This window comes from Lagenorhynchus albirostris, chromosome 3 (genome assembly GCF_949774975.1).
Source record: "Lagenorhynchus albirostris chromosome 3, mLagAlb1.1, whole genome shotgun sequence".
Lineage (NCBI taxonomy): Eukaryota > Metazoa > Chordata > Mammalia > Artiodactyla > Delphinidae > Lagenorhynchus > Lagenorhynchus albirostris.
The window spans coordinates 36,536,190-36,680,368 of record NC_083097.1 but is presented as its reverse complement, the minus strand read 5'-3'; the positions used below and the strand labels follow the sequence as shown (position 1 = coordinate 36,680,368).

General features: G+C 36.5%; 1 protein-coding gene across 2 annotated transcripts; it reads left to right on the top strand.

Moving 5' to 3' along the window:
* The first annotated feature begins 40,590 nt into the window (after nucleotides 1–40,590).
* On the top strand, nucleotides 40,591–123,118 carry FGF10 (fibroblast growth factor 10). Of its 2 annotated transcripts, XM_060146055.1 has the most exons (4): nucleotides 40,591–40,834; nucleotides 40,926–41,621; nucleotides 115,870–115,973; nucleotides 120,178–123,118. In XM_060146055.1, exons 2-4 carry the CDS (start codon nucleotides 41,300–41,302, stop codon nucleotides 120,373–120,375), a joined length of 624 nt encoding a protein of 207 aa, XP_060002038.1. In that variant the 5' UTR covers nucleotides 40,591–40,834; nucleotides 40,926–41,299; the 3' UTR covers nucleotides 120,376–123,118. The 2 variants fall into 2 exon arrangements, with proteins under 2 accessions (XP_060002038.1, XP_060002037.1); XM_060146054.1 differs by having other exon boundaries at nucleotides 40,591–41,621.
* The last annotated feature ends 21,061 nt before the right edge of the window (nucleotides 123,119–144,179 follow it).

The following is a 144,179-nucleotide window of genomic DNA, read 5'->3' as shown; positions in this document are numbered from 1 at the left end:
CAGGAATTTTAGGAACCATATCTGAATCGTGTACCTCTTGCGTGATTGGATTCTGGTATACATTAGCTACTCAATTATTCATTGAATGAATCAAATTTTAGGACAAAATGAAATGTAAATAGGAGTGTCACCATCTTTTCTATCTTTTTTAGTTAACTTCTCATCAGAATGTTTTTCTGTTCCCTCATACATTGTTGTTTTTGTTTTGTTTTGTTTTTTGCGATACGCGGGCCTCTCACTGTTGTGGCCTCTCCCGTTGCGGAGCACAGGCTCCGGACGCGCAGGCCCAGCAGCCATGGCTCACGGGCCCAGCCGCTCCGCGGCATATGGGATCTTCCCGGACCAGGGCACGAACCCATGTCCCCTGCATCGGCAGGCGGACTCTCAACCACTGCACCACCAGGGAAGCCCTCGCTTATACATTCTTAATATTCATTTAATGAATAAAATAATGAAATAATGTCTCAGGTTTTTTTTCTGTAAAACGGGGATAATAATGTGCCTAATGCCATAGTGCTGTTATGAAGGTTCAATGAGTTAATATAGGTAAAGAGCTTGGAATAATGCCTAGCACAAAGTAAATGTTATCCTCCATCATCATTATCATCATCATCATCATTAGCAGCAGCATTTTTTATAGCTGGGTCTTTTTCCAGTGAGCTTTTTGTCCTTCTGGTCACTCTTGTTAGAAGCCTGGTCTTGTGCTGGATAGACTACTCTGGTTTTTAAAGAAACATCATCCCTTCTGGAAGAGCCTAGCCTAAGAAGCTTCCTTGAAAAGCAATATCTCCTCTCTATGTTTGATTGTTTATTCCCCCACCCAACCTGCTTCTTCAAAATCCTCTCCAGAATGTTGATTATAATAGTTTAACTCTGTTTAACTGTGCTGCCTCATCCCCCCAATTTTTCCCTTTTATTCTAAAAGACTATTGTGATATCACTGTCTCAGCTGCTTTTAATCAGACTATATCAATTGAAAATGGAGAATGATCCATTCATTCTGGATCTGTTAAACAGTCCAGATCTGCTTAACACAGAATAGCATGTTTTATACAACATTGGCTGTTTAACAGTTATATTAGAACTCCCTGTCATCAACTGCTTGAATAGATCCAGAGTAACAGACCCAGATTAAATGTTTAGTGTATGTTATGGCTTAAAATATCTAGTATACTAAGCTAGTTAATATTCTTTCTATATATGCAATATTTCTCAAGTTCTCTTAGAACAGAGTTATGTTAATAAATGTAATTAGCATAAAACTCTGCTTAGCAGCATTAATCTGATGTTGTTGTATACAGTTCTAAAATCTCTCTCCCAACATACTGCCAAAATCACCCTCCTGAATAGTCTTGCGTAACGGTTAAAGATATAAGACTATTTTTGTTGGGCTTTCTTGCCATAGAAATACACATTTCACATTTCTAATGAGATCATATTCCAAATCTGCCAGAAACCAATGTTCAATTTCCTCCTTGCTGCTTCCTGGAATCCAGGGGTAGTGAGCGACACTCAACTGGCCACCTTGGCTTACTTCACTTACCCTTTAATTTGTTTCTCATAGTATTATCTCTTGAATATGTAAACATATGTAATCAACTTTTAAAAGTATTTTTCAGCTAATAAAATTTTCATTTTTTATGTAACTGTATCTTCCCTCTTTTTCATTGTCCATACTCTAGATAATCTAATCCAATGGCTCTCAATCTTGGCTGTGAAAGATTTAAAAAATACAGATGGGACTTCCCTGGTGGCGCAGTGGTTGAGAGTCCGCCTGCCAATGCAAGGGACACAGGTTCGTGCCCCGGTGTGGGAAGATCCCACATGCCGCGGAGAGGCTGGGCCCGTGAGCCATGGCCGCGGAGTCTGTGCGTCCGGAGCCTGTGCTCCACAACGGGAGAGGCCACAGCAGTGAGAGGTCTGCGTACTGCAAAAAATTTAAAAAATTAAAAAAAAAAAATACAGATGTTCTGTCGGATTCCCAGAAAAGTGAATGAAAATTCTTATGAGTTGAATACAGACAATATATTTTTTATATAAATTTTATAAGACATTCTGATCAGCCTTGAGATTCTTCCCATTTCATCCTAATTGAGAAATAATTAAACAAATTAGTATTATTATTATAATTTACAGAGGGAAATAATAAAGATAATAATATAATAAAAAGTAAAGCCAAAATCTAGAAATGAGAAAGAGTCATTACCAGCTTTATTCCTTTATATCTTAGCATATCATCTTATAATTGGGAACACCTCGTTCTTGGAAACTCTTGGTTTCTGGCAAAGGATGGTGACATTGGAAAATTGCTTGTCATACTTATTAAATATCCTCTACATGAATGATATTAGAGTTCTTTGCTCTTCAAATGCCTTTTTTTTTTTGGAATAAGTATTCTGCTTGATGAAAAAGGACAACCAATATATAGTCACATTATGTAAATAAAGTTTTTTGAGCTAATTAGTAATAATTTGCAACGTGATGAAAAGATGTATTCATTTGAATTTTAATGATCAGTTTTTATTTATATACTTTTAAAATAATTTGCAATTTAAAGGAAAATAGAATATATAACTGTACTTTAGAATCTTTTTCTTAATCCCAAACATATTGCATACATTTTAAATAATGCTAGACAGAAGATACCATATCATGATGCTTCAATTATCCATTTGAATCCTAATAAAAATTCAGAGAATTTGTTAATCAATATGCATCATGATTAAACAGATAAATTCCCAATTAGTTTTAGAGCCAAACTCAGAAGAATCTCAGTAGGGGGAAAATATCCTTTCTTGGAAAGGTTATACTTCTAAGTTTAAATAACTGTGTCTTGGTCTCTGAGTCATACAGTGTACATTAATATCTATGTACCACAATGAGACTTTAAAACAGAATGTGGTCTGTTGATTCCTAATATCTATTCAAATATGTTATGAACTCAATTATCCAGGGGCCTATTTTCCAGTTTATGAATTATTTATTTCCTTTGTTTTGAAAAGATTATTATAGCTGTCAGGGCCAAGACAATATTAAAGCTCCAAAACTTGATGATAATGCTCATGAGATATTTAAGCATGGAAGGGAGGCACTGATTACCAAAGCAAATAGCTATTAATTGAATGAAGAGACTAAACAAAATGATTCAGAATTTCAAAGATTCATTCTATATGGATAAACGAGCAACTGCATAAAATGAATTGTCCAGGAATCCCCCACATGCTTTTAGTTTGAAATGAAATGCAACAGATTATTTTGCCAACATTAGATCTAGGAAAAGAACTGATATCAAGAACTATAGCCTTGACTTTTATTTGATACCATTAGAAAATTAAACCAAAGCTCTGGCCATTGACTGGGGTCAGCTACACTGAGCCCACCAAAGTCTTAAGTTTTTCTAAACAAAGAGCATTTTATGTGGCCCTTCCCCATTAATTAAAATGCAGTATAAGTAATAGGATTTAACTCATTATACAATAGATAATTTTGAACTTGGTGTCAAAATAGGTTTTTAAAATTTGAGAAACTCTTTTCATATCATCAAAAATAATGACCAAACCACTAACTACAGCCCCTACTAACTATCATTATAATATAATTTGTTGCTTTATAGATATAAAGCAGTACTATGGGTAAATGTTGTTAATGACAGGTACCAACCTGATTTAGGGAAACGCTATATAACTAAAACTTCTGTGAACAATGTTCAGCTAAAAGCTATCTTTTTTTTTTTTTGTCTGCACCGCACAGCATGTGGGATCTTAGTTCCCGGACCAGTGATCAACCCAACACCCCCTGCACTGGAAGGCAGAGTCTTAACCGCTGGACTGCCTGGGAAGTCCAGATAAAAGCTGTCATTAATTCAGTTTTGAATTTTCTCAGGTTTTTGGATAGATTTTATTGCCAAAATGGCAAAGAATGTTCAAATGACAAAGCTGTGAGATTTGTAACTACCCCAGATTTTACATCTTTTTTGTTAAGCCGTCTTATCAATGTCACCTCTGAGTCTCTTTAAACACTAAGAAAGATTTTTAACCACACATTCCTAACAAAAATGTATTTTTTATTAGACAATAGAATTGATACATTCTTTATTACAACTCCATCAGATTTAACTTATATAATAAACAGGGAGTAAACTAATAGCCAACACAATCCTGTTTTAGAACAGGATTCATCCCCTCCTCCTGTATCATCATCGGAAAACCAAGATCTTTAGGGTATTAATGTAAGCATGCTAAACAATTACTTTAAATTATCTTGCAATCATTTATATTTTAGTAAATTTCAACTGAGACATTTATTTGTGAATGATATAATTTTTGGTCTTGAGTTCAAGGATCGTGAACTCAAAAGCCATCAGAGACATGGAAGGTAATGTTAATTTGTAAACCGGCAGGTGCGAGGTACAGAGAGGAGCAGGACCTATGGTGAACTGCAAAATAGATACACACTGCAAGGCATTCAAATTATTATTTTTTAAAAACACAGAGCTAGCTCAGCAAGACAGGTTAACAGGCTTGGTTAAGCCTAATGACTACCATGTCACAACTTTTAGTCTAAATCCATGGTTCTAAAGACTGGCTGCACATTAGAGTCACTGCATGAGTGAAAGCAAAACAGAACTACATGTTCCTAGGCCCCTCGTCCAGAAATCTGGATCAATTCATCCAGGGTAGGGATCAGAGAATGGTGTCTTCTAAAAGTTCCCTAGATGATGCTAATGTCTGCCAAAGTTGAGAACACTCTGGTCTCAGTGATAGATTTGAGATCTAATAAATAAATTTTATTGTATCACATGGAGAATATTTATGTTTTTCTGCTGAGATGTTAATTCTTACAGGAATGGGCTGGTAATTTACGATACAGCCAATTCACTGAGCTGTTTTTCAAATGCCAGTGGGAGTTTTCCCTACACCATCTGCAGTCGCACATTAATTTGTTAGATAGTTAGCTGAGGTTGGAGATACAGACAGCCACCTCACCTGTAGCTATGTATAGTAGTAAAGTTTCTCAAGGGGAACAGCATCAATAGTGTGTGTGTGTGTGTGTGTGTGTGTGTGTGTGTGTGTGTGTATTGCATCTATCTTTCCTCTTGAGTTAAATGCGTGAACAAACTTAAATGGAGTTAATAGATACAGGCTATCATAAGGCTAAACCTTCTCTGTAAAGACAGCACAGGTGTGATGATAACATCATTGTGTTCTGCTGGGAGACAATTCGGAAAATACATGTCAAAGACAACTTGATTTTCTGTCCTACACCTGATCCATCCCCAATCATCTGTCCACCCAGCTACAATGCAGGAAATTCAGAGGAATCCTAGACTTCCCCCTTTCCTTTAACCAGCATGATAAATCCTACTGAGTCTACCTCTAACACATTCCTCAAGTTCATCCACTTCTCAGCATATCTACTACTACCATTTCAGGTCACCATCATTTCTTGTTTTATTTTTGGCAATAGACCCCTAACTGCTTACTTTACTCTCAGATAATTTCACTGCTCTGCTTAAAACTTTCATTTTCTTTAGAATAAAACTCAATATCCTCACCATGACTTACGGTCTTTACTGATCTGGTCCCAGCAACATTTGCGATTTTATATTGACCAGCATTTATATACCATGTTCTACCCCACCAGCCTTTTCCAAGTTCCTTGGACATTCCAAACTTTTTCTGGTCACAGTGGTTTTGTGCTTGCTGATGTCTAGAACATTCTTCTCATGTCTGATACCTTCTCATTTTCACATTTCCTGATATTCTCTATTAAAGAGTCATTTTTATTTCCCTCATAATACCAATGTCAACATTTATCATCTCACTTAATAATTTTTATGCTATTTTCCCTACTAGCAAATAAGCTCCCCCCAGGCAGAGACAGAGATCTTGACTATGCCAATCCTCCTTGTATCACCAGTGCCTAGCACCATGTTGTACACAGAACAAATGTTCATTGAATATTTTTAAACACCTAAGTGAATGAATGAGTAGTTAGGTTCTGACATGTTACTACGTCTATAAATAATAGAATGATCTGAATGCCTAGGTTTTGATAAGAGCATAGATTCTATTGCAGAGTGCAGGTCTATGTAACTAGAAAACTCTCAGTATATGTCTTCAGTTGTCATCAACACAGCACTCATTCATCTTTTGATTCAAGCACTTGTTGAATGCCTGCTTTGTGCCTGATTATAGGACAGCATGATACCAAGCTACGACAGATCTTAGGTCGCATTAATATTAGTGCTTGGATATTGCTATTTCCAACATCCCATCTGCTCATTCAGGAACTCAAATGCTTTGACCCTCTCCACTGCTATGGCAATAAGAAGGGTCTTCTATACGCTCCAACATCAGTTTGAACTGTAACTCCCCACTGTTCGCTGCTACTCCAAGCTCTACATTCACCATCACTGCTGATTATCTCACATAAACCTCTAATCTCAGAAAGGTGCATATCCTTACCTTTTCATTTCCAACATTAACGCTCTCAACTCTAACAGTACTGCAATATGTCAACAGCCTTTGCAGTTCCATCCCACTATATTAAGGTCAATTGGAAGAGATGGGGTTCCACGGCAGGATGGGTTGGGCATTTGTACTAATAAGAGTAAACTCACAATTATACCAAGTAGATTCAACATTGTAAAAGGCTCAAAACAATAGAAGTGTGTTTTCTGATCATGTGACAGTATGAGGTGGGACAACAGCTTGGCAGGACATCCATCTCCCATACAGTCTTTCAGGGACCCGGACTGATGAAGGCTCTGCCACCTTCAGCACGTGGCTTGCAAAGTTTCCTGGGAAGCCCATTATAGGTGGCAGGAGAGAGAACAGAACACAGAGGAGCACCACAGGAAGTTTTATGAGCCAGGCCTGGAGGTAGCACTATCACTTCCTATCATATGCAGTGGGATAGAACTCAGTCACATGTTAATACCTAAAGACATGGAGAGCTGGGAAACGTTATGCTAGACGTCACTTTCCAGTAACAACTCGTGAAATTTTGAAGGATAATTGACTATGCCTGCCACAGCTCATAGTGTTTCAGAAGGTGGTGGAATAGCTCTTCCAATCCGCAAAAGCAGCCCTTCATGTCCTCAGGCTGTACACATGCTTCTAGGGTAGTTAGATGGGGACTGGTTTTAGGACTGAGCACCACACCAAACTGAGAACCGCCATTCCATTCGGCTCTTCAGTGCCTGCTGCTGAATCTAAAAACTTTTGCAAGGGTTCAAGGTTCTCCATGTACCTTGGCTTTTGGAGCTTTCTATTGAACCATTAATTATACCTGTATGTTTAATATTTTGGATAAAGTACAGTTTTCCACCCCCCAAGGAAACTTCTCAACCCTCAAAAAAAAAAATCACTTGGAGCAAATACATGTGTTCTGATAATTGTGTTGCTAAAAAATACCTGCCAGTTCTACCTTATACCTCAACTCCAACTTTTCTGGAATCTTTGCTAGAAATTTGAGATGAACCTGAATATTAACTGGAACTTATGTAGGCACAGGGGCTGAAGAAAGAATTCCAGGTGAGAGGTAAAATTTGAACAAAGACTGAGAAGAAATCATTTATTCATCAAATATGTATAGCTCTGAGGCTCAGAAAAAGAAAATGACTTGTCACTTTATAAACCAGATATAATATTCTTTATATAGACTGCAAACTACCTTATGGTAGGTGCTAACTATTGTCTTCTCGGTAATCTTCAGAGAATTGATTACAAAGCCTTTTTCACTAAAAATTTAAAAGTACATCTTAGAACTCAAAAATAACACTTGGGGGCTTTATAGATCTTAGATATTAGATTTTCTCTTAAAATCAAGATCAGAAGATTAGAACAAATGTAAATAGATTATAGGTGTTTTCAAGATTCAGGAAACAAACAACTAAAAATAAGGCTGAAAATAAGGATAATATATTTTAGAATTATAACCATAGGCAACAATCCAAGGTTCATGAAACTCAGTCCTCAGAACACTGGTTAAGCAATGACATTTGGGAAAGTCAACAAGCAGCAACTCTCCAATCCTCCTCTTGAAGGACAGCGTAGACAGGCCTGGCTCAGCTGGCTGGAGTTTGAGGGGCCGCCTCAGAAGGTAGAAGTGCCTTTGCTTGCATCTGTGGTGCACAGCACCAGAGTCCAAATACCACTTGTGTTCCAAGAAGAGATGCCAAGGGTCAATTTGCAGAAATGTGTCCAAATGTGCTGTCAAACCAAAAAAGCCTGATAGTCAAAGCTAAGACAGCCAAGAATCCAGGCAAGGCTACACCAGGAGACAACAGGACAGAACTAGGAGCTGGGAGGTAATGACCAGGATTAATGCCTTTGGCTATCCTTGTTCTAGGTGGGGTATAAGGTGGACAAACCAGTATATTTAAAGGACCTAAGACATAGCAGACAGCAAGCAAATTGGCTTTAAAAATTATCTAGTATAGAAATTAATTCTACCAGAGAAGATTTCTAGGAATGTGAAATAAGTGGTAACAAATGTAACTTCATTTAAAAAAAAGCTGATAGACTTGGCTCTTCCTAAACATATGCTTTATTGCCTCCATTTTCGAATAGAGCTTTGAATTTTAAACACTGAAGTCACTGCTGGACAACAATCAATTATTAAAAGCAAATTTATATAAAATCTGAGAAACTTCAAAGAACCCGAAGTCATCAAGCCCTTTTTGGAACAGTTTAATTAGTTGTTGGCTATCAAGACAGAAGACTAAAGAGTGAAGATTTGATTATGACAGGGTGAGAATTTAAAAGCATATTTTTTGAGTATATCTTTCTTAGATCAAGTTTCCTTGAAATAGACACAGCTACAAGAATACATGTTCAAGTGATTTATGAAGAAAGTACTCCCAGGAAAACCAGTAAGGGAGTGGGAGAAGCAGGACACGGAGGAGAAAAGCCAAGCAAGAATGCAGTTTCAGGGCTTCCCTGGTGGCGCAGTGGTTGAGAGTCTGCCTGCCGATGCAGAAGACACGGGTTCGTGCCCTGGTCCGGGAAGATCCTACATGCCGCGGAGTGGCTGGGCCCGTGAGCCATGGCCGCTGAGCCTGCGTGTCCAGAGCAAAAGGAATGCAGTTTCAGCAAAGACCCTGCCCCTATAGGCTATACCTGAGTTATCCTGTTCCAGGGCGAGAAAGCTGCCTTTCATACCCTTGCATCGCACCAGACCAAGAGAAAATATTCAGTAACGTGGATAACCCAGAATGTATTAAATTATTTTTCTATGAATGATTAACATTAAAGATGTTTCTATAAATAATACTACACTAAAATATTTTGTACATGTGTCGTTATAGGCCAGTGTTTTATTTCTGTAAATAGATACCTAAAAGTGGGATTTCTGGGTCAAAGAGTATGTTGATTTCTTTTTTCTTTTTTTTAAACAGTGTGGAGGTTTTGAGTTCTTTTAGTGTCACTGGTGGGTTTTTTTAATTATAAATTTATTTATTTTTGGCTGCTTTGGGTCTTCACTCCTGCGTGCAGGCTTTCTCTAGTTGCGGTGAGCTGGGGCTACTCTTCGTTGCAATGCATGGTCTTCTCATTGCAGTGGCTTCTCGTTGCAGAGCATGGGCTCTAGGCACGCAGGCTTCAGTAGTTGTAGCTCATGGGCTCTACAGCAGGGGCTCAGTACTTGTGGTGCACGGGCTTAGTTGCTCCGCAGCATGTGGGATCTTCCCGGACCAGGGCTCGAACCTGTGTCCCCTTCATTGGCAGGCAGATTCTTAACCACTGTGCCACCAGCGAAGCCCATATGCTGATTTCTAATATTAAAAGTTAAAAAGAAATTCAGTTGATGACCTTTCCTCCCATTTTACTGAGAAAATAGAAGCAATCAGAGGTGAACCTTCACAAACTGCTTCGAAGAGATTTAAGATTTACAACTGGCCAGGATCTGTATCATATACCATGTCCTCCCTCCCATTATAAATGATGTATTCATTCTCCTCTCTAAATCTGATCTCTGTTCATGCACTGAATCTCATGTCCTACTCAAGGACATTGTTACTCTAGCAATGCTCCGCTCTTTCTCCCTCTCCTCAACTTTTGCATTTGCTCAAGACAAAAAACTTAGCGCCATCCTTGACTATTCTCTTTCTTTCATGCTACACATACAATAAATCAGCAAATCAGGTTGATTATAGTTTAATATGTACACAGGATATAATCACTTCTCACTCACTACCTTTAATATTACAACTTTTGGTCCAAGCTATTATTTATTTTTCCAGATCATGGCCCTATCTGCCAAAATGGTCTATTTTACCTTTGTTACCTTACAATCTATTCTCAACACATAGCAAGAGTAATTCTTTTTAACTTAAGACAGATAAAGTGTTCAGAATGAATTCTATAACAACCCTATTTAAAATTGTTAATCACCTTTCACATCCCAATCCCTATATTCTTTCCTACTTTATTCTTTTATAGTATTTATCACATTTAAATAAAATGTATAATTTACGTATTCCAGATCACTTTGGACATCTTATAATTGAATGAAAATGATTTTTTATGTTCAATTCTTATCATTGCATTTTTTGGTCCTTACATTTTCCAAGGTTTCATTATGAAAAATTTTAACATACAACAAAGTGGCAAGAATTTTGCAGTAAACATTCAGTACTCATCACCTACATTTGACCATTAATATTTTACTTTACTTGCTTTATCACGTGTCTCCATCTCTTTCCTCATTCCATCCAGACAATCAGCTATCCTATTTTTGATACATTTCACAGTAAATTTCAGAAATCAGGTTTAATTTTTATCTTACTGATGCCTGACGATGTTGAACACCTTTTCATGTGCTTACTGTCCTTTCGTATATCTTGTTTGGTAAAATGTCTATTAGAATATTTTGCTGATTTTTAATTGTGCTGTTTCCTTTTCTGCTTATTGAGTTACAGATTTTCTTTGTATATCCTAGACACCACTTCTTTGTCAGACATATGTTTGTGTATATTTTCTTCCCATCTGTGGTTTGACTATTCATTTCCTTAATTGTATTTCAATAAGCATAATTTTTAACTTTTGATAAAGTATAATGTGTCAATTTTATAGTTACTGCTTTCTTTAACCTTAGAAACTTTTGCCTTTTGCTTATACACACATAATGAGAAAATTCTTATATATTGTTTCTAAAAGTTTGATGATTTAAGCTTTTGCATTTAGGTCAATAATCCATCTTCAATTAATTATTGTGTGTAAGGTGAGGTAGAGATTAAGCTGCTTTTTTAAAGTAATACATTTTATTTTTTAGAGCAGTTTTAGGTTCACAGCAAAATTGAGCAGAAAGTACAGACAGTTCCTGTTGGTCAAAGTACTCTGTACCACCAATTACCAATCACAGGGCAAGACTGCAAACACTTCTGCCCATTGCATCTTTGTATCAGAGTCACCAAGGGAAACACAATACAGCCAAGCACTGGATAGAATGATACTTTATTTAAATAGAGAAGAGACAGAGCAAGATCAGTTTCAATATTTGGTGTGGGTATCCCATAGCCAACAGGTCTCTCCTGGTAGAACAATTTGCTTGCTCACATCCTTCTCTAGCCTTGGTGGAAGAAACCCTGACCCCTCCCTGTGGAATATGAAATACTGAAAGTTGGGGGAATACCTGAGGGCAACTGACTCCTATGCTTAAGCAGAATAAAGGAACGCTCATTGCTCCTAAAAGGGAAAGATAGTTCCACACAAAGCTATAAGCCCTGCACGGGCTGTGTGGGCCCTTTACCGGTTGGTAAGGAAGAATTCCAGGACCAAGGCCCATTTTTGGTGACTGAGTGAGGGGTCAAAAGACTGAATGCATGAGTCTGTATTTCTCAATAATTCCATTTTACAACCCCACATATGCATAACCTCCTCCTACTATCAATATCTTGCACCAGAGTACTTTTATTACAATCCATGAATCTACATTGACACATTATTATCACCCACACTTCACAGCTAACATTAGGGCTCCCTCTTGGTGTTGTACATTCTATGGCATCTGACAAATGTATGACATATGCCCACCATTACAGTATTGTACAGTACTACCATAAATACCCTCTGTGCTCTGCCTATTCATCTCTCCCTCCCCCTAAAGCCTGGTTACCACTAATTTTTTTACTGTCTCCATAGTTTTGCCTTTTCCAAGGTGTCATATAGTTGGAATCATACAGTATGTAGCCATTTTGGATTGGCTTCTTTCACTTAGTAATATGCATTTAAGGTTCTTCCATGTTTTTTCATGGCTTCATTTAGATCATTTCTTTTTAGTGGTGAATAATATTCCACTGTCTAGATGTACCACAGTATATATATATATATATTTTTTTTTTCCGGTACGCGGGCCTCTCGCTGTTGTGGCCTCTCCCGTTGCGGAGCAACAGGCTCCGGACGCCCAGGCTCAGCGGCCACGGCTCACAGGCCCAGCCGCTCCACGGCATGCGGGATGTTCCCGGACCGGGGCACGAACTCGTGTCCCCTGCATCGGCAGGCGGACTCTCAACCACTGCACCACCAGGGAAGCCCTACCACAGTATATTTATCCACTTACTACTGCAGTATATCTTGGTTGCTCCAAAGTTTTGGTAGTTATGAACAAAGCTGCCATAAACAACCATGAGCAGGTTTTTGTGTGGACATGAGTTTTCAACTGATTTGAGTAAATACTAAGGAACATGACTGCTGGATTATATGTTAAGAATATGGTCAGTTTTGTTAGACACTGCCAAACTGTCTCCCAAAGTGGCTGTATCATTTTGCGTGCCTATCAGCAATGAATGAGAGTTCCTATTGCTTCACATCCTCATCAGCATTTGGTATTGTTAGCATTCTGGATTTTAATTTGCAATGTAGTAGTAACATAGGATATTGAACAACTCTTTATATTTTACTTGCTCTCTGTTATATCTTCTTTGGTGAAGTGTCTGTTAAAGTCTTTTGCCCATTTTTTTTTTTAAACATCTTTATTGGAGTATAATTGCTTTACAATGGTATGTTAGCTTCAGCTTCACAACAAAATGAATCAGTTATATACATACATATATTCCCATATCTCTTCCCGCTTGCGTCTCCCTCCCTCCCACCCTCCCTATCCCACCCCTCCAGGCGGTCACAAAGCACCGAGCTGATCTCCCTGTGCTATGCGGCTGCTTCCCACTAGCTATTTACCTTACGTTTGGTAGTGTATATATGTCCATGCCTCTTTATCGCTTTGTCACCGTTTACCCTTCCCCCTCCCCATAACCTCAAGTCCATTCTCTAGTAAGTCTGTGTCTTTATTCCTGTTTCACCCCTAGGTTTTTCATGACATTTTTTTTTAATTCCATATATATGTGTTAGCATATGGTATTTGTCTTTTTCTTTCTGACTTACTTCACTCTGTATGACAGACTCTAGGTCTATCCACCTCATTACAAATAGCTCAATTTCGTCTCTTTTTATGGCTGAGTAATATTCCATTGTATATATGTGCCACATCTTCTTTATCCATTCATCCGATGATGGACACTTAGGTTGTTTCCATCTCCGGGCTATTGTAAATAGAGCTGCAATGAACATTTTGGTACATGACTCTTTTTGAATTATGGTTTTCTCAGGGTATATGCCCAGTAGTGGGATTGCTGGGTCCTATGGTAGTTCTATTTGTAGCTTTTTAAGGAACCTCCATACTGTTCTCCACAGTGGCTGTATCAATTTACATTCCCACCAACAGTGTAAGAGGGTTCCCTTTTCTCCACACCCTCTCCAGCATTTATTGTTTCTAGATTTTTTGATGATGGCCATTCTGACTGGTGTGAGATGATATCTCATTGTAGTTTTGATTTGCATTTCTCTCATGATTAGTGATGTTGAGCATTCTTTCATGTGTTTGTTGGCACTCTGTATATCTTCTTTGGAGAAATGCCTATTTAGGTCTTCTGCCCATTTTTGGATTGGGTTGTTTGTTTTTTTGTTATTAAGCTGCATGACCTGCTTATAAATTTTGGAGATCAATCCTTTGTCAGTTGCTTCATTTGCAAATATTTTCTCCCATTCTGAGGGTTGTCTTTTGGTCTTCTTTATGGTTTCCTCTGCTGCGCAAAAGCTTTTAAGTTTCATTAGGTCCCATTTGTTTACTCTTGTTTTTATTTCCATTTCTCTAGGAGGTGGGTCAAAAAGGACCTTGCTGTGATTTATGTCATAGAGTGTTCTGCCTATGTTTTCCTCTAAGAGTTTGATAGTTTCTGGCCTTACATTTAGGTCTTTAATCCATTTTGAGCTTATTTTTGTGTATGGTGTTAGGGAGTGATCTAATTTCATACCTTTACATGTAGCTGTCCAGTTTTCCCAGCACCACTTATTGAATAGGCTGTCCTTTCTCCACTGTACATTTCTGCCTCCTTTGTCAAAGATAAGGTGACCATATGTGCGTGGGTTTATCTCTGGGCTTTCTATCCTGTTCCATTGATCTATCTTTCTGTTTTTGTGCCAGTACCATACCGTCTTGATAACTGTAGCTTTGTAGTATAGTCTGAAGTCTGGGAGCCTGATTCCTCCAGTTCCTTCTTTCGTTCTCAAAATTGCTTTGGCTATTCGGGGTCTTTTGTGTTTCCATACAAATTGCAAAATTTTTTGTTCTAGTTCTGTGAAAAATGCCAGTGGTAGTTTGATAGGGATTGCATTGAATCTATAGATTGCTTTCAGTAGTAGAGTCATTTTCACAATGTTGATTCTTCCAACCCAAGAACATGGTATATCTCTCCATCTATTTGTATCGTCTTTAATTTCTTTCATCAGTGTCTTATAATTTTCTGCATACAGATCTTTTGTCTCCTTAGGTAGGTTTATTCCTAGATATTTTATTCTTTTTGTTGCAATGGTAAATGGGAGTGTTTTCTTGATTTCACTTTCAGATTTTTCATCATTAGTATATAGGAATGCCAGAGATTTCTGTGCATTAATTTTGTATCCTGCCACTTTATCAAATTCATTGATTAGCTCTAGTAGTTTTCTGGTAGCATCTTTAGGGTTCTCTATGTATAGGATCATGTCATCTGCAAACAGTGACAGCTTTACTTCTTCTTTTCCGATTTGGATTCCTTTTATTTCCTTTTCTTCTCTGATTGCTGTGGCTAAAACTTCCAAAACTATGTTGAATAAGAGTGGTGAGAGTGGGCAACCTTGTCTTGTTCCTGATCTTAGTGGAAATGCTTTCAGTTTTTCACCATTGAGGATGATGTTTGCTGTGGGCTTGTCATATATGGCCTTTATTATGTTGAGGAAAGTTCCCTCTATGCCTACTTTCTGCAGGGTTTTTATCATAAATGGGTGTTGAATTTTGTCAAAAGCTTTCTCTGCATCTATTGAGATGATCATATGGTTTTTCTCCTTCAGTTTGTTAATATGGTTTATCACATTGATAGATTTGTGTATATTGAAGAATCCTTGCATTCCTGGAATAAACCCCACTTGATCATGGTGTATGATCCTTTTAATGTGCTGTTGGATTCTGTTTGCTAGTATTTTGTTGAGGATTTTTGCATCTATGTTCATCAGTGATATTGGCCTGTAGTTTTCTTTCTTTGTGACATCCTTGTCTGGTTTTGGTATCAAGGTGATGGTGGCCTTGTAGAAGGAGTTTGGGAGTGTTCCTCCCTCTGCTATATTTTGGAAGAGTTTGAGAAGGATAGGTGTTAGCTCTTCTCTAAATGTTTGATAGAATTCGCCTGTGAAGCCATCTGGTCCTGGGCTTTTGTTTGTTGGAAGATTTTTAATCACAGTTTCAATTTCAGTGCTTGTGATTGGTCTGTTCATATTTTCTGTTTCTTCCTGGTTCAGTCTTGGCAGGTTGTGCATTTCTAAGAATTTGTCCACTTCCTCCAGGTTGTCCATTTTATTGGCATAGAGTTGCTTGTAGTAATCTCTCATGATCTCTTTTATTTCTGCAGTGTCAGTTGTTACCTCTCCTTTTTCATTTCTAATTCTATTGATTTGAGTCTTCTCCCTTTTTTTCTTGATGAGTCTGGCTAGTGGTTTATCTATTTTGTTTATCTTCTCAAAGAACCAGCTTTTAGTTTTATTGATCTTTGCTATTGTTTCCTTCATTTCTTTTTCATTTATTTCTGATCTGATTTTTATGATTTCTTTCCTTCTGCTAGCTTTGGGGTTTTTTTGTTCTTCTTTCTCTAATTGCTTGAGGTGCAAGGTTAGGTTGTTTATTCGAGATGTTTCCTGCTTCTTAAGGTGGGCTTGTATTGCTATAAACTTCCCCCTTAGAACTGCTTTTGCTGCATCCCACAGGTTTTGGGTCATTGTGTCTCCATTGTCATTTGTTTCTAGGTATTTTTTGATTTCCTCTTTGATTTCTTCAGTGGTCACTTCATTATTAAGTAGTGTATTGTTTAGCCTCCATGTGTTTGTATTTTTTACAGATCTTTTCCTGTAATTGATATCTAGTCTCATGGCGTTGTGTTCAGAAAAGATACTTGATACAATTTCAATTTTCTTAAATTTACCAAGGCTTGATTTGTGACCCAAGATATGATCTATCCTGGAGAATGTTCCATGAGCACTTGAGAAAAATGTGTATTCTGTTGTTTTTGGATGGAATGTCCTATAAATATCAATTAACTCCATCTCGTTTAATGTATCATTTAAAGCTTGTGTTTCCTTATTTATTTTCATTTTGGATGATCTGTCCATTGGTGAAAGTGGGGTGTTAAAGTCCCCTACTATGAATGTGTTACTGTCGATTTCCCCTTTTATGGTTGTCAGTATTTGCCTTATGTATTGAGGTGCACCTAAGTTGGGTGCATAAATATTTACAATTGTTATATCTTCCTCTTGGATCGATCCCTTGATCATTATGTAGTGTCCTTCTTTGTCTCTTCTAATAGTCTTTGTTTTAAAGTCTATTTTGTCTGATATGAGAATTGCTACTCCAGCTTTCTTTTGGTTTCCATTTGCATGAAATACCTTTTTCCATCCCCTTACTTTCAGTCTGTATGTGTCTCTAGGTCTGAAGTGGGTCTCTTGTAGACAGCAAATATATGGGTCTTGTTTTTGTATCCATTCAGCCAATCTGTGTCTTTTGGTGGGAGCATTTAGTCCATTTACATTTAAGGTAATTATCGATATGTGTGTTCCTATTCCCATTTTCTTAATTGTTTTGGGTTCATTATTGTAGGTCCTTTCCTTCTTTTGTGTTTCTTGCCTAGAGAAGTTCCTTTAGCAGTTGTTGTAGAGCTGGTTTGGTGGTGCTGAACTCTCTCAGCTTTTGCTTGTCTGTAAAGGTTTTAATTTCTCCATCAAATCTGAATGAGATCCTTGCTGGGTAAAGTAATCTTGGTTGCAGGTTTTTCTCCTTCAACACTTTCAATATGTCCTGTCAGTCCCTTCTGGCTTGCAGAGTTTCTGCTGAAAGATCAGCTGTTAACCTTATGGGGATTCCCTTGTGTGTTATTTGTTGTTTTTCCCTTGCTGCTTTTAATATGTTTTCTTTGTATTTAATTTTTGACAGTTTGATTAATATGTGTCTTGGCGTATTTCTCCTTGGATTTATCCTGTATGGGACTCTCTGTGCTTCCTGGACTTGATTAACTATTTCTTTTCCCATATTAGGGAAGTTTTCAACTATAATCTCTTCAAATATTTTCTCAGTCCCTTTCTTTTTCTCTTCTTCTTCTGGAACCCCTATAATTCGAATGTTGGTGCGTTTAATGTTGTCCCAGAGGTCTCTGAGACTGTCCTCAGTTCTTTTCATTCTTTTTTCTTTTTTCTGCTCTGCAGTAGTTATTTCCACTATTTTATCTTCCAGGTCACTTATCCGTTCTTCTGCCTCAGTTATTCTGCTATTGATCCCATCTAGAGTACTTTTAATTTCATTTATTGTGTTGTTCATCGTTGCTTGTTTCATCTTTAGTTCTTCTAGGTCCTTGTTAACTGATTCTTGCAATTTGTCCATTCTATTGTCCATTCTATCTCCAAGATTTCGGATCAACCTTACTATCATTATTCTGAATTCTTTTTCAGGTAGACTGCCTATTTCCTCTTCATTTGTTAGGTCTGGTGGGTTTTTATCTTGCTCCTTCATCTGCGGTGTGTTTTTCTGTCTTTTCATTTTGCTTATCTTACTGTGTTTGGGGTCTCCTTTTTTGCAGGCTGAAGGTTCGTAGTTCCTGTTGTTTTTTGTGTCTGTCCCCAGTGGCTAAGGTTTGTTCAGTGGGTTGTGTAGGCTTCCTGGTGGAGGGTACTAGTGCCTGTGTTCTGGTGTATGAGGCTGGATCTTGTCTTTCTGGTGGGCAGGTCCACATCTGGTGGTGTGTTTTGGGGTGTCTGTAGACTTACTATGATTTTGGGCAGCCTCTCTGCTAATGAGTGGGGTTGTGTTCCTGTCTTCCTAGTTGTTTGGCATAGGATGTCCAGCACTGTAGCTTGCTGGTCGTTGAGTGAAGCTGGGTGCTGGCGTTGAGATGGAGATCTCTCGGAGATTTTTGCTGTTTGATATTATGTGCAGCTGGGAGGCCTCTTGTGGACCAGTGTCCTGAAGTTGGCTCTCCCACCTCAGGGGCACAGCACTGACTCCTGGCTGCAGCACCAAGAGCCTTTCATCCACAGGGCTCCTTAATTTGGGATGATTCGTTGTCTATTCAGGTATTCCACAGATGCAGGGTATATCAAGTTGATTGTGGAGCTTTAATCCGCTGCTTCTGAGGCTGCTGGGAGAGATTTCCCTTTCTCTTCTTTGTTCTAACAGTTCCCAGGGGCTCAGCTTTGGATTTGGCCCCGCCTGTGCGTGTAGGTCGCCGGAGGGCGTCTGTTCTTTGCTCAGACAGGACGGGGTTAAAGGAGCCGCTGATTCGGAGGCTCTGGCTCACCCAGGCCGGGGGGGTAGGGAGGGTCACGGAGTGCGGGGCGGGCCTGCAGCGGCAGAGGCCTGCGTGACGCTGCAGCCTGAGGGCGCCGTGCCCTCTCCCGGGGGAGCTGTCCCTGGATCCCGGGACCCTGGCAGTGGCGGGCTGCACAGGCTCCCCGGAAGGGCGTGTGGCTAGTGACCTGTGCTCGCACACAGGCCTCCTGGCGGCAGCAGCAGCGGCCTCAGCGTCCCATGTCCGTCTCTGGGCTCCGCAGTCTTAGCCGCGGCTCGCGCCCGTCCCTGGAGCCCTCTCAAGCAGCACTCTTAATCCCCTCTCCTCGTGCACCAGGAAACAAAGAGGGACGTAAAAGTCTCTTGCCTCTTCGGCAGGTCCAGACCCCTCCCCGGACTCTCTCCCGGCCAGCCGCGGCGAACCAACGCCCTGCAGGCTGTGTTCACGCCGCCAACCTCAGTCCTCTCCCGGCGCTCCGACAAAAGCCGGAGCCTCAGCTCCCAGTCCCGCCCGCCCCGGCGGGCGAGCAGACAAGCCTCTCAGCTGGTGAGTGCCGGTCGGCCCGATCCTCTGCGCTGGAATCTGTCCGCTTTGCCCTCCGCCCCCCTGTTGCTGTGTTCTCCTCCGCGGCTCCCAAGCTCCCCCACTCCGCCTCCCGAAGTCTCCACCCGCGAAGGGGCTTCCTAGTGTGTGGACACTTTTCCTCCTTCACAGCTCTCTCCCGCTGGTGCAGGACCCGTCCCTATCCTTTTGTCTCTGTTTAGTTTTTTCTTTTGCCCTAACCAGGTACGTGGGGGGTTCCTTGCCTTTTGGGAGGTCTGAGGTCTTCTGCCAGCGTTCAGTAGGTGCTCTGTAGGAGTTGTTCCACGCGTAGATGTACTTCTGGTGTATCTGTGGAGAGGAAGGTGATCTCCGCGTCTTACTCTTCCGCCATCTTCCCGGAAGTCTCGGGTGATATCCTTTTGCCCATTTTTAAAACAGATTTTTTATGTTCTTATTGTTGAGTTTTAAGAGTTCTTTGTATATTTTGTATAACAGTACTTAATCATATGTCTTTTGCAAATATTTTTGCGAAGTCTGTACTTACCTACTCATTCTCTTGACATTGTCTTTTGCAGAGCAGAAGTTTATAATTTTCATGAAGTCCAGCTTATCTATAGTTTATTTTCATGGATCATGCCTTTGGTGTTGTTTCTAAAAAGTCATTGTGATACCCAAGGTCATCTGTTTCCTCCTATGTTATCTTCTAGGAGTTTTATAGTTTTGTGTTTTACATTTAGGTCTATGATTCATTTTGAGTTAATTTGGGGGAAGGTGTGAGGTCTATATCTAGATTAACTTTTTTGCATGTGGCTGTCCAGCTATTCCAGCACCATTTGTTAAAAAGACTATCTTTGCTCCATTTTACTGTCTTTGCTTATTTGTCAAAGATTAGTTGACTATATTTATTTTATGTGGGTCTATTTCTGGGTTGTTCCACTGATATATTATCTATTCACTCACCAATACTACACTGTCTTGATTACTGGTAGCTTTATAAAAATTCTTGAAGTCAGGTAGGGTCAGTCCTCCAACTTTGTTTTATCCTTCAATATTGTGTTGGCTCTTCTGGGTCTTTTGCCTCTTTATATAAATATAAAGTTTACAACTACTTGTTAGTAACCAAAAAATAGCCTTGCTCAGATTTTGATTGAACTTGCATGGAATCTGTAGATCAAGTGGGGGAAACTGCCATCTTGACAATGTTGAGTCTTTCTATCCATGAACATGGAATATTTCTCCATTTATTGTTTTTCTTTGATTTCATTCACCATCATTTCGTGGATTTCCTCACATAGATGTTGTACATATTTTGTTAGACTTATAGCTAAGTATTTTATTTGGGGGATGCTTATATAAATGTGCTTTTAATTTCAAATTTCACTTGTTCATTACTGGTATATGGGAAAGCAATTGACTTTTGTACATTAATCTTTTATCCTGCAACCTTGCTATAAATGTTTATAATCTCCATGAGGTGTTTTTTGTTGTCGTTAATTTTTTTTCTTCAGATTTTCTACATAGACAATTGTCATCTGCAAACAAAGACAGTTTTATTTCTTCCTTCCTAATCTCTAGTATTTTATTTTATTTTATTTGTCTTATTATACTAGCTAGGACTGATAGTACAATGTTGAAAAGCAGCAGGTAATGGGGACATTCTTCCCTTGTTCCTGATCTTAATGAGAAAACTTCAAGTTTCTGATCATTAAGAATGATGTTAGCTATAGGTTTTTGGTAATTGTTCTTTATCAAAATTTGGAAGTTCCCTCTGTGTGTGGAGGGGAGAAGAAGCATTCTATGATTATGTCTCAGCTTTTTGGTGAATCTATCTGCTGTACTGTGAGTTTCATCATTACTTCTAAATTCTACATCCCCCTGACCTTAGGTGGGACAGAATGGCTATAGGAAAATTGATTTGGGTATTTCCCTTCTCCTACCTGGAAGGCTAGAGCTGGCCAGAGTTGGATATTTCCTTTCCCCTGGGTAGATTAGGTTCTGATAAAACCCAGAAGGTTAGGCTCTGATAAAATAGTTTTTCCTGAGAAGTCCTCATTAAGAAGACCAGAATGCTCTGGCATATTTCAAAATGGTTCCTTTTTCCTCCCCTTGCAGAAGCATAAGATTTTTCTCCAAAATTTACTCTGAGGATCTGGTAGAGCTTCTGGAAGTAAAACTCCTTCCAGAAGTGTGGGAACACTCCTATGACTGGGTCCTCATGAAGTTTTTAACTCTCAAAGTCATACACACTGATCATCCAGCAACTTGCCAATTACTGTTTACATTTTTCTACCCTGGCATTTCTTCCTGTGGAGATTTCTGCTGATGGATTTCTGCTTCCATAAATTGTGACTCTCAATCTACCTGTCTGTCTCTTCAATATTTGGGGTAGTGTTTTGGACTGTGACCTCGGAATCTCTAACAGATCTAAGAAGAATTGTTGATTTTTCAGTTTGTTCAGCTTTATACTTGTTGTTAGGATGGAGTGGTAACTTCTAAACAGCTTACATGCTGGTTTCCAAACCCTCAATCTCAACTAAGTTTCTTTTTATTTTTAATCTGGATACCCAGTTATTACATCCTTTGTTGAAAATATTTTCCTTTACCACTGGATTGATTAAGTCACTTTGCTGAAAATCAAATCACCATACAAATATGGGTCTATTTCTGAGATTTCTATTCTGTTCCATTATCAGTCTTTTTCTCTGTCCCATGCTGTCTTGATATGCAGAATTATAGTAAGGCTTTAAATCATCCAATTTTGTTCTTCTTGAAGAGTGCCTTAAGTATTTTAAATTGTTTTGCATTGCTATATACATTTTAGAATCATTTGTAGATTTTACAAATAAATCTGCTAAGGTTATGGTTGGGATTGCACTGAATCTATACATCAATTTTGGGAGAATTAACATCTTAAAAATACTGAGTCCTGGGCTTCCCTGGTGGCACAGTGGTTGAGAGTCCGCCTGCCGATGCAGCAGACATGGGTTCGTGCCCTGGTCCGGGAAGATCCCACATGTCACGGAGCAGCTAGGCCCGTGAGCCATGGCTGCTGAGCCTGCACGTCTGGAGCCTGTGCTCCACAATGGGAGAGGCCACAGCAGTGAGAGGCCCGTGTACCGCAAAAAAAAAAAAAAAAAAAATACTAAATCTTCCAATTCATGAACATGGGGTATATCTTTATATAGCTCTTCTTAATTTCTCTCAAGAATGTTTTGTTGTTTTCAGTGCAGAGATCTCATACATTTACTGTTTAATTCATCCTTAAGTATTATGTGTATTGTGACATGATTGCAAATGCAGTTTTTTAGTATTTTATTTTCCAACTATTTACTGCTAGTATGTAAAAGTACAATAGGTTGTTTTTTTCTGTTGTTTGTGTTTTTTTCCCTATCAGGCTTGTATCCTGCATCACTCTCAAATTTAACTATTATATCTGGTATTTTTTGTAGATTCCTTAGGATATTCTATACAAATAATCAAATCATCTGTGAATTAAAGGCAATTTTATTTTTTCCTATCTGATCTTTACATCTTAACATTTTTATTTCTTGTCTTATTCCAATGACTAGGACTTCCAATCAATGTTGAATACAAAGGGTGACTGTGAGTATTTTTGCCTTGTTTCCAATATTTGGGAGAAAATGTTCAATATTTTGCCAATGTATATGATATTAGCTGTATATTTTTACATGTATCCTCTATCAGATTAAGGAAATCCCCTTTTATTCTTAGTTTGCTGGGAATGTTTATCATAAATTGGTGATGAATTTTCTCTAATGCTTTCTCTGCATTTATTGAAATAATTTTTATTTTGTTAATATAGTAATTTGTTAATATAGTTAATAAAATAGATTTTAAATGTTAAAATGGACATTCCTAAGATAAACTGCTTAGTCAAGATTTAATGTGCTTTTTATGTTAATGTTTTGTTATGCTAATACTTCGTTATTAGCATATATACTTTGTCTATATTCAAAAGAGATATTGTTCATTAGTTTCTTTCTTCTTTTTTTTCCCTTGCAGTGCCTTAGTCAGACTTTCTACTAGTCTCATCATAATTTGGGAGAAATTTTTCCCCTTTTTCATGAAATGTTTAGTGTAATATTGGGTTATTTCTTCATTAATGTTTCTTAGAATTTATCAGTGAAACCCTCTGGGCCTGCAGTTTATTGCATGATAAAATTTTCTATAATAATTCAATCTACTTAAGAGATCTAGGGATATTTTTCATATAAGTCCCTGAGCTGCTGTGAATCTATAAATTTTTGTCTTTCACAATTTCAGCCACTATTTCTCCCTCCTCCTTTTCTGCCTCCTCCTTCTTCCTGCCATATTTTCTCTTTTCTCTCCTTAGGGGTACCAATTACACATATATTAGAACTAATAACATTATTCTATAAGCCCCAGAGTCTCTTTTATGTTTTTAAAATCTTTTTCTCTATATTCTTTAGATAACTGCCTTCACCCAGTTGAGTCTCACTGATTATTTTCCTTGAAATATCCATTATATTATTAAGTGATATTTTTATTGAGGATGCTGTATTTTTCAGCTCCAGAATTTCTATTTGTTTTTCCTTTTGAATGTTTTTACCTCTATGATTTGATTTCTTACCTTTTTAGTCATTGTGAGCATATTTCTCTTTACCTTAATTTGCCTCATTGAGTAACTCCTTAAAGTCCTTCTACGCTAATTTCAACATTTGAGTTATCTTGGTATTGGTATCTGCTAATTGTCCTTTCTCTTGAGAAAGGGTCATATTTTCCTGATTTTTCATATGTTGAGTGATTTGGGGTTATATATTAGACATTGGAAATGATATGCTGTGGATCTATTATATTTCTCTGGCTAATTAATTTGATTGGATTCAAAGTACAAATTCTTCAGTAGCTCAGATCTCAGCTCAGTTATTTTATCTTTAGCTAGGGTCTGTTCCACACATGCATGTTTCAGTGGTTAGCCAGGTAATTATGCAGAGCTTGTAAAGAAAACTTGGGACTACAATTCTCTGACTCTTCACTTTCCAGAACTGCCTTCACTTTCCAATGGTTAAGGTCATCACTCTGTATTTTGGTGTTTCAGACTAGAAAGCCTGTGGTTTCGTCAGAGTTTCAGTCACTGCAGATGGCTGCTTACTGTAGTCTACACCTCCCTTCATAGACACAAACTGCCATTGTTCCAGAGACCTCATCTACATAAGACAATGGCTGGCATATGAAAAAAGGCATCTCTTTATTTATCAGTAAGGTTGCCAGAAGTCTTCCCTTATTCCAGAACTATGTTACATGCCCATCCTAAAACCAATCACCAACAAAAACAATAGTATATAGAGAGTTATATGGTTCTGAAGAGGAGGGTGGATTTACCAAATAAATTAGCAACTATGTCACAAAGAGAAAGGCTGGCAATAGTTCTTGGATTGGCAGCCGGTAGGGTCTGCTACATAAATCTCAGCACTGTGAATGCATTGCAAAATACCAGGAGACATTTTTCACATAGACTAACACAGGAATGATGGACCCCAGAATTGTGCACCATGGTGCTGTTAAAATTAATTACTAGATAATTTTATGAAAATGGGATTGGGAAATTCATAAAGTGAAAATCAGTTTTATCTCCAGCTAATGGAAGAACCACTTAAATGGAAGTGAGATTAGTGTTGATTAAGAATTCAATGTATGAACCCTCTAAGCATGGATATATAAGAAATAAGGAGAGCATTCTAAGGGGAAAGTACACAGAGTAGTATAGAATCATACTGAGAAAATATATGGATAAAGAGAAATCATTAGATGAAGATTTTATAAGAAGTCTAAGTTTTCTCAAAATAAATAAAGCAAAACAAAAGCATATTAAAAACAAAACCCACAAAGTGATGATAAAAGCAAACTTCTGTGTTTAAAGAAGTATCCTAGAGGAGACAGGACCAAAATATGCAAGGTTGAAGTCCAGTTAGTGCAAAAGTGAGATAGGTACTAAAACGTAAGTCACCTTTCCACAGATGACAGGGAAGCCCAAGGACTACTTTCTTGGGGTAAATTCCTAGAAATCACCTGATGAAAGAGTTCATAAAAACCTATGGGACGCAGCAAAAGCAGTTCTAAGAGGGACGTTTATAGCAATACAATCCTATCTTAAGAAACAGGAAACATCTCAAATAAACAACCTAACCTTGCACCTAAAGCAATTAGAGAAAGTAGAACAAAAAAACCCCAAAGTTAGCAGAAGGAAAGAAACCATAAAGATCAGATCAGAAATAAATGAAAAAGAAATGAAGGAAACGATAGCAAAGATCAATAAAACTAGAAGCTGTTTCTTTGAGAAGATAAACAAAACTGATAAACCATTAACTAGATTCATCAAGAAAAAAAGGGAGAAGACTCAAATCAATAAATTAGAAATGAAAAAGAAGAAGTAACAACTGGCACTTCAGAAATACAAAAGATCATGAGAGATTACTACAAGCAACTCTATGCCAATAAAATGGACAACCTGGAGGAAGTGGACAAATTCTTAGAAATGCACAACCTGCCAAGACTGAACCAGGAAGAAACAGAAAATATGAACAGACCAATCACAAGCACTGAAATTGAAACTGTGATTAAAAATCTTCCAACAAACAAAAGCCCAGGACCAGATGGCTTCACAGGCGAATTCTATCAAACATTTAGAGAAGACCTAACACCTATCCTTCTCAAACTCTTCCAAAATATAGCAGAGGAAGGAACACTCTCAAACTCATTCTATGAGGCCACCATCACCCTGATACCAAAACCAGACAAAGATGTCACAAAGAAAGAAAACTACAGGCCAATATCACTGATGAACATAGATGCAAAAATCCTCAACAAAATACTAGCAAATAGAATCCAACAGCACATTAAAAGGATCATACACCATGATCAATTGGGGTTTATTCCAGGAATGCAAGGATTCTTCAATATACGCAAATCAAACAATGTGATACACCATATTAACAAATTGAAGGAGAAAAACGATATGGTCATCTCAATAGATGCAGAGAAAGCTTTTGACAAAATTCAACACCATTTATGATAAAAACCCTGCAGAAAGTAGGCATAGAGGGAACTTTCCTCAACATAATAAAGGCCATATATGACAAACCCACAGCCAACATCGTCCTCAATGGTGAAAAACTGAAACCATTTCCACTAAGATCAGGAACAAGACAAGGTTGCCCACTCTCACCACTCTTATTCAACATAGTTTTGGAAGTTTTAGCCACAGCTAACAGAGAAGAAAAAGAAATAAAAGGAATACAAATCAGAAAAGTAGAAGTAAAGCTGTCACTGTTTGCAGATGACAAGATACTATACATAGAGAATCCCAAAGATGCTACCAGAAAACTACTAGAGCTAATCAATGAATTTGGTAAAGTAGCAGGATACAAAATTAATGCACAGAAATCTCTTGCATTCCTATACACTAATGACGAAAAGTCTGAAAGTGAAATTAAGAAAACACTCCCATTTACCATTGCAACAAAAAGAATAAAATATCTAGGAATAAACCTACCTAAGGAGACAAAAGACCTGTATGCAGGAAATTATAAGACACTGATGAAAGAAATTAAAGATAATACAAACAGATGGAGAGATATACCATGTTCTTGGATTGGAAGAATCAACATTGTGAAAATGACTCTACTACCCAAAGCAATCTACAGATTCAATGCAATCCCTATCAAACTACCACTGGCATTTGTCACAGAACTAGAACAAATAATTTCACAATTTGTATAGAAACATAAAAGACCCCGAATAGCCAAAGCAATCTTGAGAAAGAAAAACGGAGCTGGAGGAGTCAGGCACCCAGACTTCAGACTATACTACAAAGCTACAGTAATCAAGACAGTATGGTACTGGCACAAAAACAGAATGATAGATCAATGGAACAGGATAGAAAGCCCAGAGATAAACCCACGCACATATGGTCACCTTATCTTTGATAAAGGAGGCAGGAATATACAGTGGAGAAAGAACAACCTCTTCAATAAGTGGTGCTGGGAAAATTGGACAGGTACATGTAAAAGTATGAGATTAGAACACTCCCTAACACCATACAGAAAAATAAGCTCAAAATGGAATAAAGACCTAAATGTAGGGCCAGAAACTATCAAAGTCTTAGAGGAAAACATAGGCAGAACATGCTGTGACATAAATCACAGCAAGATCCTTTTTGAACCACCTCCTAGAGAAATGGAAATAAAAACAAAAATAAACAAATGGGACCTAAAGAAACTTCAAAGCTTTTGCACAGCAAAGGAAACCATAAACCAGACCAAAAGACAACCCTCAGAATGGGAGAAAATATTTGCAAATGAAGCAACTGACAAAGGATCAATTTGCAAAATTTACAAACAGCTCATGCAGCTCAATAACAAAATAACAAACAACCCAATCCAAAAATGGGCAGAATACCTAAATAGACATTTCTCCAAAGAAGATATACAGATTGCCAACAAACACATGAAAGAATGCTCAACATCATTAATCATTAGAGAAATGCAAATGAAAACTACAATGAGATATCATCTCACACCGGTCAGAATGGCCATCATCAAAAAATCTAGAAACAACAAATGCTGGAGAGAATATGGAGAAAAGGGAACACTCTTGCACTGCTGGTGGGAATGTAAATTGATACAGCCACTATGGAGAACAGTATGGAGGATCCTTAAAAAACTACAAATAGAACTACCATACGACCCAGCAATCCCACTACTGGGCATATACCCTGAGAAAACCATAATTCAAAAAGAGTCATGTACCACAATGTTCATTGCAGCTCTATTTACAATAGCCAGGACATGGAAGCAGCCTAAGTGTCCACTGAGAGATGAATGGATAAAGGAGATGTGGCACATATATACAATGGAATATTACTCAGTCATAAAAGGAAACGAAATTGAGTTATTTGTAGTGAGGTGGATGGACCTAGAGTCTGTCATACAGAGTGAAGTAAGTCAGAAAGAGAAAAAGAAATATCGTATGCTAACACATATATACGGAATCTAAGAAAAAAAAAAAGGTCATGAAGAGCCTAGGGGTAAGACGGGAATAAAGACACAGACCTGCTAGACAATGGACTTGAAGACATGGGGAGGGAGAAGGGTAAGCTGGGACAAAGTGAGAGAGTGGCATGGACATATATACACTACCAAATGTAAAATAGATAGCTAGTGGGAAGCAGCCGCATAGCACAGGGAGATCAGCTCGGTGCTTTGTGACCACCTAGGGGGTGGGATAGGGAGGGGTGGGAGGGAGGGAGACGCAAGAGGGAAGAGATATGGGAACCTATGTTTATGTATAACTGATTCACTTTGTTATGAAGCAGAAACTAACAAACCATTGTAAAGCAATTATACTCCAATAAAGATGTTAAAAAATTAAAAAAAAATTAAAAAATAATTCATCATTTTTCTGCTCATTCATGTAGTTTTTTGATAATTTCTTTTCAATTAATTCCTATTGGCTGAGAACGTTCAACTGCAGACTATTTCAGTATCATTGAGGACTGTAAAATATAATTATAAATAAGTAATCAAACATAATTGTCTTGTCCCATCAGGGTCACCTATGGTTACTCTTGATTTCTTATCTTTCATCAAGTACCATGGACTTGACTTCCAACCCCTTTCCATCCTAAGTAGCCAGATTTATGCCAAAGTCTTTTTTATAGTAACTTGCATAAGATTTTTTTAAAAAATCCATTTAGTCAGAGTTCCCCTTTATCTATATTTGCATTTACTCACTACATTTCTCACTCTATTACTTATTATCTTGCTAAAAACAAAAATTTTACATTCCATTTGCTTCAAAAGATGGGTATAGAGAAAAGAATATTGGAAAGTTGGGGCACACAGCTTCTACAGGTTCTGTCACTAATTAGCTGGATAATCTTGGGCAAGTAATTTTTCCTTTCTGGACCGTAGTTGCCTCCTGTGCAACTGTAGGGAGAAAAATGAAAATAGAGTATGATAGTAAATGGGCATTCAGTTCTATCATTCCATTATTCCACAAATAATTCAAGTGACAAGATCAGACTCTCAATGTTAAATGCTATTTGTTCCTACTAGTGCCATATGCAGTACTGGTAAAATACCTCCTTCATTATTCTGGGTCTCACATGTTAGAGAATTTTAGAACCAAAGGGTATCTACTCTTTTACCTAAATATTAATGCTAGGCCTCAAAATTACTAGTGTTAGAACTAGAAATATAATCTAGATTTCCTAACTTCCAGGGCTAGTGCCCTTCCCTCTTTTCCTATTCACCTGCAAATGTAATAATTACAATGATTACACTTATAAACATAATAACATACAAAAGCCTGACAAATATTCTGAGTTATTCTTTCCCCCCACATGAACAACTGTAGAAGATACTATTAGAAGAGATAATTAAAACACAGATTAACAAGCATTTGCCATTCTACATCTAACTTGCATCTGGACAGACTTGGGCAGTCTCCAGCAATGTGAAAGTATAGAAAGTGAAGGCTGAGAAACTGCATATTTTCCTATAAGAGACAGTTCCAAGAAATACACCTCTGTCAGAAAATAAACCCAAAATAATATTCAACAGCATGTAGCATACACAACATCTGCTGAGGCAAAGACTGATTTGAGTTTCCATGTATTGCCCAGTTTCAAACACATTACTTTCTCATTCTATAAAAGATTCTCTCCCATTTAAACAAAAGCATGTTACTATTACTAACTTTGATAATATCCATACAATAGTGCTGAAACTAAAACATTACAAGAGAAGAGTGATGACTTATGTTAGGGTTCTTAAAGTGGTTTTGCTTTTAAAAAATGTGCACCAAAGGAGCAACCACTCCCTCCTGTCATGCTCCTACCTAAGCTTCCAGCCTCCTCCACTGAACCTTACACACCCTTAGAATTGAGAACAGTGCCTCGTCTACTTCTCTCCACCAAAAGAGGAAAGTGCCAAGTCTCAGGCTCTTGGTCTTACAGCTGCTTTGACGAAAGGCAGGGATCTGGATCAGAACCCCCTCCATTTGCATGTGAGCAGAGTGGCAGGGCTCTCTCCATCCCCCACCACTGGGCCCCAGGAGGGAACAGCCTGTGTGACAAAATATTTCACCTTCCCTTCATCCCTTCTTAATAGTAATTTACTTCCAGATTCTGCTCTTTCCTGATGGAAGTTAGAGGGTACAGAGCTTTTTCTTTCTCCACCTACCAACATAATGTCAGGCACAGATTTCCAATTTTCCCTAATAGTCACTCAGCAGAATAGCTTTGGAAAATCTACTCGGTGATAAAGACAATTCAAACAGGAAAAAATGGATTCCTTCCAAGTGACAAAAGCAAATATCTTCAAGACAAAAATGATGTAAATGAAACTGGCTCCCAAAACTTTATACAGCAATTAATTTCTTCCTAAAACATCTATCTGCTGTCATGTGGATATAGCCTTGTGTATTTTCAGTAGGCCTAAAAGGGTAGTGTTTATCAATAAAATGTTCTTACATACCAAAACTAATTATACTCTATGTTGCTAAATCTGAAAATTGCTTTATTAAAAAAAAATCTGAGGTTTCTGTCTTTACCAAATATGTGGCTTCCTTGCTGTCTGTATTTCATTTCCCTTGCTTATTTACCAAAAGATAAACTAGTCACTTTTTCTCACTGGCTTTGCTTAGTTATAAATTTTTTTAACATCACAGTCAATTTTATTTTGCATTTTGATAATGGGAGATCCTCTCCTTAGGTGTTCCATGTTTGTTCTAATTTAAAGTTTTACTTAATTTAAAAGTACATTAACAAAAATTCATCTGACAAACTCAAAATACAAAGCAAAGTTGAAAATGACAGCAGTTTGTTACCTAAATTCTAATTCTTAAGCAGTGAGTAAATACGGATTTTTTACCCCCATGGCTCCCTTTGTTCTCTGAAAAAATGATTTGGCATCATGCTTCAGGTTTTAATGGTCAGATTGGGGTCTTGTGTTAAGAATCCTCACCAAAGGAAGTTCCAGTTGCTCACTGGGAATGTCCTCAAATAGTGTGAAATTTTTTTTCTCTACTAATTATGTAGAATCTATGTGCAGCCATCAGCCTTCAATTCCTAAGTAAGATAACCAAATTATTTTTTATCTTGGCACAAAATTAGCTCAGAAGTCAGGTCTCTGCCCCCAAGGGATAAAAGGAGAAGGGCAACTTAACACATAAAGCACATTCCCCAAGTTATGGGAAAAGGCTCTCTTTACCGTTACTGCTGCAATATCAATAATGAAGCAGAAGAAGCAGTTGTGCAGAACAAATGTCTGCATTTAGAAAAGGAATAAAGAAGCAGAGGACATGCTTTCATTTGAGCCTACATTCAGAACCCTGAACTTTTCTGGAAGAAAAAATAAAATGAGGTATCTAAAAAAGAAAACTACAAAAAGACATCATTACAAAGTACCACTGCTGTTACCCACTGGATCTTCCCAACAGATACCCCCAAACTTTGCTAACTGGCATTTCTGAGGTTCAAAGTACTCAATCTGTGTACCCAGTGTTTTTCTATTCACAGGATTGTGTGGGAATCCTGCCATTTGGGCAGGTTACTCCACCTCCCTGGACTTCAACGTGTACTTCTAAGGTCAATACTCCTTTCTACTTCCTCCGCTATCTTATTCATTGATGACAAAGAACTCACAGTTTGTCTACAGTTTCTATTACTGTAACATTTAACTTTCTTTGATAAACCAAATGTTCATAGTTGCCTTCCAATTACAATAGACTACTTTCTCTGTTCCACTAAGTAATTCTTTTGCTAGTTTTATTTCTGTCAATCTAGAAGTTGACCTCTAAAACAGAGAGCATCCAGTACTAATTTGTATAAATAACAAAAATCTGTTATAGGTAAATATTGAACTAGTGCAAAAGTGGTTTATGTATTTGGAGGAAGGTGGTCAAAAGGTTTACAAAATAAATAAGTAGTAGGGATGTAATGCACAACATGATGACTATAGCTAACACTGTATAATATACAGGGAAGTTGATAAGAGAGTAGATCCTAAGAGTTCTCATCCCAAGGAGAAATTTTTTTTCTTTTTCTTTTCTTTTTGTTTTATCTATATGATATGATGGATGTTAACTAAACCTGTTGTGGTAATCATTTCACAATATATGTAGATCAAATCATCATGCTGTATATCTTAAATTTATACAGAGATGCGTGTCAATTATTTCTCAATAAAACTGGAATAAAAGAGAAAATAATGAAAATGAGCCACTGTAATTTTTGGCCATCTTCCTAATTCAAGCTTTGGAGTTAAAAAAATTATTTTTCAATCAATTCTAAATGATCTGACAGGCTTTATTTTTCAATAATTCAAAACAAAACTAGATAGCTAACAAGAAGTGCTTAAAGGTGTGTGTGTGTGTGTGTGTGTGTGTGTGTGTGTGTGTGTGTGTGTGTGTAATGATAGGAATGAGGGAATGGGTAAGGTGATTTCCCACAATTAAGTTTCTAATTGCAGAAAATATGAGATTAAAATATTTCTCATATATATTTTCCTATTTTTTAACCATGGCAAATATAGGTAAAACCAATACGAGATAAATACATAAATCCAGAAAATGTAATGCTATAAAGTAGGAAGAGCATACCCTAATCCATGCACAAATGAGTATAATTTTGGTTAAAGACAAAATAATATTTCTTTCTCACAAGTTAGCCAAAGAAATATTTCTAAGTCCTTTTTCTCTCTGCCCATAAAATTTAAATATATCAAACCAAATTATCCAAACCTCCACTGATAACTGAAATAGGAACATAAAAGCCAGAATGGCAGGGACAAGAAGAAGCCCTTATAGATTCTTGATTAATTTTAAAATGACATATTTTGAACTATTATTCCAAGAGCAATCTCTTTACCCCTTAGCTAGGATTTATGTAGATGCTCTCCTAATTCGGGGGTAACTTCATATGTTAACCACAGGGACTCGCTCTTCTAAAGGCACGCATTGGAATAAACCCTGAGAATTCTCCAAACAGCATGCTAAATGCCCTGGAGATTCTGAAATGTTCCTTTTCTCCCTCCCTGTCCCACAGCCTCAGCAGGGGCCACTGTTGTTCTTGCAAGGAGATTACATCCATTAAGTATGTGAAAGCTGAAATTCTTGCAATTTGCTATTTTAGTGCATACGTACTGGCTCATCACTGTCATCCTGAACAGCTTGCTTCATCTTCCCAGGCCTTTTCTCGTCTTCTTTTTTCACCTATAAAGAACTAAGGAAGTTAAAAGTCTTTTCCAGCTATAAGGCTTTATCATTGTTCAGGGTGATAAAGTGAGAGGATAAAAGTGAAATCCTTGATCTGCGCTCCATATATTCTAGGCTATATTGATTTCTATAACAAATTATACTTCTGTCAAATTTGTGGAATTGTCTGAAAGGTGGTCAGCTCACAAAATTATCTGTATATGTATTTAATTTGGGGAGTTTTGGTACCATAACCAGCTTTTATGCCCAACTGTATATTTCAAGCCTGCCTACATCTCTGTTCTTAAAGATTTGTTTTTATATAAAAACAAAGTAGGCCAGAAAATAATACTGTTAATTCCCCTCCTTCCTTTCTTTACTAAACTATAAGCAAAGGTCAGTTAGTACAACAAATTTACTCACAAAAAATTAATGATTTTTAAAGATTAGTAAAGATTTAAATTAGGAAACAGTTAAATTTTCATACCAAACTAAAAAGAAGAAAGCTAATTTTAATATAGAGCTTTTTATAGCTTTCCACAAATACATATCCTTTTTATGAACACAATTTCTACTTTACTGAATTCCTTTTCTAAATTTATTTATGTAAAAGTGTTCTATTGCACATTTGGTAACCAAAATGTTCTACTCTTTAATTTTGTACTTCAAAATCATTCACCAAATCAAAAAACTTCCACGATAATCAATCAAAACTTAATACTAGATTCTACACTTCTTGAGGGCAAATGACATGTGTCGTTATCTTTCGTACAGCTCAAGGAATATAGCATGTCAAGCAAGCACTAGATGCTCCCCAAGGTACTTTGTATTAAATTACACTCCCCTGTGGAGTTTTGCATATATACAAAATGTATATTATTATACGCTGGTTATCAGAATATATATACTGTAGTTGGTGTCCTGACTAGGACACAAAATTTACCCTCATTGCTTCATGTGAAGAGACTTGAACAAAATTACTAGTTATAGAGGTGTATGTATGTGAAAGGAAAGAGCAAAGGATGATGCAGATTAGCAATAGAGAGGAACTGTTACCACTCCTTGCACTTCTGGGCTGAGGGGAGGAAATATTGTAGGAACTCCAGTGGTAGTTGGAGCCCTGGAGGAGAGGATCTGGAGGGACACAGCCACTCCTAGAAAAGTGACACTGAAACAAAGAGGAGGAGAGGAAGAAATACCCAGAAGTTCTCTAATCTTCTGAAGATCCCATTCTCCCACTGCCAAAACCAACTGCAAGTCATCCATCCGTCCAAGGGACACTGGTGATGCACAGATGTCAGAACAGAGCTGAGCAGAAAAGGGCAGAAAATCGGTCTGGGGACCAACCCAAGAAAAACCAGCACCGTGCATATTGCATTCCTCCAAAACAATAATATTTCTGTTAATACTAATTTGTAATATTCTATGAATACTAATTCATTGATAATAAATCTTTGTCAAAGTCTATTTATCAGAGAAAAATGTGTCAAATAGGGAGAACGGATGTTAGGTCAAATTATATTTGATGATATGTATGTTTTAATGGGAAGCACACAGCAGCAGATAGATTAGGGAACTCTTAGCGGGAAATAATTAACATATTTCTAGAGCTAGAAAACACAAAATGTGCATCCAGGAATCTGAGAACAGAAGGAAAAGAAACCGAGTCAGGTTCAGTTAGCAGGAAGGACATAGCCAAAATCCCCAGAGTGCAGGAGAAACTGTAGGGGTTGTGCCAGGGCCATAAAGCCGCCAAAGATCGAGTCTTGCTCCTTCATGAAGCTGAGAACAGAGTTCAGGGTTTCCTTCAGCTCTTCCTGTAAGGAGTAGAACAACCAGAAAGAAATTTCAGGGGCTCTTCTTTCTCTTCTCAATCTCTCCATTTGCTGTCTGAGTCCTAAGATAACCCTGTTTTTCCATCAATAATAAAGTGCCTAAAATCATTCATTTGTTCATTCATTCATTCATTCATGCTCTTTGCAAGGTAAATTGCTCTCATTTATTGGTAAAATCCTGAAAAATGTACAATGCCCAGCTAGCACACAATAGGTATCAATAAACATTAGTTGAATAAAAACCAATCAGTGAATGGATGGAGAAATGAAGATACTACAAATGTCTGTTGTTATAAAGCATTGCAACTTTAAAGAAAACGCTATGACCTGCCAATTAATTCACAAACATAAATGACTGAGATCAAAATGCTTAAAATTTTGATCTAGGATATATGACTAAGAAACCTAGAGAGCTTGAAGTGAAAGGAGGCACATTTCGACAAAGGGACAGCTGAGAACACAGAAAACAAACAGAACTCTTCAGAGACTTCACAGCTTTGTCAAGGGAAGGTTCTGTTTACCATCAGCTGGAAGGAGACAAACAGCAGCTTTGTGGAAATATGTTTGTTGTGTTTGGTGCCAAGATGCAGAGTTCAGTTTCCAGGAATTTTTGGTGATTTATTATATGATTTAAACATCCTTATATAGAATATATTTTCCTTCAAAAGGTCCTTTTCACCATCTTGACCATTTTTCCTTCTCAATAAGAGATCATTAAGTCTGTCTGAAAGCTAGGGAATAGGAAATTTACATTAGTTTCAAACTTTGAAAAACATTGTTTAAGCCAATACTTATGCTCTGAAATATCATACTGCTTTACGGAAACTTAATAGTAGAATACAGAAAGAAGAATCAAATTATAAATCTACTTTTCTAGAAGTTGCCATAAATTTTCTGGAGGATAACTTATAAACTCAGATTATATATTTTAAAAAATCCTTGAATATTCTGGAAATATGTATATACATTGCTTTCCAATTGTGTTCATTTCACAGGCTTTGATAAAATAGCCCCCTTTGCCAAATAAATCTCAATATTTATTTGGCTAGTCAACTGGTACTTAATAATTCAACACTAAACTATTTTATTACTTTTCTCTGGCTAATCTACTGTAACAAAGAAATATTGGTTTTCCATAAGTAAAGCCTCCTAACCCTTTTTATCATTTCCCCGCTGGCATCTCCGACATTAGAGTGATGAGTGGTCAATGATAAGGAGAAGAGGAGCAGAAAGGGGAAAAGAGAAAATAGACAAGACAGGTGTTACCAAAAAATTAGGACAATAGCCCATAACCTAGTACCCGAGTTCCAAACTCTGTTCTACCACTGAGTGACTTGGGCATCAGTTGTTCATTCACCTATGAAATGAATGAGTTAGATTCAATTATTGCTAAGAGTCCCATTGGCTCTGCAGTATTACACTACTCTCCATGAGGTAAGACCTCTTTTCCTTTCATTTGAAACCCCTAGTTAAAAACCAATAAGATATCACTATTTTATTTTCCCCCAGATATTATGACTATTATCATCTCTAGCTGCATCCTAGTAAGATCACAAGTCCCAACAAAGCCTTAAAACTGGCATCTTCCGTATCCCAAAGAAAAAACGAGCTGGAGTACATACTCATAAAGGCTGCACTGCACACTTCAAAAATGAGGCCTGCACATGTCTACTTTGTAGAACAGGCTGGCTGACTTTTGACCTGACTTGGTATTATTTAAAGCAGCTTACTGACACTGCCAATAACATCGCACATAATAGAACACACATCTTGTAAGTGAACCACAGATAGTGCCAGGCAACATAAAGAATCCAACTGCTTCAACAGAATAGCTACTGAAAGATCTGGAAGCAAATACACAAACTGCTTCTCTGAGGTCAAATAACCACGTTTCAGGATTCTTCGATGGCTGCTGCCACAGTCTTGCTTTTAAAAGCCTCAATAATTTCTCAAGACATCGTGTTTAACAAAAGGCCACATCTATTTCCCCCAGTAAAGATTTAGCCTAACATTACTGGATATGTTTAGGGCATAGAAATAAAGCATGCCTTCCAGAGGTTGGAAAGAAGAGAAAAACTGCCTTTTAGAATTAGTAGGTACCATTCTAATCTGAAGCTTGTACTGTCCTTTTCAATCGTTGCAAAGAAACAATTAATAAAGGAATCCATTAAGACCTGATTATTGCTGCTAAAAAAGGAAGGTAGAATTTCAGTCCTTTGAAGTAACTGAGAATGATTCAGGCCTCATTACAGAGATATAATCTACATTCATACATTTATGTTAGTGATTCAAATCTATTGGGAGAGATTGAATTCCGTTAAATAGTGCATCTTTCCTGTGGAACTTTTCTCAGGCTTTCTCGGGCTAACCTAAGAGGTGACCTAACAATGCAAAGCAGTGGAGTATTTAGGGATTCAACTGTGCTATAAAAGAAAGGCTGTACAGAAAAGAGAAAGAAGAATGAGATATAATCTAAAAAGCTATGTCAGCTTTTCCTTTGGGCTGTTTTGTAAATGCCCTTCCTGTCATCACGCTGTACAGAAGAGAGGCGAAAGGGCTCTAGAACTTTTAAACACTGTACCTGCCGCAAGCAGATTTTAATATGGAAGTTTTAAAGATGTATTTTTCCCATTTAGGACAGAATAAAAACACAAAACCTCTCACTTAAATGTCTGAACAGCTTCTTCTACTGGAGAAGAAAGTTGGTAGATGTGTGTGTGTGTGAAAGAGAGACGAGAGAGTGTGTATGTGTGAGAGAGAGAGACAGAGACAGAGAGAGACAGAGAGACTACTTTCGAGGTTTGGGGTGGGGGGTTGTCTATTATGAGTTAAAAGAATTGAAAGGATCTCAAGCTGGCACCAATACTGTTGGTGCCCAGTGCAGAGAAACCTCAAAATAATAACTTCATGTGTTTTGTAACTTTTCATGGCAGGATTTTTATTGTACGGTTTCATCAAACATATTTTTATTTTCAAAAAAATATGTAGGTTTAATTACTTGTCAATTCAAACATTTGGATTCAGCTGAACAACTGGGCTGAAACTATTTCCTTAGAAACACTACACTCTTTTTTAGGCATTTTTCAGCTCAGGTATAAAACAGTGAACTAGAAAATTGAAATTAGCACTGTGAGTTTATTTTTAAATATCCATGCTTTAATGAAAGAACCAGACTTATTTGACATATGCTCTTTATTTGCTTAACTCTCCAATTAATAGCTACAGAAATCAGAGCTAATTACATTGAATATAAAAATCTACTGTGTGTACCACATTGTCAAAGTCTTCTGAATAAGCATTGCAATGGTTTATAAATAATGCAGTTAAAATCCTGATTCTAGTATTAAAATGTTCTGTTTCAAAGGCTCTGAATGCACAGGAAACTATAAGAGCACGGTGTAAAGTCATTTTTCAAGTCACCAAACAACATAATTAGGCGATATTCCTAAAGCCCATTTCCAAAGGTAGATTTTTTAATTTCTTTGTCTTTTCTCCTGTTCAATGAAGACTGAGACCAAATGCACATTGCAGGGACTCTGGTTTGTAGCATATACACAAGCTCGCCTGATTAGTTCCCTCTGAATTACAGTTGCAGAGGTCAAACTCCCAAGTTCACCTTGAAGTGATTCACCCTCTTAGGATAGCTGCCTAAAAATTAGGTTGAACCATATGAAACTGCCACTTTTGAAGGTCAAAAACCATAAAATACTGGCAATTTCACATGCTTCAACATAACACAAAGGTCCAACTGCCTTACAGAACATAAATACTTTATACCAATACATCTTCAGTCACTTCTTCCAGTCAGGCTGTCCCTAGTTTAGAGTAATTCTTAAAGAGACTCTCTAGGAATTCTTACTAAGATTGGAACGGATTATCACAGTATCTCCTTCTTTGTGCCTCTTAATCCTTGGCAAAGGCTGCCTAGCCAGGGACTTGATTCTGTCTGTACCTGAGACATGAGCAAGTTTATTAGCAATGAAGGAGTTTCAGGGTGGTGAATGTGAAAAAGAGAGGGAGACTGGTGGTACAGTTATTTTATAAAATAGAGCCCTTTAAACATTAAAATTTGAAGACGGAAGAAAGAAAATACCTCTTGATGGCAAAGTGCAAAGGAAATTGCCTAGGAACCAGCAGAATATTCGGCAAAATCGTATGGTTAAATCTTCACAATCTCAATAAAGTGAGTTCGCTTTGAAGTGCACGCGTTATTCTGTAAACGACCCTTGTTAGCTATCAGAAATCGGTCATTTCGGTCCCTGATTTCATTTGCGCCGAGAGAGGCGACTTTTAGGGGTGGTGATAAATCTCCCTGAGCTTAAAAGTCAGAGAGGGCCAAAGTGTGAACTTTTTACTTCAGCAAAGGAAGCGAGAAATCAGTGATTCATTAAAGCAGAGACCTCCTTGGAAGCTGGCAGAAGAGGAGGAAAGGAAGCTAATTATGTCTTCCTTTTCTTTGCTCGCTCCCACCAGTTTATAATCTACTGCCTTGGAGGGTTTATCCTCAGCATCTTCTGTTTTCTCCCTCAGCCCTCCCCTGCTTCTGCGAGCGAGGGGGGAAAAAAAAGTCAGCCAAACCCCAGGCTCCAGGTGGCTCTCAAGTACTTCACTGCCAAAAGGAAAAAATAAATAAAAAATCCTATACTGGAAAACAAGTGAGAAAGGGGCTCCCCAGAGGGGATTGGTTCAGACTGGAAGACAGCAAAACTCGGAAAGCGTGAGGATACTGCTCGCTCCGGTGACCAGCGCTGCGAGCACAAGGACGCTTTCGCAGCAATTAGCCCAAGCTGGAGGCGCTGGCGGAGGCTGCAGGCTGCGGCGGCCCGGGTGGCGAGGAAAGGACCCGCAGCCCCCGAGCTCCAGGCAGAGGCATCGCGCTCCCTTCTCCTGGCTCCCCTGCTCTCCCCACTCCCTGCCCCCTCCCCCTCCCTCTCCTCGGCGTTCCCAGCAGCCGAGGGTTTCAGATGTCCCACCGCCGTTTGACCCCCTTTCCCCCCGCCCGCCCCCCGCTTCTCCACCCCTGCAAATGAGGTTTGGCCAGCAGAGGCAGAGCCCACCTCTGGCTTAGAATCACTGACATTTAGACTCCAGGCTTCAACCTGTTTACAAGCGGGCTTTCCAAAGGAAGGGGGGCGGCGGGGGGAGGGAAATAGGGCCAAACAAAACACCAACCGCCATCCCCTCCAAACAAGAAGTGACTTTCTGGAGGCTTCAAATCAACAGGCACCACCAAAAAGAGAAAGCAAGAGGGGGAAGAGAACAACGGCGACCGGGCAGCTGACTCCAGTTCTGACAACTCAAAGGGACTCACTTTTAGAACTGGCCAGCAAGCTGGGGCTGTGCGGAGAGGGACCAGAAGGTGCCAACCGCAGAAGGGCGCAGATACCTCCCCCAGCCTCCCACCCCAGCCCCTTTGGGTTTTGTTCACCGTGTTGTCATCTGTTTTTCAGACCTTTTTCTGCATCTAACATGGTGAAGAAAGGAGTGAAGAAGAGAACAAAGTAACTCCCGGGGGAGCGAAGATCGAGGGTTACCCACACCGCGACGGCCACCACCAGCTCCTGCTACTGCGGCCAACCACGTCCACATTCACCGGGAGACCGAGGGGCGCGCGGCAGCGGATCCGAGAAAGGAGCGAGAAGAGGCAGCCGGCCCTTCCGAGGAGTTATGGATGTTGGTGCTTTCACTTCTGGCCAGATCCGAGCCCAGAGGGAGCTAACCAGCGGCCGCCACCTCCAGCTGTCTCCTTGCCTCGCACCAGGTCTTACCGTTCCAGTATGTTCCTTCTGATGAGACAATTTCCAGTGCCGAGAGTTTCAGTACAATGTGGAAATGGATACTGACACATTGTGCCTCAGCCTTTCCCCACCTGCCCGGCTGCTGCTGCTGCTTCTTGTTGCTGTTCTTAGTGTCTTCCGTCCCTGTCACCTGCCAAGCCCTTGGTCAGGGCATGGTGTCACCAGAGGCCACCAACTCCTCTTCTTCCTCGTCCTTCTCCTCTCCTTCCAGTGCGGGGAGGCATGTGCGGAGCTACAATCACCTCCAAGGAGATGTCCGCTGGAGAAAGCTCTTCTCTTTCACCAAGTACTTTCTCAAGATTGAGAACGGGAAGGTCAGCGGTACCAAGAAGGAGAACTGCCCGTACAGTAAGTAACAAATGCGCGCTCCCCTCCTTCCAATTATCCACCCCACCCCACGGAGGGGGGGGGGAATCTGTTCCAGATGTGGCCAGCTAAATATTTACGTCCCCAACTCCTGTAAAATGATTAAGTGGAATACTTTCACACTAAATCACCCCCCCCCGGGTGTATACATTGCGCCACCTAACCCCCTCCCCGTAGCGCGCTCCCTCCCACCCCCACCCAGGCTCTTTGCCACCCTGCCCGCCCCGTCTCTCTGGCTTGTCACTCGCGGGACCACGCAGGGCGCCCAAGAGTTGTTGCAGTGCATAGATGCCCCTCTCTGTCTCCATCGCCTTTCCCCACCTCACCCCAAGGTCTCCTTTCCCTCCCTTCTGGAAATGGCTCAAGTAAACACATTTTGTTCTTTTGGCTGGCAATCTTATTAAGAGTTTCAGGACAGTTTCCTCAAGCTGAAAATAATTATCCGCTGTCAATTATAGGGACTTTATGGGAACTTTATTTAAGAAAGAAAAGTCAATTTCACTCTCCCCCACCCCCATCCCTTTACCCTACCACCCCTCTAGATAGGAGCAAAAGCATTTTTCTGGTTTTGATTTTTTTTTTGGTCCCTCATGTTGGTTTGAGTGATTGCAGTCCATGAAGTTAGCTTTTCAGGCACCACCGCTGCTATTTGTCTTCTGCCTGCCTTCTCTCTTGGTAACATGATGCTCATGTCTGCATTGTCAATAGCATATGCGCTGCTTTGTGGTGTCCTGTTGTACTCGTTTCTTCTCAAACCTCTCATATTGCAGAGCCATAGTACTACAGCACTGTAAACATCTGGGACTGGAGTCACACAGACCTCACACAAATTTCATTGTCATTCTTTTATTTTCAAAGTAAAAGTCATAAGTCTGTTTCCATGGTGTTGGTTTATCCCATAGGATGAGGTTTTCACCTCAGTACAAATTATGCTCCATCCTTGGATTTCTTGCCTTTTTCCTTTCTCCCTCCCTCTTTCCTTCTTTAGCTCTTTCTCTTCTTTCTTTCTTGCAGGGATGTGGGTTGGGTAGGGGGAGGGAGAACCAGAAGAGGAGGAGTGAACATTGTGTCTCTTCCTGAATCAGTCCAGCAAAGCCAGATTACTCTGTTGGCTTCCTTTCCTGCTTACTTTCAAGTGGTGAGACTTATTCATCCTCTATTGATTGCAATTTGAAAGGATCCCTGAGGCTATGTCATGGCACACTGAAGACAATAACATTTAAACATCTTTAATGACCATTTAGCATTATCTCAAAGGTGGTTCCAAGTCACCTTTTCAAAGGATTTTTTTGTGTCAGTTGTTTGGGAATTCCAAGCATATATTTGCTAGCTAACTTAAATACATGAGTCATATACTTCATGATTCCTTAGCCCAGAAAGTATCTGGTATTAATGGGAAAGACAGTTAAGAAGAACTTAGCATTATCTTTTTAAAATAAAGATTTACAAGAAATAAGACATATTTCTTACTTGGGGACTCACATACCTTCAACATTAACTTCTGTTCCTCCTCAGCTGCTATTTCCATTTACTAAAATTAACAATATGTTTACAAGTAATAAAAAAGATTTGTGTAAGTGTTTTAAAGTATTCCATTTGATGTTTACTACCAGAGATGTACCTATAGTCCATTACCTATATTTTTTCCATTCTTATTCATAAGAAGTGGCTGAAGTAATGTCATTTTTTTTTTTTGCTCCAAAGTAACTTGTTACCTGAATTTATTAGATATGATGTATAGATGTTATGGTTATTAATTTAAAATTTTAATACTTTTATTCACTTCTAAAACACAAGAGTTGTGATATCATCCAGGTAGGACGATGGGGAAGAAGTGGCCCAAACACTTACTGAAGAGTGAGCTGGGAGATAAAAAAAAAAAAAAAATTCACAGGGACTGAAATTCTTTGTATTTTTAGTTCATGGAAATAACTCAAAGAAATATAATAAAATTTCAGAGTGTTAACCTTGAGCAAATTTTTTTTTACACTAACTTGACTTTGCTATTGCTGTATTTTAAGTGTCTTTATGATGTGATGTAAGGAGCAATCTATAGTAGTTTATTTATGCAACTTAAATTACCGTTTTCTAAAATAATGATCACTGTGTGATTAACCATTTAGCAAATGGTTTCCAGTGTACACATTAAAATATCTTTTTACAGTAAGAATTATCTGCAAAGAGAAAAGTATATGATTTTTATCGTGTAAAAACAAGTGTGGAAAATTTTCATCCTGTTTAAAATATACTAATACGTCTTCCATGTGATAAATGATAACTAATAGTCCCTGTTAAAATTATAATATCATATAGTAATGCAATCCTAATCAATGGTTGAAAATGAAAGGGGGTGGAGCTTGCTATGTTAAATAATGTCAAACCATAAATAATTTAGGTTTTCCAAGAACATCTGTATCAAGACATAGCAAGTGAATAGTAGAGGTTGAAACAGCTTTCATTTCACATGTGGCTGGGTAATCAGAATGCTGCTACAGTTTCCAGCTGGACTGATTCAGCTGAACTACATGGTATCATTAAGATATTGTCTAAATGTTGCATAATTACATGAGAACAAACTTTTGCTATGCCTACAGGGTAACCAGCCAGCCAGCCCACCAAATGGTAGCCTGTTAAATATTAGGGTATCTAACCTCTGAAGAGTGTCAGTTCCTTGTCCAAAAACCACATTTCAGTGACATTTTCCTAAACAAGTTATTAATTATTCTCAATACACAAAGCTGTTCTTTTAAGGTTTGCTTATTTGAAGCTTAATTTTCTTTGTTACTTTTGACCCTAGTATTACTGCTGCTAAAATACAGTAACAGCTTATCTAAGAGGTTACATGTTTGTGATGGTCCTGGGTAATTAAACAACTGTTTTACTGGCTTTTTGCCAGCAAAATGCTAACAAAAGAGAAGTAAGGAAATCACCCTTGAGCACTGAAAAATCATTTTTAACCTCTACCTCCAAAGTTGGTTCCCAGAAATTGGATGGTTCTAAAAATATTACATGTGCTAGAGAAACTCTTCTCCATTTTGAGTGATTATTATAAATTTTTAGGGGTGGGGTATTTTTTGTTTGCTCCTTTGCCATTATATGAGAGTAGAATAAAGGGAGCAGTGATGAATTATGTTTCTCCTGCTAGAAGTCTGAGAAAGCTTGAATAATTTAGAATAGCTGTGGCGTATCTGTCACTAGATATGCTCGGGCTCATTTAGGTTTGTTATATCATTCTTTACATCTAGAGCTTTGCCCTTGAAACATTACCACTCGTCTCCAGTTCTGGCCTACTAGAAAGGCTGGATACAGCTGTTAGGTACCCGTGCAACTGGAACCAGTGGACTTATTTCTGGATGTGAGTAAAACAGCTGTGGGCTACTCCCCTGATTGTCACTTATAGAAAAGGGGAGTCTAGTGAAAAGAAAATGTATCCCTAAACTTGAGAGAGTCAAGGATAGATACTCTCAAAATGGAAAGCCACAGTGCTTATGAGTCTTTTCAGGAAAGGAGTATGTGAGACATTAGAGAAATCAGTGTGCACTGAGTATGCAGTATGAGCCCTATTTCTTTAAATATATATCTCATTTAACACTCATAATTGTTCTGTGATTTAGATAGGACTATCCACATTTTTCAAATATGAAAACTAACCCTGAAAAAAAGTAAATTACCCAAGGTCATTCAACTAGAAATTGACAGCCAGATTAAAGCCCAAGTCGATTTGGTTTTATCATTACTTATTTCTTCTACCTCGCTACTACTGACAACATTGCTGTCGATATATCAGAAGTAGACACCACAAAACTCTAAAAACCAAATTATCCAGATCCTTAATTGCCTTTTTGCTATGCACACCAACTGTTCATCAGAAGGAAATTGGAAGAGCAGTAAAATGACAGTGGAAAAGAGTGAGTATGTTAAAGTTATTATTGCAGGTGTCTGCATGTTATCAGACAATGTTAGTGCATTCTCTGGGTGAAATCTCTCTTTTGATATTACATTTGAGAATATAACTGCTCATGGACACACAATGTACACATACATCCATCTCACAGAAGGCATTAGGAATACATGACTAAGAAAAATCCATGAATATGATTGTATATAGTAATTGTTTACAGCTGAGGGCCAAATGTTTAATTGTTCCCACATGTAATAAAACAATTTGATTGTAAGTACAAGTGTGAAATTGGGCTGCTGAAGAAACTTCTGATGTATGACTCTAAAAGGAGCAAATCTTAGAGACCTGAAGCTTTAAAATGACTCCGCAAATCAAAAAGGTATTCCACCACATAGAAATGACTGATTATTGTCTTGTAAATAAGGTTTACATTATTACTTTTTAATCAGGACTAGAGCTTATTTTAGGAAGTTAAATAAGAAAATAATTTTTGAGGAAAATAAGGACTTGAATATTATCTCCTAATAAATATACAACAGTTTTCTGGGAAGAAAAACCTATATAAAACTTATGGCTTCCACTGGTGTCTTATTTAAGTTGTGGTTGTTTCTAGAGTTTGGTTGCATAATTTATAACTGGCAGCATTAAATCATGAGGATCGAGGATTTATGAAGGTGGAAGGCACTATTTAATGTTTACATGACACTGTCCTGTTACCTTTACTGCATTCCTACCATATGGACCCTCCACTTTGATGGATTTATCATAAATCCATTAAAAATGCACAATTACAGAGAGTTTCCTCTTTATAAACCTGATTTATAACCGTCTACTACAAGAAACTCAAGAAAACAGTTGGCAGAAATCACATGCCAATACTGGAGTATGAGAATTCAGAGATACCAATCTCTAGGTCTTGAGTATTTTAGTAATCTATTACCGAAAGGCACGCACCATTCTTTAAAAACAGGTGTTTTCAAAATGATGTTTAAGCACAGAGCTTAAAAGAAGAAGAATTGTGCCTTATGCAATGAAGGAAACTCCACTGCATGCACTTTTCCTCTACAATTTTACTACCCAGTTTAGAGCGAAAAGCCTTACTCCAGTTCATTTCTTCATTTTTTAATGAACTTATGGTAGAACCTGAATGAGCACTTTAAATTCCTACACAATTACCTTAATGTTCAGAGGCAAACCCCATTTATTATCCAAACGTCTGACTTTCCACAAGCCAAAATGTTGGAAAAAAGTTGACGGCTCATTTGAAATGGAGCTAATGTTCCTCACATTTATGAGCTGCCTATGAATATCTCCATCTTTCCTAAGCCTTAAATGTCTGTACACTTATCCAAAATTGCAGTACAAATGATATTTCTTTATTATGCTTCAGAAGGAAGAATAATACATGCGTATTAGTTCAAAGTGATTTTAATCTATCTTAACATTAATTCTGTGAACTTTGCAATGAAGAGTAATTCAGATGACGTTTTTAGTATTACTGTTCCAACATTTGTCAGCATTAATAGTTGATGTTTGCTTAGTGTAAGTAAAACTTTAGCATTTCCCTCCCAGAAATTAAAGTTCTCCTTTAATTTTCCAGTAAAATTGGGCATAAGATTTATGATAATTTTAATACAGTTTTATTACAATCTAGCAGAGTAATGAAACTCATTTTGTCTCAAGCTTTTTATGCAGAAGTATCTTAATTTTTCATGTATTGATATATTGCAATGTTTTAAGATCATTTACCTTTGCCATTTGACAAATGGTGTTTGTTACTTGGCTTTGCAGATTAAAAATATTTACTTTTCATAATTGGGACTTGTTCTTTCAGTGCCTATTACCTCTACCTGTGCTGGTCAGTCGGTATAACAAGTGATAACCTAGAAATGTGCCTTATAAAATTAGTGTAAGAAAATATACCTGCACCTTGGGAAGCCACCAGTGACACTCTGGTACCGAATTAATGAATAAAATGTGTCAATGTTTTACAGAATTAGTTTAAAACCAAGTATTTATTTAGTACAGATTTTGCACAAATAGAAAATTTCAAGATATCTAAAAGGGAGCTGGGTCACCCACAAAATAATGACCTTAAAGATTTCCTTGCTTTTAAATCAGGTCAGTTGTATTCTTTCTTTGAACGCTATGTCCTAATTGGAACAATAAATCAAAGGTGACACTCAGAGTAGATTCCCATGTAAGGTGGACAACTGGACAGTGACTTTTTACTGCTGCTAACACGTGCATCCAATTACCATTTGATAGATTCATGGTGCTGGCAGTAAAGTATTGCCTCATTTTATACTTCACCTAATAATTCTTCAGCCTAAACCTGTCTACCTTTACCTATATCTAATCTGTCAGTATGTGTGTTATCATTAATGAGGAAGTTTCAAATGTTTGGCATGCTTCCTACAATGAGCAATGACATTAAGATATTAATGAATCATTTAATTAACCATAACAGATGAGGTAAAATATTAAGTCAATATATCCCCAACTTCACGTAACTGTCAACTAAATATAACCTAATAATTTCACTACAGTGATAACTTAATTATGAATAGCAGGGGTTAACTGGAACTTAATTCTAAAGAGCAAAATTAAGAACTTTAAAAATATTACTAACTTTAATAATTCTAATTAATTAATCCTAATTGCAAATTAAGAATTCTTTTAAACAGGCATTTTTCCATAATAATTATTATTTCCTATCATCATTATTCTTTTCTTTCAAGGACCTTATGTTAACATGTTTTACTGATAAACATATGTGTTAGCTCATCCTTAACCTTTTTTGAGGCACTGCCCCTGTTTGAGGATAACTTGACATATTCATAGAATCTACAATTCAAGACCCATCAGCTGCTTTCTAATAGTTCTATCTTGAGGCAGTTATACGTCTGAAATAGCAGCCATCTGAGGCATTGTGAATCCCTGATATTTTATCACCCCTTCACCACTTCATTATTTTCTCCTCCTTTTCCTTTCTTTTTTTTTTTTTTTCCTTTTCCCTCATGTCTAAACCCCTTACATACCACTTAAGCAAGAGAAAGTCATCCATTATCATTCCTTAGCATCCCATGTTACATTTAGAACCAGTAGCCTAGCTGTTTTTGGATGTATCACTTGGGCACATCAACAACCAAAACATGTAGTTTATATTCTATGCAAAAAAGTCTTCAGCAATGCAAATTCAACATACTCCACCAGGTGCCTCTTCTCATTTTGAATCTCCAGTGAAGTCCCATTATCCCAGCACTCAGGCCAATTTCTTAAAGCTTTGCCTTTCGTGAACTGGGCAAACCACGAATAAGCACCTTCTGAGAATGGACGCTGATTGTCTAGTTACTAAACCATCAATCTGCATTTTCCCTTCAGGTTAAATATTCTGTTCCCAGTAACTCTCCCTACACATTCATTTCACCTTTCTTCTAAAAGTTGTTTCAGTATATGCAACACTTACTAATTACTTTGTCAATTTTCTGACCTTTTGGCATTTGTCTAGACTCCTATAAGAGAAAGAAAGTGAAGATGATTTAGGAAATCAAATAATTATTTTGCTTCTTTTTGAAGTCATCGTTTACTTCAAAAAGATGAACACTAATTTGGAGGTCTTTAATATTTCCAACTTCCAGAACCTCACTTAGATTATAAAGCTTCTCTGTACACCCCTGCCAACTGTAGCTCTTTAAAATGAAACGAATGTTCTCATTTTAATACTGGTTATCAAAGGGGAAAAATGTAAAACGTACATGCATGTGTATTTCAGGTTGACCAAATATAGAAATGCACATAGCTTTATTAGAAAACACTGAGACACTGACAGGAGTTAAAATTTAAATTCATAGCATATGTGTATTCACATACTTCTCTCAAGAAAGAACCTTTTGGCACTGATTGCTGAATTAGATTTATTTTTATTATATGCAGAATCTGACTATTTACGTATGTTAGATTGGTTTGTTACTGTAATAATAATTAAAAGCCAAGCTTCTTTTTACAGTTTGTTTCAAATTATATAGATAGATCGATACAGATATAGACAGATGGATTTCCATCTATCTATAGGGATAGCTTTGATTTATTGATAGAATTATTAAAAGAAAAATTAATATTCTGCAACATGAGGAAACATGACACTAATTTTTATACTATTTATGATCTGAAGTGAGATATATTTACAATGTTATTAATAACAGTAATTAGCAATGTAGTAAGCCAGATTTCTAGGGCATTTTTTGGAATGTCTCTATAGAAGGATGTGATTCCACAAAGATGAAGAGAAAAAGTGCTAGGGATATTAATCAGATTATGGTATAAAAAGTTGGCGAATGAAACTACATAAATGCTTTAAGGCTGAAGCAAGAGAGATGGTAAAGAACATATAATTAGAATGTTAGAAGCCAGAGGAAAAGCAGAAAAGGCCATAGAGCATTTAGACATAGACTGTGAAAGGAGGAGGAGATGCTTTGCTGGAGTGATGAAGACAAGGGTTTTGAACTCTCAGGAAGGAGATCAAGCTAATGAGTAGCGCTGCAAAAGGGCTGACATGACAAGAAAGGTGTGAGGGAAATATAACCCAATCCCTGGCATTCAACTGGATGTTAAATTAACTGAAATGAGAACCTGTGATCTAAAAGGAATCCCACAGAAGTAATCGCAGCCACGGTATCAGAGCAAGGAAGGCTAAATCTGAGTTCCTGCTAAAGAGGCAGAAGGGTAGAGGGGTTAAAAGTGTGGGCTTTGATTAAAAGTGATTACAATTATGGGCCTGGATCAAAAGTAAGCTTTGTAGACACAGAAGTGGGTGCATTTGAGGCTCCAAACTGCCAGACAATAGTGTATCACTTGGGCAAGTTGTCATCAGTAAAACAAGGATATTAACAATACCTATCTCTCTTTTCTACATGGTAGAGATTAAATGAGATCATTTATTCATTCAACAGAAATATACTAAGTGCCTGCTTTGTGTCAGATACTGTCTGACACTTAAATACATGCTGAACAAAGATGCTGGTTTTGCTCTCTCAGAGCTTCACTCTACAGACAATATCAAAAAAAACAAACAAATAAAGAGATATGTGATGAAAAATTGGGGTAACTGTATGGAAAACAAGCAGGGCACTCTAACAGAAAACAGTTGGGAAGTATTCTAGGCTAGAGAAGCCTTCTGAAGGTGGGAGGTAGGAGGAAGGGAACAGCATGGGGAGAGTTTGGTACGTCCTCCAAGAAGTACAGAAAAGGCACACTGAGCCTGGGGTTTGGTGAGAAGTTTGGAGAAGTTGAAGTTAGTGTTTGTAGTAGCTTAACGGTGCTCTCATCAGATGGGTATTATATAAGGGAAAAGTAAATGTGATGCTTCTCTTATTTCAAGGGAAAGTATCAGGAAAGCAACCAGCAGATTACTTGATGAAGTGGAAACTAAAACTATTAGAAAAAAGAAGGAATGAGGAATGCACTTGGCATTTTTTAAAAAACAGAAATATTAGAACACCTGAAATAATTTAAGGTTTGGAATTGTAGTATCCATAATGTTCTGAAGTTTGGGGGAAGCATAGAGTTTCATTAAGAGACTAGTAGCAGACATTTGAAAATTGAAGATGAGGAGAGAGTGAAGAACTAAAAATAAAGAATAGAAGGTAACAAATGTGTTCAAGGACAGAACAATAAAAAAGAACAAAAGAAAGAAAAACAACAACAAAATAAGGACAAAACAGGTAACTATGAAGACTAGAAGAAGACAGATTACTGCATGAAAGGAAAAAATAAAAGTGACTCAATTTTTAAATATTTCAAAATAAATCTTATATTTCAAGTTATGATATGGTTTTGAACCAGGATTATCACAGATGCTCAGCTTTCAGGATATTCTGTAGTTAAACTTGTTTCTCATCCCATGACTGTGAGCTTTTTGGCCCATACCCTCAAAGGGTTTGCAATCTAGAGATAGAGACAGATCTTCCCAGGCGGCTGGAAGGTAATATAAGGCAGTTTATACTAAATTCCAAAGAAGCAGGGTGGAATTTAAGTAAACAGCAACCTGTAACTGAGGGAGGGATGAATGACAAGGGGAGTATCACACTGAGGATAAGGGACTCCAGATAGAATTAGATAAGAAGAAAGGAGTAAGAATATTCTAAAAGAAGGCACAGAACCTTACATGAAGTTTTCAGGAAACAACAGGCAGGCCACTGGGGTGGAGCAGAATTTACAAATTGGTGGGTATCTTATGAAATACAAAGCAAAATACACTAGAATGTGTCATCACGTGAGAGGGAAGTATGTAAATATACTTAGATTTGAGGACTTAAGTTCTCTGCTAAAATATTACACTTATATAGTTTGCATTTAAAATCGGCCTTCTCTATTTTATATTTGCTTTACTTTTTGAAGTAAAGAAAAAAGAGAAGGCAGAGAGATATTTGAAAAGGGTATAAATTACAGTATAATTGACATAACCTAAAAATATTAAAACTGTAGCTTGATCTGACAAAAAACCCAGAACTACTTTCATACTAGGGACATGAAAAAGTAGTTCCTGTGATCTATACCAAATGGCTTCATCTTTAGCATTCCTGATTTGCTAAATGATCACTACTTAAAATTTTAAAATAGCTCCTCCTGCAGAAGTTCTTAACTTACACATATCCCTGGGAAGGGGTTTTACAACTTCACAGCAGATTCCCAAAGGGAACTACTGAGGCATCAATATTACTTGCTCCACCTGTATATTTTTTCTTGTCATTGCCATTCTAAATTGTCTCAGATTTACTTCGTTTAGGTGATTAGGGAAAAAAAATCGACTACGGCTCTTTTTCTTGTGAAAGAGTATACTTAAGTCTTTTAAGGGAGCAGGCTGCTGACAGCATATATGCAACTGCATCCCCTATTAAGACCGTGAGCTTTGCAGACAAACTTCTTGATGTAGAATCTGGGTTCTAAAACTGCATAGTTGTGTGGCCTTGGACAAAGGACTCCCAGGGACTTGATCTGTGCAACTGTTAAGTGAGGATAATAATATCACCTACCTGATCACTGTTAGAAGGATGAGTTTGTAAATTTACAAATGAGACTATAAATGTAAATTTCTCAATATAGGGCCTGTCACATTTTAAGAGTTCAAAAATGTTAGCTCTTATTACTGTTTTATGCTGTGACTACTGTGTTGTTTTTAATAATCCCATTTTCTGAAAAGACCCCTAAGTCATAAGATAATAAAAAATTAAACAGAAAAGTGATATCATATACCACCTTACTTTATTTTATAGTTTATAAAGAATTCTAATGTTTTCATCAGTTGGATTGTAGAAAAATTCTGTGAAATGGGTAAAAGAGTCACTGTTACCCCCATACTATCTTTAGATGAGAAGACTGAGTCTAAAAGTTATGGTGCCAGACTGAAGTTATATAGTTACCATAAGTGAGGCAGAATTCAAACCTAGGACAGCCTTGGCTAGGGTGACCTTCCATCCTGCTTTGCCTGGAGCAGTCTCAGATGCGCCTCTTGTTCTGGCATGTTATCAGTAGCAGCCTATTCACTCTCAAAGTACCGCATTACAAAATCACCCTAGTCTTAGCCATTCTGATTTGTGTAAGGCACAAATCTACACAAGCCAGTTCTCTATGAAATACTTCAGTTTCTTCCCAGTACCCTCAAAATAATAACTTCATCTCTTTGCATGTCATGTAAAGCCCTCACCCCCACCTCCTTTCTTACTATAACTCCCCATCACAGACATACTGAGTTGATTTTAGCTCCCGAACATACCTCGTTCCTTCACATGCAGCCTTTGCACACACTCCTAGGTCTGGCTGGAGTGATGTTCCTGCCCCTTGTCCCCTTTCTTTCAGGTCTCAGTTAGATGTCATCTCTAGGAAACCTTCCTGACCACTCTACTGTCTCCACCAAACCCAACACTCAGTATCTAGTATTTTAACACAATCTCACACTTGATTAATTTACCCACCTAGTTTCCTCACACACAGAAAGCTTGTTGAGGGTGAACACTGTATGCATCACACCAACCTTTGCCTGCCAGCCCTTAATATACTGTCTGGAATATAATGCGTCCTCTCTATATGTTTATTAGATAAATTTCTCTTTTTAACCCCGTGTCCTGGAGCCAAGACACTTAAGACTTTCTTTGGTCTCGTCACCTGGTCTGGAAAGCGTGATTAACATATTACCCACCTGAAAAATGCGGTTGAAGTAAATTATCTTTTAAAATTCCATTGAGTTCTAAGTTCTACAATTCTGAGAACTTAGAAGATAAATCAGGCCTCATTACTTAACTAAATGCTAAATACTTGCATTCATACAAACTTCCGAATGAAAGTTTGTGTGATCCTTGAAATGGGTTGTTTCCCATATTCCTCCTATTTGCCTCAGGTTACTATTAACTGTTCAGTAGAGATACATGATGAATTTACTCTCTTTTAAAATTGATGCTGACTGTGGGACAGTTATTTATAGCTTCAGAGTTGTATTTGGGTTCTGGGGTAATTTGGTGACAATTAAGAAATGAGCAATTCTTGGTGATTCATTTAGAGAAGAACATACTGCAAAAGAGTGGGAGTAAAGAGATACGGTTCATGGCTTGGTTGTGTCAAAACATTTGCTGTGCAATCAGGCACATCATTTACTTTATCTTGGCCTCAGAAACTTAATCTATGAAATGAGTATATTAAACCAAATACAATTATTAAAATATTTTTGTTCAATCGTTTCCAAGGTTAAGGACTGGTTTCTAGGAGCATACCTATTTTAGGAGATAATAACTATAGTATGCTGAAAAACAGTCACCCAAAGATATCAGGTCCTAATCCCCAGAGTATGTGAATGTGACATTTATATGATAAAATTTTTGCAGATGTAATAAAGTTAAGGATCTTGAGATGAGGAAATCATCCTGCATTATCAAGGTCAGTCCTAAATGCTATCACTTGTTCTTATTATAAAAGAGAGACAGGGAGATTAGACCCACAGGGTGATTAGATAGCAGAAGGCACTTTGATGATGGAAGCAGACAAAGAGAGACATAAAGATGCAAAGCTCTGGCTGTGAAGACGAAGGAGCCAAGAGCCAAGGAATGTGGCTATAGAAGCTGGAAGAGGAGGAAACCAGATTTTCTCCCTAGAGCCTATGGAGGGAGCTTGGCCCTACTGATACCTTGAATTGGGCCCAGTGAAACTAATATTAGGCTTCCAGCCTCCAGAACTGTGAAGGAATAAATTTCTATTGTTTTAAGACACCAAATTTGTGATAATTTGTTACAGCAGACACAGGAAACCAGCACAGGTTTTGATACCTCAGAGTGGGGTGCTGCTATAGCATATACCTAAAACTGTGGAAATGACTTTGGAACTAGGTAATGAGTATGGGCTGGAAGTATTTTGAAGCACATGATAGAAAAAGCCTAGATTGCCTTAAATGTACTTTTGGGAGAAATATAGATATTAAAGGCCCTTTGGTGAGGCTCAGAAGGAAGTGAAGAGCACAGTAGAGAAAGCCTGTGTCATCTTAGAGAATACCTGTATCTTCATAGAGAGAATGTTGGTAGAAATAGAAATATTAAAAATGCTGCTGGTGAGAGATAGGGGAAATAGGGAGCACGTTATTAGAAACTGGAGGAAAGGAAATTCATGTTATACAGTGGCAGATACTTAGGTGAACTGTGTCTTATAATTGTGTGGAAAGCAGTAAGTGGTGAACTTGGAAATTTAAATGAGGAAGTTTCTAAGGAAAGTGTTGAAGGTGCAGTCTGGTTTCTTCTTGCTGCTTACAGTAAAACGTGAGAGGAAAGAGATAAAGTGAAGAAAGAACTGTTAAGTAAAATGGAACCAACACTTGACTGGGAACTTCTCAACTTATCCAGACTGCAAAAGATGCTAAATTAAAAGATTCATTATTCGGAAAGTATGCTCTAAAGAAAAGGCCAGTGGTGTGACTGAACAGCTTATGCTAGTGCGTGTGACTGACGGGTTCCCTCAGCCATCTCAACAGAAGCAAGAAATAGAAATTATCAAAGATCTGGGGAGCACCATCTTGTCTACTGATATGAATGCCTGTGATATACACAGGAGACCCACAAAGTTTTTGAGAATGCTATATCAGCAGAAACACTACCTGCTTGCACTGAAAGAAACTGAGATAGGACAAAATGAAGGAAAACTGTCAGACTCCCCAAATTCTACAAGCAGGAAACAGGCTGACAAAACCATTCAGCTGCAAACACATACTAGCTTTCAAGTAAAGGAAGGGTCATGGTGAGGGCAGATCCTTGGGCAGAGAAGGCAGAACCACAGATGCAGAAGCAGGACCCTCCAGCCACAAAGGACTAATCCCAGGTCTTGAAACCTAATGGAATTTGTCCTGCTGGCTTTTGAAATTAGTTGGGACTGGTGACCCTTTTCTTCCTTCATTTTTCCCTTTCCCTTTTTTGTAATGGGGATGTCTGTAACACTAGTACTATGCCTTTCCCACTGTTGTATTTTGGGAATAGATACTTTATTTTCAAGTTTTACAGATCCAGAGATATAGAGGACTTTTGCCCCAATATGGATCATACCTAGAGTTTCACCCATACTTAATTTAGGTTAGGTGATGAGACTTGGGATTTTTGAGCTCATGATATTTAAATGAGATTTTGGACTGAAATTCATACTATGATGTGTGGAAATTTGCGGGGATGTTGGGGTGGAGTGAACATACTTTATGTATGGAACGGATATAAATTTTGGCGGTCCAGAAGGTGGACTGTAGTATGCTGAATAATGACCATTCAAAGATATCAGGTCCTCTAGAGACTGTCATACTGAGTGAAGTAAGTCAGACAGAGAAAGAGAAATATCGTATGATATCACTTATATGCAGAATCTAAAAAACAAAAAAATGATACAAATGAACTTATTTATAAAACAGAAACAGACTCACAGACTTAGAGAACAAATTTATGGTTACCAGGGGGAAGGGTGTGGGAAGGGGGAGGAATAGTTAGGGAGTTTGGGATTGACATGTACACACTGCTATATTTAAAATGGATAACCGACAAGGATCTACTGTATAGCACAGGGAACTCTGCTCAGTATTGTGTAACTACCTAATTGGGAAAAGAATCTGAAAAAGAATAGATACATGAAAATGTATAACTGAATCACTTTGTTGTACACCTGAAACTAACACATTGTTAATCAACTATACTCTAATATAAAATAAAAATTTAAAAAACAAACAAAAACAAAGATATCAGGTCCTAATCACTGAAATGTGTGAATGTTATCTTATGTAGTAAAGTTTTGCAGATATGATTAGATTAAAAATCTTGAGATGAAGAGATTGAGATTATCCTGGAATATCCAAGTGAACCCTAAATACCATCACAAATGTCTTCATAAGATAGAAGCAAAGGGAGATTTGACATACAGAAGGTAGAGGGTGATTTGATGATGGAAGCAGAGAGATATCTGAAGATACTATACCGTTGCCTGTGAACATAGCGGAAAGGCCATGAGCCAAGAAATGTGCCTCAAGAAATGTGCCTTCCTTGAAGAGGCAAGGAAGAGTTTCTCTCTGAGAGAGCCTTCAGAGGGAATATGACTCCACCAACCTCTTGATTTCAGCCCGATGAAACTGATAATGGATTTCTGGCTCCCAGAACTGTGAGAGGATACCTTTCTGTTGTTTTAAGCCACCAACTTTGTGTTAATTTGTTACAGCAGCCCTAGGAAAATAATACAGTAACCTATGACAGATTTATGTGGCCCAAATTAATGGTGATTTGACAAAAACAGTATCTTATAATAGAAAGCACTAAGCTTTCTTAGTGCTTTCTTGATTTCTTAAATCAAATAGACTTAAGTTCTAACACTTTATCCACCACTTACTACTTGTGTGACTGAGATAGGTCTCAGAGCTTCTGATTCTTCATCTGACCAATGAAGATTAAAATAATTTATCTAAAAATATCTAGAAAAGTACTAGGCTCATAATGGAACCCCATATTTTAGTTGAATCTAAATTGATGACAAGTTTAAATGACTATATATCTGTAAAACATTGTTCTAAAAATATAGTCTATTTGCACCTAGTACTTTGACTGCTGGGTACTACAGGACCAAAGGAAGAGCTCTGATTGTTTGACATAGAACCTAGCTATAAAGGTGGTCTGTTTTTCCATTGGGTTGTAAATTCAATCTGGGTTAAAGAATATTTGTTCTCTTCCTCTTCACTTGTCCAAGAGCCACTGTCCTGAAGATGCATGCTAAACCATGGGAACCTTTCCAACTTACAGTTAAGGATGATAAAAGATCTATTTTATAAATGGATAATTAGTATAATTAAAATGTAAGCAAGTGGTACTTTCTGAAATATTTCATGTTTAAATATGTTGAAGTTACTATACTTGTGCTCTCATTGAAACAATACCCTGCATCACCTATCCTCTTTCACTATGGGTAGAATTCATGCAACATCCCATGTTTAAGCCTCTCACATCTCAAAATGTTTCCATACTAGTATAACCCTCCTAAAGTTTATTATCATGACTGTTTCTGTATCTTGAAATTTTAAGTTAAGGCCTGGAAAAGCAGGATTCTAAAACTGGCATTTCCTCTTCCAGAAAATTAATTTCTCTCACAGTAATAGAAGCTATGAAGTGGTAGACAATAGATAAATGTTTTACTGTCATGTCTTAGGGTAATGGGGCTTTTTCTAAGCTGAGGCTGACAGTGGCACCTCCTAATGTAGAGTGTTATGGAGCGTACTCCTTTTTATCCTGAACACTCATTGTTAACTGAGTGCTGGGGTTATAGTAATTTTGAGAAGAGAAGTAATGGTGGTGAGATGGGAAAGGTGAGTGCAATTAGGAATAGGGCTCTGGTACATGAAAACTGGGTATAAGATCTGATCCAGGACTTTCTCGAGCACAGTGAGCATGCTAACGGGGAGGATCAATCCTACCACCCCTGGTGGTACTTATAGTCTCTGAAACCTGGCAAATAATATAGGTACATACAGATCTACAGCAGGCTTCTGAAACTTTCTTAGCAGTAGAATGGACAGAGAGACAGTTGCGAGTTATGGTTTGAGATCCAGCCCCTACCCATTTCTCTTCTTTTTCTTTAAAGACCTATTTATTTATTTATTTTTTTTTTTGGCTGCGTCGAGTCTTCGTTGCAGCACATGGGATCTTCATTGAGGCATGTGGGATCTTTCATTGCGGCACGCGGGATGTTTCGTTGTGGCGCACGGGCTTCTCTCTAGTTGTGGCGTGTGGGTTTTCCCTCTCTAGTTGTGGCGTGCAGGCTCCAGAGGGCATGGGCTCTGTAGTTCGCGGCACGCAGGCTCTCTTGTTGAGGCACTTGGGCTCAGTAGTTGTGGTGCACGGGCTTAGTTGCCCCGCTGCATGTGGGATCTTAGTTCCCTGACCAGGGATCGAACCCACAGCCCCTGCATTGTAAGGCAGATTCTTTACCACTGGACCACCAGGGAAGTCCCCTACCCATTTCTCTTAATTAAAATAAGATTCATTTTAATAAGTCATTAGAAAAGAGATTTGAAGCAAAAGGAGAGGCCAGATTTGAAACAGCTAATAATAATAGGTAATGCTAGGTAGTTTTCAAAGTTGGGCCTATGGACCACATGATGAGAACGAACCAGGTGCTTGCTCAAAATGCACATTAGGGGCTTCCCTGGTGGCGCAGTGGTTGAGAGTCTGCCTGCCAATGCAGGGGACACGGGTTCGTGCCCCGGTCCGGGAAGATCCCACATACCGTGAAGTGGCTGGGCCCGTGAGCCACGGCCACTGAGCCTGTGTGTCCGGAGCCTGTGCTCCGCAACGGGAGAGGCCACAGCGGGGAGAGGCCCGCGTACCGCAAAAAAAAAAAAAAAAAAAAAAAAAAAAGCACATTAGGAGTCCTATTCCAGAAGTACTGCACAAGGGAAGAGGAGACGGATAAGAGGGGACACACAGGAATCTGAACTTTATTAAACACCCCAAGCAATTCTTAATGCCAATGAACCTCTAAGAAACAATAAAATTAAGGGTGACACTAAGTTAAGTGTAGTGGTGAGGAATGAAAGGCCAAAGGTGTTTTGAGTTTGGGATAATCTGAAAAATTTGGCAGAATGAATTTCATGGACATATTCCATTTTTGCACATATTCTGCGAAAGAAGAAAGCAACAGTATATTCTGTAAAGAGAAAGTAATTTTTAAAGTTAAGACATATGCTAAAGTTAAATACCCCTTGGTTGGTGGAAGATTTTCTGATAAATCTGAGATTAGTCAGTTTTCAGCTCACTACAGTAGGTGTATGAGTTGTGTGTATGCTACATCTGGGGTGATGGGCAAGAAGAGACGGTACCTGTCTAAAACTGGCTGTGTTCTCACCATGTCAGTATACTCTGCCACTACTATATATGAGGAAGAGCTGGGGGTGCTACACCAAATGACAATTACGTAAAAAAACTTTTAGAGATTCAGGGATCCTTCTCACTTGTTTTTTTTCTTAAGCCACAGGAATTTGTTCATAAGCGCCTCTAATCCTAAGCGTGTTGGCAGAAACCTAGCCTTCAAAGTAATCACTTGAGTTTGTAGTACAGCTTCCAAAGCTGAAAAAGTGAAAAAGGAATACTGGTGAGATTCTATCGTTTCCTCGGGAATGATCTTTCAAGCTTACACAGCTCCTTAATGTCTTATGCGTTCTTGGGAGGAATTTCTCTTTATCGTGAGGAATTTTTTCTTTCAGCTGTGGAAAGTACCTTTGTTTCAGTTGCTGTGTATGACCCTCTCTTCATATGACTGAGACTGGCACTACAGTAAAAGCTGTGACTATGTCCACCTTGGATGTTCCAGAGTATGCAAACTATAGGTTTCCTCCAGGTGTCAGTGACATTTCTTTATACTTACAAAAGACACCTTGGACCAGATTTACAGTCCATATGGAATGTAAATGGAATGTCTACTGCTAACTCACAGGGAATATGGATCTGGAAATGTTAATAAAATTGAAAACACTTAGCACACCCTTGGAGGCATCTTTTTTTTCCTCTGTGTATTTTTTTTTCTTTTTATATATTTTTTCTTTGTACTGAAGGCTTCAAAATCATTTAATAAGATTAATCAGCATATGTTCAGCTGAGCTTAGCAGTGTGTAACCACTGACACTGGCCATAATTTATTAGTCTGAGATGATTATTGTACTGAGCAACCTAAACTAGTGTGGTTGGGCTTTTCACAATCCAAAAAGACTTCCTGGGGTTTGAAATTATTTGTTATATCCTGTCGTGCTATATGAAGCAATTGGCCCAAGGCGTTTTTGCCCTAATGTTTTGTGCTCCAAAGAAGGCATCAAATTATTTCAACTATTAAAGAATCTGAAATTGAACACTGCTGATTTTATTCACCATCAATTGCCATATTATTTTCTTTTCTGGTGACAATGATTATAGAGTAAAAGCTCCTTGTTCTAGACCTTCTTACCGTCCCATGTCCTTATTCAGTGACTAACACTTTAATGGAACTAACAATGTTTTCAACTAGTAACAGTGAAATTGTTTGATGGAGCAGAGCCGGATACTAGAAAGAAAAATTAGAACTTGGAATAAATGTATTATTAATTTTATTCTTATTCTACATTAAAAATAAATGAAGCATTCAGTAATATTCTAAAATCTCTTAGACTGACTACATAAACATTTTTTGTTTTTCTATGTTGATCATGGAAAATGTTGTGAGGTAGTTCAGTTTTAATTAACATATGGGTTCTTCATCCGACATTGTGCTTTTTTTAAAAAATCATTTTGGACATCAGCAGAATCCATTGAATAAACAGGTACAGGGGTTTTTGTTTTGTTTTGTTTTTAAGGTAACAGGGATTTTATTAGTCAGCATTGAATGATTGATGCAAACTGGGTGAATATTCTCAACTACTGATATCAAGCTCCATGGTTTTAGACATTGTTTCAGCTGTTTTTAGAATGAGATAAAATAATAATAACAGCTAATGATACTGAATAGCCAGTCTTAAATACTTCACACGTGTACTCATTTAATCTTCAAGCAACCCTAGGGTATGGATACTAGTGTCATCCCAATTTACAGATGGGAAAATCTGAAGCCACTAAGAGACTGAGTAACTTCACTGAAGTATTGTACTTAATAAGTGGTGGAACTAGGATTTGAACCATAGTAGAGCTGCTCTAGTGCACATATACTTAAACATCATAATACTGCACCCTTCAATAAGACACAACCTGTAACTAGTCCAATCTGAAATCCTTTAGTCAAGCAGAGGCAAACGGCATTGTGGTACATCAGCAAATTAAGTTTTATAGCTGGAGGAGCCTTATATAGTATTCTATGCTTCTTGACTCAACTTTGTCTACACAAAGACCAAAGAATATCTCTTCTTGCCATCTACAGATTTGTACCTGCAGCTGAAAAAATCTGGCCCCGATCACTTTTGTCTTCACAATGACTAAAATAAGAAACAGATCAAAAAATATATGAACCTTTCCAGTAGTAACCTTTTTAAAGAATGACAAACTGGAAATGTTTCAAAAATAAATTTTATAGTATGAGTTCATTTTTCTATCAATTCTTTCAGCTTAAAATTCTTTATATCATTCATTTAATATCAAAGATGATACTTTTAATCTAATCACATATGAAAAGAAAATATTTATTCTGTTTTCTTGCAGTTAGGGAAATAGTTGTCTGGATGCCAAACTGCCCAAAGACATACTCTTTCACTAAGAAAGCAAAATATTAAGACAAGTTTACTTGGAATTGCTGATCTTTTCCCTTTTACTTAAGGTCTCAATAGTTTCCAAGTTCAAGACTTGAAGTATTCTCCTTATCAAAGAAAGTCATCCATATTAAACTCCTACATCTACATGTAGCCATTTTTTAAGCTCAGAGGAGAACTTAAAAACGATCCAAATATTGAATCGAATAAAATATTTATTTTCTCATCTTATCCTAATGAATTTCAACCAAACTAACCAAAAATCAGCTTCTGACATACCTCATGCTAATGGTAGATTTGCTTTCTGCTTTTGAAGGTGAATTGATATTCACAAATCATATGTCACAAGCCACTAAAAGTGTCAAAATCCCACAGCAGGCCCTTGGTGGCTTGTTAATCTCTCCTGTTTAAAGGAAACAGACTAATTCACTTAAATATAACGAAAGCCATGCCTGCTCCAGCTCGGTCCCTCAAAGAGTGTCAGCCCATGCAAGTCCTGCCTTCTTTCTTCACCTCCTTCTTTCCTGGCTCTGACAATTAAACATGAAACTAAGAAGCAATGATTTCCTTAATGTTGCCACGTCTGAGTTATTTCAGATGTCACATATGTACAAAATGTAGAATCATTTTCTTGGGGGGGGGCATTGAAAATATGTACAAGGAGGTGTTTCTGCCCACTTCTCTCTATTGTTCTCAACAAAGCATAAAAGATAAACCAAGATGTTAAATGGGGGAACCAGATGTATATATAACCTTTTGCCCTCATTATCCTAATTGGCTTCCATTAGGGGGAGGGAGGAAAAAAATAAAGTAGTACAAAATAGGAAACAATTGTTACAGAGGTGTGAGAGTGAACTTTTACGGTAGATTGGCTAAAATCTAGAAATATTATGGTCGGAGTGATAGAAGAGCAGTTTTCAAAAGGATCAAATCAAAGATGATTGCTATAATAGTAATAGGAGGGAGGGAAAGACTTTATATTGATTCTGTGTATCCAGAAATTGTCCAACTGTGGGCAATTATGCCCAAGCTATATTATTTTTAACATTTCTCATTTATTTCTGTACTTTGGAGGGACAGTCAAATGTTCTCTCTTATTGCCCAGATACACACAACCCACACATTTTTGGCTAATTATATCTGTAGTTAGTTTCCCCCTTCTAACCTTGTGTATTTTTCCGCTTTAATAGCATTATCTGTTTGTGGTTCTCCATGCTGAAATTATCTGCAACGTTTAGTAAGTTTAGACCTTCCTATCAAGTACCTAGTGACAAAGGAAGGAACCTAGGAATGGAATGAAAACTTCCTAGGATGAAACAGAGTTTTACTTTTAACATATGTCTTAATCAAGGCTTAGAGTCATAAGAATAAAAATCTGGAGTTAGGACATTTAGGGGGAAAAAACAATTTTCATTGCAAGCATGCTGTACATGTTAGTCATGGCTCAGAGGAGTGGGAATTTCATGGAGCAAGAAGGGGGAGGTGCAAAAAGAAGGTTTTGAGTTTCCTTCCAAATGTATTTTTAAAATAACGTTACAGAATCATGATTTATGAAGAAAGGAAGACAATAACGAGAAGAGAGCTTTTTCTTTTGGCCAATTATTTGAGAACTGGATTGACCACCAGGAAAGGAACATGAAGAGGCGAAAAGGTTGCAATTGATTGAAGAGCTCCTTAATGTGGCAATGTCTGGAATCCTACAGGACAATCTTCTCGAGCCTGCTGACAGCTAATCTTGGGGTATAAAGTCTGAGTGGAGGTTGGAGGTATGGAAGGAGCTTTCAGAGGCCATTTACATCACCTCCACTCTCCCTCCACAGAACCCACTCTATGTCATTTTAGACATATCACGCCCCTACTGGTATTTGACAATAATCATCATAATTGGAGAATCTACAACACTCATTAATAGCCAATTCTAGTGTTTGGCTATAATATCTGGATGTATATTAAAATTTTATCTTAAAGCTCTGATTCTCTAATTTTAGCTCATTATGTCTTGGTTTCTCAGTCAGCATGAGAGATAACTGAGTAACCTACTTAATATCTTTATAATGACCTACTTAAAATCTTTACATTTTCCATTTATTTGTGTCTTCAATTCTTTCATTAATGTTTTATCATTGTCGGTGTACAGGTCTATCATCTCCTTGGTTAAATTTATTCTTAAGCATTTTATTGTTTTTGATACTATTGTTAATGGGATCATTTTATTTCTTTTTCAGATAGTTGGTTGATAGTGTATAGAAATGCAACTTATTTTTGTATGTTGGTCTTGTATCCTGCAACTTTACATTTTCAATGTAAAAACCACCCATAGAAAACCATCCACAAAGATTATTTTGCCACATTTCTATCTTGATTTCCTTGAATCAAAAGGAGTTATATTGTGGCTGAATTCACTCAGATACTTTACTTGTTTTACAGGACTCTTTCATATATATGATCTTATTTGGTTTTCACAATAGCTCTTTGAATTAGGCAGGGTAGGTGGTAATATCTTCATTATATATGTGAAAAAACTAATCATATTGCACTTAATCTAGAATTCTCTTCCTTTGGTTACTAATTAATAATCTTTCCACTGTACTATTATATTTCTCCTGGAATAGGGTTTCCTAGCCACAGCACTTCTGACATTTTGGGTTGGATAATTCTTTGCTGTGCAAGGCTGCCCGATGAGTTGTAGGATGTTTAGCAATATATCCACTACATCTTCCCGTTGGATGCTAGTGATAGTCCTTTCCCACTTGTGACAACCAGAAATTGTCATCGTCATAGTCCGTGGGATAGGAGACTGACAATCTGATCCTATTTGGAGAATAACTGTATTCAATTACTGTTAGATATCATGAAATTCCCCCAATATAAGATGTGTATCTTTCTATTAATATTTATAGGATTGTTGCGTTGTCATCTTTTAATAATGAGTGCCTGTCCACTCACAGAGGATATAATCTAGTATCTTCCCTTAATACTTCTAAAGCTTTTAGCCTCCCATCCTAATTTTCCATCTGTACTTTAGAAAGAGTCACAGTAAATTTTTTTTTTTCTAAAAGTTTTTTTTGTTTGTTTTCTTAAACTACAAAAGAAGAAGATGTAACTCAGATGAGTTTGGAAGTCTCTTAGGCTCCAAAGCCAAGGTCTCAGTGTGTAGCCAAGATTTGAGCCCTGAAGTGTTCTTTCCTTTTTGCAGTACTCTCTGAAGCTATCAGTTTCTGACATGTAGAGTGAATTCTACAACTCAATTGAAATATAAAGAAGTTGTGTTTATTACCAGTTGATAATTTGTTGCCTCATTACTATGTGATCCAGGGCTATCTTGCTTGTGTAAGTGGGGGCATAAGAAAGAGCTGAAGAGACAAACTATGAAGGAAAAATTTATCCAGGGTGACCTAGAAAATAGCTAATGAAAGCAAAAAGAATAATTAAGATTTCCCATAGACCACACGTGTATATAAATTATGAGTGATTTCAAGTGAATATGTAGTCAGTGACACTCTACCTTCTAAGTTAATAATAAGTTTTCTAATTACAAAGAACGAATACCAGGTTGCCAAAAATTACTTCCTTTATATTGTAAAGAGGGTCTCATTAATCAATGAAGAAAGATACTGTCAATAACCTCATTGGAAAGATATTGTCAATAACCTCATTGGAAAGTCACAAACCCTTTATGTTCATTTTTCACTTTTCAACAAACATCTTTTTTTGGTGCTCCTTGGGTGTAAAAGATCATTGGTGTGAAAGTCCAAGCTCTGTGAAATGTGCTTGGTCCAACGTTCTCACAGAAAACTTAGAGTGGTCAAGCTTTATTTGAGATGTCTTTAAAAGCTTCCAATCTATATTTTTTAACTTGCTATTGATTTCAAAAATGCCTAACGGCTAAGTCTTGCTGGTTCACTGTAAGTAATAATTTACATCCTTATGAAAGTTTAAATACCCATTTCATTACTTCTACTTATCTAAGTGTCCTGATGACATTCACAATTAGCTATTCAATGAGAATTATGTTTAACTGAGATACACCAGTTATTTTAATGCAAGTTTTCACTTGAAGAGCCATTATCTTTTGTATTGCAAGTTAAAACTGTATTAATAGTGCATTAAATGATGGGCATTTAGAGATCTGAGGCAAGTGAAACAAAATTACATGTTTTTTTATAACATGTAATTTTTAGGTAAATTACATTCATCTGTTGTTTTTCCCCAAAATGAAGTCCAGGAAAATTGATATTGTCATGAACAACTGGAAAAGTCACAGAGCACACTTATTCAGGAGTACATTCATCATTCAACAAACATTTATTGACTACCTATTAAATTCCAAGTCCTGTGAAATATTTTGGGGACAACAAAATTAGTCACTGCTGTCTCCCACATGGAACTCAGTCTAGAACCAGGAATAGACACATAAACACATAATCGTATAATACTGTTAGTGCAAAAGAACAGTGCAGTGGAGGCACAAAAAGAGGGAAGAGTTAACTTTGCCTCAGAGCGTTTTGGGCAGGAACACTCAGAAATGAGTAATGTCAATTCACGTTTCTCCAGGGAGAATCTCTTCAGCAAAGGATAAAGCATATATAGAATATCTCCAAGATATTAGAGGCATTGTAAATGGAGGGAGAATAGCACATATAAGGGCAGATAGGATTGAAATAATTCGTCATATTTAGGAAAATTTTAAATTCCTTACTTATTATCAATACTTATCCTCTAGCACATAGCATCCATTGATACTCTGATATCTCTATGTAGGACAGAGGATATGACAAAATGTTTACAGGATCGGTTACTGTGAATAATATTAGTGTTATCAAATATGAGGAAATATAAGAATAGCTGCTATGCTGTATGCTGGGTTACAGGAACTCTACATATGTCTAGGTTAATTCTATCAAAAATACATGGAACAGGGCTTCCCTGGTGGCGCAGTGGTTGAGAGTCCGCCTGCCGATGCAGGGGACACGGGTTCGTGCCCCGTGCCGCGGAGCGGCTGGGCCCGTGAGCCATGGCCACTAAGCCTGCACGTCTGGAGCCTGTGCTCTGCAACGGGAGAGGCCACAACAGTGAGAGGCCCGCGTACCGCAAAAAAAACCCAACCAACCAAACAAAAACACATGGAACAGTTGATATTTTCCCATTTTGCAGAAGAATTAAAGGATCACTTGTGAAAGCTGATGAGGACAGTGAGGAGCAGGGCCACGATGTCAAGCCGCATCTGCATGACCCCAACCACTATGGAATACTGTCCTTCTTCTGTGTGTGTTATCTGATTTAGTAAGATTTTTTAGAGATTATAGTGTTCTCAAGGGACCTAAAAGAAATGGAAGCAGAAGGTATAAAAGCATAGGATTTGTTTGGACAAAATAAATACAGATCACCTTTCTGGTAAAGGGAGCAACTGAGAGAGTGCTAGGAGGTGGCTTTGTGTGTAGGTATACTTGAGACACTTTTTGCAAATGCAGATGAAAGGGAATGAGAAATAGTATCTAGGTGCTTCGGAAATGGGAATTACAAAACTGCTGAGCAGACAAACCAAAATCGGTGAAAATTTTCAAGTAAACTTACAGAAAATATCAAATGCAGATTTATTAAGTGCTACATAATAATGAGTTTGTAAGGCACAAAGAATCTGTAGAAGCCCAACATTTCTAAGTCTTGCCAGACTGTGCAAGACAGACTTCTCTCTCCTCCCTGGCTCAGCTCCTAAACAGAGCTATTATCTGGAGACATAATTCCAGATGCTTTGACCCCTTCCAAATTCTTATTTGATGAACAGTCATCTGGAGTGGAACTCTACTCTTCATTGGGTTTTCAGAGTGATGCACCAGGCTTCACTCTCCTCATTAACACTATGGGTCATCTCCATGCACCCAGTAGTTCTTGGAGACTGTCAGATTCTCAAATCTATGACACTGCCTCTGGGGAGGATAGGGTTGGGTGGACCCCTTGAGTGGCCTTCAAATGCCTCAGTATTAAAATAGAAGTCTCTTGTGAGTGTCTGAAAAATCTCAGCTGTTATTTCTCCAAATTAAAAAAAAATTTTGAACTCAGAAAGCAATAAACTACGAGCTAAGGAGGCCCATAGAGCTTCTGTGGGACAGCAGAAGCTGTTTTTAGCTGAACTAGCAAACTCTGATTGTCATCATTCCAGTCAAGATTTCAACAGTGAAGAATAATCTTGACACAGAGTTGCCTCTGCAAGGCAAGTCTTTCCATTTAAAATTTTTATTATTGCTTGTAAGCCCACAGAATACCTTTTAATATAGATATTTCGGGGCACTTCGGTTTGTGTTCTATATTGGGCCACTGAGATAACTAGGAGGACATTTATTCAGAAAAAGTTGGAAGTTTAAACTAGACAAAAATTAGGAATTCACCTATGTTTTCATCAGTACCAGGCCTCCTTAGAAGACCCAAATCTTGAAATATCATTAAGACAGTATATTTTCTAGAGAAAGTCATACCCTTAATATTCTTTGACAATCAGTCAATTGGTGATAGGGTTGCTAGAGGTGTCTTGCTACTTTTAATGGCAGTGATAATAATGATTGCAGGCATAACATAAACAGGCATAATATTCCAGCCCCCAAGCTTGAGTCTTCAATCTAGTTTATAAGATTGAAGTTGGTCATGTAATAAGTACCTATAAAAATTCCTAATTACTGAGTACAAAAGGGATAGTATATAAAATCAATAGAGAGGCAGGCATGAAGAAGCCATAGAGGCAGACACTTGAGAGATGCTCTTTGAAGGAAATATGCAATCTAGGCAAGTGTCTGAGATGGCAAGGAACACAAGGTGGTGGCCATGGCCTAAATGAGAAATGTGGCCAGTATGCGCAGGGTTCAAGGACAGACGCTTGTAGGAGAATGAATGGTTGCCACAGGGAAGAGAGTGTGGGAGATTGGCAGGCAAAGCTAAACGGGCATATCAAGAGCCATTAGAGAAACTCAAATGTAAGGTTAAGTAGGAAAGTTCAATCAACACACTAGATGTTTACCCTTCAAAACTTCTTGATGGAGTATTTTAAACAATTAAGTGGAATCTGTTTTAAAGATGATCCTTATGTGATTAAGATAATGTCTTTTTATAGTGGAACAATGAATTGTAACATTTGGACTTCAAAATTCTCCAAATGTGTCTTGACAAACATCATCCCATGAAGTTTTATATGTCACTATGAGCCAAAGCATCAAATGAACACTTGTCAGTGCAAAGCCTTTTTGTGGTTTTCTGGACTGTGAGGATTGGGATGATTTGAAAGGGGAAACTCTTAGGGTTCCTAAAAGGGTACAGGTATCCCAAGAAGGGGGTTCAGTCCAGGAATGTGGCACTTTCTAAACAACCACAGGTTTAAACATAGATCACAAATTTTCAAGATGGAGTTAGGTTTTCCAGTCTAGTCAAATTAGACTACCATTACTTAGCCAGCACAAGCTACCTTGGGAACCAAGGGGCAAAGTAACCAACCATTAAAGAGTATCTGTCGTATGTAAATGATTCCATGTGCTGTTGGATAGGTCTCTACTGAAAAGTCCAATGAACAACACCCTTGCTTTGATTCAGTCTGCAGGACTGCCCCAAAAGAGGCTTATCGACTATGGAATTCCCCTCTCCCAGGTAATGTGGAAGGTTTTGTGATTTCCTTGGAAAGCTGCACAATGCCACGTAGGATTATTAAGGATTACTTTCCCTAGGAGATCCAGAATATCATATGTCATTGAATACGCATCTGATTTTTAATACTATCTTGCCAATGCATTTCAATATAATTTTTCCTTGCAAGATCCTTTATGTAAAAATGGGCAGGTTCAGAGCATACCTAATAGCAGGGAGAAAAATCTTAAGACTACTAGCACATAAACTAGATATAAGCACTCTGCAAGGTACTGTGGATATTCAAAAGCAGTGTAAGATGGTACCCTGCCCCCAACCCCCGACCTTTACAAGATTTCAAATCTTAGTAGGAGGCTCTCATTGGGGTATAATAAGACTGCATATAATCAACTGGTGAAAGGCTTGAGCCTTTGTGCGCACTGAGGTTTGGAGTTTGGGGTTGTGTGTATTGCATCACACGAAAAACAAATGTATGCAAAAACAGAGTTGTTCTTAGAGAATATCATTCTGAAATTTTCTATTTTGGGGAGCTAAATCTATTCATTATATAATTTCCATTTTTCATGGCTTTAAAAATAGATACATCAATTTAAGATACAATGTACTAACTTTTAGTGTTGTCATGGGTAGAGCATGTACCATTAAAATTGATGTGTGGAGATAATATGCACCACATGGTTTCTTACTGTCTATATGTCTGGCTTTAATCACAAATTCTTCATGAAATGTTGCAATCCTGGGGTGAGTTAGCTGTGAGATTCTTCTGGGGTACAGACTGGGCTGTGGATTATAGGTGAAACTGCATTATGAGGCTACTGAGGTTAATTACATCTGAAAGTTTCCAGGACAATTCACATCAGTTGACACTCTGTGCTCACTAAATAAACAATCTGGAGGGAGTCCTTTATTAGCAGAGCAAGAAAGCAGCTAGCTGTCTGTGTTCTATAATGTCCTTTTGTTTTTCAGAGCTTCTGACTCAAATAGCCTTTCTGTTTGCTTAATGTATGCTTTATTAAGCCAAATAATGAAGAGCCAAGAGGATCAAAACCTTGAATATAAATTCTCTATCTCAAGGAACAGTTGTTAACTTAAGATTATGTGCCCCAGGACAGCAGTTCAATGCACCACAGGGAAAGAATTCCAGTATTGACCCAAAACTTGAAAGTACATAGCGTAGTGCTAAGAGTCTTCCTTACCTGCGGGAGTTTTATAAAGAAGTTAGCCAACAAGCATAAGTTAAAGATCTTCTCCCTTGAGTATGTTCTGCCTTATCTATCGGAATTTCTGCATGTAGAAGCCTCCTAATTCTCAATGAGTCACAATCCTCTTATCTGTAACACTCTTTCAGTTCTTAAACAAAGGAAGGGTAAAAAAACAAAAAAACAAAAAAAACCTGGGGACCCAATAGTCTAATTTGACCTGGAAATACAACTGTCTTCCATCAAGCCTCCTGTTTTTGAAGTCACTCAGCCTCTGGGGTACACCAGTTCCACTTTTCCTCACACGGCCTCTGTTTCATTATCTTATAATTTGGTGGGTATGATAAGTTCTGAAGGCAATAGAGGGAAATATATAATTCCTACAGGTCTTCCTAGGAACCTCCATGGCAGAAAAAAAAAAAAAATTGGGTAGCTTGTGAGGAAAAAGAGACTGTACTTAGCTATAAACAGAAACCTATATTCCCCAAGACGTTGAGAAAGCAGGAGAATTTTGCCCCCAATTGGCATCTTTGTCATTAAGCTACTTAAGCACCGTATAAAGAGAGGTGAAATACCATAAGATTAAGAGCAAGGACACTGGATTTGATGTTGAGTTTGAATCCTGGCTTCACCTTAATGAGGTACGTGACCTCAGGCACGTTACTGAACCTCAGGTGCATGTTATCTTTCAGTAAAATAGGATACTAATAGTATCTCTCTCATAGGGCTGTTAGACGGTTAAATGACTTGATCTGTGTTACCTGGTACGCTTTAAACAAAATTGCAACTGGAAATTTTTAATTTCATCCACTTCTCTGATATCAAGTTCACTTTTAGAATTCACATATAGATCAATTTTTACATCTGTAAACTAGTGAGAAAAGAAACACACACAGATGACAAGATGTAGAAGTTTTTGCCCTATCCCAGCACTGGCGAGCTGTGTGACTATGCAATTACTTGGTCTTTTGAGGTTCAGGTTTCCTCAGCTGTAAAATGAGGAGGTTGAAGTAGATTACGTCTATGGCCCCTTTCAGGTCTAACATCCAATTACTCCAACTCAAGAGATTTGTTGTTGTCCAGCCAAAATAACTCATCATGTTTCCAAATTGCATCAGAATGTTTGTTTTTTCATAAAATCTTAGGAAATTACAGATAAGTGTTAGTGATCTAAATGCCATCCCTCACCTACACGCACATACATTTTTTTCTTTGTAACAATCCTTTTTCTAAAAGTTTTGGCAGTTGGAGCAGGAAGAAGTGAAACATTAGATTTTTGAAAGCAAAGTATATTGCAGGGAAAGGGTTATAAGGTCACCCGGTTAGTCTGAAGTGTGTAATTCTTTTCTCTCTCACCTCATTCTTGCTTCTTCAGAGTAGCAGTTGAGTAATATTGCATCAGTTTGATAAGGCTCTCTTGCCCTTCCTAACAACTAAAACCATCCTGGACACCTTTTCGTGGACACTCCCTCCATTAAAGTATCAGAGAACTTTAGAACTGCTTTTAAAAATAGCAGATATATTAATGATTTTCTTGAGAAATTCTTTTCACTAGAAGAGTCTGACTGAGAAACAGTTGATAATGCCATATAAGATCCCCTTACTGAATAAAGACATGGAACATTTCTGTCTCCAGAAACATGCTCCGAAAATATCCCTGAGACATTGATATTAGAAAAGGAACAGACACAAGCTCCACTGCATTTGGCTGCCAGTGAAGATCTCATTTTGTTTACATTATTACTCTCCAAAGAAGACAAGATGAGATTGTCATTATCCAAATGTTGTCCAGTGTTTTCCAACTCAGTTCTTGAGCTGAAGTAAGAGATTGCCAAAAATCATGTTTACAACACTGAATGCATAGTGTAATAAAGTGTTTGGTAGATCAGCTAATAAAATTACTTTAGACTTAAATCTGAGTTGAATTTGGGTCTAATTCTCTCCCCCAAAGGGGACAAAGAGAGTTGATTTTTCAATAAACTGAAACATACTCAACTTTTTATTGATACTAGACGGTGAGATCTCTTACCTAGATGTTGCCCATGAGAAGCACTCCTTTTCAGTGGGAGAAATTAGCCAATCTCAACTGAATTGCTGATGCTCATCTATCTAATTGATTTTGATTCTCAAATTTGTTAAAATGAAGTTGGCAAAAAATATTCTTTATTGTCCCTGTTGGCTGACCTATGGACTCTGAGTCAGAAAGGAGTTGGTAAAAGTTAGGGAACGGAGATGAAATTAAATCCTTAGATTCCAATCATTGATTTCCTCAGGGAGATTATAACAGCTTCACCTCCCACCCTTTTCTGACACTGAGAGTTGTATGATCAGCATTTCCTTGTTAAAGCATTAGTGGTTCAAGCCTCTTGGGAAAAGCAGTGATGTGCTTTCCATATTTGGCCCAAAGTACCATTAAGATAATTTATCTCAATTTATCCTACTTATAAAATTCAGATTAGGAAAACAGAATCATGATGCCTTAAATATAAACACACCCTAATCTCAAAATAGCCACACGGAGTCATATATAAGAAGTTTTCTCTTCTATGCTATGTTGTACTTACTGTTATCATTTTAGTGTTGCTAAAGTATTGCAGAAAAATATGGGCCATTGCACTCTCCTTGTTTTTATGATACCTTTGTGCACTAATACCTAATAAGTCATTCTTTGTTTTGAGCTCAGGAATCTGAGATGCTTGTTAGTTCTCTCTTTCTTAGTAAATGGTACCATTTTAATGTAGATTGTAAATATATACCAGAATATCCCACACTTTTGAGTCCTCAGCAAGTTTCCTGTTCTACTTGATTCTGTTCATGTCAGATCCTTGTAAGTTGTTTTCTCTTTCTGTTCAATCTTTTATTATGTCTACAACAAATACATTATTATCCCATGTAGAAAGCGAATATACTTTGACTTTCTATAAATGTCCCCATAGGAGATCATTTGTAATATTAGGTTGGGGCCACATACATGAGAGTGTTTTGGTAGGATGAGGCTTTACACATGCTGAAGAGTCCAGGAGACAATGGCTGTTCTTCTTGAATCAACTGTCTCCTTCCCTACACCATTTTTCCAACTCTAAATACAAGTGAAATAAATGTTCTTGTAAGTCCTATTTTCCTTTTCATGCCATTGAGACCATAGTTCCACAATATATGGACACATAATTTGGAGACTGGGTACGTGCAAAGAAGATGAAGTCATTGCCTTTTTAAGACCTGAGTTTACATCAACACTGCCTAGCCAGATAGAAAGCCTAATGAATGGAAAAGGGAACCAGTATTACAACAGTAGTGAATCATGAAAGCTAATAAAAACAAGATCCGACCAAAGCTGCATCTGGGAGTGAGGTTTTAAGGAGCAGGCAGGAATGTGCACTAATTATCAGATTGTTAATGTGTTACATGTGTTTTGGAGAGGAGATAGTGTGACTCAGGGCAGGCAGTAGCCAAACCAGTAGCCCTGGGTTTTATCCATCACAGATTTAGTATTAAAACACCAGCTGCATATAACTTTTCTAATGCAACAGATTCCCATACACAACCTGGTGCTATAACCAAACATACTACCACTGTTAGAGATTTTAATATTATATGAAGACTGGGGTCTACTTGGATACCTTCTGAAAGGAATGAAAAGTTTAGATACATCCACCCATTAGGTGATGTTTACCGCTCTGCAAGGACAATGAACAAAATTTGAGGGCTCTTAAGGTCTTCAGATACAATTAGACTTAAGAGCAAATGAATTATTTGACTTATAAAAGTCAATGTAATTGCCCTTTAGCATGAGGTAGTTGGGGTCAAGGAAGATATATTAAATATAATATAGTACAGATTATATTAAATTTATATTTAATAAGCAGTTCTAATTAAAAGTGTACCTTCCTCAGCCATTCTGAGAAATGCCATTCATTACAATATTAAGGTAATATGCATGCTAGACAAAAACATGTAAGAACTGAGAACACAGACATTTTAACATGTCACCCATTACGAGTTTTACTTGAAAAGATTTAAATGTTGCTAGAGATGCAATTTAAGAATCTTGTATGTTCTTTGTTAAGCAGTCTGTTTCTTTCTTTCTTTTTTTTGTATTCCCCTAAGAAAAGGGAACTTTCTAACATTTAATAAATAATGTAGATCTAACATACTCTAATCCACCTAAACTAAGAATCCCAGAGAGTTATAGCTTGTTATTCACCATCTTATTTTATTCTTTATTACTTAGCTGTACTGCTCTAGTATGAGAGTCAAAGATAGAGGGAAAAATCCTCAAATTATTTATGGAATAAGTGCATTTGTTACAATTTCATTTCATTTTAGAAATGGCAACGTATGAGTTAGCTGGATAAACTACAAGCACCCTTTCAAGCTCAGCTGCATTCTAGCAAGGAAAATAAGAGCCTTTTCCTTCATGATAAATTACTGAGTTTCCTCCCCCAATGATGACTTAGAAGACAGTTCACTTAATCCTAAAGCTAATAGGATGAGATTGTAGAGCCTCCACAAATTCCTTACCCCACAGCTTCTTCTGCCAAAGAAAAATTTTCCAGATACATCCAATTTTACGAACAGAGTCTTCCAATTTAGAAGGTATCTGAGAAGCTCTCATTATGATATTTGAAAAGTACCCTCAGGATTTCTTTTATTATTTCTACCTAATTACCAAAGGATTTGAGGCAATTTAAAATAAAATACAAATGTAAACAAAACCATTAAAATAAGGAAATAAGAATATATAATAAGGGCTTTAGTTGCAATAGTTTTAATAGAAACTATGTTTGGGCTTGCTACTGAGCATAACATTTAGCTCTAAACTTATTAAAATGTAAAGAAAAAAGAAAACACAGAACAAAGCCTATAGTTCTCAACAAAAAGCCAAAGTAAAACGAACAGAGCAAAAACAACCAACCACTACCACAACAACAATAACAGAGAGGTTATCTGGACAATAAAAATATTTCTTGGCATTGGATTCTTTTGTGGATACTGAAGAGGGAGGATGGATTACAGATATGGAAACTAATGTTAACCGAGAAAAGACTATTGACCAGACACTGTTCTAGATACTTTATCCACATAATCTAATTTATAATCATCACAAGATCTCTATGAGGTGAGTTAGTATTATCTCCATGAGAAAAATGAAAACACTGAGGTTATGTGGTTTCATTCTACCTACACATGGCACTACGTCATATTAAGGGAAATTTTTTTTAACTCCAAAACATTTTTGCTAAGAAAGTTTCTCATATCCATTCTTGTAAGAAGTCTGAGAATTTATTTTTAATAGTAACAAAACAACTTATGCAGGCATTTATTGAGCACATACTATACATTAACTCATTTGAACCTGAGAAAAATTCTTGTGTTAGATACTATTAACATCCCTATTTTACGGATGAGGAAAAGTAGTCACAGAGGGATCAACTGGCCTAGGTTCCCATAATTACAGAACCTAGAGCTTTCCTGGGTAATGTCCAAATCATATGCTCCTGGTGATCTGAATTAATGCAGGGATGGGTCTTAGAATACCTTGACAGATACTCTTGGATTTCAGATTACCGATTTCAAAACTCAGTTATCTCAATCAAAGTTCTGATAGGAGCTTGGTAGGAGTCAGGTAGAGTTCCTACAGTTGATACTTTGTTTCCAAAACCGAAGAGCCTGGCTTGTACCCTGGCCCAGGTAAGGGCCATGCCACCTCTGCATTGTTGCTGCATGGGGGCATGGAGTGTCAGGCATGAGTTTCCTCTGTGGCAGGTTCTGCACTGTATACAAGTAGTTCTTTTACTGAACCCTTGAGTTCTGACAGTAGATTACAACACATCCTGCACTTGTGCATCAGAAACTTCAGAAAAGCTCCTAAAAGCCAAAACCCTCACCTGCTAAGTGGGTCAGTAGCATGGTGTTCTTTTTGTTCATCAAGCCCAATGTTGTGGCCAGGGCTGAATGACAGTTACCGTCCCACATGTCAGTGTACCCCAAATGTGCTCTTCTTACATGGACTATAAGTTTTGGCCCTCCTTAGCCTGAGATGGAATCAGTAATAAAATAATTGATTGATTCTACAAATATCCACTAGCTTCTAAATTTTTACCACTGAATTAATATTAAAACACAGTATCCTACTTGTTGGAAAATTCACACCTTAAAGAAAAAAAAAGACATAAATCAATAAATATTTAACTCTAGATTATGTATATGTGTGAATGGTGTGTGTGTTTTAATTTGAAGGAATACACCCGTTGTGCATCTTTTGGCACAGATTGTTAGGTTGAATCATGTATTACTGACTACATTCCTCCAAATCTCATGTATAAAAATGGAAATTTACACGAGTCAGTCTAGTATCTGCAAAATGCCAAACTATTGGTAGTAGCAAAATATCAATAGAAATGGTATAGAAATTTAGCCAGTGGTAACCTGGAAGCCGTCTTTCCTCGAGAAGATGAGATTCCAGTGATGAGCTGGCCTGTAAATTACATACTTCTGGTTTTCACAAGGGAAGCACACATTGTAACATGTATATCTGTTTAATTAAGTGCACACGGTATTTGTGATTCTCTAATTCAAATTTTAATTATAGTTCTCAATTCTTCAAAGATTTTTGTTTTTAAACATTTGGAAAACCACTTAACTTTAAAAACAAGTTAGATCATATCAAATGGAATAAATCAGAGACTATCTTTCATTGAGCATAGCCTCTAAGCATTACAAATATAAGAACAAATCCCTAACTCATTTTATCTGTTATCCATCTCTCTGTCTCTCATTTTATCTGTTATCCATGTCTCTGTCTCTATCATCATTGGATGATAATTTAAGCCAGTCTTTTATGTAAGGATATTCATAGACACTGTCATGTCTTTAAAGCATGCCTTGTGCAGCTGATTAGTGTATTTGGAGTCAGTAAATAAGAAACTCATATCATGGATTATCTTCTCTCAAGATAGAGAGAATAGGAGTACTTAAAATCCAAGAGAATTCAAATTTCAACATGGGCTAAATTGAATTAGCTTATTTTTTATTAATTTAACAACCAGAGTAAGCAATCTGACCTGAGAAGATTAATTTTCAATATTAATTTCAATATTTACTTGAGTACTTTTGAAATTCTTAGGGGCAATGTAATTCATATAACAGTGTTCATTTAGCATTATTTTCTAAGCTACCTAATGATGCAAATATAAACAAGTTTTCTCAACATGTAAGCTACTAAAAACATTCTCCTAAAAAAAAATATATATATAACTGCACTGCCATCTAAAACATGAATCAAAACCAAGAATTACTATAGTTATTTAATAAGCTATTTGCTAAACATAGATACTGATTTTTTTTCAAGTAATGAACCATGGATAGAATAAAAATAATCTTTCAAAAATTATTATTGATGATTTTAAACTGAATATATTTCTTATATAAAATTTAAGAGCATATATATTATATATACTCATGTTACATATGTATGTGTTATGCTTGTGTTTATATATACACATATATGATTTTCTTATTGCTATTATTATTGCATGTCCATTGTTAGAAATATATAAGATAAGGAGGTATTAAAATAATAATTCCTCATAATTTCACTACCCAGAGGTGACTGCTGTTTTATTTTGGTCAATTTCCTTTCATTCCTTTCTCTGTGTCTATGATTATATAATTCTATATTATGCAGCTATTCCTAGTGGATATCATACTGTACATACTATATTTTATCCTGGTTATAACTTTGTTTCTTCTTGGACAATTTTTCATATTATTAAAAATATTCATAAATATTAGTTTAAGACTCCTATAAGATCCTGACATATCTATATCATAGTTTACCCATTTACATATAATATATATTTATTAGATATATATTTAGGAAATATATATGTCAATAGTTAAAATATTCAAAATAATCTTATTAGTTTAATATTCTTGTTATCCCAATCTCTCTAAACATGACTTAGATTTTCCATAGCTAGTAGATGACAAAACAAGGATTGTCCGTATGATTCAAAACACGATGCTCTTAGCCACAGCTTCACTGTCTTCAAATGATTTCGTAGAAGCCAACTTTTTAGGTCAAAGAGTATTCAAATTTTTAAAGTTACCAACACATATTCCCAAACAGCTTTTCAGTTTTTTCTCAAGATGTTTAACCAGAGTAAAATTAGAATATTAAACTATTTTCAAAACCTAGTATGAGTCAAACTGGTATGACATATATACCTAGGCCAAGTCTAATTTGATTTCAAACTAAAGAGACTACATTCCAGCAAGGGAAATAAAGTGATTTTTGCCAAAGTTGCGTGCGTGCGTGCGTGTGTGTGTGTGTGTGTGTGTATGATATCTCTTAGGGAAGAACTGCTATTTGTTAAAAAAGTAAGGCCATGAAGACGTGATCTATAAAGTGATGGTGAAGAAGATAAGATGGCAAAATTGCATTGCATGTGAACTTAGAAATCGCTACTGGGCTGAGTAGCAAGACAGGAGAGAAGGTTGAAGAAATTAAAGAGGAGGCGAAACAAAATAGGAGACAAAGGACTGTGGAGACAAGTGGGTAGTGAGCAACTGGTCATAGTGAAAAGTAGGAAGGGGGTAGGGAGTGTGATTAAAGTATGCTAGAAAATAAACACATCTTTTATTTAATCTTAAATTATTTAAACCGCTATGACCTGTATCCTCTCCCTAGTTTCAAATGTAAATGTTAGGTGAAGCCCACTATATACACAAGTGCCTTGAATGAGTTAGAGGAACATTACAGAAAAGAAGCCCTGTTTCACAGTGTGAAACAGCTCACACAGGCAGTGTGAGCATAAAGAAGAGAAGATTCATGGAAAGTGTGGTTGAACTTTTAGTGGGCACATAAGATTGAGAGTTTAGTGCAGACAAGAATTTAGAGCCATAGGTAATGTGTCTTAAATATTGCATGGGATATGTTTACACTAAAAAACGTCATTCATTGTTATCTGAAATTCAAATTTAATTAAGCATTCTGTATTTTTATTTACTAAATCTGCAACCTACTCCTAATAACCTCCAGAGATAACAGGAAGGATGACAGGTTCCGCCTTATCTGGGACAGGAGTGAGAGAAATTTGTGCTGAATTTTCTTTACAATTTAGAGGATAGGGCAAAAACAAATATGCATAGTTAGTGTCAAAATTATTATGAAGTACAGATCCCATGTTAAGTGCTTGCTATGGTCTGAATGTATCTCCTCAAAATTCATATGTTGAAATCCTAAGCCCCTAAGGTGATGGTATTAGTAGGTGGGGTCTTTGGGAGGTGATTGGGTCATGAGGGTGGCACCCTCATAAACGTGATTAGTGCTCTTATAGAAGAGATCCTAAGAAACTCCCTAGCTCCTTGTGCGCTGTTAGGACATGAGAAGTTTGTGACCTGGAAAGAGGGCTCTCATCCGACCACACTAGCACCCTGATCTCAGATATCCAGCTTCCAGAACTGTGAGCAACAAATTTCTGCTGTTTATATGCCATCTGGTCTGTAGTGTTTTGTTAGCTGCCCGGCTAGAATAAAACAGTGTCCTTTTTTCTGTCTCTAGTTCTGCTCCTGTTGTGGTAGGATTATTCCATTAGTACATTTTATTAGCATTAGCTTTGTTTAATACTTATAGAATATTTCATCCTACTATCATCAGTGGTTTCATATAAGAAAATTAATAGCTCACTTCTGGCCCACCTTTAAATGCGCAACTCTTTGGAATAGTTCACACATTTCCTTAAAGAAATGTTGCAAGACTAGCTATGCCTTACTAACCACCTCATCCATGGTACAGCTAGAAGGCAAGTAGAATCCTTGAGATCTTCTAACTATCCTCATAGTTGTAAAATATTTTCACTTTGACAGGATCTATACACATTTTACACCAAAATCTGACAGTCTTAAGAAAAATGACATATTGTAGAATGGTTGTATGGAAGACTCCTATATTTACCTTCTAAATTCAATAAAAATATAATATGGCCCCAACATAAATAAAAATCATATTACTCAGACACTAAAAACAATTGTTCTATGTAGTAAAAATGGAAGAAAATAATTACTTTTCTGCAGGAAAAATAAAAGCCTTGAGCCAGACCCACTGAGTCCCATCCATCAGTACAATGGAACCCTGCTATAAGGACATGAGCTGAATTTAATTAACAACTATCAATGGAGCACTTACTAAGTGCTACAGCTAGAATTTTGCTCTGTGCTAAGGTTATAAATGTAAACCAAAGTCCCTGAAACCAAGTACAATATATCCATGTAGCCATCAAAGTATGAATAAGGTATTAAATGTACACATACACACAAAGGGGCTATTCTCAGCAAGAGAAGGAAGATTTGCCGTGGGTGAATCATCATACAAAACATTTCTTTGGGTTTTTGAAGGATACGTGAGGATTTGCCAAACATGAAGAAGAAGGGTTGTTCCCACCAGCCTAAGATGTGTGAAAACTGCTAGTACCTCAGTATTGCTTGAGTGTAAGATGAGAGGTGGGGAGAGCCATCTATGCAGAAGTCACCATATCATTAAGGGATGCTCATGATAGTGACCTACACCAAAGTGTTTTAAGCAGGAGTGTGTCACTTGATCACAGAAGTAACTCAAAATCATCACTTAGTGACATGAAGGAGAGATTTGAGTGAGGCAGAAGTAGGATGAGGTCATCCAGGGAGGAAACTATTATCAATAGTCTGAACTAAAGATACTACAACACAGGCCTGACTTCAGCCAGAAACAGAGGGGATGGGTTCATCCATTCTTTCATTTATCTATTTTTTCTGCAAATATTTATTGAGTACCTACTATGTGCAGGGCCCTCTTCTGGGTTCTGAGCACATAGAAACAAACAGACAAAAATGTTCCTGTTCTATGAAGCTTATACTGTAGAGAAGAAAAATGTTTTTTCAAAAGTATATCAACAAATTTTAAAATAATACTATGATTTTAAATTATATTTTTTAAAAATAGAATGAAGTGCTGTGTTAGAACTGCACTAATCAATATGGTGGCTGCTAACCACAAGTAGCTATTTTAATTTAGATTAATTTAATTAATGAAAATTAAATTATTCAGTTTCTGATTATCACTAGCCCCATGTTAAGTGCTCAATAATTACATATTGGACAACACAGATTATCAAACATTTCTTTCACTGCAGAAATTCAGGATAGAGCTACTTTAAGATAGATTCTTTATATAAACGTATTTATCTATGAGGAAATGATACTTGTACTGAAACCCGAATGATGGGATAGAGTCAGCCATGTCAAAATCAGGGGAAATAAAGCTCAGGCAGAGGACACAAGTGCAAGAGTCCTGAAGAATGAAATCAATATTTTCAAGAAAGAGAGAGAAAGCCAGAGGGGCTGGAGAATGGTGTGTGAAGGAGAAAATGGTGGGTGAAGTTTAAAAAGTAGATTGTGGTTCCTGAGGCCCATACTAGGGAGTCTGACAATTATTCTAACTTAATAGGAAGCCAATGAATGAATTAATATATATGAATGACATCATGGGATTTATGTTTTGTTCTTTTTTATAATCACTTTATTTGTGGACAAGAGATAGTTGGAGGGAAAATGAAAACATTATGGTGGTAGAAAAAAATGTTAGTGCTTTGGATTGCACTAACAACAGCACTGTAGAGAAGTAGTAGGGTCCAGACACAATTTGGAGGCAGAACAAACAAATCTTTGTGTTTGACAGTAAATGGGGGTGGGAGGTGAAGAGATGAGAGAAAGAGTGAATGATACTACTTTGTACTGAGATGAAGAAATCTGCGGGGGCAACGAACAGCTTTGGGAGGAAAAATCAGTTGTTTAATTTTGGAGATATTAAGATCACTATTAAAATTTAAGAGCAGCTGGCAAGTAGTTAGAGGTTTATGAGCTTAGGAAAGAAGTCAGGGCTGGAGATGTATGTTTGGGCATCATCATCATATGTACGGAATTTAAAGTCATGAAACTGAGAGATACTTGTGGAGACAGCATAGAATACCTGGCTGGGTCTGAGTCCAAAGTCAACCCAATTATCTCCATATTCAGTAGAGTAAGGGGAGAAGATAGAAGAATGACTTAGAAAGAGTACCAAAGAGATGGGAGAAAAATCCAAAGAGCGAATTCTCAGAAGGCAAGTATGAAAATTGTTTCTAGAAGTGTGGAAGAACAGTGATCTCAAATGCCACGGGAGTTGGGGTAAGACTAGAAGAGACCACCGGAACTTAGCAGCATGGAATTTGTTGGTGCCTGATGAAAGGGTGCCAAGATGAAGCCCAGTTTCACTGAGCTGAGGAAGAGAATGAAAAGTGAAAAATGGGTATATGTAGACAACTTATGCTTTGCTGAGAAGGGGAGAAAAAAATGGAGAAAAATTGGAGAAAAGCTTGAGGTCAAAGGAATGTTTGAAGATTAGCAATACCCAGACAAACTGTAGAGAATGACCCTGTACTGGGGCAGACATTGATGATGGTAATGGTCATTTGCTTGAGCTAAGATGAACAGATGTTCAAAGATAATGCAAAATTTTTGATAATGCAAAATTTTAATGTATTAATATTCTTATAAACAGAAGACTAAAAAAAACCTGGTTGAAATCTGATATTCTCAGGCACTATAATCTTAGTTCAGTTTAACTTTGCTTATTTTTCCCCAGAGTATTCTCAAATCAAATTTTCTCATTCTATCATTTAATATTTTTCTACAATCAAATAATATACTGTAATTCACAACCTTTTAACATTTGCAGACTCTGTTTAAGGTTAATATATTTTTAGACTCCCATATGAAATCTTATAACTACCTAATGATGGAAGGCTAGTAGGTGTGCTTTAAAATAAATTTCATCACTACAAAATGCTTTAAAATCAATTGTATCACTACAAAATTTCCACAATTATTGAGAAATAGTGTATACTCATTAGATACGATGCTTATTCAGGTTACAGACAATGAGCAAAGGGACCATTGATCATAATAACTGAGATCCTTTAGGCACGCAGATTGGAGGGAGGTCTATATACAATATGAAAAGAAGCCAACAAATAATTGTATCTACTACTGTAGCCTGAATCCGGAAAGTTACTGGGAATATATGAGTGCTTTTATCCAAATTCAAAAAGTTACTTTTCAGATGAAATCCTTTGAAAGTCCAAACACTTCCTTTCCTCTACTGACCCCTAAAAACCACTGACCCAGCACATACCATACAATTAGAACAATGCTGAAACTTACTGTTATTATTAGCAAATGTTTCAAAGAAAGTCATCTTAAAAGAAAATTTGTAATCTCTCAATCCTAAGTATTGAAAATACAAAATATTTGTTCCAGGAAGAAATCAGTCAGGGAGTTGCTTAAAAAACAAGACAAAACTATAAAACCCTAATTTTGTTAAAAAGAAAAAATGAACTTTTACCCAAGATATCACTCAGCTTAAATCTGTCATTTTTACGGTGTTTTAAATTTAGGAAACAAAAACCATTCATTTAATATTTTAAAAATTTTCAAATCATATATCCTTTGGTTTTATAGCAAACCTAGTGTGAAGTACAATTTTTCCAAATGCTATTCTGCTAATGGTTAGTCTTTAATTGGACATGGTGTCATTATCTACCTGAATTATCACCATGCAGGGATGAAGTTTGGTTACGCCTCAAAACTGGACTATGGCAATGGAATGCATTGAAGTACTTAGGCTGAGAAAGCAGCTTGCCTCATCCTCAGACGTGATACCTGTTCTGTGTTGTCATGCTCACCTCTCTCATTGTTCTCTTTAGATGTCCCTTTGCTCTCTGTCCAGATTTCTGACCATCCAACTTAGCTTGTCCTCTTGGTCCTATGTCTGGATTTATATCTTTCCACCTCTATGATTCCTTGGTCATAGCCTTGCCTTGATCTGTCTGCACGCAGCAGCATTTTTACTCTTGGAGAGTAAAAAGTGATGTCATTCAGTCTGCAGACATCACTGAACTCCTCTAAGGAGAAACATTCCCCAACCTAAAATTCGTGAAATATCTCAAAGTATGTAATTGATTTGTTTAAAATGTAGATGAACTTTAACATGGGCGAGGTTATAAAGAATTTCATCATATTTTCATTTCCTTTACCGTAAGGGTCCCTTGCCTCCCTCCTTCTGCCTGTGTTTTACTAGAGTGCTTGACCTAAAGCTGGCAGTCAGTAAATACTCTGAATAATGGATTCTGTTTTTCCCATAAAACCTTCCATAACCTTCCTAATCCAAAATCCTTGTTCTCTTGAACTCCTGTTGAAGTTCTTCTTTATGCAATTTACTTGGCATCATATATATTACATATGGACATCTGTATCTAATATTTATTAACTTTTCAAACATTCTTTTGCCCCTTGATAGAATGTGCCTAATACAGGGTCCAGTGAATTTGAGTGGCTTAATTAAAAGTAAGATCTAGATGCTAAAGTGTGACTTCCATTTCCTTGTATCCTGTAGTAAATAATATATATGTGGTACTTCACACGTGGTCATTGATTTGTCTGTGATGCTTATGAATATCAAATTTAAGACTAAAATAATATAACTTTATAGAGGAGACAGTTAACTAAGGAATAGCTAACAAGAGGTGGTATCCACTGAAAGTATAAGTTCACTAACTTCCAAATGGGATTAAATTCACAAATATTAAAGGTATAATGGGGTTATTAAGGAATACATGCCTAGTTTTTTTTTTTTTTTTCGGTGCGCGGGCCTCTCACTGTTGTGGCCTCTCCCGTTGCGGAGCACAGGCTCCGAACGCGCAGGCTCAGCGGCCATCGCTCACGGGCCTAGCCGCTCCGCGGCATGTGGGATCTTCGCGGACCGGAGCACGAACCCGTGTCCCCTGCATCGGCAGGCGGACTCTCAACCACTGCGCCATCAGGGAAGCCCAACATGCCTAGTTTTTAAAGCTTATGTTAGACAATGCTGCCTTCCCAGCTCTGCCTTCGTCATCACCAAAGGTATTTTTGCAAAGTCTTTTGGATCAGTTAGAATATAGAAATAAGAATATCCATTATTTGTTGAACATTTTCCATGCATTAAAAAATTTATTCTCTTATATAAACCTTATGAAGTAGGGTTGTTTAATATCACCCAAAATAATAATAGAAGGCAGACAGGTCTATCTGGTTTTAAATTCTGTGCTCAATCCACTGTCTCATGATTTCACCCCAGTCACTACAGCTCATATTCACATACGTTTCTGTTCTTACATTTGGGTCCTATAACAGCAGGACAGTCAGTTCCAGCCAACTGTCAGGGCCAACTATGGGACTTGATCATCCACAGATTCCAGTATCTACAACAGTTCCTGGAACCGATCCACCATGATGCTGACTGTACTGAGCAACACTAACGGTTCCCTAGTTGATTTAGGTCTTCAAATAATGGTGTAAAATCCCTTCCAAGATGACTCCCTTAGAGTGGGGGTGGTCTATAATGTGGACATTATAGGACTTTCATTGTTTCGTCCAACGTCTTGAGTTTTAAAATAACTCACTTACTTGTAAACTCTGATAAATGTTGTGTCATTGTTTTCTAATGATGAGTAGCTGAGACTATCTATCTATAACTCATATACCTACCTGGATATGTAAAATAATGGACTATGTTGTTGGTCCTTCACTTATTCAGTAAATCAGAACCATAACCTAATGAAGTAGAATTGAGTGATGTAGTTCTATTTTTTTAATTCTTCTTTCTAAAAATTCCTTAAAAGCTAAATCCAACCAATTTTTATCTAGCCCAGTATTTATTACATATATTAAATTTCCAAGAACACATGTTCAATGAATCTGTATAATATAAATAGGAAAAAAGTAAATTCCATTATAAAACATTATATTATAATAGCTATTATATTAACAAACATTTACTGCCATTTATGTCACCTAGACCTCATGTGCAAACTTTTACTCTGGAACCTTATATATCAGACAGACCCCAGAGATGCTGAAAGATAAGAACAAAGGAAGAACTGATTAGAATAAATTTTTCTCGTATTACATAGACGATATATTTCAGATCATCGTATAAACCCATTTGGATGGTTCTCATGTTAACTTCTAGGATATATATAGAGAAGTGCATTTTCTTCTTCCTGGGCTGATTCTACCTTTGACTTCCATGTCTTTTTTTTTCCTTTTTGGGTAAGGGAGAATACATAAAATCCTCCTTCTATTTTCTTTTCTGTATTTCTGAATTTATTCAAGGTGGTAGATCCAAAATCCTAGAAATAGGACAGCTATTCCATTGGAGCCCAAATGAATTTCATGTTTGGTAACACTCTCCAGTCATAAAGTGAACACTACAGGCTAGCAATCTATATATTACTATTGTTGGAATAACGAAAAGAAAAACTATCTCTTTGACAAAAGATAATACCTATAGCCATCATGATAAAGAAACAAACATTTAACTGTGTCCTGGGGTTAACGCTCCTTGTCTTAATGCCTGTATATGCCATGTTCTTAAACTTTCAATATTTTACTGTTTCATAATATTTTAATATTATGTCAGTGGGGTGTGTTTTTTAAAGAGTTAAAGGGGATTACCAAAAACCTAAAAGATGAGAACTGTATGGGTAGAGGGTAGATTTCAAAGGTTAATGACTCTCACTCAAGTTGATAACTCTCAGGCAATCCTTGAGGAAATTGGAAAAGAGGCAAATCTAAGGCATGTCATTCCTGTTCTTTGGGCCACTCTCATTTCACCTTCCAGTTCTGTGTTGGTGCATAGTTCTGCTTTCTCCCTGCACCTACTCTTTTGGTCTCAACTGCTCATGTCATTTTTAATATATCCTTCTCATCTTTATTGCCACTCCTCCTTAACTGTCCAAAGTGGTAGGTGTGTGTGAAGTGGAAAATTTCATGGTCACTTTGGCAAGACCAGCAGTTGGTGAGTGGGGCAAAGATATGACTGCATTCTAAAATCTCTCACTCCCAGTCTCCCATGAATTCTGGTTTCTTACCATTTTCTGTCCTCTTAACCAAATAGTAGACAAAGACCTGTAAAGTTAAGGGAAATGAGCAAGGTTGTACCTTATTTTAAAGAGGTGTGTAAGAGTGGAGACCTGAGTCTTCAGAGGCAAAATGTGGGTGTTGATAGGAGAGTAAAAAGAATGGGGGCAGATGGCCTGAAGCGGTGTCCTTTGTTCAAAATAATAAGGAGTCTGTAAGAGGGGGAGAATGCAGTCAAAAGTGAGAAAGTGAGGCGCTGAAGAACAAAGAGCAGAAAGCAAGATATTAAAGATAGGGGTCAAATGGCCAGAGGAGACCCTTCAGATAAGAGGACACCTTTCAAAGAATTTCAAAAGTGAAAAAGGAAGAAATAAGTGGAATTTCTCAGCATGGGCCGAATAGGTTACAGTTTCACATATAGAGTGTTGATAGGAGGTTATCACTGCATTTTAGATAATTTGCAAATACACGACATGGAAAATTCTCTTGCTAGAGCAGAGCACAAGCCATTTGTATATAAAAAAAGATAATTTCCATAATAGAAGGCTTTATACTAAATTTTTATTCTGTGTTTTGTTTTTCTATTTTCCCCAACCTCACATTTCTTTAATATATTTTAAGGGCAGAATCATTTGTACATTTAAAAGTTAAACCCTACTTAAATTATGTGTAACATATTTGAGGGGTGGGTTAACCTACATTTACTTGGATTACTGAATTCTAAAATGATTTATCTATTCTGACCATTACTTTATGACATTTAGAACCTTAGATATACAGGCTTCAAATAAAAATAATCAGATTTTTTAAATGTTCTTTGTGCTTGGATTTTAATCTCTGTTTTGAGACTTTAGATATTTTGGGAATTTTCAAAAATACCATATTTAAATCATATTCATTGTTTTCTTTGGTCACTTTTAGAAAAGAAAATAGTAAACAGAAAGGGGCTTTTTAAAATTAAATATACTTGGCCCTAAAAGAACAGAAAATTAGATTCATTGATTTGGCTTTACGTGAACAGCTATCCAAATTCTAATTGACATTCTTAACATGCTTTAAATTTATTATTAAGTAGATGGTTAGACAATCTCAACCTAAATATAGCTTGCTTTTCTACATTAATTCTCTATGTTATCTTCTTGCGTTCCTCACTGAAGAACAATAAAATGTCTCTATTATTTGTCTTTGATACTTGAAACAGAACATATAAATCAGAAACCACTAATGAAAATTAATAGAGTACTTTAACTCAGCTGTTGGGGCATTTCTGATATAAAGTTATAGATAAACTTTACATTGTAATTCAAAGCTAGAGAGAAGCTTCTGTTACAATTCAGCCTCTTCATAATAAATGTTTCTTTGAACTTGTGCTGTAGTGAGGGAAGGCAAAGGGAAAGCTTTGCTGATCTTTTAAACACATCAAAGCCTTAGGAAGCTAAGTATGCTGGACAGATGCTTTTGTCAATCTGAATTATCTGTGCCCCATCTTCCTATGGAGATATAGCATTTATCTCCTCTAAATGGCAGACAGGAGCTCCTGTCACTGCAGGGACTCTGTGAGGTCTACATGGAACTTCATAATTTCTGTTTCTTTTAGTATCGCTCAACTTTGTTAAGTCATCTTTTCCGAAAGTCAATTCTATGCTTGGGAAAAAGGTTCTAAACACTGGTTGTAGAAAATACAGAAGATTATAAAGAAAAATAAAAGTCACCAATAAAGCCAACACTCAGAAATAATCACTGTTATTTTAGATTATCTTCCTCCTTTCTGATATATAACTATATATGTCGAATTGTCGTTTTTATGGAATTGTGATCATACAGTGCCATGTTTAAAGCTTACATTATTAGCAATTCCTCAAATCATTAAATAATGTTATTTCTAACATTTTCTATGATTGCTAGTGGAAATAAAATATGTAATCATAAGTTAGAAGAATGATTTATCTAACACCTTTAGTTGGACATTTAGATTGTTTTCTGTTTGTCAGTATTATGTAATAATTTCAATGTACATTTAATACGTAAATTTGGTTTTGGCAATTGTAACCATTTCTTCGGCATAGATTTCTAAAACTGAAATTATTTGGTTAAGGGCATAACAGTTTGAAGGCTATTCTAGCAAGTGCTTAATTGCTTTAAAAATGTTCCAGGGCTTCCCTGGTGGCGCAGTGGTTGAGAGTCCACCTGCCGATGCAGCGGACACGGGTTCGTGCCCCGGTCTGGGAAGATCCCACATGCCGCGGAGCGGCTGGGCCCGTGAGCCATGGCCGCTGAGCCTGCGCGTCCGGAGGCTGTGCTCCGCAACGGGAGAGGCCACAACAGTGAGAGGCCCGCATACCGCAAAAAAAAAAAAAACCTTCCAGTTTACAGGCCTATCGGCAATTCACCAAACCAATACCAACACTAGCTATTATATTTTTTTCATCTTAGCTAATTTGATAAGCAAAATATTTTACCTTGTTTTAATCTGGACTTATTTTACTAACTAGAGGACTAAATATTTTATATGCTTAAAACCTGTATTTTTCTTCTTTTGAATTATATATTTATGTTATTTGCTCAATTTTCTCTTGAGTTTTAGTTTATCTTTTTTTTTATCAATTTTTGTGAGCTCTTAAAGACTTAGGTTAGTTCCCTTGTCAAATTTGTGGTAGAGAATATTCTCTTTTTTTAAATCTTTTCTTTTTATTATGTATTTTGATGTACAGAATCATTAACTTTTTAAATATTCAAATCCATAATTTTCACTTTGAGAGTTTGTCAATGTGTTTTATGTTTTTCATACCCTGAGATTAGACTACTTCCCTATATTTTTACTTCTGATCATATTATGGTATTGTTTTTCATAGGTAATGTTTTCATTAACTAGGAGTTTATTATTGATTTGAGAAAAGGATCCAATAACTCCCCTTTTTGCCCAAATAGGTAATTATCCAGCACTCTATAATGACTCTATTTCTAATTTTTATGCTATGTTAATTGTAAACTATATTTGACATACTGTTATTATTTATCATTTATTTACACTGTGTCTAGTTCCAAATTACTTAAGAAAATGTATAAAGGATAAAACAAAGGTAAAATAAGTAAAATGAAGCAAAGAAAAAATAATAATTGAAATTGTAGATAGAGTCAAGAATGAGTTAACACAAATTTTCTGCCTTCAGATGTTATACCTATGCAAACAATAGGCCATAAATAGTGCCCCTTAGGTTTTCAAAAAGTTAGGGAGAAAAGGCAAGTTTAGTGTGTTATGGGATTCAGAATTCACAGATATAAAAAACTAATGCTCTTAAAAATCACGAATTTTCTGCCCAGTGAAACCATAAAGAAGAACACTATGTACTATGGTGAAATATATTTTTTACTATATCTTTATAACAAACAGAACAACACTAAAAATTCTGTTGTATTAACCTGCTATTTTCCAGCCCATGGCTTTAGTGTTCTGATGAATTTAATTCAAGTATAGTTTTAAAAATATTCCCAAGAATGTATTGCATATCCCTCATAATTACTGACACTCTTATACAAGCTTTTGAAAGATATTGAGTAGGCATAAATACAAGAATATTCAACCTCAGGGGGGCCACTAATGAATGCAGCCAGCTGAGGGCAGAACAAGGATTAACAATTTGAAGAGTTAGGATAGAACTGACATCTTCTTGAGCAAATAGAAGAGTGTCAAAAGGTCATGTCAAGTTTCTGAATGGAAGTCCACTCATCCTCTGCTTGGAGGAAATTTTTATACATAGGATAATTAGTGTCTGAGCCATTTATTCCATCCATCAATCTCACTGTACTTTTCTCACATTGATTAAATTATTGTATCTATAAAATATATTTTATTACCTGAGAGTAAAATGTTCTCAAAATTACATATTTTAAAGGAAAATTTGACTATTTTTAACTATTTATTTTTCCCAATGAAGTATAATACCACTTTACCAAATTAAAATGTTGAAATTGTGATTGAAATTGTATTAAGCATATAATAAATGAAAAACTGAAATGTTTACAATATTTTATCTCTCTATACTCATCTTTCTTCTATATCTCTCAAAATTTTATGTTTCTTCTTATAAGTGCTGCATATTTCTCTTATGATTATTTATTGCTTTTTTTCTCATGATTTTACAAGGGGATTATTTTCATTTTCTTTTCTAATACTGGTTGGTGTATTTTAAAAAAGCTATTAATTTTAAATATCCTATAATGATCCAAAGTAAAGAACTATTAAGGTTTCCAGTAGATTATTTTGCCATTTAAGTTAGCTAATCCTATCACTCAAAGGTAATAACAGTGTTGCTTACTCTTTTCGATACATATTCTTCTAATCTTTGTCTAATTTTGCTGTATTGCATTGACCTGAACTTCTTGGTTAATGTTAAATACTAGTTCTGTCAATGGGTGTAGTTTACCTAATATCAAACTATATTTGAATTGCTGGATAAATCTCACTTGATCATAAAGGCATCTTCCTATATTGTGCTATTGAAATCAACTAATTAGTAGTTTATTTAGGATTCAATGGTAGCTTTCTTTGTACTATCTTTAGCATATTTCAGTGTCAGAGGTATGCTTTTTGGCAAAATAAATTGGAATTATTAATACAGCATGGGTTTACCTGTTTTAGAATATTTAATAACTTTCACAAGTATAACCACTGGTTCCTAGAGCCATTTTTAGCATTGGAGAAATTGTTTTACAATAGTAGTGGTAGTAATGGTGGTATTTTATCTCATTAAAAGTAGACCCTTTTCTCAGTTTGAATCAGGTAATGAAGAATATAGGTTCTAAGGATGTTTGAGGGTCACCTTTGGTGTTGAAGTCATTATCATTATTAACATTTATTAATTATATTCTGATGCTTTTAATATTCAAGAATATGAATAGTTATATGAGTTCTTAAAATGGGTATGCATATGTAATATAGAATATTCTCTAGAGTTTGTTTACAGAATTTTTTTTTTCCATTTTCACAACTTGTACTCTTCTGATATGTATAGTCAATAGGGAAGAAAACAGTAAATTAAAGCTAAACATACAAGAAAAGTCTAAGCATGTAACTTAACTACTATGTGAATTTGTATAGAGGACTTGTTTTCTATGATTAGCTTGTATAACAAAATGAATTAAAATAGTGACCTAAATAGAACTTCATTGATCTCCATTAAGGATGTTCAAGATGTAAATCACTGAATAAATTTAGTTGTATGTGGCCTGTAGCTTTGGGATCATAAAATCTAAATTTTTCTTCCCAGTAGAATTCCCAAGAAGACTTTTGTTTAAATTTTCTTTTATTTTGAAGAAGTGTCCTTAATATAAAAAGAGAGTTTTTATTATATGCTAAGATATGTACCAAGTAGAACACTAGATATGAACAGGATTGGAGATACAGCTAAAATGGAAGCTTTTCAATTATCAAAACTATCAAAATTTCTTGATACAAAAAAGAAATCTGGAGACTTTTCCAATCAAATAGCACTTGCTTAAGAGAAAGTGGAGTAGGCCATTTCCTCTCATCATTAAGATGCATGAGTGTCTCCTGGTGAGTGACCATTGTTATGAATATCCTTGTCATGTTGTGATCTACATATTCCCACCTGTAGGCATAAGTTCTTATAACTTATGGTTAGAAAAATACAAGCTCTTTAGATTTTAAACTTATCCCCATGCTATTATTCACCATTCTTTACGCTGAAGTTAAATTCTGAGTCTGGCACTATGTAGAAGGGATTAAATTAAACCAAATACAATATTATATTATTAAAAATCTTACAGCATTAACAGGGGGAATGTGCAAGTGAGAATGATTAGGAGAGAGAAAGAAAAGGTCTTGTTATGGGGATTTTTCTCATGGTCACTTATGATTTACTCCCCAGCGTTTATGATCAATTTCCACTGAGCTTTCCCTGGGTTTGTTTATGACCAGTATCTTTATTTTCCAACCAACTAAGCAATACCAGGCATCAGCACTCCTGTTTGCCAGGCATTACCACCTCAGATGGTAACTACCTTGCAGAGTACCTTTTTTCTAGAGCTAGTGGAAAGAACATTTGGCTGGGATTGAAAAAACTTGCATTGGAATTTCAGCTGGGCTAACCACCAGTTGTATAAAGCCAAGTAATTCATTTAACCATTCTGTCATTCTGCCTAATCCAAATTATTGACATTCTTTAATATGACCTCTAATAACATGTGTATTGATAAGCTTCTAAAGCATTTCTGAATTCAGTTCTTCTTGTATGAAGTGGCCATATTCCCCTTCGTAGTTGGGGTGAGGCAGTGACAGGCATTTCTTTTTAGTGAATTGGGAGAAAACTTATGTTCTTTCTGGGTTTCAAGAAACTTTTGTAGAGGTGGCCTAGAAATATTCCAAACACACTTGAGGAAAGGGCCAGGGAAGTAGTATTTTTCAATTAGATTCTCCCTCTAGAATGCAGGGATAATAAGGTAAAATGGGAGAAGATGCAAAGACTAAAGTGATAAGGCATTTATATCCTCATTCAGAAAAATGATTTAGGGCATCACAAAGTTTCAAGCAACTGAGGTTTACTGAAAGCGGAATACTGGTAAGAAAAATTGGAAGTAACATTTACTATTATTGAACGGAAGTGTTGCCCTTCCTAGTTGTAGGAGCAAGAGAGATGAGAATCATCTTTGCACCAGGTGACCATTTGTTTCCGAAAAAAAAAAAAGCGAGGCCCAGAAGACTTGGTGTAAGAGAAGGAAAGCTCTGATGGAGTGGGAGACCAGATCTAAAATACAGATGAGAGTGTCAGGCTCTGCCTTCCCTCCTCCTGCCAGCTCCTCCCTCTTCCTACAATAACATGCCCAACACATAGAATACAAACACAGAGATAGTGGGATCCAACACACGTCCTCTATTATTCAAACTGGCAGCCTCAGCATTATCTCCTTCCATTGCTAACAGACTAAAGAGGCAGCTGTTGAGAATATGGAAATCAAATCACACAGAGGGAGTTTGTTAGTTAACATTTTGAAAACCAATGAAATGCAACATCATTTAGTGCTTAAGAGCCTGCACATTTGATGTCATATAAGAGTTTGGACCTTAACGCTGAGCTCTTTCAATTTTAGCTTCCATATGTATGTAATGGGACGTATAATGCAGCCATCAATGTTAATGACCACAGTGTTCTAAGCATAGGGTCAAGTACATAGGGATACCTATAAACTGGAGATATAAGTTTTAACTTTTTTTTTTTTTTTTTTTTTTTGTGGTACGCGGGCCTCTCACCGTTGTGGCCTCTCCCGTTGTGGAGCACAGGCTCCGGACGCGCAGGCTCAGCGGCCATGGCTCACGGGCCCAGCCGCTCTACGGCATGTGGGATCTTCCCGGACCGGGGCACGAACCCGTGTCCACTGCATCGGCAGGCGGACTCTCAACCACTGCGCCACCAGGGAAGCCCAAGTTTTAACTTTTATCACAGTTATATGTTCATTTTCTCTCTTCCCTTCTGTGAAATGAACTCATGACCACTATTGTCCTCCTTGTTCAGCTCTATACCCTGAGTACCTAGGATAGTGCTTTGAACATAGATAGATAGTTTTTTGCTGCTAAACTTAGACCACTGCTTTCTGGAAAGAAATCCCACTATGCAAGAGTTCAGTGCCGTATGTACTCATTGTTCCATCAATACAGCCTACTTATGTAATAAGTTACACAAATATGGTGAATATTTTCTATCTAGACTGGCTTTAATGTGTGTTTTTACATAATTATAGAGTTGTAAAATCCTGACAGGTTCAACTAGTTCTAATTTTTTTGCAGGCCTATCTGTTAATTAACTAAAATATAATAAAATATTAGAAGGAGACTATGTAAGTCCAAACACATACACTGTCGTGTTAAGACTTAGAAACTTCCTAGAGATGGCTAGTGATCAAGAGGAACGTGGCTTTGCCACAAGAGCCCTTTCAGTCTGGTGGATTGATTTCCTCCTCCTCTTTTCTTCTTCTCCTCCTGTCCTTCTCTTTCCTCCTCCTTTTTCTCCTCCTCCTTCCTCTTCTACTAGCTAGAAACATACTTCTTAGCCCATGCTGAATATACTTCCTTCCTTACTTCAACCAAGTATGTGCCGAAGAACACTAATCACTTAAATTCTTGCTACTCAAAGTGTAGTCCTAGGACCCGCAGCAGTGAAATTACTTGGGAGTTGCAGAAACTGGGACCCCACCTCAGGTGATTTGAATAAAGCTTGAGCAGCTCTATCTTAGCCAGTCTTGTAGGTAATCTAGGGAAGATATGGTTTCACCCACTAGAGGGCAGTAGGACATGTGCGCCACTAGGCACTGCATGTATTTCCCAAGTATGATTAAAAATTCTTATAACTACCCACAGTTGCCAAAGGGATAGTACGCTTAGTTCCTTTAAAGGAAAAACAACAAAGTCAAACCAGGTTACATAGAGAAATTCAACATGTGAGATTCATGAAATAAGCAGTTCCATGGCACTAGCATAGTATAAAATCAGGTGCCAAATCCTAAATTGTAATGTTGGCTCTTGTTCATAGATCATAGAATTGTAAAGCTGGAAAAGGCTTTGATAATCACCTCTGGGGCAACCTCCTTATTTTACAGATGAGGAAGGAGACTCTGAGAGGTTAACTGCCCCTTTCAAATTCATACAGCTCACAGTTTGCCAAGCCAAAGCTGGAACTACTACCAACAGACTCCCTACCAAGAGTAAAAAGATTTTAACAGGATGCTAAACAAATCTCTGTAGTATTCATGGTAAAATGGAGTTCATACTTGTGCTTTACACAGATGATGGGTTTAATATTGTTAGCTGTTTCCTTAGAGGGAGGAGATAGCAATGGAGGCGTTTGTCTTTTTTTTTCCTTCACTTATTTATACTCAGTTGTATTACTGTCAGAACACAGCATAGGGACATCCCTGGCAGTCCAGTAGTTAAGATTTCACCTTCCAATGCAGGGGGTGTGGGTTCGATCCCTGGTCGGGGAGCTAGGCTCCCACATGCCTCAGGGCCAAAAGGGTCAAAACGTAAAAGAGGGGGCTTCCCTGGTGGCGCAGTGCTTGAGAGTCCGCCTGCCGATGCAGGGGACACGGGTTCGTGCCCCGATCCGGGAATATCCCACGTGCCGCGGAGCGGCTGGGCTTGTGAGCCATGGCCACTGAGCCTGAGCTTCCGGAGCCTGTGCTCCGCAACGGGAGAGGCCACAACAGTGAGAGGCCCCCACACAGCAAAAAAAAAAAAAAAAAAAAAAAAAAAAAAAACGTAAAAGAGAAGCAATATTGTAACATATTCAATAAAGACTTTAAAAATGGCCCACATCAAACAAACAAACAAACAAACAAAACACAGCATAGATGTCTCTAGCTCCAGTCCCATAAGTCTCCACATGTAAATATCAACCAATCACTAAGTATTAAGTAATCATAATATTCATGGTACTGTTTCATATTCCTTTCAGCATGATGCTAGCATGATTTCTGCTCTTGGTGGTCTTTAGTTATGTCTGTTATAATAGCTTGGCTGGTAACTGCTCTTAATTCTCAATCCCCATATGTTTTTTGCATGCAAAATGGGATCAACATTACGTCAGACCAAAAGATACAGAAGGCAATGAAAACTGGAAAAGCTGAAAGCTGGTGGATCCTTATTCATCTAAGAATCTGGAAAGGCTTTACAGAAAAAGGAACCCTAATTGCACATACAACACCCTCAGTACAACTTGCTCACATGTCTTCAAAATGACCTTTTAAAGAATGCTTTAAATATCAATGCATTTTTAGAAAACATTGAGCCAAACATGGAAATCGCATGAGAGGAACTTCTGAATCTCCAATTAAAGGCACAAAGAGCCACATTTTCAATTTCCTCTTCCTTTTCTCTTTCTCTAACTTGTCAATGCAATTATTTAATAAAAACTAAAATCACATAAAATTAGTTAGGCATAAGCATTTGAATGTTGATGGATATAATACAAACAGTTTCTTAGACAGAGCTCCAGTTTTTGAGCAAAGTTCCAGGATAAAAATTGTGAAGCAAAGTTTTGGTGGGGTGACCCCAGCAACAAAAATGTTCCAAAAATAAGAGCATACATTTTTAAGGAGTATCTTTTTTTTTTTTAACATCTTTATTGGAGTATAATTGCTTCACAATGGTGTGTTAATTTCTGCTTCATAACAAAGTGAATCAGCTATACCTATACATATATCTCCATATCTCCTCCCTCTGGCATCTCCCTCCTACCCTCCCTATCCCACCCCTCTAGGTGGTCACAAAGCATGGAGCTGATCTCCCTGAAGGAATATCTAATCTTGCTCAATTTCTAGCTTCACAAAGAAATTTAAATCTAGCTCCTGAATAAATTTTTCAGAGTCCTGATTTACCCATCTCTCCTCTTACCTTTAGCTGCAGTGTATAAATGATGTCCTAATCAACTGTCATAATTTTACATCAAAATTGTTTATAATGAGTTACCCACAAGCTCACTTTAATTATCAAGAATATAAATGCAAAACACAGCTGCTAAGATTGGAGCAGAGTCTAAAGTAAAAGGTCTAAGTAGGTTTTGATTTTCCCATTTTAAACTAAAAAGGAAATAATCTTAGCAAAAGAATGATGATGTCTGATCAACTGAGCTAGTAATCCATAATCTATAATTTAAACAACTTAAATTGTAATTTTGATTTTCCTAAGGGATACACCAATTATATACTATTTGTATACGATATGTGTTTTCTCTACCATTAACAGTACAACAACAATAAAGAAAAACAGTAGCATTTAAAAAACTATTTTTTAGCATTCATATAAAAGTGTATATGCAGTTATTTTAGGAGGTTAATATTACCATTTGGACTTAATTTACCTATTTTATCTGAGAACATTCTTTTTTCCCATTATAATAAAAGAACAGCTCTCAATTATTGCCAGTAATATTAGTGGCATACTCATGTTTATATCTCAAATATGCTTTTAATTTTCTGATGCAGAGGCAAATTGCTGGTGATATCTTAATGTTTTGGGATAGTTAATGCCAAAAGGCTTGGACCTGATCTTAAACTGAATATTTCCCAGATGTGTGGTAGGGTGAAAGGTGGAACAAGTAACAGAAACCAACTTCCTATCCATGTTAGACTTACTTAGGTGAATTTTAAGTAAGGATTAATTAGACAGTGAGACCTTATAAGCAGTCAACTTCACAGCTCCCAGAGATAAAAGCTGGGAACCTGCTCAGTTGTAACATAAGCCATATGTTGAGAAAGAGAAGTATCAACTACCAGTGTCTCCTTGCACCTTGTTTATAATGCTCTTTTAGCCAACTTTCTTTTGAAAATCCAATACTTTGGGAAATGTTGAAATGCTATTTACTAAAGGATGAAAACACTTAGTTTTTGAAAAAGTATCAGATAAATATTGAAGTAGCAAAAAAATGTGAAACATTTAACTCATATGGATGGGCTCATAAATATAAAAAGACAGCTTAAGAATGACAAGAGGAAACTGCTATTAATGTGGCTTATCCTAGACCAGCTTTGTACTGACAGATACCCTGGGGACACTAATGCTCTGAAACGCTATGTCTCCGTGGGAAGCCAGGCTGCCCATTTTAGGAAGAGGAATTTGGCGCAAATTTACAGTCATTTGTCCAGATTCAGTAGAGACGAAAGATGAATTGGAACAAGATCTTGCCAATTATTCATTATTAAGGGTTGGGTGCTTTAACTTGACAAGATTTTGCCACCTAAACCAGCTGTTTTGTGTTGGAAACTAGATGGTCTAGTTTAGACCATGCCAGAACTACTTAGAAGGTCTGAGCCATAAATGTCAAAGCAAATGTTTCTGATATTGGGTACATGCTCATTTTGTGATATTTTTCATTTGGATTATCATGTGGAATGGGTGCTGGCTTAGATCAGTGGTGTCGAAGTAGAAGACAGTGATGTCAAGCTAAAAGCCTAGGATCAAAATATGTCAGCCAATTAGGAAAAGATCTGCTTCAACAAACAATGAAAACTAGACGTGGTCCAAGTCATAAGAAATCAATCTGGTGCACTTATTTGCCAACAGTAAGAGCAAAATCTTCATCAATAATATCAGTTCTTCAAATAAGTCAAGTTATTCTGGGTAGAAATCTACTTGAAATAATTTTCCTTATATGGCTTTTTCCTTAGATTTTTAAAATTATGTATTAACATAGTGAGATTTTCAGGTTATAGTAAGGAATAAGGGAAATGTAAAGAATCTGAAAAAGTATCTTGCAAAGCAAGTAATTGATTATATATTTTTTCTGCCTGTAATAAATTTGCCAGAAAATCTTGTCTACCAAAAAAGTCAGTGTGTTGATATTTTGCTTTTAAAGGTCAAAAATATCTGACTTTTCACGTGATTACCTTACAAAGTAGTTAGCTAGCAAGGGCCATTAAAAAAGAAAACTATCAGATTCCAAAGAGTAGTACGCTGCTCACTCTACAGAAATGTCAGTATTTTTGGAGGGGTTGAATGAAGGTGAAAGAAAAAAAACATGAAAACAGTTTTCAAGTACAGCCATTTAACAGTATAGGGTGCACATCCCTTGAAGTTTGTGAGTGGGAAGACAGCTAAGAAAGTGTCTCTGAAGCTGTCTTTCTGGAAATCAAGTTTGTGTAACTGGACAAGACATGTGGCACAAGTCTGTGCAATTAGATCACATAGCCTAGTACTGCAAACATAATTATTAGCGGCTGTTTTTGTCAACTGGCATGTTAGAGAAACAATAAAAAGAGGAGCTGATGATGATGAAAGAGGAAGGGCGTGAAATGGTTGTACTCTCCTCAGTAGCTTTTAACTTTCAACATAAAGACTTTGTCAAACTCTCCAGACTTAAAGTGTTGACTGAGAAGGCAAAGAGGGATGAGAAGGCTTTTTGTTGGCTAGAAGAATAAAGATAGGATCTCCCACCACGTCAGAAAGCTGTTAAGCACTCAAAATGAAAACACTCAGGGTTTTAGAGTCAGCAAGCAATTGTTTATATTTGGACATTTGCAGCAGACCTCATTACCTTAACATCCTTGACTAAGTTTCTGAGGCAAAAAACCATCCAGGTTGTGGACTGAGATACTGGACTTTGTGGCTAGGAGACTTCTTTTTTTAACCTTTTAAAACAGGTTGCCATGATTGTACACCTATGAAAGGAAAGGGAACAGAGTGGTTCTTGGCTTTTGCTGTGGTTGAAGCGAGCAGAATTTAGTAGGAAAAGACTGAGCAGAAAAATTTAGGCTTGGGACTCCATTTTATTCTTTCTCTTCCTGTTACACACATGTCACAGTGGTTCTTTCTATGCTCAGTAGCTGGCTTTCATACACAGAAAGCACCAAATATTTGTCAATGTGATTTTCATAGGGTTGCATTTGATAATCAGTCCTTTAAGGTACCTGTGCTTTACTCTGAGTTGAATGTACACCCATAAAATAATGCGAGGAATCAGTCTCAGGATACAGCCCATGCTGAGGTTAGAAGACAAATTGGGACAGGATGGGGGGTGCAGAGGGTGGTATGTTCCTCTATATTCCTGCCATGGAAGGTGAAGATGAACTGGCTTTTGATTTTACCCCACTGAGTACTCTGGGTAGAGTTGGCACACTCAAATACCTGCCAATGGAGAAGAGCTTTCCTTTCCTCTTTCCAGAGGAAAATAAGTTGAAACTGGTACTTTGCACATGAGTTCCTTCAGATAAATGACTAATTTGTTCCATGATTATATGTTTGGTTCCTGCTATGGGCTAGGTGCTGACAGCACAGATGTGGCCCATTTGGAGAAGTAGAAGAGTCATGCTTTCAATAAACTAATGGCAACTTGAGGCTCTTCCTACCTCCAGCCAAAGGCACTCTCTTCTTTCTTCACTATAGTTCTCATCTGCATACGGAACTTCTCCTTGACATAAAAATATGCCTAGTCCTTGTATCAAAATGCATAAAGAAATAAGTTCAGCTACATGACAGCTGTAACTAATCCATAAGTAAAAATTTCTTAAGAGAGTTCTAACCCTGAGTTCCATTTCCATGTTCTGCCATAGCTTAATCAAACTTTTCAAGCTTTTTAAGAGCATGTCTATTTTTATTTTAGTTTTTTGAAATTTAAAAAATTGTTTTTCTCACCGGTTTGCTTATGTAAGATAGATGTACACATTTCTATTCATCTATCTATTTAATAACAGTAACTATGAAATGTATGTCGTCTCATGGGTCTTGAATTTCTGAGTCTGTTTTGGTAAACTATGGAGGCATCAAATATATACCCTTCTTAAATTATGACACTATATTTGACATCTATTTGTAAAGATTCTTACATGAAAACAAATAAAAAAGGTTTACTTTGAATTTTACCCAAGAATAATATACACTGATACACTGAAATATTTCAACGTTTGTACTAAATCCAATTGTATTACAATCACAATTTTTTTCTGACCTACTAGAATTAGTGGGAGAAGAAACATTTACAATAGAAATTGAATGGTATGAAACTGTTGAATGTTGCTCATTCTTCTTTATAGATGTTTCCAGTAATTTATTAACCTGACTTGCTAAAAAACCAACCAACCACTTTACTTAAATGTGTTTTGCCAATCTGATGACAATTTGACAAATTATTTTCAAATTTGTATTGTCCTTTTCAGCTTCTGTTTTTCTCTACCTTATATCCATGCACTAAAATTTTACTCACCATAAATTTTATAAATTATTTTATTTCAGTTGAATTTAATAACTATTTGACAAAACAAGCAAGTCAGAATTGAGCAAATCAATTCAAATACTTTCTTGCAATTGGGTATATGAATTAAATAATATTGAGAGTTTGTCTTTTGGGGGGGAAATGCTTTCAGATTTTGACAAATAAACGTAAGTGGAAACAGTTCTTCAAAATATAATATATGGAGTTTTATCCAGCTGAACTGAAGTATACTACAAAGAAGTTTAAGATAACTTTTCTTTGAATACTTTTTCCAATTTTTTAAGATTTTAACAATTTTGAATAAAATTTAATTGAATGCAGTGAGCCATTTGCAATTAGCATGGTTTGGATATGTATTTTAATGCAAGATATACAAAATCAAGTCGGTAGAATAATTTTAATTCTGTGGTTCTTCTCTGTTAACTTTTAGTTTTTGGTTTCCTCTCTCTGTTTTTTCCCCTGTAATCTGGATACCAGAAAGCATGTCTTATATGCATGAGAACTCAAGTACATAGTAGTTATAATCTATTTTCTACTCTCAAATGCTGAATGTTCAGCATGTTTTATTCATAACAGTTTACTAAGACTTGCATCAAGATGAGTATGAAATAACACTTGTCTGAAATACATATATATTATACACACACACATTATATATTACTCTACTTATTTGCCTCTCGGCAGTTTTTAAAGCTCTCCTATATGGTCCTGTTGATTATTTGGAACCAGCACCTACATATAACGTTCTCTGACCCATCAGTTTTCCCTTTCAAACTTGGATCAAATAGATTGTGTTTTTTCTTAAAGGGTGTGTGTTCTTTCTCAAAAGTATACTATTTTAAACCAATTTAAGCATTGATTTTTTTTTTTCGGTACGCAGGCCTCTCACTGTTGTGGCCTCTCCCGTTGCGGAGCACAGTCTCCAGACGTGCAGGCTCAGCAGCCATGGCCCACGAGCCCAGCCGCTCTGCGGCATGTGGGACCCTCCCAGACCGGGTCACGAACCCGCGTCCCCTGCATCGGCAGGCGGACTCTCAACCACTGCGCCACCAGGAAAGCCCTACACTAAGTTTTAATTTTAATTTTATGCTGTCTCAAAATACTCTTTTTAAGTACCAGGAAGATCCCTTATATTAATTTCTAAGAAAGTATTCCCTCCTGTGTACTCTGCAAAATACTGACTGTGTGCTTTACTAGTGACTAGAAATGAATGTGTGATGCTGTCTTCTATCTCCAACCTAAGAGATCTGTTTTCTTTGCCAGTTGTGTGGCAAATAACAGGGCATGTTCATGAACTTTGGAGACAAAATCACTTCTACCTTGGTGTTTGACCAAAAAAGGACATCCTTTTGGTCAACGTCCAGAGAGCTATGACGTTCCCTGAGTATCTTGATTAAACTTCCCCTTTTCAGCAGAAGTCAGAATTCCTTATTGCAATATATAATTCTATATATGGCAAATGAATAAATGTTTCAATTTGACAAGTATATATAAATAAGTTATCTTTTTGCATAATCAAATAAAAATACACTTACTAGTCGTGTTTATATATCTTAGTATTATAATTATCCACTACCCAAGTAACTATGGGAAGAATCTTTGAAAGAGTAAAGAAACTAATTATATACCATTCCACATTGTGCTAAAAGCTTTATAAATTTACAAAATACATGTTCAAAGTGAGCCTTGAGTTTGAACTCTAATATATGTTCTACATTAAGTATTTTAAACTACTCAGGGCTGTTCATGCTTAGCTAACATTGTGAACACTTCAATACATCAAGTAAGACTTTTTCTTACTAGAAGTCTGACATCAAGATGTGCTCTACTGTGGGATGAATTGGGAGATTGGGACGACTGACATATATACACTAATATGTATAAAATAGATAACTAATAAGAACCTGCTGTATAAAAAATAAAATAAAATTCAAAAATTCCAAAAAAAAAAAAAAAAGATGTGCTCTACTGACCCATCTTATACTTTTTGTTAAACTGAGGAGAAAAGATATTCTAGATTACATTTAGTTGTATTCAAGAAATTCATTAAAACTTTAGTAAATGTGATAGACATTTTATAAGAATAACTTTAGAGTAAATATATTGACTTGGTGATCATTTAGCAAAATATGTCATGAAATAATTCCTCTGACCCTTTATGTTGGCTTTTAAATTTTTTCTTCCTTTATAAATAAAATATACAGTGGTCAAGCTCAACTAGAATGAATTGTTTCTGTGTAATGAGCAAGATAAATTAGGCTATAAAAACATTAAGCAGATAGAAAACTTTTGCCTGGCTGCCAACAGTTTTTAAATGTTTATAGGAGGCTCATGTTGTAGTAGAAAGAACATGTACTAACTATTTATTTCAGGCTCTAAGTAATCTTTTAGAGGTGCTTGGATAAGTCCCTGGATATCCCTAGGTCCCCTGGTGTCATCTATTACAGAAGGGAAAGAGATAAACCAGACAATCTCTAGATTTCACCAAGCTCTTCTCTGACTCTACAATTTGTAAGACCTAGCTTTTTCTTAAGCCTTAAATGACCTGAACTTTTCTCACTAAAATAAATGACACGAAGTTTCCTTATTTTGTAATTTTAGTTGATTTTGAGGCTTTAAAATCTGTGCTTTAAATTAGACTGATCAGAAGTTTTGTTTGAACCAAGAATATTTCTCAAAATAATCTATGATGACTCATTTTGGGGGGTGGGGAACAGGAATATCACAATTGATATGCTTACCAAAGCCTCCTTATCTTGATAGATCTAATTTAGAGAGTTGTTTGGCTTTTTCTAGTACATAACACATCTCTAGTATTATTTTGCATCGTCTGTAGATTTTTCCAGCAGCAATGAGATTGCAGTGATTGTCCCTTATTTTCACATGGTTGATATTTAGACCAACCTTTCTACACAGAATAGCAGAAAGAAAGAAAAAAAGAAAATTTCCTTCCCTCCAATGCTCAGTGAGGAGACGTAAACCACATAAGGATTCCCTCAGGCTTTTTCCCCAAATGTTAAATGCTGGAGACATAATAAGAGTAGGGCCAAAGCGGGGTGTGGCTGGATGCCCAGGCAAGAAATCAGGAATTCTAACATTTTAGAATTTTTTGAAGAATTTGCTTACTAAAGGAAATGGGGGGAAAAATAGCTTTATAACTTTATATATAAATATATTTTCTGACACAGAAATAACTTTACCTTTCAAGAAGAAATACTTTCCGTATTTACTTTCTGCCTTATTATGGCCTTATTACCTACCATTCAAATGCATTGTGCTGGGGATTTCTGAGTATATCTTCAGCCTCTCTTTTTGTTTTATGCTATTTCCCACCATTTATTCCACTGTACAATGGGATCCAATGTCAATTATCTTGGGTCACAGCAAACGATTCAAACATGTAAGTATTTCCAGTGTTCTTTTCCCAGGATTACTGTTAGTTGGAAGTAGGGCGAGGGTTCCTATCTCCAGAGGCACACAAGCTTTTCTAGGTCTTTATTTCATGCAAAATTAGGCTTACAATTTTTTCTCATTTTTCAAATTAAAGTTACATCAGTACTTACTATGGAAAATTCTCAAGAATTTCAAATAAATTCTTATTCTTAGAAACATGTAATTTATGTCTCATTGTGAATCTACCCTGAGAACACAAAAGTAATGTCTGAAAACACAGCACTGTTACAATATTAGTAATTGTCTATGTCCTGACACAGTGCAATAAAGTTAAATGAACAACCAAAAAAACTCTGCTAGTGAGGAAAAAAACTTAGAAAATATTACGTTTACTAAATCTATTGATCTAGTACAGTGTCATGAAGAGCCACATTAGATGGCCATCTGCAAATATTTACTGACTAATGATCATCGTGGAAGACCTCAGAGTCACATTTCATTTGTAATAAAAATACAAGTGAGGGCTTCCCTGGTGGTGCAGTGGTTGAGAGTCCGCCTGCCGATGCAAGGGACACGGGTTCGTGCCCCGGTCCGGGAAGATCCCACATGCCGCGGAGCGGCTGGGCCCGTGAGCCATGGCCGCTGAGCCTGCGCGTCCGGAGGCTGTGCTCCGCAACGGGAGAGGCCACAACAGTGAGAGGCCCGTGTAAAGCAAAAAAAAAAAAAAAAAAAAAAATACAATAATGAGATGAATCTCTAACACACTTTAAAATTTATTTATAACTAGGGAATAAAGTCTCTAGATTGTGTTGCTTCTGACACCTTTAATGTTAAGTCAATGACAGTGGTTAAATTACAGTACTGGTCAATTAAAATATAGCCTTAAATTGAGAAATGCTTTAGAATTTGCCACCATATTCATCAATAAGACCAGGCTATTCACTGACATTATACTATGACTTGAAGTACCAGGTGAGAATTTAAAAGGTCATTCTGTACTGTAGCAAATTGGCAAAGATATATCTCCTTATATAGGGATGGTAAAGATTATCTGCTAATGTAGGTCCTGTTTCTGTCTACAATTCTAAATGAATGTCAAGGATATCTGAAAGAACTGTGGCTGATAGAAAAACTAAATAGCTCTATTGCATTATGCTGAAAAGGCAGCCAGAGTCTATAATAGTAGTACAAGGTAGACCAGATGTAGATCAATGATTAGCCCACTCTGGCATCTCCCCTTTAAAGGTAGTGAGATTATTCTAGAGGGTGGGAGATCAAGTGAATCCCTATAGATCTGTAGCAGTTTCTTGGCCATTGGCATAATTTTAAGGGAGCCATACAGTCATTTAATTCTTAGAGTGTCAACACAATTAGCCCTATGAGAATGCCTATAAAATACTTCTTTAGGGGTAGATGAAGGCACTTACATTTCCACCAGCATGTCCACACTCTTACTGAGGAGAAGAAAATAAAGATTCTGATAATAATCTTATTGCAAGTCTTCAAAAAACTGACTATAGACAACAATGTAGTATACTTGTACACGAATTCCAAATCCACATTATCTCAGTTATGCAGATGTTGAATCCCACGCCTATCAAAAACAAGCAAAAGAAAAACCCAGTACTTCTTTCCACATTCTTTAACAATTTTACTTTGATGTTAAGTTGCTACCATTATTTGCATCTATTCCTGTCTGTGGTTTTGCTTCTCTGCACATGTTTCTGTCAATGCTTTTTTATATCAAAGGCCTGCTCTGTCTCTGAATGTAGTGTATAAAACACTGTGTGGTCCTTGGACCAGCAGAATCAGCACTGCCTAGGAAATTGCTAGAAATTTAAATTCTCTGGCCCTACCCCAGGTCTACCAAATCAAAAATCCAAGCAATCTGTTTAAACAAGCCTTCCAAATGATTCTGGTGCATGATCAAGTTTTAGAACCACTGGTGTAGAAGACTGGTTAACTTGACACCATTCTGACTCAGCAGACAGTAAATATCTATTCAATATCCACTGTCTGAGACTCTACGCAATCCTATGAGCTGTAGGCAGTTAGTCCCAACTTGCAAATGAGGAAACCAAGACTCTGAGTCTTGACTTATCCAAGGTCACACAGCTAGTTAAGAAAGAGAGCTATTAAGCCAAGTTCTTCTGCTTTTTAGAGCTTCCACTAATTTCCCTGTCATTTACACCTAAGTGCCTCCTCTATTAATTTCATCACATGAAATGTGACTTTGCTATTTCCTTTAAAAAATGTGTGTGTTTGTGTGTGTGGTTATTAGCTGCCTATCGTGTTTGTGTGTGTGTGTGTGTGTGTGTGTGTGTGTAAGAGAGACAGAGACAGAGATAGGATAGGATGGAGAGGGAGAAGGGGGTGTAGATGGAGAGAAATGAGATGGGAAAATAAGTAGCTGATACAAAATTAAAATTAATATCACAAATGTTGCTGTTGTTCCAGTTACTCTCAATACACAGCAATTACTCAGGTACATTTTGACATTCTTTCAATACAGTTAAGCTAGGGTCTCCAAGCAAATATGCAATCCCAAACAAGTGTAAAGCATGTGGACCCTTAAGCTAAGAGATACTAACATAGTTCTGTTACCTTTCAGCTAGGTGTTTTCCTCTCCCAGTTTTCAAAAAGCCATACTTTTCTTCACTTACCAGTTGTGAACTATTTTGCTTGCACATGAAACCCCTGACTTTGGTGACAGTTTTCTACTCTATAATCCTTGTGAGATTTTTTTTAATCTCACGTAACTGTCAAACCAACCAACAAACAAAAAAATCCAGCACCAGATGCTTGCTAAAGGTTACAAGACAGATTTTATTTAGACTACTGCAGTAAGGGAGAGAGACTAGACTATTAATTGAGCTCAACTCCAACTAAGACAAAGGTGACTGAAGTTTTTAAGGGAGAACAGAGAGGGAATAAAAAGGGATTATGGGGAAGTGATAAAGGGGGGACAAAAAAGAGGCTAGTGGAAATGGAACATTACAGAAGGGAGTGGAATGGAGAATTACTGAAAATAGTTTGGCAAGGGGGGCTGGAACAATTCAGTTTGGCAGCGTTGTGTTTTCTTAAGCATGGTGGCTACAGTCACCTTTAGGGACACAGCCTAGTGAGGCTGGAAGTCAGGGTAAAGTTTGACTGAGTCTCTTAGCACAGTGTTCAGGAAAGTCCTTTGTGCTGTGCGGGAGTTCAACAGTTCACATAATGTGTTGAGGCCTCACTGAATTTAGCTCTGTTTCACATTAAAGAGAGGTGAAAACATTATTTGAAATATTTCTAGTTAATATGATGACAATTATTTAGCTATTGAAAACCGCTGTGTATTTTTTCTGGACATGATCATGCAGACCTAGAATCTGTCGCACTTTCTAGGTGTAAAGTAGCATTTTATGCTCAAGAACTATGAATGGAATCAAGTTGTCAACAAATTCAAGGGTGTAAATGAACTACCAGCTGAAATAATTTCTGTATAATTCTTTCAACACTAGTGTTTATAAAGCAAAATTATGCCCCATTAAGTTATTTGCGAATTCGCTGTTATAATTTTTACTACATAAGAAAAATTACATGTGTTTCATCATAGACATAAAAATATCTAATTTTATGTCTATAATGAAACAAATGCAGTTTGTTCTAGACTTAAAGCTATATATTTTATGTTTACCCCAGAATTTTAACATTACACTTGTGTAGATATCCAGTCTCCAGAATATAACTGAGAGCCTATCAAAAAGAAATACTAAGGTTTCTGCATAAAGCCTCATGTCCTGTACTCAGAAAAGAAAATCTCCAAACCTTGCTCATATTTTTCACTCAATTTTAACAAGATCACATATTAATTTGGCAGTTTAATGTAGAAGCTCATGAGAGCAATGTACTTTCACAGCAGAGAAAGCCATCAGTGCTAATGTCATCAAGAAAAACAAACTTGTAACTAGTAATCTCCATATATGAACAAGGAAATGAGTGAACTTGAAGATTTAGGAGCCAAGTTATTATTTTTTTTAATAAATAAAGTCTGAGAGCTGAAAAACTTTAGCTACCTAGAAAATTAGTCTATATGGAAGTGAATCCCTTTGTGTGGACTAAAAAGTATGCTTCTCTAAAATACTTTTGAAATCTTAAAATCAAGTGTTTGCTAGAATAGTATAGTACTTTGAGAATAGAATAGTACTTTGGAGAAAAGTATTTAAATAGGTAAGACAATCCTTATCATTGCCTTTGTTATAATTTACCTAAAAGGAATAATAAGCATTTATATTTTATAATTCATCAACTTTCGTTTGAAGCACACATTTTGGCATTTCCTCTAACTTTAATTTGGATGTGGAATTACTAATTAATCTCAAGATTTTACAAAGATGATTACTGTCAAAAGAAAAAAAAATTATTTAATGAACACCCAGTTTTTCTTTCCTCAGCCAGTCATTGGACTGACCACTTATGATTCATTTGTTCATTCAATAAATACATATTGAGCACATATTATGAACTATGCACTGTTCTAATAATTTTCTTAAAAAGACCACTATGATTACTACAGTTCTTTGAGAAAGATACACAATTAATGAGATAGACCCACAGTGATTCTAAACTGAATACCGTATTTGGAGCCATTTAGCCCCTCACTATTGGGTATGGTCACATAATCTCGGAGGTATACAGTGTAAATATGACAAGCCAAGGCACTCCATAGGTCTTTCTATATTAGTATATAATAGAACTATTCGGGCCACTGAACAATTCATGGGGAAGAAAGAGACTTAGAGAGGATAGGATTTGTGTATCATCTTATACTAGTCATGATATGTTTCAGCACATTGACTAAAACTAACAAACTATATATAGCATTAATATCTATTTTGAGTTAAAATGTTTAGACAAAAGTAAGATGTGACTGATTCTGAATTCATAAGGCTCTGACATTTATTGAGCTGCTTCCAAGTTTCACAATAAATTTTTTGAAAAGTATATTCCTCAGGACTTTCCTCGTGGCACAGTGGTTAAGGATCTGCCTGCCAATGCAGGGGACACGGGTTCCAGCCCTGCTCCAGGAAGATCCCACATGCCACGGATCAACTAAGCCCGTGCGCCACAACTATTGAGCCTGAGCTCTAGAGCCCACGAGCCACAACTATTGAAGCCCGTATGCCTGGACCCCACGCTCCGCAACAAGAGAAGCCACCGCAACGAGAAGCCCGCGCACCGCGACGAAGAGTAGCCCCCGCTCACCACAACTAGAGAAAGCCCGTGCACAGCAACTAAGACCCAATGCAGCCAAATAAATAAAATTTAAAAAATTAAAAAAAAAAAAAGTACATCCCTCACCAGGGAGAGCATCACTGCTACTCAATGAAGCAGAACCCTTACTTTTACTGAGTGTCCCCCACAAAGTGCAATCGGTGGGGAGAGTCAACGGTGGCTCAGGCAGACACTGAGCTCTTTCCCCTCCTCCATGCCTTTCATTACTCTTTCACTTTTCTCTACCTAAAATGTTCCCCTCGACTTTTCAATTCCCACCTATTAAAATCCTACCCCCTGAAAGGTTCACCTCAAATACCAACCACCTTCTTCAGGATGACTTCTTCACTACTTAAAACCATGGCAACATATTTTATTTCTAATAGAGCACTTAATATATTTTTCTGTGCTGTAATTACTTAAATTATTCCTGTCTTTATCCTACCCAGTTTTAAAACTCCTTGAAGGTAAAGATGGTGTCTCGTTTGTTTTTTCATCCTCCATCGTGAGAGCTAACACAAGCCCTGCACATTGGTGCTAGGTACATGCTAGCAGAATTAATTTACTCAAATAATCTCCAGGATTTATTTATATATTCATGTTCTGCTTATCTAGGAGAGCAGAATGGGATTTTGCATTTATTTTTTACATCTAACTTCCCCCCTGTATATATCCATTTTCTTAAATGACTTTTACTTTCTTTCTCCTGTTATATCCATGAAAAGGTATTTAAGGAGAAAGTTACTATCTAGGCCAACAGCTTGTTTATTATCATAGCCCAAAAAGAGTAGTCTTGGTCAAATGTAATTGCTGGAGAGAAAACAGTTCAGATGCTTCTCTTCTGAAGAAGGATGAGAGGCATAAACCGAGAAAAATGCTTTTGAATGGCTACGTCCTCAGACTGACAACTCAGTGGTTCATCAAAACATAACTCTTGCCCTAAAGTTAAAAGAATAACTGATTTACATGAAAATTGTGATGTCTACGTTATTTCCATTTGGAGTTCATCAGTTTGCAAAATCCTCCCCATTACTATGGTGATGCTGCCTCATTCGGTAGAATTTGCCAATTAACAGGAGCTGATTTTTGTCACAGTCACTTTTGTTTTATTGATTATCAAACTTTATTATTTAAAATTTCAAATACAGTTCAAAATAAAGTTAATATATTGCTATTATTAAAGGAATTTGCTTTAAAAATTGGCTTTTTCTAATATGTTCTTTTAAAAGTTATATATTTTTAGATAAAATATTTCATATTTGCCAAAATCCTTAGAGTCTGTAGAAGGTGGCTGATAACTTGAGACTGACAACTCCCCAGCCTTCTAACAACTTCCTGCCTTGTTCCTCACTTTCCCCTGGCAGGCTTTCCTTCAGTTGGCATTCAATTTTGCATCAAATTATACACCCATAGAACTATAAGTTATTAATCCAACAACAAACATACTTTCCAAAAATGCTTTTATAGGCAAACTTGATCATCCTCACCAAAGAACAGAGAATATGGGAGAGATTCTTCATGAAAAAATAGGCAAGTCCTTTAGACTTGAGTTCCTTAGAAAGTCACACATTCACAGATATTTACAATAAAGACATGTCATTGTCCATTACCCACGAGATTATCAATTATGACTTAATGACACATGGTGTATCCAAAAGTTCATCTTCAGGACTCAAAAGGACTTAAATCATCCAGGTCTTCCTCTTTCTATTTTGAAGCATACTGAACCTTTTCAAGCTAGCTTTAACTGATTGCAGAGTAAGAAAAATGGTTAATTGATTGATGAATTCTTTGAATATTGTGTTCCTATTTTGTGCAAAGCAGAAAGAAACCCAAGGGCTTCTGAGCATAAATATGATCTACCATGTCCAGTGCACTCTCAGAAATAATCAAAGATTCGGTAATATTTATTACACCAGAACATTTTTGCTTCTGCCAACTCAGTCTGTTACTATAGCTTAATCCCACTACTTCTTGTTCACATTCAAAAATCTTTAATTCTTTGCTGAAATCAACCTTTTTCATTCTAACAATTTCCAGTTACAAAAGCATACATAGGGAACACCTTATAATTTACTGATAGTACTTACTTGCCTTTTTGGCAGGCAAAGCAAATAGCAGTCTAAATATTTTGCCCCAGATTCTTATCACTGCCTTGTTCTATATCTTCTGCTTGTGACATAAATAAAGTATATTAGATTTCCTTCTTTGAGACTCAGGCATCATCCTCTGTGGCCTGCCAGATCCTTGGGAGGAAAAGCATATTAGTTCGTTAAGGACTATTATCTCGATGAGTCATTACGTCAGTTGGTTTTCTAGCAGAATTCCCTTGTGTAAATGGGAAAGAAGCGGGAGATATGATGGAGAGGCAAAATAGTCAGAGATGGAGAGCAAAATAGTCTGAAAGTGAGAGGCTTAGGTGTTGGGTCCCTCATTATAGACCTATGTCACTTTATCACCTTGTGAGTTACAAAACCTCAGTATCATCCATTTTGTCATCTGTAATTGAGAATAATCATACCTCCTTAGATGACTGTTAGGAGAATTAAAGAAATAAAGTACAAGAAAGTACTTTTTAAAATGCGCAAATAAATGTGTGTATGTGTTTGTACCTTGAGGGCAACTACCAGTATAAGGAAAAGGGATGTTTAAAATACAGATACTGATTCAATATCTTGTAATAACCTATAACTGAAAAGAATCTGAAAAAGAACATATACACAGACACAGACACACAGACATACACATAACTGAATCACTTTGCTGTATACCTGAAACTAACACAACATTGTAAACCAACTATACTCCAATGAAACAAAACAAAAAAATACAGCTACTGTCTCCCTCACTCTTCACAATCTTTCCTTGTTTAAGCTTGCCAAATGAGATCTCTTTCAATCTATTAAGGAGGAGGTAGGCTGTGTTAGGGCACAGGCTTCCTGTAGAATATAAGAACAGAATGTTCTATGGCATGTAGGTCTGGCACAAGTCTCTCTAGTGACGTCAGCTTTGCTCTGGGGGCATGAAAGCATTTCTATTGACCATGACATGGCTTGTTAACCTGTGAAGAAAGGAAAGAAGGTGTCTATGTCTTAAGAACAAGACACTCTTTCCCTCTAGGAAGAGTATAAACATAATTTGTGGACCACATTTAGGATGGTGTTTTTTATGATAGTAAGTACAGGATAAATGATAACATATATTGGCTTTCAGATTTTATAGGCTAAGCCAGTGGGAATTTGTATGTTCTGTTCAGGATTTACACAGCTTGTTGAAGAAGAAGCTTCAAACTCTATAACTGTTGGAGGAAAACTTTCCTCTCATAATAATTAAGGAGGCAGTAAGCTCTAGGCAATTTCTAATTATTTTATATGTACTATCTCATTTAATCATCACAAAACTAGAAGGGAGATACTAATATGCTGCTCATTTTGCAAATGAAATTGAGACATAAGCAGCTCAGTGACTTCTCCTGTGTTCATTCACTACTAAATGCAAAGCCAGTATTCAAATTCAGTCTGGATTCAGAACTTTGCTAATCACAGTGCTGCTTCTCTGCCCTGAGAAAGCTTTCCCAAGGGTTTAAAACTAAGAAGTAGGTTTAGGACCTGAGGTCTCCTTAACCTAAACTAGGTGGGCATTTTAAGTAGATAGTTCACCTACCAACTTTTCAGAGAAAATTATCTTTAGATGCACCAACCAAAACTTGTCTATTAGGGGAAAAGATCTCTTGTCTATCAGTTCCTAATTCCCTTAGTTTTTCATTCTTTCTAGGAAACAAGAAACTAAAACTTCAAAAAATACTAATGGATTTTCTCCCAACCTAGAGTAGTGATTCTGCTATTTTAAAGACAATGTGTATATTGGGATTAGTCTCTCAGTATTTCAGAATGTCAACACATTTGCCAAAAATAAATTTATCAGTTAAATGTAGCCAAGAGATTTAGTTTATCTAAAAGTCCTACAAAGAAGAAACAGTTTACCACTGTTTTTACAGGTTGAAGTAAATCTGACATATTATTGACATATGCTATAGGTTTAATTTAATACCATAGTACAGATGTGTGCTCTGATAAGTTTTTGTGAAACCTAGGCTAAGATGAGCAGAGCTGTTTCAATATTTATGGGGTTGAAAATGCAGAGTTAGCAAAGGAAGCATTTTAATTAAAACAATATTTTCCCCTATATGCGCAGAGTAAAATGCAAGGGAATTCATTTAAAGACTTACAATTTTTTTCCATTTTGTTGCTATATTTTTAGGCACAGTGGAAAAGGTGGGGGTTTTTTTCCCCCAATTATTTTAATTTTTGATTTTGGAGGCATCAAAAAATAAACCATAATTTCTTCTGATTTTTCTTTCTTTCAACTAAATTTATGTGACTCTTTAAGTTTAGCCTTTTTGAATTGTATATTTTAGGTATCTTGGAGATAACTTCAGTGGAAATTGGAGTTGTTGCCGTCAAAGCCATTAACAGCAACTATTATTTAGCCATGAACAAGAAGGGAAAACTCTATGGCTCAGTAAGTATTCTACTTTTATTTGAAAAATCCACTTCAGTAAATTATTACCACAGTTTTGCAATGTTTCCCCCAGACATTAAATAGTTTTGTTATCATTCTATTGCTAGTAAATAGAACCACAAAGGGCTGGTCACCAGCGTTTCAAGGGCTGGCAAGGCAGCTCTTCCAACTCTGTAATCTCCTCTGTTGTTCACCCATTAGTCTACCGTGCAGACTGTTGCTGGCATTCATCAGTCAGTGCTCTGAATGCTAATATTCTGAATGCTCTGAGCTAACCAGTCAGACTCTCACGGAAGCATCTGGTCAGATTGTCATGGTTACTGCAGACAACTTGGGGAAGAATCATTGAAAACAAAGATCTTGGATTGAGTAGAAAACCACATACTCTGTGTGTATGTGTTATAGCTGAAGATAAAACGAGGGCATGGGTGTTTTGTATTCCGTTAAAATCTGAAATGGGGAGACACATCAGGAAATTCAACATTTTCTGTGCTGTTCAATCAACTCCAGAATTTTATTTACCTAAACAATAATGATTAATTCAGTTACGGAGCTGGTACCCAGCCAGCGCTTTGAGTACATACATCCCTGTGTTCCATAGCAAGTATCAGGGAATATCACTTTAAAAATGTGTAAATAAACTTATTGTGTTGATTAGTATAAGGATGATTGCAGTGCCTGCCTCGGGCCAGCAGCTTTCAAACTTAAGTAAGTGTCAGAATCACTCAGTGGATTTGTTAAAACACACTCCCAGATTTTCTGATTCAGTTAAATCTGTAAGACTTTGCATTTCTAACAAGGTCCCAGGTTTCCCTAATGCTCCTGGTATGGTACCCACAATGTGAGAGTCACTGGAAATTGATTCCATCATTGGTCTGGACATACAATAGCCTTGTATTTCATTCATATCAGATCCACTTATAACTGGGGAGTCAGGCATACCTTGGGTGAGCCTCTTTGACTAGGATAAATGCTTTTTGGGTGAAGGGGTCAGAAAATTTTTAGTTAAATTTTTCCATTGTAGGTAGGTCTACTAATGAGCCTAGAAGAGTAATGGACCATTTTAAAAAGTGGTTCCATTTGGGAGTTCACAGCATAACCACTCTGGAGACATTTTTTGTTTTTCTTTTCAATCAACATGCCGAGGTCCCTTCCCTCCCTAATTCTTATATAAGAATTACTGAGTAAGAGGTCCAGGCACATATTCTTTGAAGAGATACTGATGCATAGTCAAAACCAATGCTTTAAAGTAAAACCTAATAAAAATTTAGATTGAGAGAGAAAATATAAAAGTTTTAATTGTAATAAAAGATTGAAATAATTTTTAATTGATAAAGTATATTTCTTTAAAAAGGTGACATCAAGGAAAAATGGATAGCTCTCAAATGAGCTGTCATAAAAATATTTAATACTTTTCCTTCCATTCCCCCACTTTTTTCTTCTATCCCAACACAGCTCACACACTGTGCCTATGCTTCTTCTTGAGCTCCAAGGCCTATGAATTATTTCATTCTCTATTTCTTATGTAGATGCTCATTTGCTTTCTATCACATCATACCATTTTAATGATCTACAACGGCATTTATCAGATATTTCTCTCAATAATGTGTCTGTTGTTGACTGTCTTCTCCCAGTAGATTGTGGACTTCAAGAGGACAGGGTTTGCCTTGTCCCACATGATTTCTTCAGCATGGAATAGCGCAATGCATTAACCTAACTACCTTTCCAATTAGCTCAGCCCATCATAGCCGATGCATTCCACTTTCAGCCTGTCTCAGAAAGAAGCTCATTCTCTAACCATAGTGTACTGTTATTGTAATTTTGCATTACCACCAGGAAGAGTAAAGAAGCATGGCTTGTTCAAAATTAAATTAAAAATCTACTCAAATTCAGTGCCCTATTCAGGGCATAATAGGACTAGGAAATTTGCATTTAAAGGGTATACCAAAAAAAAAAAATTCATGAGTACACATCCTATATATTCTGTATATCAGGTGACATACTCTTGTAATTCCTATCTTTTTTTTTTTTTCAGACAATTTCCATTGATTCCATAGCCTTCTTGAAAATAGCAATTAGGCAAAAACCCAGAGGGGTTGATTAAACTAACACTATATATTCTAGTCTCTTGAATATTTTCCTCGATTCCCTTTTGGGAAACTTATCTCTCTTAGATTTTCATTATTCACCCTCTGAGCAATGTGTCTATTGTATACTATTGTATACTGAGTTTTCTCCTGACAGATGGAATTAAGTAAATAGATTATAAAACTGAAGTATAGAGGACAAGCCCTTGTAGGGCATGGTTTAAAAACCAAAGAAATTTCCCTGGTATTCTGAGGAAATCCAAAACCTTTTTCTAAACTACCAAAACCCTACTTTTGAGATCTTGCTCTAGTCTAGATTTTTTTTAGACTTTAATATTTATGATTCACCTAAATGCTGTAAACAATAGATTCCTAGGTCTCCTCCAGAGGTTCTGATACAAAAATTTGACCAATGGTCTAAGTATTCAAAATACCTGAGATGAGGAGTCTGATACAGGTGTAATTCACTTTCAGAGACATTGTTCTATAAATTAATTTTTGGGAGGGAAAATAATTTAGCATCCATTCCTACTTTTTTATACATAGCTCCATTTCAAATATAAAATCAGCTAAAATAACCTCAATCCTTCTGTAGTCTCTAAAATATGCCTTCTTTATTGAAAAAATACAATTATTCATGTAAAAAAACACTCTCTCCTTTAAAACCATAGTTTTAGACAGACTAGGATGAATAAATAGAAAAAAAAAACTCAAATTAAGGATTCAAATCTTCTCTAATGCATAATTTTTATTTTAAAATTATTACCTTAAATAATTTACCTTTTCTTCTTACTTTCTACCAAATAAGTCGTTACTTGAACACTACATTTAAATATTCTTTATAGAAGAGAAGCACAGAGGATAAATTCCAGAAAACAAAGCTTAAACTGGTAACATTAACATAAAATATACCCGCTCATTACAGTTGTGATAATGTTCAAAATTAGGATCTAGCCTGCAGAAACCTGGATATTTAAATATACACACATTCAGGAATTGGGAATTTAGTCAAAATTTCCAAAAGTGCAGAGGTGAGAAAAACTGAACTGCCTAGTAGAAGTTTCAGCTGAAAGATGCCTACAATGCCCTTGATTTGCATAGAGTAGACCCAGAAGAGCAAAAGCCCCAATTCCTTAGCTTTTTAACTGCTTTAGTTTGGGTATAAGGGGAAAGGGATATTTCTGAAGTCAGAGTTTTGAGATTAGTGAGGTATCTCCTCTTTGTTATTAACTCCAGAGTGAGAATCTGGATTTCTAAGATGAATGAGTGATCAATCTTTGTCACAAAAGATCCCCTTAAAAAACTTGGCCACTTGAAACAAAGCCAAAGGACTGTGTCTGTAGAGTGGAATTTCCCAGGACCCAAGTCTTCAGGCTTATACAATATAAGCAGTGCTAGTCACCAGATTTATAGTTTCTTTGACATGGAAATTCACAAAGCAAGGTTGTCTCATGTCCTACTGTTCAACTATTCCTAAACCTCAGAGTAAAACTGGTCAAAATTCCAAGTTACGGAAAATTGTAAATAATTTACAAAATTGAGAAATCTGGTATTTGGAAGAGAGGGACATCCCTCACTCCCAGGGCCTCTTGGTTATCTAGAACTATTATGGTTTTGCTTTAAAATCTGCTTTCTTATCATTGTGTGTGTATTTATTGTGGATTTATAGGTAGATAACATTTGCAAACTTGATTAGCCCACTTTTTTCCTGTAATTCTGTTTTTCCCGTGGAACCCCAGTTATTACTCTGAAAAATAGGATTATAACATTCTTTATCATTGGCTCATCACGAATATTGTTACTGGAATGCTTGCTTCTTAACAATCATTCTAGGCACTTAAACATGTCATGTTCAAAGCACATCAGCTTTTTAAAAGGGGCCCAATATGTGGTTATGATGATAGATTAAAATAAATCACATGCCTTCTAATGTAGAATCTGTTTTGTCTTTATGAGTTTTACTCTTCTGTTGTTGATGTTTTGTATTAAGTGCACAACTTATGTACAAATGGCAACAGTAAATAAAACCCAGGAACTGGAGTTCTCTGGATGGTTTGTGTGAAATAGAATCAAGTATCATCACTGTAGGAATAAAAGATTTTGTTTTTCCCTTGCAGAAAGAATTTAACAATGACTGTAAGCTGAAGGAGAGGATTGAGGAAAACGGATACAATACCTATGCATCCTTTAACTGGCAGCACAATGGGAGGCAAATGTATGTGGCATTGAATGGAAAAGGAGCTCCCAGGAGAGGACAGAAAACACGAAGGAAAAACACCTCAGCTCATTTTCTTCCAATGGTGGTACACTCATAGAGGAAGGCAATGTTTGTGGATGCAGGATAACCAAAGGCTCTTTTACCAGTTGGTAAAAGTTGGTGTTCTTCGTGAAGATAGTAGCTCAAAAGGAAAAGACACATTGCAAGTATCTGCTTGGTTGAAAGAAAGGAAGCCTTTGAAGGTTTTTGTACTCTCTGCTGACATATGATGTTCTCTTAATTAGTTCTGTGTCCTGCTTTGTAATTGAGATATAAGCAGATCAGATGGGATGGAAGTTATTCCTAAGTGAACAATATTGTGGCTGAGTTTTTGGGTTAAGTTTTTGTTTATGTTTTTGTTTTTAACCTCTGAGATAGAACTTAAAGGACAAGGAACAGTCTGTTGAATGATCTTCGGGAAAGTTATTTATGGAATACGAACTCATATCAAAGACTTTCATTGCTCATTCAAGCCTAATGATTCAATGAGCAGTAAGACACGCAAGCATTTACTGGAAAGCACTTGGGTCATATCATATGCACAACCAAAGGAGCTTTGGGCGTGGCATCATGGAAGAATTGGATAGGATTAAAAAATATAAACACAGTAGTGTAAAACTGTTCTAACAAAACAAATAGTATGGTATGCTTGTGCATTCTGCCTTCACCCCTTTCTATTTCTTTCTAAGTTATTTATTTAATAGGATGTTAAATATCTTTTGGGGTTTTAAAGAGTATCCTCATCAGCTGCCCTCTGATTTACCTGTTCTTTTTCTTTAGCACACCACATGCATGTTCATGACAAAGTGTTTTTAAAACTTGGCAAACACTTCAAGAGTAGGAGATAAAATCGGGGAAAGAGTGTGAGTGCCCCATGTGCTATCAGTTGACTTAATCTGCACTTCTGCCATAAGGACCATCAACAATAAATATGACAGTGCTATGGCATGGCTCGAGTGAGAGATGTTTGCCATCATTTAAAACCATACATCACTCCTAAAGCTTCCTTTCCTAAGAAATAGACCAGAAGGCCAAATTCTTCTCTTTCAATACATCAGTGTGTCTCCAAGATATTAAAAGAAGGAAAATTAATTGTTACATACAGTTTAGTAGCCTAGCCTCATTATTTACTAATGATTTTTTGGCCATATATCACAGTGGTAAGTGATGAAGAGGCTGTCTGCATATATAAGAACACTCTATAAGTCTCACATAGTGAATCTCCCCCAAAGGAACTATCAAAGAATTTGGTATGAAGTGCAACCCTCCAAGGGGCTTAAACTGAGCAAATATATTCTGGTATATGTGTAACCATATACTGCAACCTGTTCAGGCTGTTCAAGCTGTATGATCTAGTCTTTACAAAACCCAATAAAACTTATTTTCTGTAAATTTAAAGAGCTTTGGAAGGTTCCATAACGTAACCTTATTGAAATTCATTTTGTTAGAGCAGGTATAGAAAACAGTACATAAGAGCGTACCAGTCATCATCACATAGTATTCCACTAAATAAATACATAAGCCTTATTTGCAGTGTCTGTAGTGATTTTTAAAAGTGTAGAAAAATACTATTTGCTCTAAATACTTTAAGTGATAACTATAAGATTATATTGATGCTGCAGTTTTACCTTCATATTTCTTGTTTTGAAAAGGTCTGTTTATTTTTATTGTTTGGACACAGTATTTTGGTACAAAGGAAAGACTCACTAAATGTGTCTTTTTACTAAAGTTTAACCTCTAGAAAGGCTGGTGTTTTGTGATCCTCTCTAATAACTTAATTGTGTCAATGCTTAACCAGCACTTCCAGTTAATCTGTTATTTAAGAATTAGCTTTATTAAGAAACTTTCCCATAAAGTAATCCCATAAAAGGTCATATTTTTCTCATTCCTTAAAAAGTTGGGATTTCCAAGGAAATGCATTTGAGGCAGAGTGTTTTGCCTTATGGCTAAAGTTGCATTTTATGGTACATGGCTTTCAACTTGCTTTTTGACAAATGGGATTCTAAAAATGTTTAATTTTGTGGTTGGAATCTGTTAAAATTTAATTGGTAACTGAGTCTGAGAGCTATAATGTAATGCATTCCTATGAGAACTAGATTATCTTTAATGTTTTATTTTAAAATAATAATTGCACCTGACACATGAACATTGACCACCCACAACCAAAATTAAATGTTTGGTGAGACAAATACAGTATTAGATGACCATGGTAACAGCAAATAGGGCACAAACTGGATTCGTATTTCACATAGCCATTTAGATTACCAAGAGACTATGTGTAAACAGTCATCATTATAGTACTCACAACAGTAAAACAGCTTCTAGCAAAATGTATCAAAGCTTGCAGAAGCCAAAAATAGAAAACATTTCCTTCACCTCTCCCCTGACTCACCCCCAAAACACACACATTAACAGAGAGAAAGACAGAAACCATTTGGTAAGGAGTAATGAGATTCTCCACTTTCAAAAATGGCATCTTTGCTTGGTATTGGGATAGAATTCTGGTCCTCTTTGCAGCTGGATTGTGCTACTGAAGGAAAAGCAGCTCCAGTCCTAAATGTCATATGTTTAAAAAGAAAATCATGATTTTGGGAGTTCTGTCTCTGTAGGAAGTGTGACCCCTGGCTACAATGTCAAGGTGCGTCAGCCACAAATGTTTGTCCATCTGAGTGTTGATTTCGAGGAGACTCCTCATAAAGATATAGATTCCCTCCCTCCTCCTACCTCCCAAAAGGCTGAACAGTGTATAGTATGTTACATTTAAATGAATCAATAAAAATGCTGGGAAAAGAAAATGAAAATATTGGCCTTGTTTGTTTTATTAACCTAAAACTATACCTGGTAATAAAGAGAGAAGCTCATGTGTTGTGTGCTTGGCAGGATGTGGTTAAATGCCCCACAGGCCCAAACAACAACAACAGAAAAAAAAATCACTCAAACATTTGTAAGGTTTCTTTAATGTTTTACATGTGTGAGTCAGCTATCCCTACTCTAATAACAACCAAATGCTTTCAATTTTTCCTAAGTATTCAGGTCCACCTAGTTTGCACAGTGGATAAAGAAGGATGAATTAAAAACAAGGATGGCTTGTGAAACAATGAAAGACTTTTGGAGGAAAGCCAGGAGGCTGCAAAATCTGATTTCAAGGGGATAGAGTAAGCCAATGAGTTTGATTTGAAAAGTAGAGAGAAAAAAATACATAATAATGCAAGTTGGGTCCAGGGTCCAAGCAAGGTTGTAGACACTATTTAAATAGATCATCATTAATATGCACAGTTCTAATAATTTGGATATTTCTTAATTCAGGTTTTATGATTATTCAGCAAAAATAAAAATTACCTTTGCCTTATCAGGGAATGTTTTAGCTGTTCCAAACTTTCTTTAAATAAAGATATTTGTAGGAAGCCATGAAGTATTTAAGAGAAGATGTCTAGAGCATTAGAATTAACACATTCACATGCAAACAAGTATCCTGCTGATTAAGGATTCTTGTCTATTTCACCAGACAGGACTTTTTAAACTTAAATTAAGCTGTAAGAAAAAAAGAGGCGTATTTTGGAAAGATCTTGGAAGGAAAAGGGCAATTCTGAATTCCACCAGAACTGAGACATGAGGCAACTAAAATCCTCTTCCTCTCCGGTACTCTTACCTCTGATTGGCTTTATCTGCTTGGCTACCGCTTGCCTCCAATTCATTTCTTCCAACTCCAAAGCCCAAAACCCCATACCTCCTTTTCTCAAGATTCCAAAACGGAAACATCCAAGGTATGCCTCTTATTGGCCAAGTTTGGATAAGATACCAACTTTCAGAGGAAACAGCAGGACAAGGCATATGGGCACTATGGTTGGCCAAGCTTCAGTTACATGATCCAGAGCTACACCGTGGGGATTTTGGCAGCCCACACCACTGGAACTGGTGAATAACAGCGTACCAAGGAAAGGGCGGTGCGGGGCAGGTGTAAAAACAACAACAGTTCTTAGCTACATCTATATAAATGAGACTACCAACAATCTTGCATTTTTTGCTAATTCTAATTAAGCATCATCTTTTTCTTCAAATCAGGGAGATCAAGATTTTTAAAGGCATTTTTTAAAAGGGAGAGATTGTATTCATTTTGTTTTGTATTAAAGCCAAGAATAGGGCCCTGAATATAGGCACGCTCACTATAATTCTGCAAACTGGTCATTGAGATGAATGCAAGTTTGCACTGAATCAAAAGGTGGTTCTCATACTAAATATCAGTCTATATCACAACATGACATTATAAGTATTTCTTTACATTTATCCCAAGAGTATGTACTAGTCGTTTCAAATATATCAACGTGAAGAGAAAAATCTGAAACTCAAATGCCATTTGTTTCTTTTTTAATCGTAAAATAAAAAAGTGAAAATGTGCTCTATGTCTCTCACTATGTCTTGTATATATTCAATATGAGAGAAAAAAAGCTTTATAACATCAATATCTCTTTTCTTCGGATGATTAGAAAATAATAAAACACAAAATGCCCTTGCAAGTGAATAATCTACTGAAAACACCTTTACAAAACACCATGTTAAAATGGAATAATCATGATCAAACTAATGAGATCAAAGGAACTGGTCTCATTCCTAAGTGACTAATAATGAACATTTCCATGTGGCTGTTCCATGATAGCAGCTAAGGGCAACAATTCCATACTCAAAGAGAAAAGCCATATGCCAACCATCTATGCATGTGGCATGTATTACCTTACATGTTTTTATTATCCTCCACAAAAGAGCCTATGTTCATGTTTTAATATAGGCAATTGCATCCTCTAAAGATGAGAACAGCAAATGAAGAATCAAGACATCCCATGTTCCTTATTACAACTGTAAATTGAGCATAGGCCTTCGTACAACTTAGGCAGTGACCCCAGTTGCAGAATAACCAACTATGGTAAGGCCTTAACCTTCCTAAAGTTTGGTTTTAATTACTTTATACACATCTTAAATGCCTAAATAATCTCACGATTTTTGAAATTATTTAGTGATAATTTCTGTGGTCAATTTAAGCTGCTGACAATACAAATATTCTCAGGTCTTTCAAGGAGCAGTAAATTAAAATCAGTGTTTCGTGAGGTATTGTAAATCAAAAAAAGACTACTTCTTATGGTTACAGGAGGCATTTGGGTTAAGGGTTATCAATTCAACATTAAAAATATTTTAACATCTGGTATTTAAACACCAGACTTTTCAATTGCCATTTTTCCCATGACACTATCAATATGCTAAACAATAATATTTAAGCCAATATCTACAAAAATGATATTAAAAATATCTGTTTATTAGGGAGCTTTCCAACTGAGAAAAATGAAAGAGAAACACTGACATGGTATTGCAAATAAGTAAAGATACAAACAACATCTTACTTGTTTTCCTGATAAATTGAAAATTGGATGTAAAATTCATTTTACAACGCAAGCTTACCCTCATGTAGGAAACAAATGAAACTAAGTAGTATTTTTTTTTAAATACTAGTATTTTGGGGACTTCCCTGGTGGCGCAATGGTTAGGAATCCGCCTGCCAGTGCAGGGGACATGGGTTCGAGCCCTGGTCCGGGAAGATCCCACATGCCGCGGAGCAACCAGGCCCGTGTGCCACAGCTACTGAGCCTGAGCTCCAGAGCCCGCAAGCCACAACTACTGAAGCCCACGCGCCTGGAGCCCGTGTTCTGCAGCAAGAGAGGCCACCGCAATGAGAGGCCCGCGCACTGCAGCGAGGAGTAGCCCTCGCTCGCCGCAACCAGAGAAAGCAACGAAGACCCAACGCAGCCAAAAATAATAAATAAACTAAATAAATTTAAAAAAAAATACTGGTATTTTAAAGTCAGTATCTGCAATCCTTCCTCCTCATCTTACCCTAGGAAAGTTCTGCATTCCATCCTCCAAGATCTCCTAAGAAATAGTCAAATCACCATATTTCAACTGCAAGAATTTATCTTTCTTTCTAATTTTTGACTCCAGGTGACATTAACTAGCTATGTCAAATCTATTTCCTTATTAGAGTCACAAGAAAAATATAGGCTTTATTTAAACTAATACCTACTTCAGCTGTATCAAATGAGTATAGACTCCACAGTAATATTAGTAGAGATTGTTGGAGACAATATTGAGTACCTGAAATTATTGTTGCACACTCCTATGGGTTTTTTTAAGTTATATTTTCTCCATGCTTATGAATATTCCCTAGTGATAAAATTAATGGTTCCAAATCATTTAAGTTATTCATTCCTACTACTGGGAAAAAATTAAAACAAAATTTAAACATAGGCCCTAGTAAGGTTTGACGTCCCAGTATCTTAGAATGTGGCCTTATTAAGAAATAGGGTCCTTGCAGATGTGATTAGTTGAGATGAGGTCAAACTAGACTAGGGTGAACATCTAACCCAATATGACCAATGTCCTAATAAAAACAGGAAACTTGAACACAGTCATGCACACAGGGAGAACACCATATGAACATGAAAGCAGAGATTGGGGTGATGAGTCCACAAGCCAAGAAACACCAATGATTGCCAGCAAGTCACTAGAAGCTATTCTCCCTCATAGTGCTCAGAACGAATCAACTCTGCCAGTATCTTGATTTCAGACTTCTAGCGTTCAGCACAGTGAGACAATGAAATTCTGTTGCTTAATACAACCAGATGGTGGTACTTTGTTACGGTAGCCCGAGAAAACTAATAGAGAGTCTGTAACTTAAGACCCTTAGAACTCAAGTTTAGGAGGTGCTCTGGCACATCTGGAAGCATAAGGCTTTCTTGTCAATACAACAGAATTGTTTGACACTAACCTTCATATCAATCAATCTCAACAAACTCCTAAGCCATGTCACCACAAAATCCAATATACAGTTTTGCTTAATAAATCTTTACTTAATAAACCCATAGATTTTTGTAATATACCCAGAATCATGTCACACTTCTCTACAAAAATTTATTTTATAGTTTTCTCAATGACCCCAAATATGACAGAAATCAAATAAATACACCTGACTTAAGTCTCCATATGCAATTTAGATGAGTTCTATGTAGGCCAGAAAATTTAGTGATGAATAGATATTCTATTGGGAGTTCTTATAATTTTAAATGTTGACCTTCTCTGTTAACTAGAGAAACAACAAAAAACAAAATCAAACTAGTACATACAAATATAAACCTATTTATGGTAGCCTCCATTAATTCCTGGTAATTTATAACAATTTTATCAGTTAACATCTAAATAATTATATTTATTTCAAAAATATTTGGAATTAAACTATAAAGGAGACATGACTATTAAATAGAATTGGCTAATATATCAAAATTTATATATAAAAATAAATATTGCTCACTTCAGAGTAGAACATTAGGAGACTATATTTTTATTAATAATATTCTTTACCTTCCAAGCATGTTTTGATCCAAGTGACTTTCCATTTCATCCCATATATAGCTGTTTACACCAGAGGTAGTTACCTGGACACACACTAATTTATAACCCTAGCTTCCATTTTTTAAATCTTAATCTTCCCAGGAGAACTGCACAGTCAACTTTTGAATCCAAATACATGATTGAATAGGTTCCTGTCATCCTACTGTGTGCAACTACAAGATGGGTGGGTAAAACGGGTGCCCTCTCCAAAACTTTTAGTAAATCCATCCAGAATCAGTGTTGTATAAAACAATGGAATGCTTGTGTTATGTACCAAAAAACTACAAGGACATTTTGTAACTATAGTCACATTTGCCAACCCTTCTTTCCTCATTTATTTCTCCTTCTCTGATCATTTACTGGAGAAGCCAATAATATGCAGGATTTCTACAGTGTTCAGTGTTTTATCCTCCTTTCTTTACCATCTGAACTTCCATCTTCTTTTGTACAATAAACAAGCAAAAAGCTAACAGGCCTTCAACAAAATAGATGTCTGCTACAGAGATAAAATCACTCTGGGATAACCCAATGCTAAACCAATGTTTCATGTAACCACAGGAGTACCTGACATTCAAAATATCACAGATTGGTTCTGGGACACAACATAGTTCTGATTTGTTCAGATTTGTCTCCAGTATGAAATGCAGTAAATTAGTTGAAATTCTACTTTTACATCCTACTTTTACACCCTAATTTTGTAAGTGATAAAGTTGAAGTTCATTTTCTTTCCCAGAGCTCACTGCCAGGAAATGAATGCAGATCTCCTGATTCCAAAATTACTCTTCTCTCTATTATATGGGCACTCTACCAAAATAAAAAATAAACATTAATTTTTAAAATCAGATCCACACCATTTACAACCCAATTTTTTTTCAATTCTTTTCAGAAATGTAATTCTAAGGATAATGAAGGTGTTTTATTTTAAATGACACGTTTCTCTTTATAAGATACTCTTTTGGGAGGAATGGCATGTACTTTTCAATCAGAGAGACTATTTTTTAAACCTGGCTCTGCCACTTTCTAGCAGTGTAAACATAGAAAAGTTACCTCTTTTAAGATAAAAATGAATGAACAAAAAGCTTGGATAATAATTCATAACACTTGGGACAGTAGTAAGGATTGAATGTTACTATATTAGCTAACAGTCTTGTATAATGACCGGCAAGCAGTAAGTACTCAGTACATGTTGATTTTCTGCCCTCTTGCTGGTCGATGGTAAATATTTATAAAAAATTTCCTAATGTGTTAAAATCATGTCTGAGTCACTTTGAAAATCTCCACATTCACTCAAGAGATTACTTCATTACACAGGTTTCAGGCTCAGTTTGTGTATTATTTCTTTCTTCCCAGGAAACATTTTTCTGACCATTGACTACACCATCAATGTATGTTAAAATCATGCTTCTCTCAGCACTGTGGATTACTGGGTCCTAGGCAAGCTCATGAGGAGGTACTTTGATTTTGAACCTCAATTTTCTCCCCTGGAGAGATGGGCTTTCTGAGGCATCAGAACAAAGGAGGCCAAGATAACTTACAAACGGACATAGCTTTCTTACTTCAGTTATGGAGATGACACTGTCTGTGGGAAGTTTGGTTTAAGAACCAAGAGGGACTGATGTTTTAAAATATTCACTTGAAACTAAGGGTACGCACTATAAGCATGATAGTTTCTAGAAAAGTTATATATGTCTTAATATAGCAATGGTTTAGCAATATTTCAGCTTTCTTCCCCCCAACAAAGCCTCATTTTCATAGAAAGTGAAAGTGATAGCTATTAAACACACAGAGAACAGGGAGCGCACACACACACGAAAACAACCAGATAAAAATATCTTGCGTATTCTGCACTGTGCAGCCACCTACCTCCTGCTAAATTCTTAATATGTTTGTAAATAAATTGGGAAATGAGGGGAAATATGCCTATCATCTTTGTTTCCAAGACAACAATTCAGCTTTTAGAATCCTGCCTAGTTATCAGGTGGTGCACTGCCCATATACCCTTCTCAGGACCTGGGCACTCATTCCCTAGATGCTGAAAGTAAGTTGCATGTCCCTCCTCTATGGCAGCCACATCCAATGACAGCTCACTGTCACGTATAAAACCCTTGTCCTCTTGCTCAATTACCAATAATTCAATGGGGGTCAGTCCTGTGGGACCAGCTGAAACATTTGTTGAGACTTCATCCCAGATCAACTTTTTTTACTCTGCCTAACCCTGCTTCCTTCACCCCTCAAAGATGTCCCAAGAGCACTCTGCAATAAACTTCCTACATGCAAATCTCCATCACAGAGTCTGTTTCCTCTGGAACTAGATCTAAAACATCCTATAAGTGCAGCTTGTTTGTTTTTAAGGTGGAGACTATTCAACAATACTGTAGCAAACCAGCTATCCCTTCTTCTGAATGATGGTTGCATCAGTTTTAACTTAAATAACATGTGAGTTTAATAAGTCCAACGGAGAAACCTAAGGACACACAACACTTCCTAGGAAAAAATTGATGAGGGAAGCAGCAGTTGTTAGGACTAGCTTGACCCAACAGCATAGGAAAGAATGGGTTTCCCATCTAGTCCAGGATATGAACTAGAGGCACATGGGCACTAAGCTAATGGCCAAAATCAAGCAGAGGCAAAATGGAAATTTGTCTAAAATCTTTCCTTTCCATTTTATGAAAGAACCAGCAGAGAGAATGCCTGATAGACACAATTCTGTTGTGGAAAACCTAAGTTAGAAAAGTATACTCAAACATTTCAAATTGAATATTCCTAAATGTTTCCTTACAGGAATAAAAAATGTCCATGTAAAGGGTAAATGAGAGATATGTAGGTATATGAACTTCACATTAAGAGAGTTTGTTTCTATTTATCATGAGTCTAAAAAGCAAAGGATAATATTCTCAAGACTAAGAAAAGTTCCAGAGTAGCCCCTCCAAACAGTTTCTGGGACCTGTCTAAGTATTTGTATTTTTGTAAAGAAAATCACGGATAAAAATTTACTATTATTTTTCCAATGTGCTATGTTGAAATTCCATTACTGGGAACCTCAAACATCATTAACCAGGACAATTCCCTATTATTATGTTGGAAATGAAACTTAATTTTAGGTTTCCAGTTCCAAGTCCCAAGTGGGAACTAAATGTCACAGAACAAAATGTCATGCAATGAGATCGGATACTAAAATATGTGACAGTAACCAGATGTTTCCCTGACAATTACCACACAGCAAAAGCCAGTCAAAGAAACGAGGTACAGCGCTTCTCACAAGTCAAAGGGCACTCCACACTGTTATTTAGCATGTTGGTATTTGTCAGTTTATATTCTGATGAGCACACCCTGAATGCCTCTGAAGAAATACAGAATAAAATGCAAAGTATGGTATTTCTATGAAAGACATGTTTAAATAAATTATTCAAATAGGTCTCAAATAGGACAACTCATAGTATCAGCAATATAACCCAATTCTCACTGAAATATGAAGTAGGAGGGAAGAGGTCCTTAAGTATTCTACTAAAAACCTCATTGCCATCATACCTGCCCCAACGCCCTGCCATTAAGTACTCTATCATCTGTGAGGCATGAAAAGAGGCAAAAGGAGGAATAAGGGGACATATGAGACCGATCTTCTGCTCAGAGATGAAGAAGCAAAATTAGAGCTGACAAAGAACAAGACCACCATTCCCCTTCACCTTAGATACTATTTATGACCCAGACCTTGGAGTTCCTTGGATTGGTTCCTCAACAACAAATTGCCAATTTCAGGAAGCAAATGATTTGCTTCAGGACAGAAATTCCTTTAGCCAGTTTTAACACAGAGGTAAAGTTACAGTGGCCAGTAGTGAAACCAAAGGTGAAAAATAGAAACACTCCTCAAGCCCAGTGGAAACACTCAACCCTCCATGAGACAAGGGTAAATATTATTTTAATGGATTTATTCATTTAATGGATTAGAGGAAATATTTCAATAACCAAAAGTCAGAAATAGATACAGGGATTACAAGACTTTTGATGTAAAAATAAACTTAGATTAAAACAAGTCTTACACGTAGTCATGGGGTACAACTAACAGTTTGATCCAAGAAAACTTAGTACATATTTAAATCACCTTATATGTGCAATGTTTCTTTTATGGAGGCTCTAAAATATTATACGAACTACTATATTTTTATATTACTTAATGAGTTTAACATAGGATAGGCTAAAAATTTTGGAAGTGTTTTAAGTTCTAATATACACCCTTGAATTTTTTTAAAGATCTTGTTCTTTGTTATATCTAAGATATAATTGGGTGGCTAAAATACAACATGCTATACACAGGTTTTATTTTAAATTCTGAGTTTGCTAATAAATCTTAAAATATAAAAGTATACAATGTCCCTCTTTTCTCACTTTCACAAAAGTAATCTTTGATGTGATGTGCACATTTGTCTTCAGCAACCTTGGGATGCAGATGTAGAAAACAAGTGACCGAGTCAATTAGGAGAGGAAAGGAAAAGATACTCCTCCTATACAATTCTGTGCAAATTTTTACTTGGTACATTTGTTTTAATTGCCACATGGCATTCCATTTTATGAAAATACCACAATTTATTTATCCATCCTCAAACTGTTGCACATACATGTTGTTTCTAAATTTTTATGACCACTGACGCAGTAAATGTCTCATACACATCCCTTGGTATACAAGGTCAAAAGGTCTCTTCATTGTGTATCTAGAGATGGGTTTGAGCATCTTTGAATTTCTGCACACATTGTCAAGTTGCTCTCCAAAGTTTCTCCAAAAGATAATTTTTTTTAATGTGGTTTGTAATTTCATGTCATTTTAAAGAAATTCTTCCCCATCTTAATGTTGTAAAGCTTTTCTCTTATAATTATTTCTAAAAGTTATGAAGATTTTTCATATTTATATTTTCAATTCATATGGAATGTATTTTTGTTAGTGTTGAATAGGGATAAAATTTTATTCTCTTCAGTATGGATAGCCAATGATATCTCTATTTACTTCTAGGTCCACCTCTCTCATATATATAGGATGACTGTATATATTTTCCATCTAAACCAAAAGGTGTTTGAAACTGAAAAGTGCATTATTAATAATTATGCTTGGACAACAGGCATAAGTCCCAGGAATAGTCCCATGCAAACTGGGACATACAGCCATTTTAATCATAAATCAAACTCAATGTGTGGGTATATTTCTTGATTAGTTTTCTCTGTTAAAATTTTTGTCTATTCCTACAGCTGCAACACACAGTTGTAATAATTAAAGGTTTATAATGCCAGATAGTTTCAGGCAAGTTTTAACAAAATTTTAAACAAGATAAAATCTATAGTATAGAAACTATTTCACATAATCTCAACTTTTCAGATTGAGAAACATGTGCAGCACATAATATTGAGAAGGATTAGTATGCAGAATATATCAAGAACTCCTAAAATTTTCTAGAAAATAAAACAAAAAGAGACTACTTCACACCCATCAAATCAGGAAAAATTTGAAATTCTGATAGCACTAAGTATCGAAGAAGAGTTGGTGAAATGGAAAAATCTCATGTTCTGCTGATCTCTTGGCAAACAGGGGAAAAGAGAGATCTATTTAATTTCTTCTTCATCAAAAATGTTCCAAGGTACCTTGTGGCCCTTTTCTATTCTATATGAACTTTCAGATTATCTTGCTCCTCTGAAAACTATTTTGGCTCTTCTGAGTGATTTTCCTGCTCTGAGCTGCGTACATCACAACTTGCTTGCCTAAGAGAGTACCAGTGAATTTAAATTATGGATACTGTTGCTTTACTGCACCAAGGGATAAACACGCCATAGAAGATTTGGTGTCAGAACAGCCTTAACAGAAAGATGCTAGGGGAAGAATGTCGGTTGTCCTCCAGCATCACGATGCTCATTATTTTAAATTTGTAAACTTGTATTTTCAGATACTTGTAGATTCACATGCTGTTGTAAAAAAAATAATACACACAGATCCTGTGTCCCTTTACCTAATTTTCCCAAATAGTAGTATCTTGTAAAACTATAGGACAAATATCACAGCCAGGATACTGGAATTAAAAGAGTCAATATGAGAGAACATTTTTATTGCCATACACATCCCTCATCTTGCCCTTTTATAGCCACGCCCACTTTTTCTCACCTACACCCCTTCCTTAACAACTGGCAACTACTGATCTGTTCTTTATTTCTATAATTCTGTTATTTCAAGAATGCTATATAATGTAATCATACAGCATGTAACCCTTTGGAAGGGGAGGAAATAGAACGTGAGGAAGGGCAAGGGAGGGAGGTTAGGGAAGGGAAGAGAAGAAAAAGAGGGACTGCAAGCATCATTTTGGGATTTTGATTCAATTGTTGAAAATTCATAGCTTAATTAGGGGGGAATTAATTTTTTCCAATTGTTTCCTCCTCTTGTTTAAACAAGCTTTCTACCTCTTCTTGTATATTTAGGTTTCCTCTTTTTAAATTACATTCCTGCCAAATTTGGTGAAGGGAAGACTGAAATTCTAAACTCAAGTAGCAGAGCGCTTTCAATTGTGCATCTAAGTCACAGGAGAACAGCATCAATTTCAGTGACTGTGCTGGTTACTGTTTCTTTTCTGTATAAGCATGTACTCTAGACTCAAAGTTGAGTATCTCTTTCCTGCTCATACCCTGAACATGTCATTTACCATTCTCCTCCATGTTCACTCCTCCCCAGCACATTGTTTTCACAGCTTCTCAAACCCATAAACACATAGGACTTTCAGACTTTCTAGTCCTACTTTGTGGGACGCTTCCCCTAGGGTATCTACATGGCTCACTCACTCATTTCCATCAGGTCTCTGCTTAAAGGTCACTTTTCAGAAAGGCCTTTCCCAACCACCGTATATAAAATATTTTTGTACATAGATTCATTTTTCTGCATGGCACTTAATACAATCTAACATATATTTATTTGTTTAATCCCCACTGGAATTTAAGGTACACAGGTCAGATTCTTTTTTTTCCACTGTTATATACCCAGAACTTAGACTAGCTCCTGGCACATAGATGGCAAGCAAATATTTGCTGAGTGAATGAAAAAAAAGTATTTGCACACCCTTAGAAGGCTTGTATATCCCTAATGATTGGGCATGAAGGGATCTTACTGCTGCATATATTTAAGGTAGGGACATTTAGAGGAAAAGTTTGAAAACAATAACTGAATTAATGGTAAAACAAAGGGGAGAGTCCAAGCTTCAAGATCTAAAGCTTAAACTCCACCCCTCACACCCATGAAGTGTCTGATAATTCCTTACTTTTGCATTATTATCTAAATTTTCTTTTATTATCTGCAATTTTTGCATTTGTTCAACCCACTGGAAATTTCAGAGTTTTTTAACATAAAATTTATAGCAAAAGTTGACTTCCTCAAGTTAAGTCTAAATTACCCTAAGAACAAGCCTTCCCCATAGAATTTTGGCATTTCCCCTCCTGGCTCCAGTCAGATCCCAGAAGCCAAAAGGTGTTTCAAAGTGAAAAGTAACAGGAAGGAAAAATTAACCAAACTTCTGAAGCCTCCAAAACAATTGGTTTCAAGTTACATTTGCATTTTGGTGTGGATTAGTCATGAGAGGTGAAGGGGAAGGGCTATAATTTTATTCAGTCTAAGCATTCAGGTTTGAGATGTTTCTCTGTTAAGCTTTCCTTGGAATTTCTTTGTTTAAATCTCTCCTGTTTCTTGCTGACAATTCATTTTTAACAAGGTTCTTTTTCATGTATGTTTAGAGAATTTTCTTAACGGGAGCTAGAACACATTTAACATAACCAGGATGGACCTAATTAAATAGGGGACAGATGTCGATCTTTCCACAATACATGGAAATCTTGTAAGATTTCTTTTTAAATGAGCATGAAATATGCAACAGACTTGTTGCCACCTATGTGGAATTACATTCAAGAATAAATATATATGATAGTGTACACACACATACACAATAGTTTACAAAGATACAGGAAAATAAAAAACACCTGTAGAAAATATTTTTCATGTTACTTGTTATGCAGGTCAGCCTAAAACCAAACTTAGTGGCCAAGTTTGAGAAAGAATGATCTTCCATTCCTTTCAGTAATATAGGAGTATACTGTACAATGATGAAAATCATTATCATTTTTTGCCTCTTCTCATTATTGCCCCCCCCCGCAACACACACACCCAAGATAAAGTAAGAGAATACATAGGTTAATTTTTTTGAAAGCCTATGATTTAAGAAGTGGGAGAAGAAAAAAACGGAATTGAAGAAACACACAAAAAGAATACTCTTCTGGGGGAATTACTGTTGTTTATAACCTTCAATTCTGGACAGCCAGTCTTTACATTTATGGAACCTTCTTTTTCTTTATATATGGGTAAAAGGCCATTAGAATCTAATATCACGATCCTCACCAGGGGTAGTGGAGAAGTAGTATGTACATGTTGATTGTGAAAAAGTTTCTTTGGCGATTCTTCATCTCCCTACCCTCCATTGACAATCACTAGATTAATTCATAGGCTCTAGAAAGTGGGCATACAAGCCACAAAATGATCTGTGTGTTGCATATTATATCTTTAAATGAAAAAGTAAAACGGAAACAAAGCTTTGCTAATACCTAACATACACAGACCCTGTTGACTTCCCATAGGCCCTTTGTCCAATGGTCATGAGCACTTACTTACAAGGTGAGGTGCCCTCAGAGAAAGAAGGTGGACAGTGATGTATTTGCTTTTAAAATATTAGCATACTGTGGAATTTGCATGTGGCCAATTAATTAGATTTACAGGTTATATTATCTAGTTTTAATTAAACTAACTCTAACAAGATGGACAAATGGTTTTAAAAGATTTCTATAAAAATTTCAGAATAAAGATAACTTTACTAATAGAATCACAAACAACTAGAAAATAGAACTTGCACTTCTCTGGAACAAGCTTTAGTTTCCTTACAAGGTTAAAAACAATGACAGTGCAATCCAATCTGACATGGTAAACTAGCATGTAGTTTCTGAAAAAATTTAAAAAAAAATCTCTTCAAAGTAAGGTTTTATCAATGAGCTTGAAAAGTAAAGCTTTTTAAGTAAATATATTTCTTATGTGGTAAGAATAATTTGAAAATAGAGGCGTGGAGATATTTCTATTGTCACATGATTTTATGTTGAAACATATATATTTATTACTTATAAAATTTCAAATTTCTGTGCTTAACTCTAAAAAGTTGTGCCCGTGTGCATAGACACACACACACTGTGAATCCTTTTCCTAAATTCCATTTTCACTATTTTAATTTTCATACCTTTGCCTCTAAAACAATCCTCCTCTTTATATTTTAAAATTTGAAGACACACATCAAAGAGTTCTTTATGAGGCTTTCTTTAAGGGTTTTATAATAAAGTGACTTTTAGTCAAAATATAATTCAGTAAAACATGTGTGAGAATTTGTATTTATTCTCAATTCTTTGCTAAAGGCTGTGAGGCTGTAAAAATTAAGGCCTTATGACCTTTGTCTTTGAGATGGTAGCAATATAAAAAAGAAATCATAGACAAGAAGATAAACTTATAAAAGGTATCATGTGACAAATAATTTAATAAAGACATATTACAGAAAAGACTGGGTAAATTCTGGAAGAGGATCGTGGTGAAAGAATATTACAAACAGGTAAGATTTGAACAGGTGAATATTAGAGGAGAAGAAAGAGGAGAGGCAAAATGAATAAATAGTGCCATCAAAGGAAGGAGGAGCAAGATACTAAGGGAAGGGAATGTTGGGATAATCAAGGCCTCATTTTTCACAATAGTTTTACCACATATGGATGTATGCCCAAGCAACTTATTGTTTAGTTAAGCTTACTTTTGAACTCTCTATGAAAGGAACCAAACTGTATGTACTTTGTTACTTTTTTTCCCAAACTGGGGTTTGAAACTCATTTATGTTGGTAAGTTGGCTGCAGTTAATTCATATCCATTGTTGCATAGTTTTATGAAGGTACCACTATTTATTTATTCCAGTAGTAAAGGATTTGGTTTTGCTTGTTTGCTTGTTTCTGTCTTTTGCTCCTGTAAACACATCTTCTAGTATACACACACCTAAAAGCAGAACTGCTGGGGTATGAACATTTACTATTTAAGTGGTTTTTCACAGTATGGTAATAGTTATACTCCCACAGTGTTCCCATCACAACACATTCTCACCAACACTTTGAACTTTGAAAACTTTAAAAAATATTTTTAGTAACCTGGTCCTGTGACATGGTATCTCATTGTTACCATTTATTAATAATCATGGAAAATAATTTCCATGATTATTAATAAAGATGAGCACTTTATATGTCTGTAGGTCATACTTGGCATAAGGTCTGTCCTCAACAACTATTTCTTAAATTAGTGAATAAATGAAGAATCAAACAGCGTTATGTGAATTCTATCAAATCGTGAATAGTGTTATAGCAAGATCTATTTTTCCTAGGGAGCCAAGAATTTTGAAAACCAAACTAATGTTTGGAGAATGTTGCTGTGTATCTTTTAGGGTTGTAGCTGATTCAGTAGAAACAAAGTAGAACGGTATGTTTCTTATTTAACTCTGATTTTTCCTTATCATTTATACTGGCTCTATAAGAATATTTGCTTCTAACTATAGAAATGCCCAGACAACATTACCTTGCCCTTAAATTTCTTAAACTTTGATAGGCAATGTAAGATTAGATTTACTAATTATTTAAGAAATATGTAGTTACAGATAACATGTTTATAAATCATGAATATAGATCAGTCATAATATCCTGCTCTATATCCACATGGAATCACCCCTGATGTTCTGTTAAATCCAACATAGGTTCTAGCCATAGTGAACTTATTTCAGGTTTCTGAAGGTGCCATGAACTTTGTCACCTCCAGGTCTTTAAATACGCAGTACTTTCTGTTATTAATTCCTCCACCCCAACCCATCTTTCAGGTTCTGGGTCCATTTAGACTCTACATAACAAAAAAATATTTTTAAAATATTGACATTAAATCACTGTGGTAGATCCTTGCAATCACTTCCTTCGCTTTTTCATGCAGTCATATTCTAGTTTATCACCTTTCCTCACTACTCCTCGATCACATAAAAATTATGTAGGATGCTGTTATTTTGAATTTATATTTTAAAAATAATCTTCAGATGTTTTAACATCCACAGGGTCCAAGAAGCCAGTAGATATTTTTATTATTAAAGACATATTTTAAAATAAAATTAATGGTGTAGTCATCAGAATCTTTTGTTTGTTCTTTACAACTTTAACATTTGGGAACAGTTATATTCTTACCACTACAAATTTTATATATATAGTCTAGAAGACTGTTTTCATAAATATATATTCACTATTTGAATAAATCCCATTTGTTTTTTTCACCATATTTAATATACATGGTTTAAATAAAGAAGAAAATGTGTTTAATTCACCATTTCAATGAAAGTAGTGAAAATAAATAGCAATTTCCAGAAAAAAAAATAAAAGAATTGAGTCAGTAGAAATGCTAGCACCAGTTTAAATATTTTTACTTATCCAGATATGACCATATCATTCCTTATATACAAATAAGACTGCCCTTATGAAACCAAAGCAATTTACTTGGTGAGCCATTTGTTTTGGTTTTCATTTGCTTCCCCCTCAAAATACAGTTAGGCACTAATACACATCTGCATCTATAGAATTTAATGTTAGAAATATGCAATTTGAAAGTGTTGTTTGTATATACTATTTCAACCTTATTCTCTAAACATTTTTCTAGACATAAAGGAAGCATCGTTTCTGTACACCGGAGGCAGAAATGTGTTTCACTTCCATCCTCCTACTCCCCAAATTCAAATTCTTCCCCTAGAGCATGAGGTGGGATGGGAAACCTCTTGGTACTTCATCACCTGCCTACTCTTGGAGAGGACGTTTCCTGTTACTTCGAGTAATTATTGGGGTTGCCTTGCAGACACTAGCCATTCTATTCAAGAGTCAAAACTAGGGTTTCAATCCTGTTCCAGGAACACCAAGGTTCACCCTTAACCTCTAGAGTTTCTTCCATGGTGAATAACTTATTTTGGAAACAGTGTATTATCCCATGAGTAAAGGGGCATTGAAAGGAAACAGAGACAAAAGATACAGCTCTCTCTTGCCCTGAGTACTTAATGTGAGGTGCTGATGTGTTTCTTCAAACTGACTATCTTTATATACTCTTTTCAAAATACTAACCCATTTAATATCTTCATTATATTTAATCTAGTGAAGCAATCTTTTTAGTCTGATTCTAGCATCCTATAAGAAATGCCTTTTTTTCAAAATTTTGAATATTTTTTATTTCAACCAAAATTATTGAACATTACCAGTTAAAGCTAGATATGGAATTAGTTATTGATTTTATTTCATATCTGAAAATAGGGATAGTTATTGAAGAAGGAACAATATTCTTTGTACTTTTACATATTATATCAATAATCTTGTTATAGAAAGTGTTTCATTACTTCATTTGATATTCCTTGTATGTGTAAATTATAGCAATTTACACACAATTTACACACACATATACACATAAGGAAGCAAATCTTATTGGTTGAACAAAACCTAATCTTCTGTGTGTTATATAATATTATAATTTCCATTGAAGTAACTTAATTACTTTTAAATATTTCTTGGATTTTTAAGATTTTTAAAATTATGCTTCCGTGTTTTAATTCTGTCAAGAATTTCATGAATTTTATTATTTCAAGTTACCAAGTAACTTTGGTGATTAGCAAATAATTTTGTGTTTTTGGTTTTGTTTTTGTATTGGATAACATTATTACCATAGATGAGTAGCCTGTAAAATGAATTTGAAAATCTCTCAGCTGTGAGTCACTCCATCATAACTTGGACCTATGGATCCCAGAGAAAAAAGAATTTAGCTATATAGCTAAATTCAATAGCTTGTAGCTTGTAGAATAATTAGGACACTTTAGGTTTTGGAATTTCACTGGATCAATTCCATTCACTAGTCAGAATTTTAAAATGCCATCTTTCTTGTAACCTCTCTCACATTGTGATATGAGGTGAATACAGTCCACCTATGACCAATAATTAAGACAACCCACTATTGTGGGAGAACTATCAATTGAACACCTACTGTGGACTTGACACTAATTAATTTTGTCTGATTTTTAACCATTTCTCTCTTAAGAGTTTCTCCAACCACTCCTATTTAAGAATATGCCTAAATAACCCATTTCTATTTCCTGAACTTGATCTATCCAGGTGACACAAAGATAGAGTGATGGGACTGAGAACAGCAAATTTAGAACCTACTGTGTTATCCCAGCTACTAATTTTCATTTTTGTTCTGCTTTTACACATGTTCCTAGCAAGTATCAATGCTATGGAAGAAGTATATGACAACTTTCTAGTTTCATGGAACTATTAGTCTTATTGGGAAGAGAATGAATGGAAACAAGATTTATACATGTGAAACAGAGAACAAAATGTGAATTTCAACCTTAGAGTGATGGTGAGAGTAAGCATACTTTCCTCTTTCTCAATCTTAAAGGGAAAGAATTCAGTCCTTCGCAATTAGTATTATGTTAGCCCTATTTTCTTGGTTGATTCTCTACTGGGTTGAAAACAATAAATTATTCCTATTTTATCAAGGGTTTTAACACAAATGGATGTTAAATTTTGTCAAATACTTCTTCTGTATAAACACAATTATATGGATTTTCTTCTTTAATAAACTGATATATTGATAACAATGATTTTGAATGTTGAACTAACCTTGCATTCCCAGGATAAATCCCACTCAATCTTGGTGTCATAATATTTTTTTAAGTTGTTGAATTTAATTTGATATGTTGTTGAGGATTTTTGCATCTATGTTCATGAGAAATATCAGTCTATGGTCTTCTTTTCTTATAGGGTCTTTGGTTTTGTTGAAAAGGTAATTCTGACTTCATAAAAATGAATCAAGAAGTGTTCACACTCCTCTTCTGTGTTCTGGAAGAGCTTGTGTAGAATTGACATTATTTCTTCCTTGAATGTTTGGTATAGGTTTTTTGTTTGTTTGTTTGTTTGTTTTGCGGTATGCGGGCCTCTCACTTTTGTGGCCTTTCCCGTTGCGGAGCACAGGTTCCGGACACGCAGGTTCAGCGGCCATGGCTCACGGGCCTAGCCGCTCCGCGGCATGTGGGATCTTCCCAGACTGGGGTACAAACCCATGTCCCCTGCATCGGCAGGCGGACTCTCAACCACTGCGCCACCAGGGAAGCCTTGGTATAGGCTTTTAATATCTAAATCAATTCCACTCCACTAAACATAATTTGAAGTCAACAATTTCATGTAAACCAATACCATCTGTATCAGAAATGCTATGTGACAACCAGCTTTTGGGGTAAGAATCCTCAATGTTTTAAAGATGTCACTTCTTAAACTGACCTTTGGAGTTGTTTGTCTAAATTGTAATAGGACTTTACAAGGAATTTGACAAGTTGATTCTAAGTTTATGTGCACAAAAAAAGAATAATCAAAGCATTGCTAAAGAAGGATAAAAATATATGTTGTACCCCATGAAATATCAATGTTTATTGCAAAACTGTAATAATTAAGTCAGTGTGGTATTGGCATAGGATAGACAAATTGACTAGCATAAATAGAGAGGAGAGAAACAAACTCCTAAATATAAGGATATGGGAATATGAGACAAATGACAGAAATGGATTATAACTCCCTGAGGAAATGTTGAACCCTTAAAAATATAAGTTCTACGACCACTGATGATAAGACCATATGGGAAAACCAAAATTTATTTCTTACTTGTGCTATTTATAAAAATTAATTTCTAATGGGTTAAAAACTAATATGAAAGGAAAACTTTAAAATTTAAAGAAACCATAGTAGAATACCCATGACCTTGAGTAGGAAAGAATGCATTAAATTAGATACAAAGAAAAAAATTCTAACAAAGAAAGTAGGTCGATTAATAAGATAACATTGAAATTAAGAATTTCTGTTAGTCAAAAGACATAAAGTAAAAAAAAGATACAGGTAAAATTGAGACATGTTACTTGCACCACAAAACTAACAAAGAAACAGTACAGCCATAATATATAAAAGACTATAAAATGATAAGATAAAATGGCCAATAAGAAAATCATCAAAAATAAAACAGACATTCCCCACAATAGTGAATATAAATGTAAATATACAAAAAAAGAAAATGTACATTCTCAGTAATAATCACATAAATTTAAAATAAGACTATGAGACACCATTTTATATCCACTACATTGGCGAGACCTAAGAAGTCGAATATCATCCAGTACTAGAGTGCAATGAGGATGGATCAATAGGAACTCATACATACTATCCATGGGAAAGCAAATTTGTTATGGCATTTTGGGAAAATAATTAGGCACTACCTTGTAATGTGGAACTTTTTATGTCTTAAAACAGTGATTTCACTCCCAGAGAAATGTTTGCACATGAGCACCAGAATACATATATATATTCCAGAAAATATGTACAGGAATCTTCAGGGAAGCAATATTATTTATAATTGCAAAACAACAGAAACTGAAATGCCCTTCAGCATCCACAGGTAAATGAATAAATTATGCTATACTCACTCGGTAGAATATAGAATGACTTTATAGCTACACACAAAGCCACAAATAAATTGTAGAAATACAATATTGATAGAATAAACAAGCCCTAGAAGACAATATATAACACTGTTTTTTATAAAACTCAACTGGCTTAGGGATTCATCCAGGGTAGAAAAACTACTTTTTATAGCAAGGTAGTGATAATATTCAGGATAGTGGTTGTAGGAAGAGTAAGGGATTGTGATAGGAGAGGAATACATGAGCCTTCATTGATTTTGATTTCATACCTGAGTACTTTTTATTATGCTACATAATTAACCTACTTAACATATATATTCTTTGGTTTATATCAAATATATAATTTTAAAGATTAAATAAGGTTATGTATGTATGTGTGTCTATGCACTTTGAGAAGGTTTACTTGTTATCTCAATAACATGATTTAATCCTATGCAGAGGAAATGAGCAAATGACCAAATTTCCCAGATTCCTCCAACCCCTTACACTGAGTGATGAGAAAAAGGATTTCCATCTGGATTAAGGGCTCAATGACGACAATATGATTCACTCCAGCACTGTATACCACTCCTGCTAAGAGACCCAACTCCTCAGCCTGCTCTAGCTTAAAGCTTTGGCTTCCTGTTTAGGGCTTCTGTTTCTATGGTTAAAGCAATGAAAAAGTCAAAAAAGAAGCTTAGTCACCAGGAATGAGCTCAGTCTTTTTGTCTCTCCAACCCCTCCCACAAAAGAGAAGCAAAGAGAAAACCACATAAGTTTAAAACTCTGAGGGTAAACAAGGCCAATGCATTCCATAATACTACAAGCTATCCATTAAATAAGT

Coding starts and splice junctions, on each gene's coding strand:
- FGF10 (XM_060146055.1), top strand. CDS start 41,300: ATGTGGAAATGGATACTGACACATTGTGCCTCAGCCTTTCCCCACCTG. Junction 41,622..115,869: donor GAAGGAGAACTGCCCGTACA/GTAAGTAACAAA, acceptor TGTATATTTTAG/GTATCTTGGAGATAACTTCA. Junction 115,974..120,177: donor AGGGAAAACTCTATGGCTCA/GTAAGTATTCTA, acceptor TTTCCCTTGCAG/AAAGAATTTAACAATGACTG.